The sequence below is a fragment of the Rhinolophus sinicus genome, chromosome 14, assembly GCF_057876585.1.
Source record: "Rhinolophus sinicus isolate RSI-liver-muscle chromosome 14, RSI-T2T, whole genome shotgun sequence".
Taxonomy (NCBI): Eukaryota; Metazoa; Chordata; class Mammalia; order Chiroptera; family Rhinolophidae; genus Rhinolophus; species Rhinolophus sinicus.
This window is the reverse complement of record NC_142514.1, coordinates 13,483,886-13,625,179: the sequence shown is the minus strand read 5'-3', so window position 1 is coordinate 13,625,179 and position 141,294 is coordinate 13,483,886. Positions and strand designations below refer to the sequence as shown.

At 48.6% G+C, this 141,294-nt stretch overlaps 5 protein-coding genes across 17 annotated transcripts in view; 2 read left to right on the top strand and 3 right to left on the bottom strand.

Annotated features, from left to right (window-relative positions):
- Positions 1 to 22,662: 22,662 nt before the first annotated feature.
- PLA2G2C (phospholipase A2 group IIC) lies at positions 22,663 to 80,199 on the top strand. Of its 5 annotated transcripts, none has more exons than XM_088790309.1 (5): positions 22,663 to 22,683; positions 67,563 to 67,678; positions 69,641 to 69,785; positions 71,554 to 71,657; positions 79,295 to 80,199. In XM_088790309.1, the coding sequence occupies exons 2-5, from the start codon at positions 67,639 to 67,641 to the stop codon at positions 79,462 to 79,464; spliced, it is 459 nt and encodes a 152-aa protein (XP_088646435.1). In that variant the 5' UTR covers positions 22,663 to 22,683; positions 67,563 to 67,638; the 3' UTR covers positions 79,465 to 80,199. The 5 variants fall into 5 exon arrangements, with proteins under 5 accessions (XP_088646435.1, XP_088646434.1, XP_088646433.1 ...); XM_088790308.1 differs by lacking the exon at positions 22,663 to 22,683 and adding an exon at positions 41,735 to 41,753; XM_088790307.1 differs by lacking the exon at positions 22,663 to 22,683 and adding an exon at positions 55,051 to 55,187.
- On the bottom strand, positions 51,358 to 62,161 carry UBXN10 (UBX domain protein 10). 5 transcript variants are annotated; one of them, XM_088790301.1, is made up of 2 exons: positions 62,023 to 62,161; positions 51,358 to 55,911 (listed from the first exon to the last, which is right to left on the bottom strand). In XM_088790301.1, exon 2 carries the CDS (start codon positions 55,896 to 55,898, stop codon positions 55,017 to 55,019), a length of 882 nt encoding a protein of 293 aa, XP_088646427.1. In that variant the 5' UTR covers positions 55,899 to 55,911; positions 62,023 to 62,161; the 3' UTR covers positions 51,358 to 55,016. The 5 variants fall into 5 exon arrangements, with proteins under 5 accessions (XP_088646427.1, XP_088646426.1, XP_088646429.1 ...); XM_088790300.1 differs by lacking the exon at positions 62,023 to 62,161 and adding an exon at positions 60,881 to 61,024; XM_088790303.1 differs by lacking the exon at positions 62,023 to 62,161 and adding an exon at positions 60,862 to 60,934.
- Positions 80,200 to 92,751: 12,552 nt separating the features above from the next.
- Positions 92,752 to 102,578, bottom strand: PLA2G2F (phospholipase A2 group IIF). Its single transcript, XM_088789924.1, has 5 exons — positions 102,278 to 102,578; positions 101,530 to 101,582; positions 97,989 to 98,133; positions 96,914 to 97,023; positions 92,752 to 94,707 (listed from the first exon to the last, which is right to left on the bottom strand). Exons 1-5 carry the CDS (start codon positions 102,391 to 102,393, stop codon positions 94,316 to 94,318), a joined length of 816 nt encoding a protein of 271 aa, XP_088646050.1. The 5' UTR covers positions 102,394 to 102,578; the 3' UTR covers positions 92,752 to 94,315.
- Positions 102,579 to 111,459: 8,881 nt separating this feature from the next.
- PLA2G2D (phospholipase A2 group IID) lies at positions 111,460 to 118,656 on the top strand. The gene is made up of 4 exons (XM_088790310.1): positions 111,460 to 111,610; positions 114,288 to 114,432; positions 115,148 to 115,254; positions 116,839 to 118,656. The coding sequence occupies exons 1-4, from the start codon at positions 111,574 to 111,576 to the stop codon at positions 116,991 to 116,993; spliced, it is 444 nt and encodes a 147-aa protein (XP_088646436.1). The 5' UTR covers positions 111,460 to 111,573; the 3' UTR covers positions 116,994 to 118,656.
- Positions 118,657 to 139,656: 21,000 nt separating this feature from the next.
- Positions 139,657 to 141,294, bottom strand: part of PLA2G5 (phospholipase A2 group V) — a 39,823-nt gene continuing 38,185 nt past the window's right edge. For all 5 annotated transcript variants that reach the window (XM_088790298.1, XM_088790299.1, XM_088790297.1 and 2 more), the window contains 2 exons: positions 140,958 to 141,064; positions 139,657 to 140,277 (listed from right to left, as the gene is read on the bottom strand). In XM_088790298.1, coding sequence (XP_088646424.1) covers positions 140,153 to 140,277; positions 140,958 to 141,064 — 232 coding nt within the window. In that variant the 3' untranslated portion in view covers positions 139,657 to 140,152. The remainder of the gene's footprint in view (positions 140,278 to 140,957; positions 141,065 to 141,294) is intronic.

Sequence of the window (141,294 nt, the reverse complement as noted above, 5' to 3'; positions counted from 1 at the left end):
TGTGTCTTCCCATTTCCCCTTTTCTCCCAGCTGTCTCAGGGTAGTGGGTTTAGAATCAGACAGACTGTATTGGAATCTCAAGTCTGTCACTAACCAGCCTGGTGACCTCACATAAATTCTTCAATCTCTATGTGCCTCAATGTCCTCATCTACAAAATGGGAATAAAAATAATGACTGCTTATGGATTCTCGTGGGGAGTAAATGAGGTGAGGAATGTAAAAGGATCCAAAAGCGTTCCCAGTACATAGTAGGTGGCCTGACACTCTAGTCCCTTCCCTTCCCAGCAGGAACTCAGGATCTCATTACACTTACATTCCACCACCTCCTTTCACCCTCAATGACCATTGCAGTGCACTCTCTCTCCATCCTATCCTTCCCTCTCCCTCTGCTTCTCCCTCTCTCCTGTAGTTATAATCATTATTACTAGTATAAAGTCTGGAGATACCACTGGAGGTGACTGAAGACAGGAAACTACTGCATATGTGAGTCCAGGGTGCTTGGCTGGGATTGGAACTGGGGCAAGGGGCAACTGGCTAAGTGACAGCAGCCTGGGAGAAGGGCCTTGGCAAGTGAACACAATTAGTGCTGATGAGGCCCAGGGTTCCCCCTCCATATTGCCTGTTGGCCATTGCACTCCTCTCAATAAATAATCACGGGCAACGTTTGAACAGGGCCCTGGCCCAACGTGGGTGGGTAGGAAAAGGAAGGCTGGGTCATAAAGATTAGCAACAACAACAGCGATCACTCACTTGAGTTCTTAGCATGGCTGTTCTAAGAGCTTTGGGTGCATAACTTTATTTAATCTTGATCTTTTTTCCTTAAGAGTTTATACTAATAATAATGATGATAACTACTATTGTTTATATTTACCCTGCCCCAGGCATTGTGTTAAGTAAGTGCTGCACACCCATTTTCTCAGTTATTTCCCCAACAACCCTATGAGGCAGACACCCATTACTATCCCCATTTTACAGGTGAGGGAACTGACGTGGGCTAGGTTGGTGCTTCTCACACTTTAGTGTACATGTAAAATAGCTGACGATCTCGTTCAACTCCAAATTATTCATATTCTGTAGGACTGGGGTGGGGCCTGAGATTCTGCAATTCTAACAGGAACCCAGCGGATACGGATGCTGCGGGCCCACGGACCACATTGGAGTAGGGGTGGCCTAGATCACCGTGCTGGAGAGTGGCCAGTCTGGGACCTGAACCCACACGGTCACACAGCTCAATCAAGTGTGCGGCCGGCTTTGAAAAGCACCCTCATGAGAGTAAACAGAGAATGTATGAGACGACAGAGGAGAGAGGGACTATTTCTGACCAGAGGGTTGAAGGAAAGTGGCACGGAGGAGGTAGTTTGTGAAGGGCCTTAAAGAATGGGTAAGATTTTGACAAAGATGGAAAGGAAAGGGCTTCTCAGGTCAAGGGCTTGTCAGGTCATGAGCAAGAACATGGAGAAAGAAGAGGGGGTGTGTTTGGGGGACACCATTGCTGAAGCATAGGATACGTTTTGGGCTGAACTGTGTTCCTGCAATTCATGTGTTGAAGTCTTACCCGTGTACGTCAGAAGGTGACTTTGTGTAGAAATAGGGTCGCTGCAGACGTAATTGGTTATGATGATGTCACACTGGATTGGGATGGACTTCTAACCCAACATGACCAGTGTCCTTATAAAAAGGGGAGATTTGGACACAAAGACACGTGCGCATGAAGATTAGAGTTTATGACTCCGCAAGCCAAGGAACTACCAGACACTGGGCCAGAGGCCGAAAAAAAGATCCTTCCCTCACACCTTCACAGGGAGCGTGGCCCCGCTGATGCTTTGAGCTTGGACTTCTCGCTTCCAGAACTGTGAGACAATACATTTCTATTGTCTAAACCTCTCAACGTGTGGTACTTTGTTACAGCAGCCCCAGCAAACAAATATAGTGCATCTGTTATGTGTGTGTGTTGGCAGATGGCTTCTAGAGAGAAAAATAATCTCTTGTGGCTAGGAAGTATTTCTAAGTACTGGATTAAGTTCCTCTCCTTGCCTGAGAAAGTCACATTGGTGGAAATGGGGCAAGAACTCCCAGCTATGGAGTTCTGCTTTCTGTCAAAGACTGTACAAGGCACTCTCCATGTTTTAACGTCATCCCCGCTGCACTCTTAGAAGGAAGATCTTGTTGTTCTCATTTCACAGAGGATGAGACTGAGGGTCAGAGAGTGTAGGTCACTTGCTCAAGGATCCATAGATAGGAAATAGCGCAACAGACATTGGGTCTCAACGGTCTAACGCCTCCCATCCCTTCCACAATTATGGAATGCATAATGACAAGAAAGGTGACCCAGGGTGGGGCCACACTTTGAGGAAGGGAACGAGTCCAAGATTGGGGGGTTGGCAAAGAGATCTGCCTGCAGAATTCTTACCATGTGAGATAACAGCCCCCTTATTGTTCGAGTTACTTTTAGTTGGACCATCTGTTGTTTGCAAAGGCATCCTAACAGACGCAGCCCTTTCAGAGGAGCCAGGTCTTTAGGTCTAGGATACATGGCAAATGCTGAATGTCAACGGGAGCTGATAAACAATCCCCTCCGTTCCCCACTCACATTCTGGACCAGATGAGAAATAAGAACAAGAGAAAGGCAGATGGAGCCCCCAAACATCACCTTTACTAAAGATAAAGCTGCTATTAGAGAATGTGGCTCTATCTGCAGGGAAGTGGGCTGCCTTATGTTACACCCAGAATAGGCAGACTCGCCCACCCAGGTGTAGGCAGCTTTGGGCCCCTGCAGGGACTGGAGGAACCAAGCAGAACCTAGCTCCCCATGGGCAGCTCACTCCCGAGAGAGTGGGGAGGAAGGTGCTGGGCTTCCGTCCTCACGTTCCCTATCCCAGACTTGCCAGTGAGCTGGGTCACTCAGTGAGGAGGGCATGTGAGGGGGAGGCGAGTGGTCCGTGGAGTCTAGTGTTGCTTCTGGAGACGCACTAGGAGTGGGGAAGAAATTGTCTTCCAGAAGGGTAAGATTGAAAGAAAGAAAAAGAGGGGGTGCGGGGGAATAGGAGAGAGAGAGCATGCAAACAGCAATTGTATAGTATAAACCTATTTTTGTTTAATAAATGGAAGGTGAACCTACGTGTTTATCTGTTTGTATGAGCACAGACAGGCATGGAAGAGTATATACCCTAAAGTTGCCCACAGGGTGAGGGTGGGGGGAGGGGGTAAAGATGATAAGTGATGTTTAAGGGAGTTGAGGCAACGAGGTACAAGGTTCTTGCCCACTAGGAGCTGCCAGTTGTACGGGGAATCTCAGACCACATTCTAGGGTCCCATCTGGAATATGAGATGGAGTTGTGCGTTAGGGGTTAGAACTCAATCGCGCAGACGGCTCATGCTGGATTGAAGAAGTCAGAGGAGGGTTCACAGAGGAGATGAACCCTGATTGGCTGAGAGTACAGACCTGTGGTTCTCAGAGAGCAGTCCCCAGGACCAGCAGCATCCATATTACCTGGAAACTTGCTAGAAATACACCTTCATGCCCCCCCCCAATCTACTGAATTGAACCGGGGGGATGTTTTACCAAGCCCTCCAGGTGACCCTGATGCTTGCTAAAATTTGAGAACCACTCATGTTATAGATGCAGCTTTGGAGTCAGGTCACCTAGGTTTAATCCAGGCTCTGGTTTTTTAATAATTCTGTGGCTTTGAACAATTCACCTTTTGTGAGTCTCAAGTTGCTCACTGGAGAAAGTAGGAATATTGTCCTATCTTATGCAATCATTATCACTAGGTGTATGCCAGGCACCTTTCTTGATACTGAAGTCCAGAGTCGGACAGTCAGGACCTCGGACCTCAAGGAGCTAGCAGTCAGTGTGTTGTAACAACAGCCAGTATTTACTGAGCACCTGGTATGTGCCAAACATGATGCTGAGTGCTTTATGTGTATTTTCTCGTTTAGTTATCACACTAACCCTATGAGGCAGTAACTATTATTACCCTCTTTTTCAGAAGAGGCTGAGCAACCAGGCAAAATGCACATGAACACTGAGGGTGGACAGCCGAGAGCTATCCAACTCCAGAGACCAAGAGAAAGAAACCTCCATGTTGTTGAGGGAGCAGGCAGTAGACCCAGCGTGAAGACCCTTTCCCAGAGAAGAGAGATCAGAGCTGTGAGAGAGGTCACAGGTAAAGGTAAGAGGTGAGCGGAGTGTTGTCAGGATGCCCTCCTTGGCTACTAAGGTTGGGGGTAAATTTGTCCACAATTCTACACCTATTTCCTATTTCAAAGGATCTACATTTTCAAATCTTTAAAACTTTTGGCTCAAGATCATTGCAAGAATCTTAGAATTCTCTGTTCCTTGCTCTCCAGAAAAGTCAAAACATTCAAGAAAGAAGAAAGATGTGGGGAACATCTGAGAAGGCAACTGCAACATTTCAGGGTTCATGGCACCAAGGTATCGTCATGCCAAAGCATCACCGCCATATTGAATTATTGGTTGTGTTTAACTTTGGTTAATCTCTGTTTGCCCCCTCCCCACCTCTACTGCTCCTTGCTGCTTTCATTATCTGCTCTTCTCTGATCTGCTCTATGTCCCCAGAGGCTGACCACTGCACTCCCTCAGTCAGCTGCCCTTGGCCTCTGGCTTCCAGCTGGCAGTACCAAAAAGAGATTGGAAAGCAGGAAAAAAGAGACAGGGCTTCAATTCTTCTCCTGCCTTCCTTCCTGGCTACTGTATGTCTCATAGAGACCACCTTTCTCTGTGGCCACATCCCCTGTGGATCTCCCTCTTCCATGGCCCCAGCTCTCACCAGCACCTAGCCCCTTCCCTTAACCCTCAAAGTCTGCAGTGGTAATGGCTTCCTGCTATTGCTGGCCCTGTGGGTGTTTCACCAACCTTCCTAGCTTCCTTTGACCCCGCCCACCTCATCAATAGTCTCTTTATGACACTCTCTTCATTGTAAACCTTTTGAGCATTCCATCTGTTTCCTGAATGGGACCCTGATGCAGACACCAACATGAATAATGGCTAGCATTGATGGAGTGCTGGCCACACGTGTGGCCGAGTTCTAAGAGCTTTACAGGCTTTAACCCTCCCTGTGTAATAGGTGCTATCATTATTCTTGAGTGAGTGCTAGTTACCTCTGGCCAGGGAACTTCAGGCCTGGTTCCAGATGAAGGACACAGAGTCGTAAATCAAAACGGAAGCTCCTTGCTGGTATCTGACTTTGATTACCATGTCGTGGGAACTAATGTGGCAGAGGCCTCGGTCCATGACAGCCTCTTGTCGGGCTTTACTTTTCCTCCCCAAACTCTTGAGTGCTGCTGAGTCCCTCCAAGCCTCCGGCACAGGCGCAGAGACGAGCCGCAGATGCTCCGTGAGCTCCCATGAACTGATAGATTGGCTGATACTGTGTGGCTGAATGAGTAGATGCTTTCAGAGCAGCTGCTGCCAGGGGAAAATTCCAAATACAAAATATTATTATTAATTATCACGATTGCTCTTTCAGCTGCAGGCCCTACGTCTGCTTAGAAGAAAGAGATAAGGCATTCCTGCCAGAATAAAAAGACTGATTAATGCTGATGGATTTTTGTCCTCTGAGAGGAGGCAGCAGAGTGTTATTTTCTTTTTAATGACTTCTAGATGGAAGTCTAAGAAGAAACAGAAAACACCTGGATTTGAGGCCTGGCTAGGCCCAAGGCCGTGTGACCTTGGAAGAATTACTTAACCTCTCTGTGCCTCAGAGTCTTCACTGATTAAATGAGAAATTAGGACTAGGTAATGTCTACAGTCCCTGTTAGCAGTTCTCCATAGATGCTGGGCAGTGCAACACCAAGGCCCCAGCTGATTGGTCATCTGTGTTCATCCATCTTTTCTCCCACCAATGGGGCACTCTCAAACGCCCCAGCCTCCGGCGTTCTTCAGGATCTGACAGTTGGCTATGTTCTCCTCTTGAGAGTCATGGGCACGGCGTGGAGAAGGGACAGAGCTAAGGGCCTGACACAGAGTCTCCTCTTCCTCTCCCTGCCAGTCACTGTTGTCAGCACTTTAGAAATTGATCCTTTTAATCCTTATACCACCTTGAGGAGGGAGATGCTATTACTACCCTTTCTTTACTGAGGAGGGCACGGAGGCATGAGATCTTAAGTCACGTCTCTGAGCTCACACAGCGGGAAGTAGGACCCAACCCTCAGAGCCCATCTAGCCCTGCCTGCACATTACCATCACCTGGGGAGTTCAAAAAATGCTGCCAGCCAGGTCTCACCCAGAGGCTCTGAGTTGGTTGGAGACAGCTGTGTATCTGGATTTTTAAAAAAAATGTCCCCAGATGATTCTAACACGCAGCCAATTTTGAGAAACACTGATTTCATCTAATTACCATTTTGCAGATGAGGGAATTAGGGCTCAAAGAGGGGAAGTGGATTTACCTGAGTTTCTGTGTCATGGGTGGTCCGCCCCAGAGCCTTCCAGGTAGAAGTGAAGGGCGGCGATGCTGGGATGGTAAGGAGCTGGTCCTACTCTACATGGCCCCCTCACAGCCCAGTATCTTTGCATCTCCCCAGGGCATCACAGGGGATGTTTTCCACTATCCCCCATCCCTAGGTTGGCATTAGCCAAGACTTGAGGTAACTGGGGACCCCAAGAAAGAGGCTGAGGCAGAGGAGATAGGAGATGCAGACCTTGCTGGGTCAGCCCTGGGGAATTAATTATTCTTCACCTTGGCCTGAGCCTTTGTTCTTATCCTCTCCCAGCACGTGATTTCCTGAGCTGAGTCCTCACAGGTTTCAACTGGTGGAGATCAACAGCTTCTGCTCCGTGGTGAGTGCTGCTCTGAAGCCGAGATCACTGACTCCAGGTAGGGACAGACTGGGGACACGGACTGAAACAAATCAAAGAGCAACCGCCTAAGAAGTGCTTCCTATGGGCCAAGCACTGTGAACATTGTTTGAAATAATGTGGAATATAAGTGGGAAATACTATAAACCCTACGTTTCAATTATGGAAACAGAGGCCTAGAAGGGTGAAAAGATTTGCCCAGGGTACAGCTTCTCGTAAGTGACAGAATGGAGATTTGAATCCAGGTGATCTGCCAATGTTAGCCTAAATGCCACCTCCTCCAGGAAGCCTTCCTTGAACACCACACAGGCCAGAACAGATCCTTGTATATGCGTCAGCATTCTCTATGTGTTACTTATCTCCCTTTATAATTAAGTATTCATCAATGCTGTTATTCAGTGAGGCTATGTCTCTCTCACTAGGCTGTAAGCTCCTTGAGGGGGGCTGTTTTTACTCAATGCCCCTTCCCCATAGCCCCAGTTCGCAGCCTAGTACCTACCATGTGGCAGACCAGCCACTCAATAAGTGTTGAAAGAAAGAAAAGACAAATGGTCCAATTGAGTCCAAAGTCAGTGTTTATACCCATGCCACAGTCGGACAGATTTCCTCAAAATTTACATCAACTAATTGGGAATGGTCTCCAAAATTAGCTTCTTCTAAGAAAGGAGGATGCCCCGAAAGTATGGGGCCCTGGCTATATTAGAGATCTGGGGAATCCCTGGGAATTTTTAACCCAAGAAGAAAAATCTTAAGGGTTCCATCACAGTGTGCATCCCTTGTGGGTCTTTATTGGCTCAGTGGTGACCAAGAGGTCTGAGCTGAGCAGGGAGAGGTCTAGTTATTCAATTTGACCATCACAATTCATTAAGCATTGCTTATGTGCCAGCTCATAGCATTTAGGATTGCATTTAGCCTCTGTAGCAAAAGCCCATCCGGTAGATGAACTAAATTGGGCTTTGATTTTTGTATCTGACCATCAGTCCAGAAGAGGGAAGCCCCAGACCCTCACAGCTGCTCAAGGAAGTCCCCTGAGGACTCCGATCCTTCCGGATACCTGCTCTGGTATCTCCAGTGGGACCTTTCGTCCTCATTGTCCCAATATGGCTGCTCTACCTCCAGGTGTGGAGTCCTAGGTTCCAGGAAGGAAGATGGTATGAGGGCGAGTGGGAATAAAGGGCCACAGGCAAAGCAGCTGGGTCTGACCCTTTATCAGGAAAGCAATGGCTTTTCTCGAAGATCCCCCTAGAGAATTCAAGTTGCATCTCATTGGTCCCAACGGGGTCACAAGGCACCTGAGCTTCAAGGGAGCCTGCAGAGGTGAATATTTTTAATCAAACGTGTTGCCCAGTAGTATTCTGTTAGAAAGGAAATGGGAAGTATGGACGCTGAGTAGGCTACTGGCCGTATCTGTCATATAGTCTCTGTCTAGGCATGGGCAATATAAAGTGAGCAGCATACGGCCCCTCCCATCAGGGGGCATACTGCCTGCTTGAGGAGACAGACACAAAAACAACCTTTTAGAGTACAGCATATATATTGTTAGAAGAGTGGTGGGGGCACAGAAAAGGAAGGAGAGAGGAAGCAGATTACTGGGGGAGCTGGCGTAAGTATCACAAAGGCGGCATTTTGATGTTTGGGATACAGGACAACGGGATCCTGGTTTCCTATGTCTACAAAGCGAGGGCCTGACCTTTCAGAAGCTGCTCTCAAACTCCCTGCTAGCTTCAGCTCTTGGGATTATTCCATGCGGAATGCTTTAGACCCACATATAACTAGCTCTATTTTTCCTACTTTGCGGTGGGTCTGGAGGGATGAGGAAGAGTTTAGCAGATAATCACTGAGAGCCTGGCCATTCAGAAATCTGGTTCCCATCTACCTTTCAGCCTCAGCTCTTGGGGTGACTGCACTCTGCAGTCTTTAGAGCCCTCTCCACCCCCAGACAACTTGCCATTTCCACATATTCCATAATTCATTATTTCTCTGTGCCCTGCCTTCTGTGCACAGGCTGTTTATCTTCCTGGAATGCCTGTCCCCCTCCATTCTCTGGGAGATAGCTCTCCTGTGGTGGTGACTCATCCTTGGCCAGCTGTTTAGAGGGTGAGAAAGGACGTCATCGGAGCGAGATGTATGCAGGAAATGGATAGCAATCACACGGCCCAACTGCAGAACTTGGCTTTGCTGGTCATAGGAACAAGGAAAAGGGGAAACTAACCCTTGGTGAACCCCGATCACGTGAGGGAACACTAGATACATCATCTGACCCCCAAAACAACCCAGTGTGGTAGATATTGTTGTGTGCCTTTTATAGCCTGGGAAACTGGAACTCTGTGAGGTGAAGCCATTTGTCCACAGTTGCCCAGTAGCAAGGGACACACCTGGATTTGAATCCCGCCCGTCTAATGCCAAGGCCCAGGCCCCTTCCATCACGCCACGAGGTCTTCTTGGTGGCTTTCCTTGTCCTAGCTTCTGCCTTGTTTCTGGAGGTCAGCCCTTCAAGTTAGAGGTTGGACTTCTGGGTTTTCCAGATGAGGAACCTCTACCTTGAGTTTCTCTTCTGCTCTTCACCCTCATTCTGAACATTCTGAGTCGAGTGGTTTTCAACTGGGGGCAGCGGTGTGGGGGTTTCTCGCAAGGTGCCATCTGAAGAGTCTGGAGACATTTTTGGTTTTCACACAGCTGGGCAGGTGGGCTGCTAGCGGCATGTAGAGGGGAGGGGACATGGATACATCCCACAGTGCACAGGACAGCCCCCACAACAAAGAATTGTCCCTTCCCTAATGTCAGTAGTGAGACCCCGAGTTCTAGTTAGTCTCCTTCGGTCCTCCTGAACACCGAGAATGCAGGTTCTTTCTGGAAGCTTCCCTGAGCAGTTCTTGCAGCACTTCCCCCTCCCACTCTGGACTCGGCAATGCAGTGAGATGACCCCGTGCTGGTTGTGTTCTCCACTTTTCCATCCATCTCCTAAATTTTTGTCCCTCTCAGTTCCATTCTTTGGAGTTATTATTCTCATGAAGAACTCAGCCTCCAGAGTCAGGCCACCTGGGGTTCGGATTATGAGCCCATAACTTACCTAGGACAAGTATTTAACTCTTCTAAGACTCAAGATCCATCTTAAAAATGGAGATAAGAACAGCACAAACCTTGTCAGAGTGGTTTTGAGAATTTAATGAGAGAATTCACGTGACTCAGAGTGCCCAGGCAAGTGGTAAACACTCGGGATGTGTCTGGCGTTATTGTTACTCTGAGCTTCTTATCTCACCTGTTAGCTCTTCTTTTTGAGCCATTTTATTTCTTTGGAAATCGTCTGGCGTAGTGGGAAGGACGCAGACACCAGAGTGAGACGTCCAGAGTTCCGATCCCAGTGCTGCTACCTTGCTGGCTCTGTGACCTTGGACAAGTCACTTCTCAGAGTCTCCTTTCCTCATCTATGAAGCTGGGACGCTACCTCATAACTGTTGTAAAGATTAAGCTGCCTAATGGTGTGACAATACGTATTCAATAAGTGTTAGCCACTTACTCTTTCTTTTCCCGAGTCTTCCTGGTAATTGAGAAAAGAGTATCTTTGAAGCATCTTACGCCAAATTTGCAGAAGAAAACTCTTGCCTGAGAAGGTTGGGGGAAGACAATTTTCACATCAGGGGAGCCAAAGCCTGTAGAGGAAATGTTTAGGGGCTCATCTCCATGTGATACAGAAACTGAGACTGTACACCCTTCTCAGAACATGTTCTCAATAAAGCATAGGTAAAACTCCACAATTGGACTCATTTGGGGGTCTACAGTGGAATTCAATATTGAGAGCATTGTTTGCAAGTGACACTCCTAGCCCGCAGGAGGTAACGACAAAAAGTAATTTTGCTTCATTATTCTGTAGGAGTCAACAAGCAGAAGAGAAACGCTTTGACAACAGTAGAGGAAAGAGGCTGTTGTGCTGGAATCTTCCATTTGGCCCTTTAGACCCACTCTCTACCCTGTTCTCTGCCCCAGAAGGCTGGACCACACGGACCACATCCATTGAGTTCTGCCATTTTTGAGTCTTGGCTAGTGAAAGAGGAAAAAGAGTAGGTGGGGGTATTTATTTCTCTGGCCCCCACCCTGTGATTTCACTGCCAGCTGGCTGGTCTCCAAAGGCCACAGCTTTTATTCAGGCAACTCTCTCTCGCCACAGAATATTCTGTTTCTTCGGGTGCCTGCTAACCGCTCCCTGCCTTCTCTCTGCCTGGCATCCCAGGGGTAGTAATGGCTGCCCCCGGTTGCTAGCCCCAGCACACTGCGCTCTCCCTGCTGCCCCACACCCTCCCCACATCTCTGCAAATAGTCCTTTTATTAAATTCACCTCAAATTACCCAATGTGAGCATGTTGCGTATTTCCTGCTAGCACCTTAACTGATGAAGGGAAACTTGTCATGGACACTATCCACTGTTTTCTTGCAAGTTCCTGGTTCTCTGTGTGGTGGTTATATATTCGTTTCCTAGGGCTGTCATGAAAAAGTACCACAGACTGGGTGCCTTAAATGACAGAAATCTATTTTCTCACTGTTCTGAAGGCTAGTGTTGGCAGGGCCCTTCTGAGGGCTGGGAGGGAAGGATTGTTCGGGGCCTCTCTCCTTGGCTTGTGGATGGCTGTCTTCTCCCTGTGTCCTCCCGTGCTCTTCCCTCTGTGCATGTCTGTGTCCAAATGTCCCCTCTTATAAAGACATCAGGATTAAGACCCATCCTAATGACCTCATCTTAATTTAATTACCTCTTTAAGACCCTATCTCCAAACACAGGTACATTCTGAAGTACTGGAGGTTAGGACTTCAGCCTATGAGTGTTTTGGGGGGACACAATTCAGCCCCTAACTTGGTGGTTGAGACATGGGAGTGTGATTATCGGGGAGGAGTGAGACTTGTTGAAGGCAGTGAAGACACTTCAGCATTCAAGAGGGACGAGGTCCCTGCTTTCAAGGGGCTGACATTCTAGTTGGGTGGGAAGAGGGAGGAAGAGAGAGAGAGATAACATACAAATCAATAAACACAATTATTCCAACAGTGACAAATGCTGGAAAGACAAACATGGGATATGATAGAACGACTGTCAGATGGGTTAGGGACGGTCTCTCCGAGGAAGAGATTTGAAAACTGGTAACGGAATGAGACAGAGGAATCTCTGGTTGACTACCCTGTTTGGGGTGCAGCATTCTGACAGAGGAAATGTGGGCAAACAATAAGCAATCAGGTGTTTTCATCCAGATAGCAACTTTTGCTGAATCAGGGAGAGAGAGAGAGAGAGAGAGAGAGAGAGAGAGAGAGAGAGAGAGATAGAGAGATAGAGAGAGAGAGAGAGAGAGAGAGAGAGAGAGAGAGAGGAAGAATTTGGGGGGGACATGTTTGTCTTCATTGGAGAGAAATTTTAAACACCAGATTAAACAAGCCTCATTAGGGTGAGCCATTTTCCAGGTCAGCTGTCACACCGTCCCTGTACTTGGACTTTATTTCTCCCCTCCTTTGCTGGCCTGCCCAGGAACAAAGTTCATCCTGGCTCCATCTAGTTTTAACCACCGCCACGCAGTGCAGGACACACGGATGGATGTCCGCCTCTGTGTATGGAGATGACAGGGCAATCCCAGCAAACCAATCACAATTTCCCGCATGGTCTGCTACGCGTCATGGCGGCTTACTGTGCTGGAGCTGGGCGTATATTAAAATATTAATCTACATTTAAAATGTTTCCATTGTGTCCGTGGGGATCTCCAGTCCATATGTGTGTGAGAGCTCTGGGACCAGCAGTGTGTTTGATTTTGAGTGTTTAAAATGAAGGCTAAAGCTGACTTGCAATAAAGCAGTGCAAGTAATAATAGCACAGTAACTAAGGTGCCCTGTCAATATTGACTCCCAAGGTTTTTCTTCCCACAAAGAGCATCAGAGGCTGTTCGGTTGGAACAGACCCTAGAGACCATCTCCTTTAAGTGGTCCAGCCTCTCTTGGCAAATGCTCCCTTTCTCTCCTCCTTTCCTCTCTCCTTTCCTCCTTTTCTTCCAAAAATACATTAAGCTGACCACCTATATTAGTTTCCTATGGCTGCTATAACAAGTGACCACAGACTCGGTGGGCATAAAACAACACAATGTATTATCTCACAGTTCTGGAGATCAGAAGTCCAAAATAGGTTTCACTGGGCTGAAACCAAGGTGTCAGCCGTGCTGTGTTCCTTCTGGAGACTCTAGGGAAGAATCCATGTCTTTGCCTTTTCCACCGTCTAAAGGCTGCCTGTGTTCTTTCACTCTCGGCCCCTTCTTCCATCTTCAAAGGCAGCAATGGACAGCCAAGTCTTTCTCACACTGATTCTGACTCTCCTGCCTCCCTCCTTCAATTATAAGGACTCTTGTAATTCCATGGGGCCTACCCCCATAATCCAAAATAATGTCCCCACCTCAAAATCCTTAATTTCATCATATCTGCGAAGTCCCTTTTGCCATGTAATGCAACGTATTCACAGGTTCTGGGGACTAGGGTGCGGACATCTTTGGGAGTCCATTATTCTTCCTATCTTGCCACCCTTCACACAGTTTAATTCCTCCAAGATATGTGTTTTCATAACACCTACACCCCTTATTCATACTGCCTAGCAACATTGTAGTTCCTTGCTTAGTTGTGAATTTATTACACGGCAGTTACACACATATATTTAATGTCTGTCCTCCTAACCAGACAAAAAAACTCTCCAAAAGGAGGAGATTATAGATGTTTTGACTGTCACTGTTGTTTTCTCAGAGCTTCCTAGCAGCCAAGGCAAGAAAGGAACATGTTGAAAAGGGAGGAAGAAGAGAAAAGAAAAGAATGGCTAACATTTAATCATCGTGCCAGCAATGTTCCAAGTGCCAGCAATGTTCCAAGTGCCAGCAATGTTCCAAGTGCCAGCAATGTTCCAAGTGCTTTTAAACAGCAATGTGTGTTCATTCACACATTATGAAGGCGGGGCTGTCATCTACTATAATCAAGTGGCATAGCTGGGATTCGAAATCCGTTATCTTAACCACTGTGCCATATATAGCAGTCTCAAACAGTATTTCCTGGTCTATAAGAGAAGTCTGAGAGGCAGAAATGAAGGAGGGGAGAGACCAGTTGTATAGACATGTCAGACAAGACTTTCCAGAGGATGTGATAAATGGAAGGCAGAACGGGGTGTGCCACATTGTGGGGGAGGGAGAGCTATGGTGCAGAGTGGAGCAGGGCACTCTAGGCAGAAGAGGCTGTGTGAACAAAGTTCCAGGCAGGAAATTGGCTTGGTGTGTTCTGGAAATGGGAGATAATACAGTACTGCTGGAGCTTTGGTGGTGAAAGGCAGAGCACACAGATCAAGAGATGGAGCTGCAGAGAGATGGGGAGGTGCCATTCCGAGGATACTGTCAGCTGCACCTGGGCTTCAGACATGATCGGAAGGAAAATGAGGAGCTGTTAGAGGACTTCTGGTACCGAGGTTTGAACAGAATCCGTTTGCTCACCACGTGGAGGAAAGATTGTGGGGTTGGGAAGCTGAAGCCAAAGAGGCAGGTGAAGAGTGAACAGGAAACCTAATGTTCGAACCCAGAGGTTTCCAGTGCAGAGCATCCTCAGATATGCAGCTAATCCCTCCCAGAGGCCTCCCCAGCACCCACAAAGGGATGGGGTTGGGGAAGAGCAAGCCCTCTGCTGTTTGGAGTGAATAACTTTGAAGTCTAATCTCTGATTTAGAACCAGACAGAGGGAGTAGAAGTGAGCCAGAGAGGAATTAACTTAATTCTTAACTCATAACCCCTTCCTTTAAGAAGCTCGCCTTGCTCAATTCATCAGAAATATTGCTCCATCCTGTGAACAATGTCCACTATTGTTTCTGCCACTTACATTCCTTCAATCAACACTATACTTATTGAGCACCTACTGTGTGCCCTGTTAGATACAGAAATAAACAATCCGGACTTGTTCTTTTCTCTTGTGGAGTTTACTGTCTATTGGGAGACTAACACATCAAACAAATAAATGCATATACTGTAACATGATTTTAAGTGTTACAAGACCCATGAAAAGTGAAGGGTGTTTGGATGTGATGGGGAACTTGACTATGGCAGACTGCATCATTGGTTCCAGGTCCTTACCTTTCCTTGTAGTTTCAACCTTGTTGTGTGACTTTGAAGTTTCTTCTATAATAGCAGAGTGTATTTCCACGTCCCGTTGACTTTTGGCTTGGCCATATGACTTGCTTTGGCCAGGAAGATGAAGTGGAGGTGACAGCGAGCCAATTCCAGTGTAGGCATTAACAGGTCATGGTGTGTTTCCACTTGCCCTCTTGTGCCTCTGCCATCACCTTGAGAGTATGCCTCAGCCAACCTGCTGGCCCCACATGGAGGCTGAGAGACATGAGGAGTAGCATTGCCTCAGATGAGTCTCTCTGTTTAAGCAGAGCCTAGATTAGCTGACCTCTGAGCCCTAAATATGAGTGAGAGACCAGCTGATATCAGCAGAGCTGCCCAGCCAGTCCCAACCTAGGTCAGCTCACCTCTAGCTAACTTGTGCACTTGTGAGTTTGATAAATGTTTATTGATGTAAGCTGCTAAGATTGTCCTGGCTATTTGTTATGTAGAATTATTGTTCAAAGTTAACTGATACATTGACTTAGTCTGAGCAAGATTATGACAGGATTCCTGAAAGAAATGGCATCTCAGTGAAAGCTAAGTTAAATGGATGAACGAGGAAAGAGAGGATCATTCCAGGCTGAGGGATGAGCAAAGGTCCTGGGGCAGAAAGGACATGAATGTTTGAGAACCTGAAAAAAATCAGGATTTTCTAGGTGTGGAAAGATGACGAGGTGTGGTGGAAGAGTGCTGGTGAGGAAACAGATACTTTTATGCTTCTCTGCCCTGGCACAGAACTAAGCAAAATTAATGTGCTGTTGTATTGTGCATTTTTGTGATGTCCCAACTATAATTCTCTTGCGGAAGGGATCCATGATCTATTTATCATTGTCTCTTCTCACTCTGCCGGAGCAGTATCCTATGCCACAGTAAATGTCCAATATCTCAGGTTAGTGAATGAATTCAGCTAAGGAGAGGGGTGCTGAAAGAACAGCTCCCCGGTGTCTCCTAAACTCTGGACAATGACGACAATTTTCCTTTTATTGGTAATTAGTTCATTTATAATATAACACTGTCATTTGAAATGGAAGGCCCCTCTCCTTTATCTAGCACTCTCTATTTTCATAATGAGCCTTTTGTTTCCTCATGGCATTTATTACTACCTGATGTTATATTTACAGAATTATTGTTTTGGTATCTGTGTCTTCCACTAGGGATTTTGTCTTGTTCATGATTGTATCCTCAGTGCCTAGAACTGTGCCTGACACAGATGTAGATGCACAGAAAATATTTGTTGACAGAATGCATGATCAGATACCGAAATAGTGCTGAAGAACCATCCAAAAGTACAACCCTGAAGTTAGTGTATTAATTATCTGTTGGTCCAGTAAGAAAATGGGATAAAGCTTTCTTATATGGGATGGGAAGGATCCATGGGCAGAGCAAAAGGAGTGGTTAAGTCATCTATGCTTCTTATGATTCTTACTAGGATAGACAGGGCCTTAGATTTTAGCAGGTCTTGTAGTCAAGGGGTTACAGTATTGTATCAGTTGTCTGTTGCTGTGGAACAACCCAAAACTTGGTGGCTTAAAACAACTACCATTGCATTTGCTCACAATTCTGTGGGACAGAAATGTGGGATAAGTTCAGCTGGGTGGTTCTGCTGGTCTCACCCGAAACTTATGTGGCTGCTCTCGCTTGGCAACTAGACCAGGGCTGGAAGAACCAAATACTGGTGGTGGTGACCGTTGACTGAGCCATTCTCTCCTCAGTATCTCTCATCTTCAAGGATGATGGCAGCCTCAGGGCAGCAAGTAGGGTAACCAGCCATACCACTTTGCCTGGGACTATCTTGGTTTTCACAATGAAAGTCCCATATCATAGGACATTCCTCTGGCCTGGGAAAATCAGTTCATCCTAGTAGCAGGCGTGGTGGACTAGTCTGTAGCAGAGCTGCGATTGCACCAGCGTCCAGTCACCCTGGAGCCCCGCTGTCTGAGGGTCAGGCCACCCTCTCACCACCCGTGGACATGGCTGTGGAGTTGAGTGAGAGGAGAGGTGGTGACCATGAGGGTCTGCAGGGCAGGGTGGGGAGGACAGCCAAGCGGAGGGGCCCAGAGGAGGCCTGGAAAACACGAAACCCAGAAGGGCCCTCAGTGCAGAAATGGCTGAGGCTCCGTGGCCCACAGGTGGCTGTGCAGAATTTCTCAGATGCCATGGAACGGGCCAGACCTTAGAAACATCTCAGTGCATGCACACTTCATAAGTGGGCACACTGAGCCCCCTCTGGGAGCCCTGGGTTCCTCGTCAATGAAATGGGACGAACACTTCCTGCCTGGCCTTCCGTCTGTTCAGTGAGTAATGAGGTCGCTCTTAGCAGGTACTGTGCTAAGTGCTACTTATTCAGAAGATTATTGTGGAGAAAACAGATGAGAGGATGAAAATGAAAGCGCTTGGCATGCTGTTAAGCATGTTATAAACGTGAGCGCTTAGGAACCCACATTTATGTTTCTAGTTCGTTTTTATAAAGAAAGAGGTCAAGCTTTGCTGCCCACTCTCTCTGAATCCAATTAGTCACTGGAAGAGTGGAGAATAAGGTTAGCTCCGCGCAAGGAGGTGACGATGCTATTACCCGTGCTGTGCAGTGTATCTTTACTCCTTCAGAGGGATTAAAATGAGTTGGTCATGTGTAACTGCTTTAAGTGTAGTTCTCTGGCAGGTTCGGAATATATGTCAACCTCCTAATTAATTTGGGAGGTTGAAGATTGTCGATGTTGACATGAAACATTTGTCTCCTGTTCCTTCCCTTCTTTCCCCCTTTGGTGGATAAAAACCCAGGAAAGGAAAAACACCCTTCGCATTCTCGTGGCTTCCTTTTTCCACTTATGAGACTCAGTGTTCCATGTGTGCACGTGTCGTATAATATTTATATTCTAGTAGCTTAAACCACATTTGTACAATAACCAACTTGGACCTGGCATTGTGCCAAGCCCTCAAGACATGAAAAAATGTCAGTGCTATGGCCCCTGCTCAAGAAGTTTGCAGTATTAAGAGGGAGAGAATGTAGTGCGGAATTTATACAAGGAGAGTTAATTTAGGGCTCCACGGGGATTCCACAAACAACCTTCGTTATTTTATTAAGGCCATTATTTTATTAAGGCCATTTTATGTTACTTGTCATGGGTATGTTTTTCAGTGAACGCTGTTTAGAGCCAAAGTTACATGCTTTCCCAGCCCCTTATTTGTCACAAAAAAGAATGTAAGTGCTTTACCTGAAGCTCATGCAGCATCTACCTCACAGACATGACCCTGATCCTGGGAACGTGTTCTCAGAGCACCTGCGTGAGGCACATAAAAGGAGAGTTTCTGAGGCTAAATTTTCTCTCTCTTATTAGTGTTGTGGCTTTGGGAATTGCGCCCTGCCCCATGGACACGCTTTCCTGACTCAGGCTCTTTTATCCTTATTTCAAGGGATAGCCAGTCTGCCACCCGTTTCCCAACCATCTGTATCTTATTGACCTTCCCTGTCTTTTAACTGTCACATTCATAACCTGCTGCTCTTATCTTGACATTTAATCATAGGCCACTTTGCATTGTTAGTTAACTTTCTTTATAAATTGTGTGTTGTTGAGCAGGGATTTGGGGATGATGGACAGTAGATGAAAAAGCACAGGTTTGGGAGATAAACAGAGTTGAATCTGAATTCTTGTCCTGCTGCTTATCGGGTGTGTGACTGAAAGTTCGCTAGCATCGATTTTTTCAGCAGTTACATGTAAAAGCTGTCTTCGGCAGGACTGTTACTCATAGGCAGGTCGTGGGAATTAAATAAGATAATTAAATAATTTGGAAAGCATCTTTCTTTCCTTCCCTTCTCCCCTTTGTATTTTCTGTCCCCAACCCTACACAGTGTTTGGGTCTGTAGATTCTATTGAATCCTAGTTAAATGAATGTTGACCTGTCACATATAGTTAAATAAGAGTGTGGACTGCAGGGTTTTTCTTTCACCCAGAAATCATAAAATTTTAGTAGACACATCTTCTGATTCTCAGCTGAATGTTCTGTCTGCTAAATATTTGGTGTGATTCACAGTGAGTATTTCTTTAATACACATTAAGTTCAAAGCACTGTCTCTTCAAAGAAGGAGTCAAGGCAGGGTTCCTGATCTCAAGTAGTTTCGGTTTATCTGGGAAGCTAGGGATTTATATCTCTTATTTGTGTTGCCTCTCTCCCAACAATGAAACCTCTTAAAAAAAATGGAGCTCTCTGAGGGTATGGTCCAGGTCATTGTTTAGCTTTACGCTCTCCTTCGGCGAACTCTTCCACGTCCATGGCTTTAAATACCCACCACATGCCAGAGACTCCCTAATTTATATAGAAAGTCTAGACTTTTAAACGTCAAACACATATATCCAACTATCTACTTAACAAATGCACATACTGCGTGACTACTTCAAATTAAATTTCTCTGAAACAAACCTCCTCCTCCTCCAAACCTGCTCTGCGTCCAGGCTCCCCCATCTTTACTGAGTGGCTAAAGCCAGGGACCCAGGAGCCGTCCTCACAGTCTCCTGTCTCTCACATCTCCCTCCCCACGTCCAACAAATCGCTAAATCACACAGCGTCTGCCTTTCAAATATACCTGGAATCCACTTAATTCTCTCCATCTCCATTAATGTCCCTAGAGGTCAAGCCACCGTCATCGGTCCCCAGTGCCACTGTAATAGCTGCCTCTTAACATTGTTCTCTAATCCGTTTTCCATGTGGCAACAAGAGTGAACTTTTTAAGTACAGAGCCGATCAGGCTATTTCCCTGCTGAGAATCCCCCAATGCCTTTGCTGGTAGGTTAACATTTAGAGTCCTTCTAAATGTCAAGCTCTCTGACAGTCGTGTAAGTTGCTCCTGCAGACCTCTCTAACCCCAGCTCCTCCCACTGCCCCCCCAGTTGCCTCCCTCCAGCCACACTGATCTTCTCTTTGTGCATCAATGGTCGTTTTTTTTTCAGAGAAGTCTTCCCTGCCCCCCACTATTTAGATTGCTTCCCTTATTATGCCTTATGCAACCCTGACCTTTTTTGGTACTACTTATCTTAATTGTAATTATACAGTACTCTTTGCATAAATATCTGGTCATTGATTTGCCTATTAGTCTTCAGGCTCCTTGAGAACAGATATCACGTTTCCTCAGCACCCAGCACTGTGCCTGGCATACATTGATGCCCATTAAATAATGGTCAGAGAAATGAGAGCAGGATGGCCCTGGGTACTGGGCTAAGGAATTTAAACTGTATTCTATAGACAATAGGCAGCCATGGATATTTTTCGAGTGTGATTGGTAACATTTGCAAGTCTGTGGCATGAGAAATGTATCTTTTGGGACTCGCAGCTGCCAGCAAGAGAAACCCATCCCAAATAGGCGTATGCAAAAGGGAGTTTATTGGCTAATGCAAGTGGGAAGTTCAGGGATAGACCTTAATTGAGGCATAGCTTGATTCAACAGCTCAAGTGATGTAACAGCTTATTCCCGAGTCTCTCTGCTCTGCATCCTCTGAGCAGGCACCTTTCTCTGGCAGGCTTCTCCTCATGGTGATACGATGGTTGCAGCAGCGTTAGGATCACATCTTTCAAGGCCGAAGTCTAGGAAAAAGACCATCAACTTCCCTGGTGTCTCTAATAGCAATCTTAGAATTGAGTCTAGATGGTTGGGACAGCCTAGTTCGGTTCATGTGTAGCTCTCAAGACCAGGATTTGTTACGAGAGAGGAATGCAGTGTGTCAGACGGCTTAGGCCTAATTTAAATTCACAGCCTCCATTCCTCAGCTCAGGGTGGGATCAGACCTGACCGAACCACATTGAATGGGAGCAGGGGAGGAGAGAATTTCAGAATGAAAATGGGATTGCTGCTGGAAGCAGAGTACTTGGAAGCTAGGCCCCAAACCAGTAAAGGTCCGTAACAGGAAGGAGGGTCAGCCTGGCAGTGTAAAGAATAGACTCAAGCAGAGAGAAACCACAGCTGGGGTTGCTCATTCTTTTCTTTCCTGCAGTGGCCTGAGAGCTTTGCATTCTGCCACTCAGTTCTTTGCAACCATCCAAGCACCTCTTAGAACGCTCTGCTTGCCGAAGGTCCCCAGAGGTCTACTGAATTGTCTCCAAAGTGATAAATCAGAAGGGGAAGAAGGAATTAGAGTGGATGCAAGGTGCCTAGGAGGCCACACCTATTTCATTGTCCCTAAATCCGTCACATTCTGACACTTAAGAAGAAGACCTTGATTGTTTCATTTTAGTAGCCATTGTAGCAGTGTGTTTGGGAGGGAAAGCCTGCTAACTTGGCAAAATTGTTGATTCATCTAGGTTTATGGTGATATAATTCTTTCTGAAGTTGTTGTTACAAAAAAAGTGGGTTAAAAAAAGACCAGATTCTTTTTTAGTTTTCTTGTGGTTTTTATTTATTGCACAAATAATATCACAGCAACAATAAAAGAAGAACAAAGGGAAGAAATAGTAGGCTTCTGTAAATGTCTGTTAAAGAGACAGACAGCTCTTGGCAGATGTGTAAATATTATCTTCAGTTTATCTTATATGATCTAAGAGTGGACTTGTCAAAAAAGAAAGAAAGAAAGAAAGAAAGAAAGAAAGAAAGAAAGAAAGAAAGAAAGAAAGAAAGAAAGAAAGACACCTCATTCTATAATAGCACCAAGCGGGGTATCAATACAAACTACAACATAGCTCTCTTGAATATTTTAATAAGTATTGGCTAGATAAGAAAAACTATAGTCCTTATTTATCTAATTTAAGAGGGAGGAGCTTGAGGAAAGTGAGACTAAAGAAGGGAATCTGTGTAATGTTTATTGACCTTTTGTCTGTAGTCATTTCTTTGGCATCGTCTCGTAGGTGAAGGAAAGGCAGCTTCCGCGCCATGTTCTGTCTTCCAGCTTAGACTCCTCAGAAGTGGCTGGGTCATTGAGTTCGCAACTTTCTGAAAACACCACAGAATCAAGATGTGTTTAACACCATTAAATATGTATTTGTGAATAAGGACGATGAATCATTTTGTTGCGACCTGGGCTGAGAGGGAGGGTTGGCAGGTGTGGGACTGTCTTGTGGTGAGATTGTTATCTGATGGATTGACCTACTTTGATACAGGTTTCCCCTACCCCAACCCCACCCAGCATTTTAAAATCTTTTTCTCCCCGCCACAATTCATGGCTCATCTATTAATGTAATGTGATCGAGACAAATGCTGAATACTACCATTTGAAGAACATAATTGAAAGGGCATAGCTTTCCCAAGTGTGTGGGGGAGACTAGTATGTGCAAAGCTTCTGGAAATCAGTAACATCGGACAGGGATGTAGGTGGTCAATTGAATAAATAGGGTCTATAATGTGTTAGAAAGTGGTTTCCGTAAATGGGAAATTAATGTTGCCCATGATGAGTCAGACCTGAAATAATGGTGTTCGAAACTGTTGACTCCCACTCAGGTATTTTAAGGACTATGTCAGCCATTTTTAATGGAAGGTACTAGAATATGACTGGTAGTGACCCTGAAGCATTATCTGTCCCCTTTGGGTTCATTTGCATAATACTCATGCAAATCAGTATCATCAACCAGTACCTCAGCTCCTGCCCTTCAGAATTAATGGAGCCATTTCATGAATGCTTCTGGGAAGTGTGTTTTCCTGGTTCTTCTGACACACAGCCTCCAGCCATCCAGCTCTGTCTCCTTTGTCTGTTCCCATGAAGATGCTCCTGTCTGCCCCCTCCACCGCCACGACCCCCAGGTAAGTAGAGGGGAACATTGTGCTTGCTGCTCCCACCCTCCTGGCCTTCCCACTCCTATTTCAGTGTCCCGTCCACTTTAGCTGGATGCTCCTGCCAGTGACCCATGAGCCTTTTCGAGCTTAGTTTTCAGGAAAATTGAAAAATCGTCACCAGCGTATGGCAGTTGTAAGGTACTCTTTTAATGATGATTTCTGAAGCACTTAAAACATGTAACCTCATAAAAATGATTGTAATCGATGGTGCAGTGCAAGCATCTGACATGTGAGACCAGCAACCTGAACGTGACATTTCATCTAAATCAGAGCCGTTCTCTACTTCTGTGGGTAGACAACAGGGCATGGCACCTGCTCAACTCTCCCTCTTAATCGCACTGTGTTTACATTTGTCATTGCTATTTGAGGACACCGGGCTCTGACTGTAGCCCTCTCCTGGCCTCTGCGGTGCCTCTCGGCCTCCTTTGGCCTCCCCTGCGCCCTGGCAGCATTTTACAAGTCAGCCCCTGTTCTGGGTTGGGTGTGGGTAATTCCTCCCCCGGGGCTCCCTCCGTCAGCCCTGAGCATTTAAAGTGAGAACGTGGTTGGCAGGAGCAGATGTGCTGCTGTGCGCCCACCCTTTCTCATCCTCATTAGCTGTCTCTTCAAGGCGAATCACCGAGGGAGTGCTGGTTCCAGTCCTGCTGCAAATGCTGGAAGCCGGATGCTCCCTGACTTAACTCCTAAGCAGCAGCTGGTTCCTCCCTCTCGCCTCCTGTGCAGCTTTGGAACCCAGCTTCAGAAAATCCCATTCCTTTGGTGCCTTGGGCGGGAATGTTCTAAATGCATCGAGGGACAGACCGTTACCTGTCAATGCCTATTATGCCAAGGGCACATCCTCTCTACTGTATCTTTTCATCCTCGTATCAACTCTGGGAGGCCAGTGTGGAGTCAGAAAGACCGGGTTTGAATGCAGGTGCCGCCATTTACCAGCTGTGTGACCTGAAGTACCTCCGGTGACTTCTCTGAGTTTTATTTCCCCATCTGTATAATGAAGATAAAAATTCCCCCTCCATAGGATTATTGTGAAATTTAAGCAGGATGGTTGATGTAAAGCCCTTAACACGATACCTTGGCACATAATAAGTGCTCTAAAAAAGGGTAGCTGTTATCACAGGGAGTTTGAACTTAGCCAAGTGACTTGGCTTATCCAAGGTTGTACACCTAGTAAGTGATGGAACTGAGCTGTGAATTCAAATCTTTTGAATCAATTCCCTTTCCTTCCTCTCCTCCTTTATCAGAAAAAAAATGCTGTGTTAGTGCCAGAGCGCTTTGAAAAAGGAGTTGGAGATCCTGGGTGCTTTGGCAGTGAGCTGTGCAATTAAACTCCAAGGCTAATAATAAAACAATTATAATATGATAGCTAACATCTATTGAGTACCCACGACATGGTAGGCACGTGGTAGGCAATTGGCAGCATTCTTTAATCTTTCTAACAGGGTTCTCCAAAATTCAGTCACTTGTTCTGTCTTCACAGTTTTTGCCACCTATACTATTATTTTATTAACTTTCTTTAAAACTGACTTACATTATTGCTTAAAATGTATTTTAAAAGGAAAGTTGCTATCAGTACTGTAAGTAGAAAGCCAGGATCATTTACCATAAGTAGAAGAAGCCCAGGAAAATAAAAGGCATTAAAACAAAGCAGTATTGTCAAGTTCCGGCTACCTAATGCTCTGTACCTGAGGCCTGTTCTCTGTTAAAAAGGGGGGTTAGAAAGTGTTAGAGGGGCATGAACAACAAACTGGAGCCATGCAGATATTTCTTGTGGCCTTAACTGGAGCAGCTAAAAAGGAACGGGGAAAAGACTAACATTCTCACTTGTGATTCCACGTTCTTTAATGCCCTGTTACTATCCCACCTAATACCTTCACGTGTCTCCATTTCTTGCCAAAGAAAACACTGCCATGTGAAGCTTGCAAGGAGTTGTTACCCCATTTTACAGATGACCACTGAAACTCAGAGAAGTCACATCATTTACCGAAGGTCAGACATCTAATAAGTGGTAAACGATAGGGTTAGGACCAAGGTCTTTCTCAAGAAAACGTGAAAGAAACAAATCCAGCTTCAGCAGGCTTGATGGCGGGGCCCACCCAGGAGCAAGAGAGTGTTTGCTTCAGTTTTCTGTTACAAGTTCATGGTCATCAAGCTCATTGAGTCGCTGAGATCCTCAGCAGCCTGAGAAACGCAACACCCTTGGGGAAGAGGGTGGTCCGTGTGCTAGAATTGGGCAGGAGGGGATCTTGCAGTCATGTACCCACTGCAGCTTCCCTCTTTGACATTGAGCTTGGCAGTGCTTGTAGCTGCCTGCCTGCTGGAAGCACTACTAGCTGGGCCTGTTGTGGGGAGTGGGGTGGTAGGAAGGTGTTGGGCCCTGGGCTGTCCTGGGCATGCTGAGGTCACTGGAGTGGCATACTGCCCTCCTGTAGGACATGTGCAGGCACTGGAGAGGTAGAAGGAGGTGAAGCCCTAGTTCACATCCCGATTACTCCATCAAATTACCTAGCACAGGAAACTTGGGAAAACACGAACCTTTTTGTGCCGCTGTTTTCTAATCCTTGAAACAGGGCTGTACTAGTACCCCCTCATGGTGTTTCGAAGAGGAAATGAGCTAACGCTGGAATATCTAGCCACATGCTGGCTGCTCATTAAATGACGGTTTTCTCTTTTCCGTCCTCCCCCCCAGTTTGGCACATAGAGGCCACCTTAAATCCTGCCCCTCCCAGCCCCTCCCTACTGAAAACTGATAGAATCTTGAGGACATGGGTTGAGACCAGTGTGTATTTGGGCTGTCCTTCACATATTAGGGGTCCCTTAATCATGTGAAGTTGCTCATATTCTCCAACAAATTGTGGTTCATAGACTGGGGAGCTTTTTTTGGTCTTTTTCTTTAAGAAAACTTTGGGCCTGTTGCTGTTCCAACAAGAGAAAACATCAGGGCATCTGACATTTGCTGAGGCCACTGTTCTGCCTTGTATGGCATTTTCTGTCTCTTTCTGGCTGGATTCGTCAGACCAGCTTTCCTGTGCTTTGGAATGGCTGAGTAGGTTGACTCTAAGAATTGCCGGGGTCCCCCTGCCGACCCCGACCCCCATCCTATCCCATTCTGTGTTCTGCCTGACAATGTAGAAAGGGACAGTGACAGAGAAGAAGTAGTTGTTTTTCGTAACACGAACCTCAAAGTTGTACCTGGTGTTTCCCTTACTGGCCTATCGTGAGTCTGTGTTATGTAAATTTACATCAGCCCCTTTTAGCTTCACCTCCACCTTGTTCCTTCTCTATGGAGTACTAGGTTTCTACAAATCTCTGGCAGAACCATTTATGTAACAGCAGGGACTTATGTATAAGGCATGATCAAAAGATACAGTAAGGCTGGCCCGGTGACTCAGGTGGTTGGAGCGCCGTGCTCCTAATGCCGAGGTTGCCGGTTCGATTCCCACATGGGCCAGTGAGCTGCACCCTCTACAGCTAAGATTGTTAACAATAGCACTCCCTGGAGCTGGGCTGCTGTGAGCAGCCAGTGGCCAGCATGAGTGGCTGGCAGCGATCATGAAAAAAAAAAAAAAAGAAAGATCCGGTAAATGTTTAAATAAAAAGAATTTATTACAGTAAAAGTCACATTGCCATTAATCCCCTTTGTAATGCTCCCCCTCGCTTATCCCATCGTTCTTGCGACTTTCTGAAGCAGTTCTGTAGTCCTCTTTCACGAGTGTCTTTACTTCATCCTCTTCTAACAATGCTCCATGTCACACATCGCTTCTGGTATATGGCAGTTTCTGTCAAATAGAAACATCACGGTGTGGCCTCATCCACCTTATTCACCAGATTTGACACTGTGCAACTTCTGGCTCTTCCCCAAAGTCAAAATAACCATGAAAGGACGCTTTGAATCGATTCAGCACATGGAGGCAGCCACGACAGCTCAACTAAAGACACTCACAAAAGAGGACTTCCAGACCTGCTTCAGAAAGTGGCAAGAACAATGGGATAAGTGTGCTCGAAGTGAGAGGGAGTATTTTGCGGGAGATTAATGGCAGTGTGTCTTTTACTGTAATAAATTTTTTTATTTACACATTCGCCATATTTTTTTATCACACCTCGAACAGTATCTCATCGACTTCTTCAACAAATCTATGAAATAGGCTCTATTACTTTTTTTTTTTTACAGATGAGATGTGGAGATGCAGAGATATACAACAAGTCACTAAGATTATACACGCAGTGACTGAGCTAGGAGGCAAACCCTGGCACTGGCTCAGCCCCTATCAAATGCCGTGTTAGGAAACCATCCCTTCCTTTTAGATTCTGTGCTGAACTGCTCATGTCCCCCCACCCACTCAGGACCGAAAGTCTCATTCCTCTGGCTGCTAGGAGTGTTGGTGGCTGATCGCTCTAGGCTGAGTCCCCTCTCCTGGCTCTCTTGCCCCCACAGCTCTGTAGGGCCACCCAGGGGGATCCGCTGAGGCTTCAGCTGTGACTGCATCGCACTTCTGTTTCTCCTGCCCGTTCCTACGGTCTTCATTCTTCCACAGGCGTGATCCGAGCACAATCTACAATAAACTGTCTCGTACAGATCTCTGTCTCAGGCTCTGTTCCTCAGGGAATCCAGCCTTGCGTGCAAGTACATTTGCTGGAAAGACTCAGCATTTTGGTGCATAAGCCTGCATCTGGCTACCAGGAGACAGAATGGCTTGGGAGCCCTGTAGCGTGCATTAGAATCCCACACTCCACCCCTTACAGTGGTGTCATCTTGCAGATTGAGTAACCTCAGAACCTCAGCTTTGTTATTTGTAATATGAGCATAATGACAGTCATGTTTATCTCATCAGCGGTGGCAGTTGAGATAACAGGTCGTGCATTTCGAATGGAGCTTGGCACGTAATAATGGGCAGGAAGTGTTACACATCCGCAATGGCAGACACTGCAGAAAACTGCTTCATGGCCCTGCTTCCTTGCTTTCCTTGAAATTGCACTCTCCTGGTTTACCTACTTTTCTCACCATCTGTCCTCTGTTTGCGTTGCTGGCTCCTCTTCCTCCTCCCAACCCCTAATTCGGGGATTCTTCCTGTTGGGTTCCTGTCCCGCTTCTGCTTCCTTTCTTTACCCATGTTCTCTCTGTCCAGTGTCCTCCACCCTGCTAGACAGTGGCCTGCAGGCCCTCGAGTGCCATAAATAGCCCCTGGAGTGGGCTGCACGTAGTTTTTAAGTGACACAGTGTTTAAGGAGGATGAGCAGACCTGTCATTTGCACGAATAACCAACCAGATCGTTTCCCCTTTTGACTTCTCCAAAAGGCAGCCTGTCAGAGCTTTAGAATTGTGTTAGCGATTTTGTTTGCAACTTTATGCCCTTGAGTAAGGGCACTGGCCTGTTGTAATAGGTGCTATTGCCAAGGCCGATGGAGGCAGAGAGAAAGGTGACTACCATTTGAAGTTCTAGGATAAGAGACAGGGTAAAGAGATTCTAGGAAAGTCCTACAATGAGGACAATGAATCATTATTCTCAGGGCTTCATTTTTTTTTTTAAATTTTTATTGGGGACTATTGGGGAACAGTGTGTTTTTCTAGGACCCATCAGCTCCAAGCCAAGGCATTGTTTTTCAGTCTACTTGTGGAGGGCGCAGCTCACTGGCCCATGTGGGAATCGAACCGGCAACCTTGGTATTATGAGCACAGCGCTCTAACCAACTGAGCCACCTGGCTGCCCCTCTCAGGGCTTCATTTTTAAACTGTTTAGATAAGTATCTTAAAACTTAATTATTTACATATGAATTACAAGATTTCTAGGAATGCGTAAAACCCATGCAAATTATATACAAGAAATTCTGATGGCCTGTGTTTTTGATTCAATTGATCTACAGGCAAATCAGTGGAAAAATATGTTATGACTGCAACTATGTGGTTCTGGGAGAAGAGAGAGAGGAGTCTGGGAGAGGAAAAGATACTGCAGAAAAGGGTGAGGGGAAAAGGGGGAGAAGGGAACTAACATTTATTAGTCAGATGTTTTCTTGTTTCGTATTCGCAAAACTTCTGTGAAGACAGAGTCTGTTAGCCCCATTTTACCGATAAGGAAACAGGGACTGAGAACAGATAAAAAACCCTTCGTGAGGCCACACCTGACCCCCAAGTTCCTGTCTGGACACCCCACCCCGCTGGAAGGGCTAACTGGAGTAGGAGCAGGGCATTCTGATGTCGTGACTTTAAGATGATCTTTAGTCAACTTCAGTTTCAGTCGTCACCGTTCTGACACATAGGGACAGTGCTACAAGGTCATGACAAAACAAGATGTTCCGAAGAAGTGACCTTGGTTTGTTTATAACATAAACGAATGCAAGTTTTTATGATGAATTCATCCCTCCCATCCTTTTAGTACAACCTACCCCAGCATTCACCACCCTCCCTACCACCATGAACACCCCCACATCCCCCCCCACACACACACACTGCACACCCCCCTTAATTCAGATAAATCTTTTGGAGAGCTTCAGTTTTGTTAATTCTCAAACCATCTGTGGCTCAATCCATTGTAGCCAAATGGATCGAACCTGCTTGCAATCTCCTTTTCAAGCTTAGAAAATTCCAGAGGCAGGGTGAGGTTATATCTGGGTGCTAAGAAAAGGCTTTGTGCTGATGAGCTAGTGAAATCCTTTCATCACACGTGTGAAAAAATTCTTGCTTATGTGAGGAGCCATACCAAAGATCTCTTATCTGATGCCCTTCTATGAATGCACCAAAGACAGGAAAGGAAGGAGAAATTATTTTAAAGTAGAGAATTTCAGAAAGAAACAAAGATGTTTCCTTTCCTCTGTGCTGGATTTAAAAAAAAAAAAAAATCTGGGTAGTTGAAATTTGGTACTTGCTTTGAAGAATAAAATTCCCAAGCCTTTCTGTTGGACGTTTGTGGTCTCTGTCCTGGCAGCTGTCCCACAGTCTGTTCAGCCGAGCGTGATCGGAACTCTTATATTGGCAGTTGAAAGTCACATGTACCTGATAAACAACTGCCACCACGTCGGAACAAACATCTCAAAGGGAAGTACTTTTTAAGTGGAATGCGTGTCAGGATCTATGCTTGCCTCATTGTGGTGTTGCAAGAAATGATGGGTGTCCATGAATCTTAGGTTTGAGAGCTCTTGCTTGCTTGCCTGGAGTCCAAGGGTTTCCTAAGGTCAAAGAAAGTCATTCTAGAGAACACCCGAGGACAGATGGTGAGCCAAAAGCGTCAATTTCGCTTTCTCCCTTTACTCCTGCCTGTGAAATATTTTCCAATTCTTTGGGCTTTACTGCTTAGATGTCTAAGTAAGGGGTTGAATTATTTGCCTGGGAAATAAAATGTCCATAAGACGCCTTCTATGTGGAAATCCACTTGCATGACTAAAGTTTGTGCCACTGCCTCAGGTTAAGAAACCCATTTACATTTCTTGCAAGGGGTCCTCCCTAACTTGCCCCCTCCCCCTTCACTTCCCAGTTCACACTACTCTCAGGTTCTGGTTTAAATGCACTTAATTAGGGTGCTAATTAGAACCTAATCTCGCTGCTAATGAAGCAGTTGACAGCCCAGATCAATTAAAAAAGGAAAAAGCATCCCTGGCCTTTTGTTTGCGGCCTCTACAGGATGACATTCTCTTTTTAATTGCTTTGAAACAGGCTTTGCTGAACAAATCTGCCTCTGTCGTTGATGCTTGGCTCCTGGTCACGTGTCCTGTGCCAGCCAGAGGCTGCACTGCAGCACGAGGGAGCCTTCAGACTGGGAAAAGCAAGCTTTCTCTTTTCTCTCTGTGCCTGATGCTTTATGAATCTTACACTTCTAAGGGGCTTGCTCTGCCCACCTGCCCCACTCCTGTCCACCAACGTTCTGAGACCTGAGCTACAAATGTCAACTAAGCTGAACTGTGTGGAACACAACACATCCCCCATAGTATATATAGGAATCTATCTGAGAAAGTAGCAATGAGAATTGAAACCAGACAACTATTTTAGTTACTATTTCTTTTCCGTGTGCGTGCTAACATGGATGCTGGACTCTAGAGTTTTGATGATTATTTTTGTAGAAATAACAATAGTGGGAGAAGAATGACAGAGAGGCATCACTCTGTAGAAAATAAAGCTGCTTTCTCGGTTGCAGACACACAGTGTGTGAGTTATTGTGAAGCAGGGCCCACAGATAGAAGGGAAGGGCCTGATAACCGGAAGTAGACCATGAGATGAGGGAGAGAGGAGAGCAGAGCTGGAGGTGAGGAAGGCGAGCATCTGAGGGCAGTGTGTGCCCACACTGAAGAAGAGAAGAGATAGGCAAGTGGTTTCAATCAATATTTTTTAAAATACATATGGAGCACCTGTTGTGTGCAGGTGCCATGCTGAGCGTGAGTTATAGAGCAAGGAACAAAACATGACTCTTTGGAAGACAGACAATGATCACATAATTGTAAATCAATTAAAATGTGCAAAGTGCTGCAGAAGATAAACCCTGAGCGCTATAGTCTTGTCCTCTGCAGAGACTGCAGACTTGCCCAAGGAATGAAGTTTAAGCTGAGAAGTGAAGGTCACTTACGAGACAGCTGGGCAGAGGGGCCAGAACAGAGTCCCATTGCGGGAATAGTGCTCGGGAAATGGGAGGGAGAGAGAGAGCTGGTTTTGTCCTAGGAGCTAAGGAAAGTCCCACGGGCCAGAGCCGAGAGGAGAAGGAAGGACTTCATGGGTTGAGGCTGGAGCAGTGCCCAATCCTGCATAGCCTTTTAGGCCACACGAAGGCTTTGGGACAGTCAGCGGCTGTAAGGAAAGCATTAAAAGGTTTTAAGCAGAGGATTCTTAGGATCCGATTGTGCTCTTGAAATACCCCAGCAGCTGTGTGGGGAACTGATCAGAAGGGGTCCAGATGGGAGGTGGGGGGATTGTCCAGGAGGTGTTGACAGTGAACCAAGTGAAAGTCAATGGTGGCCGGAAGTAGGAGGCCGGCGGTGGGGATGGGGAAAGGTGGAGACACTTGAGAGACCAGACGTTTTGCTTCTCGAGGACAGGGACCAAGTCTTTACGTCTTAAAGCCAGGATAATGCCTGGCGTGGTATGGGTGTTGAATAAATGTTTGCCCAATTGGAGTAAATTACATTGAATTAAACTTGGACGGGTCTTTCGGAAGACAGTCATACAGTCCTTCTTGTATAAAAGGTGAGGATGAGCTCCGGCTCTTTCCTGGCAGAACTGGTCCTGGAATCCAGAATCCTGATTTCCAGTCCGATTTTCTTAGGCTCCTTTCTTCAGTGGGCAAGAGTTAACAACGCTGAAGAAATATGTAAATGTTGGAGAAAACTCCCCAGTGTGCAAGCTGTAGGTGGCTCTAGCTGGTTTAAATGGTGCTATCTCAGTATCACCCACAAGGCTCATGGCATAAAGTGACTTTCTTTGGAGCCATTTTTCGTAAGTAAAAGTGTGACTGTCTCTCCTACTTGTGCTCACCCCCTGTCATGGTGCTGCTGGCTCCTTCACAGATTTCCCCGTCACTTTTCATTCTTACCTTCAGAAAAGAGCCACGTCTCACATTTTCTAGTGGAAATGCTTTGTTTATTTGTTTTTAATCTCCTCTTGTAGGATTTGGCCGAGGAATTGTTCCAATATAATGGACAAGGGTTAGGCAATTCCAGGGGGATGCAGGGGGTGGGGGGCAAGAGTAAAACTGGCCTTTCATCCTTGGAGACTAACAATCTTTTTTTTTTTTTTTTGAAGACCAGTTGGAAAGGAGTTCTCAAGAGGCATCCTTGAGATAAAAGCTGCAAACACTTCTTTTTTACTGTTAGTGGTGGAGATACTGGGATCCCCAGTTTAGAAGGGACTGGTTGAAGGTCTGAGAACCTGGCTGTTCACTATGTTAGACCCCAGCTCTACCAGTTACCAGTGTACAGGCTGTCTTTTAACCTCTGTGAGCCTCAGTTTCCTCCTTTGTAGAATGGAACTGATAGCAGGGAAAATGTGAGGATTGGTGAAAACGTATATGAAGCCCCTGGCACAGTGCGCGGCCTGTATAGTCAGTCACCTAATAAACATTTCTTATTAACAAACCACATTTTATCAGGTGAAATCATTCGCTTGACTTGCTTTATCTTGCTCGCACATCCAAAACAGTTGCGATGGACCCGTCTACCCACCGTTTTCATGGACGTGATGTTGGTGCAATCAGTGGTTTGCAGCTCTAATTACTGTTGTTGCTAATATTGTTATCATGATGCTTACTGATGGGGTGTTTCTTTGAAAGATTGATTCTTGCGTGATAAGTAGTTACGAGTAGCGGAACCCATACAAAACATGAAACTGTGATCATCTTATATATTTTGCCTGGTTTGTGTTTGAAAAATAGGAATTAATCTGTCAAAATAAAAAAGAAAAAGTGTTTAACCAATGGGGGCACTTGGACTAATTGAGTCTGGATACCGTAGCTACTCAGGGTCTCCTTGGCAACTGTTTAGCCCGAGCTGAGCTTCCCAGAGCTGTGCTTTCTGATGGAGGACACACAGAGGTTATACTTTCAAAGCTCGCGTGTCTGTCAGCTAGTGTCTGTAGGCAATATGTGCTTTTTAGAGAGCCTGTTGAATTACAAGGAAGATGTGGGTGGCCAGATTCTTTCTCTTGAGTTGAAATATTATACTTTTAAACTAGTGTCTGATTTTGATTTAATAGCTCTCTGATTAAGAGGTGCCACAAAAGCAGTACCTTAACCCTAGGTTTAAGAGCAACCTGAAGAATTACTGTCTTTGCATCTTTTCACCGGAAGCCATCACTTGCCTGTTCAGGGGTCCTCCCAGAAGGAGCTTTGCTACTTGAGGAGGCCATTTGTTACATCAGATACGATGACTGGATTCTCTACTTTTTCTTTTTTTTGCACCGTTGAGTATTTGCTGGAAACTGTTGTAGTACAAACTTGTATACCCTAAGGAAATGATTAGGAACACCAAAAGCTTAAGAAATTCATCTCAGCATTACTCACAATAGGAGACCATTGGAAAGACCTGAAATGCGCATCAATGAGGACATGGTTAAGGAGATTAGAAAGCATCATAGAGGGAAATTTATAGAGCCATTAAAAGTTGCATTGATGAAAAATTTTAATGGAAGACATGGGAAAATGTTTATAATGTCATGTTAAGGTAGGGACACGACACCATATGTTGAACCTGATCTTGACTTAAATTTTAAAAGATATATAGATGAAGACTGAGAGGAAGTGTCACCAAGCTGATAATTGGACCAAAGTTGTTACCTGGAAATGAGCCTACAAGTGATTTTTATTTTATTTATAATTTTCCATATTTTTCTAATTTTTCATAGTATACATTAAGAACTTCAATTTAGATAAAAGTATTATTTCAGAGACGTAAAGACAAAATCTCACACATTCGTGGAGGTGATAGTGACAGAATTTTTAAATTAAAAACTGGCAGTGAGTGGCAGCTGTTGGAGATTAATGTTAAGCGCTTATATAACATTTCATGGGAGGCTTTTAAGGTGTTTTATAGCCCTGAGCTCATTTCCACACCGTCCCTGTGTGGTAGGCAGCAGGAATTGTAATGATTTTGTAGATGAAAAAAGAAGAAGAAGAAAAAATACAGAAAGAGCACTGCATTTTGCTTCTACTGATGTTTTTAAGCTGTGACATTAGAGTCTACATGAGGACACATTACCACCGTTTCTCATTCATAGACACATGGACTTTTAGGATTGGCAGGAACCTTAGAAATCGTGTGTAGTCCACTACTTTGCAGAAAAAGAAAACCGAGGTGAAACAGCGATTTAGCCCAGTGTTTGAAAAGGTCATTTCCATGCCCTGTTGTTTAGCCTGGAAGAAATGCCAGAAGAGCTCTTTGCTTTAATATATACCATTATTCCTGCTGAGAGCCTTTAAAAAAAACACACAAAAAACAGGAGAGACTCTGAATTATTACACATTCGATTGAGAAGGAGTAGGTAGGAAGGCTATTGGCCGCCAGAGAGAGCGGGCCCCACCCATGATGGCTGAGTCCCCCGTGGGATCAGTGTATCTTGTGCTTTTCTCATCCCCTTTTAACAGTCAGATTATCTGGGCTCCTCCTCTGGGGCCCTCTGTCTCCTAGATTTCTTGCCACTGGTGTCTCCAGCACACCAGCCCATCTATGATAACTTTCAAATTCAGGATTCAGAGTATTCTCCCCTTAGAGTGATAAAGGAATTCAAAGCTTCTCTCCCTCCCGTTTTTCTGATTTTTTTTTTTAAGGTGGTCACAGTCCAGATTCGCAAATACCCATAGTCCCCAACAGTTACCATCTCTGACATTTTCATCAGTGCTTCACCAGGGAGGAACTTTTGTCATAGCACCCAAGAGTTTGCAGGGATTCCAGAAAAGTCTAATGTTAATTAATGATGCTACTTTTGGAGTTCGGTGGACATCTAGGTTTGAACAGGGGTCCTCTCTTTGGCTTGTAGCCCCTCAGTTTCTTCAAAGTGTAAGAAAAGGTAATAAGAATACCAGAATAGTGGCTCTGTTAGTCAGGATGGGGCATGGTATGCTGCAGTAACAAGTAAATCTGGAGATATCAGTAGCTTAGTCCAGCAAATACTGATATTTTCTTTTGCTCCTGCAAAATCTGATGTGCATCGTGTGGGCCCTCCTCCATTGGTGACTCTGAGATGCAGGCACCTTCCATCCAGTGTTGTCACCATCTCACCATGTGGCTTCTCAGATTACTGAGTCAGGGAAGAGGGAGCTGAAAAGTCATGCACTGGGTCTTAAATGTTGTGTCCATAAATGGCATGTGTCACTTCAACTCATATTACATTAACTCAAACTAGCCACATGGCTTTGTTCAATGACAAGGGGATTGGACGTTTAGGAGAACACGTGGGCTACTGAGTGAGCACTAAATGTCTCTGCCACCTTCCTGACATTAGTTGAGTCTTTCTATGTGTTAGGCATTATTATAAACATTTTACATGCTGATCCTATTTTCTCCTAAACATTAAGAAGTAGCTGCTAGCACCTCCATTATACAGATGATAAAATGAGCCACAGAGATAAACTAGCCAGAGCCTCACAGCTACTTAGTGATGGAGCCAGGATTTAAAGCCACATAGTCTGACTCCAGGACCTGAGTTCTTAAACCTCTGCACCAATTGCTTCCCTAATAACATCTCCTGGACAGATTTCTATAAAATTATAGGCAATGTGGATAAAACACCTGGTATGCAGTATCTGATGTATAATAGTCACTCACAAATGGCAGCTATTTCTATTACCGTTATTGTCAGCTACCTCTAATCTTTTCTGAGTTAAGGCAGGGTATAAATAGTGACTATGTGGTAGAACTTTATTAAAAGGGATCTCTTTTGTCCTGGCATCTGGTGTTGTATGGCATGTCTTCATATAACCTTGAAGAGAATTATCAAGTAATTATCATCATATGAAAGTATTTCAGCAAGTCGTGCCCATTCTTACCCTGTAGTGGCATGAAAGTAAAGTCTACATTTTAATTACTAGTCTGCCATGTCTCATTACTGGTATCTACAAGGCTGCTCTGAGCAAAATTTAAGGACACAACAGTAGTTTATTTTGTATTCGTTGTAATTAAACATTAGCACTGATCTTGACTTGTTCTGTTGGTAGTTAGAGTGAAAGTACTGTGCTGTATAAGTGATTTCTGAACCTCTTGGTGTAGCCAGAAATATATTTGGTGTTGAAGTGCCTCCCCTGTCTCTTTCCTGCCTTGAGTTCATGGATATGGCTGCGCCTCTTCTCAGGAAGCCTCCACGGCTGGAGACAGCCTCATGTGACGGTGAGTGAGCAGGCAGCACTACCCTGAGAAATCAAACTGTTCTGGATTCTCTAGGTTTGCACAGACCCGTGAAGGATATCACTGAGTTGGTAGAAGGACTGGGGTAATTAACGGTACACAAAAACCTGTGTGCCTGTGGTTGATGCCCTTCCTCCTTGCCCAGTGGGAGGTGGAAGACAGAATCTTGGTACCTGAGAAGTATTTCTCATTTTTCCCTATCACGGGGAATGGGGGGATGGTGCCATTTTATGCCTGACCTTCTTTCAGAAGCCCTGTTTCTGTCATAGATCGCAGCCCATCGTCTCTGACAAAGGCTGTGCTCCTAGGAATCTCATTCATTAAACTCTCAAGTATACACTTAGGCCAGGATAGAAAGATGAGGAGACACTGCCCAGCTTCACCACACCCAGGAAGGTAAACAATAAACTAAGGGAGATAGAACTTCAAAAGTGCTACATAAGATGCCGAGGGGAGTGCAGAAGAAGGGCTAATAACTGAGCATCGGGCCAAGGATGGCTGAGTCGTGTGTGTGGATGCTTCCTAGTCCTTTCATACTAATCAGAACCCACAGGTATTACTGCTTCTGAGAAACAAATAGGTCGCGTTAGGCAATACAATTCCCCAGTATCCCCAGTAGCTTTAACTGAATATCATTCGGAAGGATCTCTGGATTAGGTATTGACACTTCTGTCATTGGAAACGACATCAGCCAGATACTTGATAAATTTTGGCAAGTCCTTTAAAAGAAGTCTTCTGCAGAATAGCATGTATTCTATGATTGCACCTAAACAGAACTACCCATATATGTGGCCAGCAAATAGAGATCTGGCACAGAGCCTGCACCAGGCCCCCCAGGCCCTGCCTCCGGGAACCTGCCTGGCCTGTCCAGGTGGGAATATGCATGGTGATGGGAGTTATTTTATAGCGGTAAGATTAGGAATTCATTTTTTATGAAATTTTTTTTCAATATTATATTGCCTTCGGTGTCAAGAGAGAAGAACACATAATTATTCTGTTATATCCAAAACATTGCATTTTTAAAAATCCATGGGAAAAGCATCATTAATGAGGTTCAGAAAGGGAATCTTTAAAAATAACTCAACAACAGTCACACTTGATGGAAATTCTGACCTTTGGGCAGAGAACTTGAAAAGGGTTTTAAAACAGAAACACATTCTTTGGGAAATGCAGGGGACTTTTTAGAAGTCAGTAGGTCTTGCTCGTTAGGAAATTACAATTGATATTTTTCAAATATCAGAGCAACACTAAGAACACTCTAACTTTTAGTGGGGAGGGAATCCCCTGTAATCACACAAATGCCACAGACCAAACTATTTCTATTTGTTCCCCATATTCTATTATAATATTTGCTCACATATGTAGAAAAAAAGTCACATAGCTGTAGATATATCTATACAGTTCCCCCCCCCCACAAAAGACTACAAGTATTTTTACCTAATACTATATTGTTTTATATATTCAAAAAATAGTTTACTGATTACATTTTAAAACATGGTTGTTCTGGAACATTTGTTGACTTGAACTATTTGCCTTCACTAAAAAAAATAACGTCAAGATTATAGCTGAAGGGGAAGGGATGTCAGTGTTGTCGTCTTTGACTTGAACAGACATGAGGACAAGTGCTGGTCCCAGGAGAGCTGGACTCCCGCTTCTGCAGCAGGGCTGTCTGCCTTAGGGTTCTTCCTAACGCTTCAGAGCCTTTGATCTGTGAGGCTGACATTCTAGAAAGCTGAGCTGCACACAAAGATCTAGCACACAGCCTGGGTCAGGACCCTCTGGCAACTTGTCCCATGAAAACAGGGTACACATATGGCAACCCAGGCAATGCTGTGGGGTTCAGAGTTCAGCCCCTGCCTTCGGGAACCCTCCTGGCTGTTCCAGCCTTAACCAGAACTTGACCTTTTATTAAAACCAAATTGCTTTTTGAAGTGTAAACTCCTGCCTATTTCCTGTTCTGCCCTGATTCAACCTGCAGAGCCTGATGGCACCATCTCAGCCTGGTCCTGGCAGATCAGCAGCCACCCTGGCCTGGCTGTGCCAGGCCAAGTGGAACCACTGAACAAATACCACGGCACTGCTGCAGGCACTGGCCCTGCAGTTGGGGGCACAGTGCCATCTAGTGGACAAGAGGAAAAAAGCCCCCATTGGTTTTTTGGGGGAGTTGTTTTTTTAATTAGTGGAGAACCTTTCAAATAGACGAAAGAATCAATTGCCCTCTTTGATACCAAAGGAGCTTGAGGACCAGAGAGGGAAATGGATTTCCCAAGCACTACACAGCCAGCTAGTGGCAGCGGGGACACTACAGAACATCGTCATTTGAACCTTGGTTCAGCATTCTTTGTATTGTACTGCAGCAGAGAAACCAGAAGATAAAAGAGCTTCTGGTTTTGGTTGAGTGGCTTTCAGACCTCGGCTGAGGTGAAGGTGAACACATGCGGTGGCCGGCATCTGGAGAGAAGGTGTCAGTTATTTACTGTCCTATAGAAAGCCTTGGCTGGACTCTCTCAGCGAGGGGTGCAAGGCCAGAGGAAATTCAGTTGTCCACCTTGCTCCCCCTCCCCATGACACAAATGTGCCATGAAACTCAGCACGTAAGACCATATACCTTATCCTGGGTTATAAGCAAGAGACACCACAGGTCACCTGTGCCCTGAGGGGAGAGAAGAGAGAGCTCGTGGGCTGCCAGCCTTTCCCATCCCTTCCCTCACCCACTTTTTTAGAGCTAAGGAAAATTTTGGACCTTCATGGTCCCCCAGGTGCTTCCTGGTTCTTCCAAGTCCCCAGGTTACCCAGATGCCAGAAGAGGGGTGGGTGGGGGAGGAAGGGGAGCAGCACCTTTGTTTTCTGCACTCGAGAGCCTGCCTTGACCTTGATTACAGCAGACTGGCTTCGCAGCCGGTCTGCAGCTAAAAGGCATTCACACTGAGTAGACTGTTACCCAGGATTGCGGAGGGGGAAACGCACACCGCATTATTCAGTGTCAGTGAGGGGCGGAGAGAAAGGTGGAATCCAGCGCCTAACTTCATTCCCTCAAAGTGAAATCCTGAATGTTGACGCGAAACATATGGCTATGCTTTGGGACGGATCTTAGTCTAGTTTCTGGTGGATATCCTAAAACGGCGAAAGGACTTCTTGGCTGCACTCTCTCCCTTTAGAGCCTGGGTCTTCCCTTGATTCTTAGACCATCACTCCAGCAGGAAGGGTGAGCCCATCCTGCCTTAAATGGGAGACAGAAATGTGGGTATGAAAGATGTGCTGTTAACCTTTCAGCTGATTCATTTCATTTAACTTGTTTAAAGCAAATTAGAGTAAGTGGAACTTTTCATTGTGTTTGTTTTTCTAACCCTGGGAATCTGGCTCAGGGGCTTCTGTGGACTGGGGTGTTCTGATCTGGCTAAGATTTGACAAAACCTCCGGTGCCCAGGGCACTGGCTGAGTCACAGTACGGCATCCCATGGCCTGGTTTATCCCAGGAACAATGTTCTCAGCTCTCCAGAGGACAGAACAGCCTTGATGCTGAGCTCTAAAGGCTGATGCCTGGCAGCCCCCAGACACAAAGCCCGCCCCCAAGCGAGGTCCTGCTTCCACCTGCGTCTACCCCCTCCACCGCTGCTGTCCTGCCCTCCAAAATTCCTTCTCCTTCAAAGCACATGGTTAAAACTCAGAGTTCCTGTATCGTCTGGGACTCTGCTGAGATGTGGAAGCATAGACAGTCCTGCTTTTCTGCCCAGCACATCCTTGGAAAGGGGGTTCTGTAGAGCATTTTCACAATGTGGAGCGTATTTTCCCATAGGATCACCGGTATAATTGGGCTGCATTTCTAACCAGACAGCTGGCACCAGCGCAATCACAGCGACATCCAGCCACACATCACAAAAGCCAACATGTCCCCACACCGCTGCAATCATCGACCCGAGGAAGCTCTCTGACGAGCCTTTTCCTCTTGATGCTGGCGGGCCCTCCGCTCTTTACTCAGTGTTTCTGGACGGACCTGCACTCTCCTTCCCCGGCCCCACGTGCTGGAGCCCCTTTCTGTCCTCTCTTGGCCTTGCTCTGGAGGCCGCTCCACTCTGGCTGGCTCCTCTCCTTTCCTCACTGAATTCCTTTAAAAAAATCCTTTGCACAATTCACAGTTTCATGTGTCCCCCTTTCCCTTCCACCCCTGCACTGATGTTATCCACGCTGCCATGAGCAGCACCCCAGGTCATCCTAACAGCACCCCTGTCCCATTATTAGGATGATTAGCATGTAAAGAAAACCACTATATAAGGCACTTACAAGTCAGAGCTCTGAAACAGCCTGAAGAGACCCCGTAATCCACTCTGCCCTAAGGCGAAAGGGTAGCTAAATAGGCCATTCACTTAGTCCAAAGATATTTGTTAATTTCTGTGTGCCAGGCACCGTCCAAGGCCCTCGGGATGATACAGCTGTGAATGAAACAGGGAACAACCCACATGGCTGGGAGGGCGCAGTGGTATTTGTCTCATGAGCAGAAAGACCGTTGTCTCTGGAGACAGAAAGTCTGAGGAGCTATTGTAGATGCTTCCATGAACCAGCTAGGTCACTTCTCCCTCTCTGATCCAGTCTGCTCTTCTGAGTCCTTACTTGTGACCATCTAAGGGCACTTTGATTTGTTACTTCCTTACACTAGAGAGTCTTCGGCTTCTTAGCTAAGAGACTAGAGCTCCCCTGCCTTTCCTTAAGTGGGATGTTCACGCGCCCCTCTCATCCCTCACAATTCTTTTGTGCTTTGATTATCCTTTGGTCTTAAAGAAAGAAGAGCGAGCTGCTCTCCATCAAGTGAACCTGCCCGCCTTCCCCGCTTCTGGACGGCAGAACAGCCAACCGATGCCGCCTCCTCCCCTCTCCATTTCCACGTGGTCACAAATGTTTTTCAAGAATAGTCAAATGACTCCTTTCTCAGAGGTGGTGGTTGTGAGTGGAGCGCCTCTTTAGGGTCACGGTGATGTCTTTAGGGGCATCTGTTCCCCTGGGCATGCTCAAGAAAGCCAGAGGGCAGAACACGGGACTCAGTACTGTTGGTGCAACAGAACTACTGGAAACCAATGAACAGGCTGGAAACCAGAGAAAGGACGGTGGCCAAAGAACAGGCCCCCTGTGGTAAACAATTACCAGTGTGGGCGGGCACGGGCGATGTAGGTCAGCTCTCAGCCAGGAAATAGTTTTGCAAGTGCAAAATGTGACTCTGTTCTGGAAGCAGAATCTAGGTAAAGCTTTTCTTTCTATATTTGGGTAGATTGACCACCTGCTTGCCCTGCAACGCCCCTAGGTTTCTGAGACAGCTGGTCTTGGCTTCTACCTTCCCTCCAAAAGGAAGTGGCTTAGGGGCCTTCTAACCTTGACCTTCTGGTTGGTGATCAAGAGAGAGGGCTAGATCCTCCTTGATGAACTGGGTTCAGACTGGGTGCCCGTCTTGTTGTCCCACATTTCCAGGATGCAGCATGTTTTCTGGCACAGGTGTGGTAGGCTCGTTTTTGTTGGTTTTTTGAGAGCACACCTCTCCACCTCTATGATGCTTGTAAAGATTTACCAGTTTAGACGAGTCTCTGGGGAACCCTGAAATTAAGATCAACATCCAAGCTTGAAGGTCTCTTCTGGCAGACATTTGGTCAAGCAGAAACTGGCGACTCTGGGGTTCAGATCCGGTTCGGGATGAACTATAGCCTCATAAGCCCTTCGGTGCTCAGATCCAGAGGCACATGTCTGTAAGAACCATCGTGACATTAAACAGTTCTAACCTGCCACGGGTACAGGAATTGACAGTGTGTGAAGCGCTTCTGCATTTACTCTCTTTTTCAGTTCCCCAGAACAGTTTTAGAAAGTAAGCAGGCCAGGTGTTAACATCTCCGCTTTGTAGTGAAGGAAACTAAGGCTCAGAAAGGCTCTGGATGTGTGTTTGACAGTTAAGGCGGGAGGGCGGTCTCCCAGTGGGGAGGCCAGGAGTCTCCCCCACAGCGTAGTGTGTTGGGGTGTCTTCTGAGGCCCCAGGTCAGGCAGGGCAGTTGTACTCAGGAGAGCACATTATTCTAGGAACTACTTTAAGTTTTCTCGTAACTCAGGGAGGCTGCTCCTGACATATTGCTTGGCAGGTGCACGTAGCCCGCTGGGTACCACTTTCCCTTGAGGCCAGAGCCACAGAACCCTAACAGGCATTTTTGTAGGCAGTTCCTGACTGCTTCAACAAGACCAGAGAGGAAGCTGCCTCTCCTAAGTATCTGTGGCTTCCCAGGGAAGCCACAGTGTCTGCTGAGGGTTTCAGGGGCTCTGCTCTCTGGTCCCCACTCTGGTGCAGCTTTGCGTTGAGGCTGTTTTCCTCCCTGACGAACCTTGGCCTCTGGATTACGTAGAAGTGTTGATCAAACCCCAAGACCCTTCCTTTCTCAGGCTCTGCGTGGGGCAGCTTTTTGGCAGCAGGCCCTCGCGGTGGCTAGAGTTTCTACTGGTCTTTTCATGGAAAAACAGAGAACTGTCGTCAGCTTAGCCACATCAACCTCCACTCAGGAAAAACACCTGCCAATAGCTAGTCGTGTAGCATTTTTTTAAAGTGGCACAGGAGAGTTTCCAAACACAGTGGTCAAGAATCCTCCTGCTCTGACCTGACTTTGCCAGGCAAATTGTCCTCCCAGACTGGTAACAGTAGAATCCTGCTGGGACACATCTCCGACCAGTTGGACTAGCTAAGCTCACGCTGGCCCTGCAATATTGTCCCATGCAGGAAATGCGCGGCGTGGAACAGCTAGCTCCCAAGGCACTCTCTAGGGCCTCGTTGCAGAGGGCGAAATGTTAGGGGTGAAGGAATTCACTGTGCGCCTGTAGGAACTTAATGTCTTCTTTACACCAGGGATTGAGAAGTGTAATTAATGAGTACACTGTCACATCCACTGACCACCCCATTCTGTGTTAGAGCCGTTTCCCAGGTTGGCTGCTAACAAAGATCTCCAAAGAAAATACCCCATCAATTAGCAAACTTTTTTTTAAGTGTGATAAATAGTCAGCAGACATTTTGATAAACGAAGACCATTTACTAGAGGCCTCCAAAAATAAATAAATAAATAACCACCCCACTGATTTCTGATGGGACGTGGAGGGATGAGAGAGGTGGGGAGGAAGCGATTTCTCTACGTGATGTACTCTATGTTTAAAACCAAGAGCTGCTGGTTTGGGATTTCAGGGTTCAAATGAGTCTGCACTCTTTCTCCCTTCTCTTCGAGGACCCTGTCATTATGGCTTTTGATTCTTCTTCTAGAGCCCACCCCAGGGTTGTTGTGAGACTCCACAGAGAACGTGTGCTTCGGTGCCTGGCACACAGCAGGTGTTTAGGGTACATGTTGCTCGTGTTATTCATAATGTCATCATTAGGCGAGGACATATGTCCCTTTTTGCGAATGGGGAAATAGAGGCAGGGTCAGGGAGGGTGGTTGCCCATGGTCACTGCAGAAGGTCTTAGCTGCTCTCCGGCTCATCTCCATGGCCAGGCTGAGTGGAGTGACGGCGTTGGAGCGAGCCCAGCCTGCATGTCGGGGGGCCGCTGGTCAGGGTCTCATTCCCCGGCAGCCCCGCCTCCTCCGTGCATACTGGCAGTCTGGTTGTGCTAAGACAGTGTGTTGTCCCCCAGCCTGGAGAGCCATACAAAAGCTCCACACTGTCCTTTCTAGAGAACCTTATTCATGGGCTGGTGGCTTGAAGTGAGGCCGTACTTTATAGTGCAACAGCCTTAGCTCAGGCCCTCCAAACGGATCATCCGGCTTCCAGGCTGTCTCACCCGCATCTACCTTTCATACAGACGCTGAGAGGTCTTTCTAGAACCAGCTTCTGATTTGGGACGTGGTACACTTCTGTTGGAGGGCTCTGCTGCCTCCCCTTTGCCCTCAGGGCCAAGTCCACACTCCTCAGTGTGGCCTGCAAGGCTCTTTACAGTCACCCACCTGCCACTTGCCCAGAAGGACACCCCCGAATCACTGCACGCTCACCCATGGCAAGGAAGACCCTTTCCTGACTCCCAGCTTCCGCACATGCTCTTCCCACTGCCTGGAAGGCTGTTCCCTACCCCTTGTCTGCCTGGCAAACTCCTGTTTTATCATTCCAGACTCAGCTGGAGGGCAACCCCCCCACACACACACAATGTGGCCCTTCCTGACTTTCTCAAGCAGAGGTTCACACACTCCTTTGTGAGCAGAACCCTCCCGCCCGCCAGGTAAAGGACAATATGTTTCCTGTTATTCAGTAGCTGGCCCTACCTGCAACCCCTGCCGGCCACCACCGCCACTTCTGCGAGGGGCTTGGGTGTCGCTGAATGGCGTAGGCTGGCCTTGGGAAATGCTGGTCCAGTCTCCTCAGGAGACACAGTGTGAATGTTTATACCAGAAATTGTCCTAAACATGAAAATTGTGTAATCGATGATTAGGAGATAATGAACGCTGTTAAAGCAACTCATCGTTTTTTGTGATAACAACATGGAGAAGCACGGTGACCTACAATTGAAACCTTCTCTGAACTCAAGCAGGGTTCTGGCCTGGGGGTGGGAGGGAAGGTATGTCAGTCACCTGCAGGGTGTTCTTACACAGATTGGATGCCGGGGCCCCTCCCCCCAGAGCCTGTCCACCCCTTGGTTATCAAAGAGCTGCTGGTCCCCCCACCCCCGGCCCCCTAGTCGCTGAGCTGAGCAGGGCTTCAGCCACAGAGACACCCAGGGTGCTGAGCAAAGGCACTATTCCTTTCTGACTCCCCACTGCTTCCTCTATAAAAACATTTGCCTCAGAGGAATATCCTGAAGGTCAAATGAGATTCTGTCTATGAAGTTCTTAGTAGACACTCAAAACAAATCAGTTCCATTCTCTTTGTCTCCTCCTCACTTCATCTAGAAATTCGCCCTGGGTTCCACAGGAAGGAAGTTGTCAGCTGTGGCACAGCCGGTCAGGCTGGTCAGGCCCAGGGCAGGAGGCCTTGGGCAAACTCAGCCCCTTTTCCTCTGCTTTCTAGTGCTTGGGGAACAGCTCTGTCCGCAGACACTTCATAGCAAGGGGCTCCATACATTTTTACCTCCTGTCTGTGTTCGCATACTATTCGGAGAGTTGGGACCGTTGCCACCATTTCTAGCTGGTGGTTCATGTGTCCCCTCGATTTAATCACTGGGAGTGTAGATTGGCCTGTGAATGGCTGCAGAGCTCTTTCAGGAAGTCCATCCGGTGGCTCTGTGGAGGGACCCCAGTAGGAGCCCTTTGGGAGATGGGCAGAGGCAGACCGATGAGGCAGGGCTGTGCTGGCTGGTGGTGGACAGACACCCTTGGTGGCCTGCCAGTCATCAGGCCAGATGCCTGCGCAGGGCCACCGCTGACTCTAAGACTGCATTTGAGCCTCACAAGAGCCACTCCATCCATTTTCCTTGCAGAGTTTTTGACTAGCGGAGACCATGTGCCACATTCAGTTCTCAGTGCTTCCTGTGTGTCAACCCATTTAATTGTCACAACCCTGGGTGCTAAGTGCACTAATTACCCTCTGAAAACACCGGGAAGCTGAGGCACAGAGTGGTTAAATAACTTGCCTGAAGTGACCCCGCTGGTGGGTGGGTAGGAGGCCTGGCATTGAGCCCAGGTGGTCTGGCCTCAGGGGGCATGTGCTGCAACACTCACCACCCTACACAAGGAGCTCACTTTGCCCTGGCAGCTTAAGTGATGTGTGTGGCTCGGGTCATCTCTAGTTGCTTGAGGTCAGGTGAGGGGCACAGACTTCGAGAAGATACTGCCAGGAAGCTGGGGATTCCACTTCCTCTTACATGATGTACCTTTAGGTTGCCATTTTCAAGAGGCCAAAAACCAGTGTGCTCGGGGTGTGTTCTCATGCTGTGGGACATTCATTCATGTGTTTAGTAATATTCACCAGCAGGGCCCTGGGCGCCGGGGGTACAGACAGGTAAGGTCCCAGCTCTCGTGGATCTTGTATTCCGGTCGGGAAAAGAGCTAATAAACAAATCCACAAATGACAAAATCTCAGGTAATAAAAAGCAAAGAAAGTCAAGGCAGGTGCATGGGCTGCAGACAGAACAGGAGCCAGAGGAGGGGAAGGTGAACAAGCTGGTGCAGCAGGTAGATTATTCTGTATGGATTTTGAACAAATGTTTCCTAGTTCTGGGATCTCCTTCAGGCAGAGAAAATGTCATCTGACGTATACAGCAAACCACACAGACCGACTCGTACAACCACCCTCTCCCGTCACAGCGTCAGTGAAGGCCCAGTACATTAAGTAAGGGAAGACTTGTTCTCCAAGCGCCAGAGGTTCTGGAGTTGGGTCAGGCTGTGTGTGCATCTCACCTGCTCACCTGGGCCCCGTGAACTGGTGCAGAAGTGCAGTCCCATTCAGGCTGAGTAGCTGGCCGGGTCAGAGGGCTCTATGGTAGTCGTTGAACTTGAAACTCAGATTTGAGTGTTTTGCAGAAAGGAACCTGTTCAGGCTTACAGCTTGGCAGTAGTGCTTGCTTTTGGCAAAATCTTCAGTTTCAAGTAATAAAGACCCAACCCCTGGTAGGCTGAGGAGCCGTAGAATTGTAAGGGTCCTAAGAGATTGTCCAGCCTCTGTCTTCACACAGGGAATGTATCCCAAGACCATCCTGGTCCCAAAGCTCCACCATTTCTCTTCTTGGCTGCATTCTAGGACACAGATCATAGAGGGATCCCCAAAGAATATTCACCAATGTATTCAGGGTTCCAGTTCTGCCTCTGATTCTCTGAGCCCAGGTCATGGCATTTTCATTCAGCCTGACCCAAATGACCCAAATGACCTGTTAGTTTTATGCCTTTCACGCTGAGCCGTTGCTTTGTTTTGTTTTGAAAGCAGGGTCTTTAACAGTTTCACTTTGGGGAGGTTGGCACCTACCATGTGCAGGCCCCCCGGCTCAGCACCCAGGGGAGTGCAAACATGCTGCTGGCCGGTGTTGAAGGGCCTCGCAGCCTTGTGAAAGGGGCCAGCTGCTTGCTGGTTCCAGGACATCGACCCTCCCTTGATGGTCTCTCCTACCTGGCCCTCTGAGCCTCAGCTCACGCGTTTCTTTCCAGAAGTATCACCCCTCCTCAAACTGTGATTCCATAATATCCTTTTGTGTATTCATTCATTCCACCAACACTTATGGAGCACCTACTATGTGCCAGGCTCTGTTTATGCAGTTGTGCTAATCTCACGATATTATAGTTTACGGTGTACCTGTCTGCCTCCCCCCTCTGGACAGGGAGCTCCTGGTGGGCCGTGAGCACATCCCCGGGGCCTGGCACAAAGCAGCTGCTCAACAAATGTCTGTGGAACAAATGAGGAGAGAAATGGCGATATAAGATGGGTAGTTACTAAACTAAAAATTAGCATTTCTATGTACTTTTGCAGGTGTTAGAACATGCTCAGTAAACATTACGTCTTCATCTGAGGCTTCACAACAGCTCCTTGTGGAGCAATCATTTCTATTTGTAGGTAGGAAGATTGACGGTTGGGCAAAGTATGACCCACCCCGGCACAGAACATGGGGCTTTGGATGCCGGATCCTGTGCTCTGCGTCTTCCACCCAGGACTGGTTCTTCTGTGAGAACCTGAGGGGGATAATGCGTTAGGGAAACCCAGGGGAGGAGAGGCTGAGCCAGGACTGACATGCGGCTCTTGACAGGCAGCGCTGGGGGTTGGTGAGGAGGAAGTCCAAGGGGAAATTTGAGATTCAGAGCAGGAGCAGGATGGCCTAGAGCAAGTTCAGAGGCCTCCCCCGCCACACACACACACACACACACACACACACACACACACGTCTGCCTCTGCTGACACTGAGATGAAGAAAATCAGAGACCACAAGTGTTGGAAGGGACCCTGAAATGACCTAGTCCAGCCTAGCAGTTCTTAGCCCACTGACCCTTAGCATTTCGGGAAGATTGACGGTTGGGCAAAGTATGACCCAACGTTGGTGGTCCAAAAGGGCAGTTCCTGGGCTCCAACCCCAGAGACTGGGGCAGATCTTCGACAAAAAACCTTTAGAGCCTTTTGGATGCTGAGGCCCCCTTTTGAAACCCGTTGTCCAATTTTTGCCTGTGGGACACAATCTTAGGGTCCAAAGCCGCTTCGAAGGCATTTTTGGCTATGCTGAGTCACAGGTTTGCTGGTGATGGTCTGCGTTTTCCTCGGCGCTCGCAGCCTGGCCCTCGTCTGCCAGCTGCACACTCGCCCTCTTACGTGCTGGTCTTCCCACTCCTCTGCCTGAAAAGGAAGGGACAGCCTCCGAGGTTGACTGCAAGTATGTGTGTTGATTTGTTCTCCCTTGAGCAGATGGCTCACACCTTGGGCTTCATGGAGGGTGGGGCTGAGGAATGCAGACTGGTTGGTACCAGATGCCTTGGCCGGGGAGCCTTGCGGGCAATGATTCGAGCAGCATAGTGCAGCCTGACCAGGCAGGAGCAGCCCAAGAACATTCAGCACGTCCCAGGAGTGTCTCCTCAGTGGCCCCTGGCCAGTATAAACTGCAGTGGAAACAAATGGTCTCTACAGTGGATGTCCTGTGGCCTTTGCCTCAATCTGTCTCTCACACCTCTTCCACCTTCTTTTTAAACCCCCATTAAAAAGCGTTACAAGACAGTGGCTTGCTGGCGCTGGTCCTCAGGCTGAACGCTCCTGGCTTGGAGACTACCTGTGAAGTTGAGCCTTCAGACATCCTTCCGCGACCTTCTCCTGACATCTGTGGCTACCACCCTGGTCTTCATCTCGTGCTTGGATGATAGAAGTAATTGCTTCCACTTGGCCTTCCCTCCTCTACCCTTGCCTGTTCTCAGCACAGAGCCAGTGTACTGATTTGAACCCTTGTGTCAGGGGTGACTCCTCTGCTTGGCACCCTGCAGCGCCCCCCCCCCCCCCAGGCTACCCCAGGTTACTGCGCTGAAAAGGCCCCACGTGACCTGTCGCCCCGCCCCCATCTCCAAACGCTCCACCCCGCCCTCTCTCCAGCCACGCTGGCAGCAGGCCTTTCCTCTAACAAGCTAGAGGTGCTCCCCGCTTGGGACCTTTGCAGCCCTTCTGCCAGGAACATGCTTCCCCCTCACCTCTCAGCTCCTTCGAGTTCTCCACTCACATGTGACCTTGTCAGTGAGGTCTGCCTTGACCACCCAAGTCAGGTCTCATCCTCCATCCCTCCCCCACTGGCCAGGTCCCCCTTACCTTGCTCTGCTTTTTTGTTTTCCATCAACTTTACCCCATTCGTATCATACTACATTATTTATTATGTGTATTTCTTTTCTGTCTGCCCACATTAGAGTGTAACCTCTGTTAAGGGCAGAGATTTTTGGCCAGCTCTGTTCACTGATAGATCTCGCCGGAGCCTAGCATATAGGTGCTTAATATGTAGCTGTTGAATGAATTTGCAGATGCTTTGAACAAGATGAGGGCCTGCTGGGAACTCCATTAAGAAGGGAAAGAAGGAGCTGAGGCCCAGGCCGGTTGGGGAAACTAACAAACCCTCTGCAGAGTCTGGACCCAGAGTCTTTGGTACATTTAAGTCTGGTCTAGTTGACGTTGCAGTATCCCAGGGCTGGATGCAGGGCCCAAGTGGGGGCAGCCTACGATTTCCAGACTGTGCTTCTCAGTTGTGAAGGTGAGAGTGGCTGCCCTTCTCCCAGAGTTTGTCTGCGGGTGGCTGGCCACTCTTGTTAACAGTGGGCTGGGGCCAGAGCAGATCCAGGCTGCCTGGGGGGTGGGGGGTGCTCACGACCAGAGTGGACCCGCGATCCCTACCTACCTCTCCGTCAGAGGTACAGTTCTCAGCTGGTCACAAAGGACGAAGGCCCTCCTTCACAGATCTCCTCATTGTAAAGAGCAGGTGGGCGTGAAAATGATGAAACTAGAAGCTTTGTTACTTCGGCCAAAGGGACAGTGGTTTTGTTTGCCCTCCCAAGAAGAAACGCATCCCAAATCAGCTGCTGGATTTGAATGACTGGAACGAAGGGAGGCAGGGGAGGGACGGAAAGAGGAGGGGAGATACAATGTGCTATTTTACTGAAACAAGAATTTCTTTTTTAAGTAACCTCCCATCAGTAATCGTACCCTTAGAATTAGATGGTAATTGATGTTGTTTAACCGACACGTTAGGTGAAATAGCGACCTTTGCATCTCTTCTTTGTGGTTGCATCTCTTCTTACAGCAATGAGCAGCGCTGGGATTCTCTGCACACCTCGTTCAGGAACATTCATGCATTTCCATCATATGGAGGGAAACCCTACGCAGTGCTTCTCCCCTGCCCATCATGTGTTTGTCTTACTGCTGTCATGTTTGTTGGCCTGTTTTCTCAGAAACCGTCCACATTGGTGGGGTGGTCAAGCTAAGTCCACTTGAGTAAATCCCACCTTGTGAAACTGTCTTGCTTTGTGTTCCTTAAGAAAATGGATTCTATGTCCAGCATCTGACTACCTGTCGTGACATCTGTGGCTGCCACCCTGGCCCCGGCCACCATCATCTCGCCGCTGGTTACTGTCAGCCTCTAGTAGTTGGTCTTCCAGCTTCCACTCTGGCCCCCACAGTCGACTCTCAAGACAGCAGCTAGAGTGCTTGGTCCTCTGGGGAGAAAGAGCGTCCACGTGAGGCGTGCTTAATTGTACCCACTGGCAGCTGTCACATCAGTTGTCCAACCTTTTGGGATAGAAGTGTGTGCAAAAATACCTCCAGAGATTTGTCCTCCCTTAGCGACTATTCAGGAAGGCTGCTGTTTCCTAAGCTGTTTGAAGGTAGAAGAACACAGAGGGACGTCAGAAAGGGCTGGTAGAAACTGTGCTAATCAGGAAAGGAAAATGTCACATCACCAGTGTAGACACAAAGGAAAACACCCAATTTTATTTTTATAATGTGAGTGACTGTCTTGTATGTTAGTGAGTCACCAAAAGTCTCCTCCACTTGGATTGTTCATTCCTTCGCAGTGGCCCCTGACCTCTGCTTCTGCGGTGGTGGTTGGCTGGTTCTGGCTTCGGGGTGAACAGAACGGAGGGTAAACAGTCTCACCGGCTTTTCATTTTATTGTGGTGCGTTGCCTTGGTGGACTAAGAAAATGGACGCTCTTGTTTAACTCTCAGAATGATTTCCAAACTAACGCTAAGTAAAATAATCTAGTTTTCTTTGCAGTTCCATATAAAAGGCAGAAAAGTAGATCTTTTTTACCCTGGAAAAAGGCTCATCTAAACTATATCCACACCACAGGAAAACTGTGCACCCTTTTATCTCAACTTATTATTATGAAGACCTTCATAAAAATAATCTGTCAAGAGAAACTTTTTTGCCTCTTGGGACAGGGCTCTGTTTGACATTAAAAACCATTTAAAATAGCAGATAAGAGCATGACCAAAAGCAACGTGTAGTTTGTGGAATGCCTTCTTTTGCAATGCATGAGAGTGACAGTAATCTGTCACTGGTCATTAAGGGTTTTAATCGGAATGGACTGTCTCAAGGCTTGTCTCAGTTTCTTTGCTTGTGAAATAGTTTCTGTGGGGTGACTGCTGGCCCCCAGTCGTGTTCACAGGTCGTCTCTCCAGCAGGACTGCCCTGGCTTGCCGGCTGTTGGCTGGGTCCCCAGGTACTTTGAGGGCAAGGACTGTTGTGTTAAAACCACCTGCCATCTGTTGGTGAAAATGTTTTGGATTCTAAATGATGAGTCACTTATTTCTCCTGCTGTTCCTTCTGCTGCCAGGGCTAATTTACCTTTTGGACTTTATCAGGGGATCCACTGGAAGAACTTGTCGTGAAGCTTTGTCCTATGCAAAGTTCATGTCCCCAGTGAGCCATCTTACCAGGGTCATGACTAGAAATGGTGGGAAAGAGCTGCCTTTGCATTTCCACGAGGTGGGGAGAAGACACAGCAGCGAGGCTGCCTGAGCCTCACGCCATCGTCCTTCACGGACAAAGCCGGCTTTAGCCGGTTTGAGCTGAGGGTCCGGAGGTGGTTCCACATTTTCCTGCCAGCGCTTTCTTGCTAGGGTGCCCATGCTGATCGCCAGGGGTGTGGCACCACAAAGACTGTTGGTTAAATGAGTGACCAAGGTCTGTGACCACAAAGTGGGTAAAGCTGACCTACCCAGAGCCACCAGGAGGAGAGCGCTGGGCTCAGCCTCGCCCATTTGGCCGGGGTGCCTAATTGGCCGTGCAGCAAGCAAAGCCACCAAGGACTTGGAAATTCTGGCAGTCTGCTCTTGCCAACCTCCAAAGGAATGATTTTTAGGAGAATTTTAGGAGACTCCTCCCCTACAGACAAGCTTAGTCCTATGATATAAGCTGCAAGCAAGAGCTATGGGAGAGGTGGGCTTCTGGAGTGTCTGGGAAAGAGGACTTGGAGCTACCAGTAGAGCCACGTGCTTTGCCAAGAAGAAAACTGAAGGTCAGGTTAACAAACCCCTCTGTCCACTACAGTGTGGTAGCCGATGTCTTGGGCTGAAATACAAGATGCGCTTCTCTGTCAACTCAGTTTCACACAAATCGGTTTTTATTGTTAGGTTCATCATCTTTTCCCCAAAAAAAACCCCACCCAAAATACCAGTTTATTAAGCTGGTTCAAATCTAGCTTTTTCACATATCCTAAAATATTTCTGTGCTTCCTGCCTTCCATTTTTTTAACCACCCCCAAATTCTAAGCTAAATAGAAGCAGCAAAGCCCTAAGTGCAGAAGGTTCTAACTCCTTCAAACGTGCCCCATTTCACTGAAGTTTTCTAAAGATTTCCTGCCTGGTGAAATTACCAAAGCCCAGGTGGGTGGGATTTTATTCTTACCACCGAGTAGGTGTGATTCTGTGGGACGCTCTTCCCCCAGCCTGCTAGATCAAAGGCAGTTATGTACTTGAGTCCTGGGTAGGAGGTGAAACTCCTGTACTCTGAGTACCAGGCTCAAGCCACTGTCCCTTCTACTGTGGTCAGTAACTGGGAGACCTGGCCAGGTACATGGGCTGCCCAAGGCTCCCCGAGCCCCAGTTGACCTTTGCAGTCAAAGGAGCTGCTGACCAAACCCTGACGGACTAAAGAAACTTTGCAAAACATTCAGAAATAACCTATTCTAGAGTGATCTGGGCGGTGTGGGATGCAGCTAGGACCAGGTGAGATTTCTTCAGAAGAAATAATGGCGGTGCTCATCTCCGTGGCTAAGTATCGATTAGCCGGAAGTCACATTTCCAGCCACATGGCCTTATTTAAGCACAAGATGCTCTAGTTGCTGAGGTAGCAACAGCGATATGCTTCTAGAACGATGTCTTCTCTGTGTGCGTATCAGTCCCCAGGGCTTCAGGATGACTGAGCTCTGGGGGGACACGTTTCCCTACCCGGAGTAGTGATTTGGCCACAAAGGGGATCCAGATGAGACGTGGGAGTCTTGCTGAACTCGCTATACAAGGGAACTTTGGCAGATTGTCTGCATTACCACTCAGAGTTGGAAAAACAAGACTCTGTGGTCCTCAGTGCAGCTCCAGGCTCAGGTGGTCACATGTGCTTCGTGCTGATTAATCAGACACTGGGGCATATGGCCTCTCGCACAGGCACAGCAAGTGACACCAAACTGAGGTGCCCTCCTCCTCTGGAGGAGGATTTTTAATCAGAGAACAGGGGCACCTCGCTGGAGCCTCTGTGATTGAAGCAGGGAAGACACTGAAACTGGGGGATGAAACAATGTATCTACACCCAGATAAGCCAGGGGGGCCTTCAGTACAAATTTGTACAGAATTATAGGTTTATACAATTACAAGAGATCCCATAACTGACAAAAGCAAAGGGTATCAGATTACACTGGATTTGCTCAGTTTTGGATGAATTTTGCACACAGAGAGGAGCTACCAAAAGCTGTAAACCTGGTCAGTCAGTCTCTATTTAAAAGTAGCTACTGGCTAATCCACGGCTGTGGGAGCGATTTGCTGTCCATTTCTCAGGCTGCTTTAAAAATGCTGCTGTAGTGGGGGATTTGTATGAGCAAAAGACCTGTTCTTTCCTCTGCAGCCGCCTCACACAAACAGTAAACCCCAAGAATCTCTAGCCACCCGAGTCCAGCAAAGGGGCTGTTTCCAAGATAGGGTCACTGCCGGTTTCTTAAAGATGCTTGCAAGAAATACAAATGCCAGTTCAGCATTTCCTGAACCCTGGCTATTTACCAGACTAGAATCCTCTCTGGGAAGTGTTTAATCCTGCATCAAATACAGAAAGGCAAACCACTGGCTTCAAGAGAGTGAGAGTTCATTGTAAAAAGGACCCAAAACTGGGAAGGAGGAGGCCTGGTCACAGCTGTTCCAGGAACAGTCCTGGTGACTTGCCAGTTCACTCCAGGGGTGGAGAGAAATTAACAACAGGAAGAGAATCTTCTTAGAGCGCTGGGTGCACGTGCACGTTTCACTGCTTCGGAGGAGATGCGTGAAGACAAGAGTCCCGAGAATCACAGCTGCACCAGGTTCACATGGCACTTGGAACCATCTGCCCAGGGGGCCACAGCACCTGAGCATGCCCCCTGCTCAGAGACCCAGGACCCCAGCAGCGTGGCTGTGGACACGGGGCCACCCCTTCCCACGTTCCTGTGAGATGCCCAGCACTGACTTGTGGGGGATTCTGCACTCTTGGAGAGATTTGGTGAGGTCAGAGAAACGTCTCCGGGGCACTTCCATCGTCTCAATGCTGCAGTGTGGGTAGGTGGCCTTGTTCTTGTGTTCGGCCACGGCAATGACGGTCTGTAAGTTGTCAGTTGGCCGGAAATGGCGGACGAACCTTCGGCCTGACGGTGACCTGACAGCAAGCAGCAGCCTTGGCTCTTGATCGGATGGTTCCTCGAGGTCTCCAGGCCTGGAGGAGGGCTGTCTCCTGGTTTGGACGATGGGTTTCCTCTCGGGGGGGCAAGCTGGGGCCCTGGAGTCGTCTTTGCTTGGCTTCCTGGTGTAGGTCTCCCCTGGGTAAAGAGCCTGGATGCTGCTCAGCTGCAGTGAGCTGGCCTTGGTAGCTACTGTTTCCACAGCCCCCTCTTCCAGAGTCTTTCTGTTGATGGAAGGAAGGACTGGGTATTTATTGAGGGAAGAGGAAGCCCCTATGGGTACCTGCGGCAGCAGCTCAGGGATCTCATCGGGAGCTCCCTGATTTGGAGATCTGGGTTCACAGGCTCCTGCTTTCTGGCTGGTTGGCGACTCACAGGGAATGGCTGGCGGTGGAGAAGCTGGTGTGCGGTGAGAGCACAGCCCCGTGTCCTGGGGTTTGTGCAGACTCGGCCGAGTACGTCCCTTGGCGGACTTGGGCCTTGTGACGTGCATGTTCAACGAGTTTGGCTGCCAGATGAAGCGGTCAGAGGCTGTGCCGACAGCCGTGCTGCATTCAGGAGGAGGTATATTCACAGGGGCTTCTGTGGCCATCGCTGAGAGACCGCTAAGGAAGCAGGAGAAAAGTGAGAAGGCCATGGGTTAAACTTCCTGGGACTTCTGGATCCCAGGCATTCACTCCCCAGGGGTCAGAATAAGCCAGCCGGCCACAGTGGGGAGCGGGTTGCGGGGGGACTGGTCTTGGGGGGGGGGGCATTCTCTCTGGACTTATGGTATCCAGAGAAGGTCATGAGCTGCAGTTCATTCATCCACTTACTCGTTTCAGGTAGTGTAATATACAATATCAGTGGAACCAAGTCACTGCCACTTACATCATAGTGAAAGACAAGTGTGAAGCCCACAAGTAAATAGGTCTTTTCAAAGGGTAATAACTGCTATGAAGAAAATAAAGTGCTGCATCAGAGAGCGACTAGGGTGGGGACGAATTCTTCTTCTTACGGGGGAGGGGGAGGCTTTAAGCTGAGTGACCAGAATGATGAGAAGGAGCAAGCCGTGTGGCAATCGAGAGCAGAGGTCGGCTAACTTTTTCTATAAATATGTTTGGCTTTGCCAGTCGTGTGGCCTCTGTTTCAGTTACTCAACCCTGCCACTGCAGCACAAAAACAGCCAGAAACGGTAGGTAAACCAGCGTCACCATAAGCTGCCTTTGCTCAAAGGAGCGAAAGGAGCCCTGTTATGGAAGCGCTCAGGGAAACCAGGCTAAGCTTCCCTCAAAGCTGAGTGGTAGAGCAGCAAAATTCTCTCTGCACTCCCTTTAGAAAGCGTCCTGAAACAGGGGACAGCGGCTGGCTCTGGTCCAGCGTTCACTGTGGAAGAGCCACCCTCTGGGACCCCCATTTGCCGTTTCCCCCTCAATCCTTTTCTTACTCTTTTCCCATCTCCCCATAGCTTGCCCTGACTTCATTTTCCTTCTTACTGTCTTTTCATTCAACCTTGCTTCGTGGACCTGCACAAATGACAGAATGCAGTCTCCTGCCACGGCCCTAACTTTGTCACCAGGGGTGAAGGGAGAGGAGCAGGAAGGTCCATTGCTGATTCTCCTACTGGCCAGAACTCACAGGGAGGCCCTTGCATTCTAGACCAGGGGTCAGCAGGCAAACCTTTCCTGTCAGTGGCCAGACAGTAAATATCTTCAGCTTTGCAGGCCATTTGGTCTGTCACAGCTACTCAACTCTGCCTTTTTGATGTGAAAGCCGCTGTAGATGGTATATAAATGAACAGGTGTGGTTGTGTTTATGGACAGGGAAATTTGAATTTCATGTAATTTTCATGTGGCACAAAATATTGTTCTGCTTTTGATTTTTTCCCCCCAACCATTTAAAAGTATAAAAGCTATTCTTAGCTCATAAGTCACACAAAAACAGTGAGGGCCGGATTTGGGGTTCACCAAACCCTGTCCTAGACCAACTCTAGGGGGACTCTGGGCGCGTGCTAATTCTATAGACCTGTGAGTCAGAAAGGCAGAGAGCCTGCCCCCGGTCACACAGCCAGCAGAGCCTGAACTAGAACCCAGGTCTGTGATACTTTCCTGCTCTTGAGGACCAGGCTGGGTGTCTCCCCAGCACTGATAACATTCTGTCCTACTGTTTATGAGTCTGTATTCCCAACTACCTTGTAAATACACCGAGGGCCTCTGTGTTTTCTCTCCCACCTGGGGAGCTCAGGAGTGCTTGAGCAGTCACACAGAGGCAGTATTCTGAAGCACGGTGGGAGATGTAAGCATTTCTCCGTGCAGGCCCCCAAATTCCAAATCAGATGTCTCCTCTTCCCTCGCCATCGTGGGGGCCCCTTCACTAACATGGGTACCACCATCTCCTCCTCTCAGTCCCTGGTACCTCTTCCCAGGACACTGCAATGTCCTGGGCTCCCTGCCTCCTTCTGATTCCTGACCACTACTGGGCCTGGTGCTCACTCTGCCCACAGGCTGCCCAGGTCTCTCCCAGCCCTCTAAAGACCTTCTGGTAACTTCCCAGTGCCTCGTGCTCCCCAAGAAGCAGTATATTTGGGTGCAAGGGACACAGGCCCCAGTATCATAAGACCTGGGTGCTATTTCAGGCTCTGTCGCAAGCTAGCTGTGTGACCATGGGGCAGTCACTCCACCTTTCTGGTACGTCCCCTTCCTCACCTATAGCATTAGCTGTCTGTCCCTGAAGACATAACTTAAACAGCTCCGATCATCAGTCTCTCTCTCTAACATGACAGGAATAGGCCATAATGTAGGGGAGGCCGTAAGCACCAGGCCTGGCGCATAGTCAAGACTTAATGAAATGCTAAAGGTTTTTTTGCTCTTGGTGTTCTGTTTGTTTAGTGCTTTTATTATGTTAGGTCCCACAGGCTCACCTGTTGCCTCAGAGCTCTTCCCCCGGGTGTCCTTGGGAACATGGGCTCTGCTCCTCGTCAACTCTAACCAGCTGGGTGAGTCATGGGACTCCTGCCAGCCCCGCCCACTGCACGGAAATGCCAGAAGGTTGATTGCAGTGAGCTGCTGCCTATTGAAAATGCCTCCGAAATGTGAAATCAATGCTTTCTAACAAATCCCTTCTCAGGCCACACTTTCATCTTGCCCTCACCTCAAATTCACTTACTCCAAGCTCCCTTCGTGACACGGTCCTGCGCAGCGTAATTCAAGGCCCCGTAGCTTTGGGCTCTAACGTCACCCTTCTGTGTGTATTGCTATTATGGCCTAACTTGAGGGAGTACCCTAAAACCACAGCCGAACAAAGCGCAGCATCCCTGTATTTTCCTGAAGCCCTGCTCAGTTCAAAATCTTAAACAAAGCTACCCTCTCTTTCTTAAAGGCCCCTGTGTTTGCTCTGTCCTACTCACAGACTGAGTCGGTCTACACTCCCATTTTCCACTTCTCACTAGTCTTTCACACCCAATCTGAGAGCTGGGAGTCCAGAAGCCGTTTCCTGGGCATCGGAAAAGCCTGCCCAGCTTTCTTGTTGATTTCATCTATTTTCTGATCAACTGTGAAGAAGGTGGGGTTGTCTCTTTTTAGTTTAGTTCTAAAGTCGTTCACTTGGAATTAAGCAGCTCTGCTCTTTAACTCAGGATGGCATGAGGAGGCCATACTTGTCCAACTGTTCCGCCAAAGATAAGCTCAACTGGTAAAGCGACTCCCCCTCTCTGCCCACCCTCCCCCCTTGAGGAATGGCTATTAATTTGCCACAGCTTCTGCAGAATTATCACAGACTTGGCTTCCAACTCCCACACATGCCTGGGGAAGGTTTAACTGTCAGTAAGTTTGGTAACTTAGAAACCTCTTCCTTAACAACTTTGACGAGGAGAGTCATGTGTTCTCCCAGGCTCTCTGCTGGATTATTTTTAACAGTAAAACTTGAGTATGTGCATGCACTTTCTATACCTTTTGGTACTATATAATTACCCATGTTCAGAGGGTGTCATATTCAAGACACGCTGGTCATAAGATAACATGACTGTGAGCTATCTCAGAGAAAAACCTCAATTATGACTAATTCCTATAAGCCCACTCATGGTTATTTAGAGACTAACACCTCCTTCAGGTAAAACCATTCGGTCGAACCTTTCATAACCCACTGCCTCCTCCCCAGTGCGGGGACCATCTGTCACATGGCGGGAATACCAGCTCTTCCCAGGATCTAGCGCATGGAAAGGGGAGGTGGGGGAAACAGGTGTTTGGGGACCTGGGCCAACTTTGTGCCTGTCTGGTCCCACCTTGGGTCCTGAACTCTGCCTGCCCAGCTCAGCCCAGGAAGGCTCCTGCAGCACCCATCATTATCCCTGCTCAGTGCATTTCACCACCTCTAAGCCTGGCAGGCTCCCAACCACAAAGTGATTTGACAAGATCTGGGCATAGGCATCCATCAAGCTGCCAGCTGAATAGGCAAGTGGCCTGTTTACTTAAACATAAAAGCTGCACCCCAGAGGCCTGCGGGAGTCAGGAAACAAACATTGGGGACTATTTCCAAGGAGTTGCCAGAAAGGGCAGGTGCTCATTCCTTATGATCAATCACCAAATCGACTGGAAAGAAGGAAAATTTGGTAAGAGGAGCTAAAGCCACAGTCCTGCTTTCCAAGGGCGCCCACCTCCCACCACTGGGTCAGACCACCCTATTTCACTCACAACCCAAATAGAAACCTACAGTAAATGCAATGAAATACAACCACCCACGTTCCATCTGCTGGTATGTACCAAGGATGCATACATTTGAATTGGTCTTTTAAAATTATTTATCAGTTAATACCACCGCTACCAATCCCCCCACCCCCTCCTTCTGAGGCGTTCAGGATGAAACGCTCAGGAGAACCACCAGGAGATGGTAGTTGGCCTGAGAATGAGAAAACGTGGGTACCATTGCCAGTTCTACCCAGGACTAATGATTAGAATACACTGTCCTATGTCTTAGAATACACAGTGCCATGTTTGCAGGGGGAGTGGAGAAATTGGACCACAAGCCACCGAGTGACCAAAGGTTTGGAAAAGGAATGGTAATGATTCCCAAGAGAGTGGGTAGGTGGAGGGGCATAGTTCAATTATTTACAAGTACTGACAGTTCTAGAAGGAAACTAGTTTATGGGACAGAAGAGAGGGCTGGGGGAGGGGCAAGAAAGAGCGTCTGGAAAGTTCGAGTTGACTTGGGTGAAAGCGCACTGGTCTGGGGGAGGCGCGGCTCTGGTTCCGGCCTCCCCATGTGACTGGCGGGATGTCCTTTTGTCCCTCGGGTCTGTGCCCCGTCTGTACTGCCCAGCCAGGAGGGCATGGCCCAGCGGTTTCGTAGGCCCCTAGGCTTGGCTTCCGTAGAGCCCGGGAGTTGTCCAATTCCGGCAACGGTGAGCTCTGGCCAGGCTGGCTTTGCCCCTGAGGAGTAGTGGCTGCTACTCTACCGGCCCCTCTCCTGTCTCCCGGGGTTCGCCTGTGCTGGTCGGGGGAGGCCCCTCTGGGAGACGTACCCAGGGACGTCGGGGCCCTTTTTGGTCGCGGGTGGCCGTGGGCCCGCTCATAGGGACCTACCGGGTCGGGCAGCGCTCACCTCGCCGCTGCGCTCCATCCACCCGCCCAGCTGTCGCCCGGCTCAGTCCCGCTGGTAAACAGCCCCGGTCTCCCGGGCAACCACACGGGTGGGGGGCACGTGCTTCCGGTCCGGCCGGAATGGGCCTGGCCAGGGTGGGGCGGGGGCCTGGCACCGGGGGAGGCCAGGGAGGCGGCAGGGAACCTGGCCTCACCTTTCCTGCCTTCTTTCCTCTCCTCCTCCTCCTCACCCTGACTGCATGGTCCCCCATCTCCTGGGGGAGAGGGCGTCCAAGAGGAGAGCCCTGGCCTGGGGACAGGGGTGGGAGCAGTCAGCCTGCCCCAAGCCAGTTCTGTGACTTTGGGTCAGGCCCTGACCCTGTCAGTGTTTCTGGTTTTGAGATGAAGCAGCTGGAAGGACTGATTCCTGGGAACCCCAGAATCTGAGTGGCTGCTTTTAGGGCATCTGCTTGAGTTAGGGACCACTTGTCTGTCTGCCTTATCTGTCCTCAGTGCAACTCTTCCAACACCAGGTCCTAACCTTCTCCTACATCAGCCTCCCACAAGCCGGTCACATCCGGAACCTTGTTATCAACGACACCTGCACCTGCTCTGGCCCCCCTGACCGTGGGCCACCTCTTACAGCTTCAGCAACTCCAGGCACTTGTGCCACATTTGCCTTTCAAATCTTTGGGACTCCAGTCTATTGCCCTCGGCTTTCCCTCCACCTGTCAACCTGCTGCTTCCTGATCCTGTGGAGTCCCTGGTCCTTTACCTGAGCCATTTTCTCACAAGTCCCCCATATCCTTGGCCTGCTGCCTCTGCATCCCTCCCACGTGCTGAAACCCCGGCCAGACCACTGGCGCCCAGGGACTGAAGAAACCTTGCCCAGCCACGTTAGTAGACGTAATGGCAATGTGTGGTCTCCAACCTCAGTTGGACCCTAAAATCCACACACAAATCCTTCCCCTCCCCAGCTCAGTTCTGTCTCCTTTCTGCTCAGTGGCTATTTCAAACCTTGTCCTCTCTGCTGAAACCTCCTACCTCTTCCCCTCCCTCTTCCCACTCAGAAGGTAAACTTAATTCTCTCTTTAGAGAGAAAATAGAAGCCATCATATGGAAATGTTCTCAGCTTTCTGCCATCAGACCTACGAACTTGCTTACTTTTGTCTCCTTGCTTTCCTTTCTCCCTCCTGGTCTGATGGGAGGGGACCCGTCCTCTGATTCTCTCCAGGATTGACGGCTCCTCCATGACTGCCCTGAAACCTGTTCTCTGCCACAGGGTCACGTGTGCACACAGCCTCGCCACGCTCCAGCCCTTTGTTCCTGCTGTCCCCTCTGCCTAAAAGTTTCTTCTCTAATCTCCCCAACCCCCCTTCCCCTTCCTTTACCTAATGCTCACTTAACTTTCAGAACCCAACTTGATGGGTGAAATCTTTCTTCCACGATGGAATTAGGTAGCTTCAGAAGGAGTCCTAACTGGACAGTGTCTGTCAGACACTGTTCCAGACTCTTGGAATATGCAGATGAATAAGTTAGTGACTATATTATTAGACGAGAACGTTAGTAGACATTGAAGAACCATATTATCAGAAGAACGCATTAGGATTCATTGCCGAGCATTGTGGCAACATATCTGTTATCATGTCTGTCCTGGCTGCGTGGAACAGGATTACACTATGAGCATGACTGCAGCCCTTCTCAAGATGTTCACAGTTTGGCTGAGAGGACACATCGTATACCCATAAAGAGTTACAAATCAGATTATTTTCAATACAATTTGAACCAGGGGTGGAAGAGCAGGCACAGGCTGGCTGTGATTATGTGCCAAGCAATTAGCATCAACAGGAAACTCTTTTGGGGGCTGCGAAGGAGGCGATCGTTTGAGCTTCGGTGTTTCTGCCCATCTCATAAAGGAAAGCGCCTAATCTGTGGGAGCTGCTGGTGAGAGCCTGGGCTGGGCAGGCCTCCTGCTCGTGTCACCCCCTCACCACCCCGGACATCCAGGGAGGCATCTGAGGCCCCGAGAAGGTGCAGGACGTGGCAGTTTTAGGAGCTGAAGGCTTTGCAACTCTGCTGGTGGCTCATTTCTTGTAAATGATTCTATCAGAAATATCTGAGCAATGCTCTTCAGGCCTTCAACGCCCACCCAAAAAAGATTAAAGTGGTTTCTTCATCAGCTATTTTAATATCATCTAGGAATTATGCAATCTTTTGGAAAATCAGATTGGCTTCTCACCGTGTGTGTGTGTGTGTGTGTGTGTGTGTGTGTGTGTGTGTGTCTGTCCCCGCACTTAAGCTCACAGGGAAATGGTGCTTGTGCCTAGGGTCTGTTTAATATTCAGCAGTATGTGCCTTTTGCTGGCTCCCTGGTGTCATGTAATGCACAGCATGAAATGAGAGGAATGCTGGAGGGAAGGAAAGGCAGCTGGCCAGTCAATTGCTGTGCCCGCCTGCTCTTTAAAGAGAGAGAGCTGCCTCCGCTGCCTTTGTCTCCCATTCTTCTTTAAAGAAGGTGTCTGCAAAGGACAAACCCTGTAATGCACACACATGCAGAGTGGGTTCTCAGTAACGTGGCCAGAGGTCACTGCCGTGCCAGCGCACATGAACGACTCACCCTCCTTCCCAGCCATGGTTCCCTCTGCTCCCCAGCTCTCTCCCGGGGCTCCAGCCAACGTGTTTCCCAAATGGGCCCTGAGCTTTTCTTATCTCTAAGGTCTTTGCTTATGCCTACCCCACCCTGCTCCCTTCTTTGAAGTTAATCCAAATTTATTGATCCCTCAAGGCCCATCTTAAAAGTCACCTCTTTCATGAAAGCCTTTACAGAACACCTTCTCTCTCCCCAAACCTTATGTGTTTCTGGTCCCCTTTGGTCCAGTGGAACATGCCAACCAAGATGGCACCATGCACCCTCACTGGGTCAGCTCCTCTAATCTCCATGACTCTCCTCCATGGAGACAGCATTAGAAAACAACTGAGCCTCCCCAGGGCCCCTGGCTAATGAGTGACAGAGCAGTTTTAAAACCCCCGTCTGGCTGAGTCCAAAGCCCACCCTGTACCCCAGAGCCCCACCCCCCACCCTGACATTCCTGCATGGCACTTTATCTGTACCCACCTATTGCGCGAAGCGTAGGCATTGTGGGCATGACCTCTTGAGTCAAGGCTTGAGTGTGAATCCTGCCTCCACCACTAGCTAGCTGTGGACCTTGGGTAACTGATTTAGCATCTCTGGGTCTCAGTTTCCACATCTGTAGAATGGAGATGCTAAGGATAGGATTGTCGTGAGGGAGAAGTGAGAGAATGCATGCCTGGGTCTTAGTACAGTGCCTGGCACGTGGTAAGTGCTTGGTGGGGGTCAGTGCCCATTCTCGTACTGTTTCCATTGTCCAGTGACACCTCCTTCAGGAGGTCATGAGCCTGGGTCTGAGTCCCCTGCTGTGCCCACACAGTGCCTACTTCGTGGTAGGTGTTCGGCAAACGAGAATTAAATGAATGATGACGGTGATGCTGATTCCACAGTTGGCTTTTCTACTGAGAGATCCAGCCAGCTGCCAGTTAGTCCCCCCCCCAAAGATATCTGTCCTGAAGTCTAAATGCCCCCCCCCCCCAGCGTTGGGCTAAAGGCAGGGGCTTCAGTTTCTTAGCAGCTTGTCTCCAAAGAGCATGTGGCCTCTTTCTGTACTAGCAACTTCTAGATTTTGGAGTCTCTACCCAATGTCCTGTTCTGTCTGTGCTCGATCCCATTAGACATGTCGTCTGAGATCTTGAATAACTTTCCAGCAGACGGTGAACTAGCAGGTACTCGGGTAGAGAGACCAAGAGGCTGGCGCAGTTAGTCGTGCCTCCCGATGAGTCTGCTTACCGACCGGACCTGCAAGAGGGACGGTTCAGTTAATGAAACTTAATCCTTGAAGGAAGTACTGTAGTTCTTTTATTCTTTGCCCCGTATTTTGAAAAACATTAACAAATAGCTTGCCTACTTCCTGGTCTTCTGAAGCAGAACATATAAAACATCGCAATTGACCTTGGTTACTGTTGACCAAGTGCTTTCCCAGCCGGCTTTCAGGAGCTTGTTAAATCTTGCCAGCAATTGTGTGTGTGTGGGGGGGGGGGGGGGGTCGGGGCAGGGCCGTTGTCTCCACCCCACAGACAAGAAGGAAGTCTCAGAGTGTAAATGGCTCTGCCAGGAAGAGGTGGAGCCCCACTCCAACCCTCTTCTCACATAGAATCCGTAGCTGTTTGTGCTTCGTCTTTTCAGTCTCTTGCATGATGCAGCCTTTCCCCGATGACACACAATCAGTCATTATGCTCTAGGTACAGTGTTGTTGATGTGGCTGGAGCCTTCTGCCCCTATACTGAATGGCCTCAGGTTCGCAGGCTCAGTTAGTGAGCGTTTCAGTCATTCTTCCCCCTCCTTTGCCTTTTCTAGTAAGAGCAACCACTCGAGCTTAATTCCGGTTCAACTTCTGGGTCTGAGAAAAAGAAGCGGATGCCTTGCTAGAACTGTGTCTAAAGTAAGAGCCTTGTGCATCTACTTGGATGCTCAAGTCATTTGGGTTTTGTTTTGGATAGGTACAGCCCTTAGCTCAGTGACCCACAGGAGACTGGAGGTGAGTTCACTGCTCCTCTCTCTAAACTCAAAGGCATTTATTTCATACGATTATATAAAGGAGCAGTGAATGCACCTCTTAGATTCGTGGGCTTAGATTTGCCTCCCTGGACACAGACTCTGAGATGGAGAAGTGCATTGTTGGAAGGCTCCCAGGAGAGACACCTGTCAGCAAGTGGGCAAGGCAAGATTGGGGAGAGGGAGAAGCTGACCCACAGAGGGAGAGGCTGGCACTCAGAGGGAGAAGCTGACCCACAGAGGGAGAAGCTGACCCACAGAGGGAGAAGCTGACCCACAGAGGGAGAGGCTGGCACGTAGCCTTGGCTGATCGTCCAGGGAGCTCTGGGGCTGGGGTGGCCTTTCAGAGCTGTCCTGAAGGAGGCAGGGCATGGCCCTGTAACCAACACCTCAGCCAGGCATTGACTAGGGGCTGTTCCCACCCCCATCACCAAGAGGGGTCATAACCTTGGACCAGACAGTTCCTGGAAGCAGAGGCATCTCAGTGAGTGAGAGTGTCAGGGACAGATCCCAGCGTGAAGAGGGGACCTGGCAAAGACTGTGTTACGTATTCCAGAGACAGTGGAGACCCGAACATCGAGTTTCTGCCTGCCTGGGGCTTTTGGTCTGTATTCCCCCATTTGGTCTCTCTAGCCAGCTCGGAAGCTTTCCTTGGGCCGGAATCTTGTCTCACTAGCAGAGCACATAGTTGGTGCTTAATAAGAGTCTGTGCCATTTCATTACTGGTAATGCCCCCAGGTCCCTTTCTTTGTCTCTCCAGAGTGCTACCACCTGCTCACTAGAAAGATGTGAGTCCCTTTCTCGTGGACTAAACCGTCACACAATTATTTTTTCAGACTCAAAAGAGAAAAAGGAAGCCAGCCTGTAGAGATGGAACCTAATTTAGAAACATCCGCACAGCATTTGAAATAAAGGCTGGCCGGGACCAGGCCGGGTCAAGGCCCAACCCCCACAGCATCCCGCAGAATTTTGCCTCGGAGGGCGCACATAGCAAAGGTGTCTGGTTAGCTCCCAGGGCTCTGTGTGCAGGACCCTCATTTAGAAATGTTCCTGGGAAACTTTGTCACAGCGTGTAACTCTAGCCGAAGCTCTGCCCCTGTCAGATTCTTTAGGCTCAACTGAGCTTTTGTTCATCCTCCCAAGTCCTGACGTTATCAGATTTAGCCTGATTTATGATGGGTGCGTCAAGACCCCTTGTATTTAAAGAGAACTATTGACTGATCCGTGGGGGCTCCACGTGATGACATGGGGCACTGAGCCCACATTCTCCTCTGTTGTCCTGTGGGAAGCATGCCAAATATGGGTACCATACCCATGGCTGGTAGTGATGGGAAGGGCGTGCTTACCTGTTACAGTATTTCACAGTACAAAGCTCTTTTACTCGTATGATTTCAGTTGGTCCCCACGCATCTGTGCAGTAGGGGGCTGTGTGAGGGCAAGGAAGTCATTCAAACTCTCTGGGCCTCAGTTTCCCCATCTCTAAAATGATAAGACAGCCTCTCAAGTTTTTCTGAGGATGAAATAACATAATACTCGTGAAGAGTATTTAAAGAACACAGCACCCAACATTTAATAATTTCTTAACGAATGTTGGAAGTGATTGATAGGTATTTTCAGTCTCACTTTAAAGAGAGGAAACTGAGGGGCTAAGTTTATGAATATGATACCTGGGCATCAAGGCACGAAAACACTGGTGGGAGGGCGGGGGCTGCCATGCAAATGGGGTTTGACTTTACCGGGCAGGGTTTCCATCACGAACCTATATATGCCTTTGAGCTTGGGAACAGAGGAAATACTCCTCAAAAGAAGAAAGAAAATGGAGGGATAGTGTTGCCATAGAAAGAAAAATAAAAAAGACCAAAACACTTGCACTTTTCAAACAGTTAAAGCCATTTTATCTTTATATTTAGGTCTAAATACCAGAAAGAATATCATATTCCCAGATAATTAAGTTTGAAAAAGATCGGATTGCTCTGAGCCCTTTACTGAGGGTTTGGCTTTTGAAGGCCTGAGCCGCAGTTTGGGTTTTGACACCCGCATGGACTCACCTCATTTTGGTCATTTTCTCCCCAAACAGGAGTTCAACTGGCAGACCCCTCTAGAGCAGAGGCAGCTGTGATCCTGGTGCCTTGGAACCCCTAGTGTCCTTGGGAATGAAGGTCATCGGGATTCTCATGGTCATCACCTCCTGCTGTAAGTGGTGAGCACCTGGGAGAGCTCCCAGGCACGTCCTCCTGTTTGTGTCTGTCTTGGGGGCGGGCCCACCTGAGGTGGCATCCAGTGAGGGGAAACCAGGTGTCACTGGAGAGAGTCAGGCGTGCAACAGGCTCCCACCAAAGTCCTCCTTCTTCTCTTTCTTTTGCAAAAATGGGTTGTTCCCAGTGTTGGGATCTCATCAGACTTCTAGGAAATCAAAGGTTGCACCCGTTTGCTCAGAAAGAGGGCGTTTGACTGTTGTACCACACACACGCCCTTCAGGAGTCTTTTTTTTTTTTTTTTTTTTGGATGCTAGTTGCCTTTATTTAAAGTCACGTGGATTCCAGAACAAAAACGCAGACATATATCTAGCTAACTTAGGAACAGCTATTTCCAATCAGAGAGGCATGCTTATGGTGACTTCTGGAATAATTGGTAATTATAAGTCATTGCTACCAGGAGATCAGATTGCATACCTCTGCAAAGTGAAAAGAACGTATAGGGAACAGTGTTAGTTCTGTTGGAAAACCCTTCAACTCTTTAATTAGTTGAGTAGCTATTTGTCCAAATCGATTTTTCTATCTGTTTTAGCCATGGAGCAATAACTTTTGGGTCCCTGAGTCAAAATGTCAAAAATGGGGTTCCCATTTTCTCTTAGTAAGTGCTAAAATTTATACTTTTCAGGATGGGGGGCGGGACCCATATACAGGAAGAGCAACTGCTGCCGCCCTGTGCTGTGTCCCCCAAAGCAGGAACTGAGTGGGGTCCCACCTTCTCTCCAGGGGCTGCTTGGGCAGCAGGGACCACACCCAGGCTTCTGCCCACTCTCTGGTGCTTTGTGACAAGACATCCAAAACCACAGTATAAGATGGGAAGGGCCCTGGGGAAATTTCCCAAAGCCCTCTGTCTCTGCTTCTCTTCTTCAAGTTCATGTTTTAATTTTTATTGCAAAATTAATATATGCTTGTAATGAAAAGGTGAAATGAGTATAGAGGAACAAGATAACGCCCCTTGTCTTTCTTCCCAGACCCAAATCCTTTTCCTGCCCTCAGGTGTGACTACTTTTAAGAGGTAGGCGTGCATCCTCCGGGCCTTTACACACACACACACACATACACACACACACACACACACACACACACACATTGAAAACATTGTAACGGAAAAGTAATACATGCTCTTTGTAAAAAATAAACATCAGGCAGCATAAAAGTATGTAAAATAAATGTTGCCTCTTTTTCTTTCCACCTACCTCCTCAATCCCATTGCCTACAGATATCGCTATTAAAAGTAGTATGTTTTCAAGACGTCATTAGTTTTTATCCCCTGTCAGTGCATATGTGGGTGGGTAGTTCCCAATTTTTTGATATCACAAAAATGCTGCAGTGAACATCCATATATATATATATATATATATATATATATATATATATATATATATACATATACATATATCCCACTTTTATAAGCAGTTTTTAGAAGTAAAAATCGCTGAGTCTGTGTGTGTTTGCTGCTAAAAAAAATGGATTGAGAGCATCTTTTCTTCCTCTTAAGTATCTTGTTTTTTCTGTAAGATTGTCAGTGCCCTGTGATATGTGTAGGGACAGGCGTTTCTGGTTTTGAACTTTTCCCGTTAATGTTTACCAGCAGACCTGAGGGTGTTTCTGCCTAGGTTGGTGGATTTTTACCTTTACGGGAAGACTGTAGTTTGACAGTGTTGCTCTGAACATCATGGAAACTGGGTTCTCACCCTGGACTAGCAAGAAACTAGCAGTGTGACGGGGCAGCTCACTCTGATCCTATCTTCTTCCCCATTCAAGGGGCTGACAATCCCAGCTGCAGCAGCACCGCCTTCAGGGGTCTCCTGATCTCCTCCATGCAAAGCACTCTAGCTGGGGGGCGCCCAGGCAGCACCACTCTCACTGCAGTTTTCACTCTTCCTTCTTTTCTCATTGGCAGTGATGGCTCCCACGCACAGCAGCTTCTGGCAGTTTCAGAAGATGGTCAAACACATCACAGGGCGCAGCGCTTTCTTCTCATATTACGGATATGGCTGCTACTGTGGGCTAGGGGGCAAAGGCACCCCCGTGGATGCCACTGACAGGTGAGTGCAGAGGCTCTAAGCCTTCCTGTCATTTAATTTGCATTGCGATCCATGCTTGAAGAGAGAAGAAGGTATTGGGACTCTTGCATTGCAAGGAATAGAAACCAATTCAGATGAATGGAACATTAAAAAAACAAACAAAAAGCAAGAATGAGAGTGGGAGGGAGGTCTTCAGGAGCCCAAGGCCAGGGCTGGCTTCCTGAGCGTGCAGCCTGTGCGTTCCCAAGGCCTTGCACGTGCTTTGTTGCTCTGCTGTCACCGTCTTGAAATTCTTAACATTTTCAATGTGCACCAGGCCTTACAAAGTACGTAGCCAGCCCTGCTCAGAGCTCCTGAAACGTTTTCAGTTCTCAGTCCTCATGGCAAATGTGGTCTTCTCTCAGCTGCCCAGTTTTTAGGACGACAGGCGCAGCAAGACGAACTTGCTGTCTCCCAGTCCTAATCCCACATTCTGGGAGAGAGAATCTGAGTGGCCCCGTTTGGAAGAGTTGTCCATCTGGATGAGGTCACATGGCACAAACCCTGGCTTGCCAGGCCTACTCCAAGGATGGGGGTGGGAGAGTGGGAGTTCCTAGAACAAGTGAAGGTTGGTGTAATCTGGCAAGAGCATGGGAGGTAGGAAAAAAGGATAACGTGCGTGCCATTTCATTGGAAGGAATAAGAAACAAAATTCTCCTCGCCACATTCAGCCTAGCCTGGATAAAGATGTCCCCACAGTGGGGCCTGAAGTATAACTCCTGGAGCTTGGCTTCTCTGGGTTGGGCTCATGAGACATGGAATGTTCCAGCTGGAAGCCCTGAAAGGAAACTGACACTGATGAAATAAATGCCTAATGAGCGCTGAGCACTGGGATTGGTGATTTGCAGTCAGACCTAATTTATTTCTTGCAGGAAGTGGCTGAGACAGCGTTACCATCCCTGTTTTACAGGTGACAACAGTGAGGACCCATGAACCCTAAGTGGCAAAGCTTAAAGACATGAGCACCTAGGTGGCCAAGTCAGGATTTGAACAAGAATTTGCCTGTCTGGGGACCCTTTGACACTCTGTGCCTCCCTTGTCCAAGTTCAAAGGCTGATGAGAAATCTCACACTGTTAGCCAAGGATGACACAGCAAAGAGCCTGCTTGCAGACTGGGACGGAAAGAGGGGAAGACTGAGCATCTGGCCCAGGGTATCAGCCAGAAGCATTTTCTTTTCCATGTCTTAGAAGTCAGTCCCAGGTTTCTGCATTCCTGCCCCTCATACACTGATTGAGGAAGTGAGCCGAGAATGTTACCCATCTGTTTCCTCCCCACGAATATTCTCCCTCCCTGCCCCCGGCCAGCTGAGTGCCATGAGAATAAGAACTAAAGGATTATGTATGTTTTTACTATCACCATGCTTGGCACACAGTAGGTGCTCAGTAAAAGGTCATTACGTGAATGAATGAGTACAGCAGACCTAAAGTTGAGTCTGTCATGTTCCAACTGCATACTTTTGGGAACTGCAGCTCCCGAGTCTCATTTCCTCCCCTCTGAAAGGAGGAGAGTGAAGTATGCTTCATGTCACAGGGTTCCTGTGAGGAGCTAATGAGATAGGTCCTAGACAGGGCTCACTAAAGGTTAGTGGTCATTTATATTATTTTTAATAACATCAGGAATTCACTTCCCTACCTTCTGCGCCTTCTTGCCCAGGGGAAAAGGCAGGTGAGTCCTTTCCAGTTCCCCCCAAGTCCTCCAGCTGACTCCCCACGGCCCAGCCACAGGTAACGCCTCTTGTCTGGCCCCCAGGTGCTGCTTGGAGCACGACTGCTGCTACGAGAAGCTGAAGCAGTCCGGCTGCCAGCCCGTGTTGAACAGCTATCATTTCCACATGGTCAACGGCACCGTGGTCTGTGAGTAGCCTCTCTGTGGGATAACGTCTTTGAACCTGAGCTTTTCCTTAATGTCCTCCTGCTCGTGGACCCAGAGAACATTTAGGAAATGAGATTTTCCCTAAGTGCTTTGAGATGAAAAGCAGCAATTCTGAGAACCAGAGCTTCCCGAGACTCCTTGCTTTGTCTCCCTGCCCACAGCTGTACCCAGCATCCTCTGGGAGCATGGAGCCCGGATATAGTAGGTGCTCAATAAGTTGTTGACTTGCAATTACATTGAATTTTGCAGCTTCGCTTGGCCACTGTTGCAGTTGAGGACATTCCTCCTTATGTCTGTCATGTGTTGACGAAGCAGCTCAGCTGTCTTTCAGCTGAACAAATATTTGTTAACGGTGATTGCATGCCAAGCACTGTGATGGGGGACACAAATGTAAATAGGAAGGGACGGGGAAGGGACCGCGCATGTCATTCAAGGAGGAGGGCAGGGGACAAGTGTGGGCAAGTCCTGAGTGTCCAGGATGTGGGGAGTGGCCCCGATATCCTTGGGGAAGTTCTGGGGCTCCTGGGGTGTGGGTATGTATAGGGCAAGCTGGGCCTAAAGGGCAGCATATTCAAAGGCACTGGGCCATAGCCTCCTGTGAATGCCACTCCTTCCAGTGGAGCCAGTGGTTTGAATGTCCCTGAGATGTGCGTCTTGCCTCCTACGTCGCCTGTGGAGTTGCAGGCACCTCGCTGCCCCCACGTGTGTTTATTCAAAGCTGTGTGTGTCTTGGAGTTCATGTCTCTTCCCAAGGTCAGGGCACCACCGCCTCCCTTCCCTCACCTCCCCCATTATAGGGGGTGCTCAGTGCTTAGACTCCAGGTCTCCCCAGCGCCCCCCACCCAGGGCTCTGGCTCAGGATACACCCAGACGGACCAAGAGTTAGCACCGAGCCGTCTCCCTGGTCCCAGTGGTGAGATCTGAAACTCGGTGGGCTGGGGCCGCAGACCCCGGCACTGGAGGGCCAGCTGCAGCTCGGCCTGCTTCTCAGCCTCCACAGTGCCCTGCCCCCCAGGCATACTGTCAGTGGGGAGGGAACCCCTTTTTTCCCATGTGAGCTCAAGGAGACTTTCTGTGTTGGAGCTGTCTGCTCGTGACCATCCTCAGCTTAAAGCAAAGCGACTCTTCTATGAGGCCCCAAGGTCATGTCCGGGAGAAGGAAAGGGATCAGGGCTTTGTGCAGAGGCAGAGGAGGGGGCACCAAAGGAGGCTGCCCCCAAAGTGTGCTTTGCTGCAGTGTATGATGCCCTTTGGAGACCAGAGACCAAGCTTCTGACTACTTCCTCCCACCCCTTTAGGCCCCACACCCAGGATGTGGGGGTGGCGTTGGAGCAAGCCTGGCTGCTGGGTGGTGAGGGAGGGGGCGCACAACAGAGGAGCCCCCTGACTCTTTTCTCGGCCTGGCTCATAGTCTTGCTGTCTTCTCACTGCTTTCTTCTCGCCTCCATTCATCTTGATGTGTCATGTCAAGTGTTACCTTAAAATGGTTGAAAAGGGATCATTATTAGAGAAAATATACTCAAGAAATGCTCTCCTCTGAGGTCCCACCAAGGAAGAAGGGGAAGTTGCTCTGAGGAGGGAAATGGAGCTTCAATAGGTGCAAAGGACCTCCCCGCACTGGCATCCCAGGCCCGGCCCAAGCTTCTGCCCTCGGCTCCTGGGCGCTGGCTGTGCCCGTGAGGCCTGGGCGCTGCACCTGGAGTGGCTCCTTTATCACCCCCTTCACCTCCCATGCGCGGATCAGAGCCACCGCCCAGGACCCCGGGAGCTGGAGGAGCTGGAGGAGAGTGCCCTGGGGCACAGGCTGGCCTGCGGAAATGTCCTCTGCTTGGCACAGGCCAGTGCTGGCGGAGCTGCAGGCAGGGAGGCACAGGGCTGGGAGCCGGCCTGGAAAGCTCATGGCCTGGGCTGTGCTTTCGCAGAGGCTGCTCCCCGAGAGCTGCTGTGCACAGTGTCTCCTGAAACTTGATCAGGGCTTTGGGAGTCCAGAGCCCTGCCCGGGAAATCAGCTTGGGGACACTTCCTATCCCCACCAGGACTTCAGCGTCCCCTTCCTCAGCTGACCCAGCCAGTGAGTACCAGGCTGACCCCTATCGTGCCCACCCCACCTTGCCAAGCCCCTCCTCCCAGGATGTGGGTTCTGACCCTGGGTCTGCTGCTGAGACCTCAAGGGACTCCCGGACACATTCATTCACTTGCCCAGTAATGACTGAGCGCCCACTGGGTGCCCACCCAGGGCCAGTGCTGGGCCAGGGGCACTGAACAAGGCAGCCTGGGGCCCTGCTCTCTTGGCATTTTCCACAACTTAGAGACCACCCAGACCAACCTTTCATAGTCGCGATGGGGAGACAGGCCCAGAGAGGGGACGGCATTGAGCCAGGTAACAGGAAATGAAACAAATGCCTGTGTCTCGAGCCTTTTCAGTGCTCTGGAATATGCTGTCTGGCCTGACTTTTCTGGGCCTCAGTCTCTTCATCCATAAAATAGGTGCAGTAGCAACAGCTGCAGGTTATGAGTATCTGTGACAGCACCTGGGACCCCCATGATAAGCCTTTGAGGTCGGCATTGTTCTCCCCATTATCGAGGAGGACCCTGAGTTTCAGAGAGGTTAAGTGAGATGGCCAAGGTCACACAGCCAGCGAAAGAAGAGTTGGAATTCGGACCCAGGTCGTCTGAGCCCAGAGCGGGTGTTCCTGCCTCACCAGTGGCAAGGGGGCTGTCAGGAGGGCGGTGGATTGGGGGGGCTCACACAAATGTAAGTCTTACTGTCTTGCAGCACATTTGTCAGGATGCTCAGCCCTGGCCCAGAGGGCAGAGAAAGGCAGATGGAGTTTGCTCGTCTGCAATGCCCCAGGTTTTTCTGTTTGAGCTCTGTGTACCCTGCTAAGAGGCCCAGAGAGAGCTTTGGAGTCAGGCAGGGCTGGGTTCAAGCCCCAGCTTCACCCCTTCTACCTAGATAATTGCACAACCACCTGGTCCTTCAGCTCCTCATCTGTAAAATGGAGCTGATAATGCGCTTCCTAAGGCTGCTGGAAAGGTGGACTGAAGTAACCCAACCAAAGGCTCCGGTGCTTAGGGAGTGCCCTTCCTTTTAGAAGTAGAGGTTGCTTTTTTCATCAAAGTTTTCTTTTCTCCTTTACTTTGTGAAAAAGCACTGGGATTTCACTACTAGTGAGAGATGTGGATCCCCTAAATCTACTGTCATGAACCCCTAATAGAATGAAGGTTCTCCCTCCACCCCCAATTGCACTGCTGTTCAAAGAGCTGCCCTGCAAGGGTTAATTGCCCACCCAGCCTCCAGTTCTGAAATCCTGCACCCAAGCCTGGTCCCAGGTTGCCTAGCAACCAGAGCTGCTCTGGGATGCAGTTGGTGAACAGGGGAGGGAAAGGAGAAAAACAACTCGATCTATCCATGTCTCTAAATGTCACTGGGAGCTCAGTGCAGAGAAAGGACTGTACCCCGAGCCCTGGGGCCACTTTGCCGGGTGGCGAAGGCTGCCCTCGGGCAACCAGGGAGGTTGTTATCCCCCTTTGGGTGGGCTTACATAACTACTTGGCATTCGCAAGGGACTCGAAGATCAGTCAGTGGTGACAGCCCCCTCCACCCACATATGCATTGCATATGTTGTGTGGGGAGGAGCCTGGCATGGGAGATGCAGACCAGGTTCCAGCTAAAGGTACCACTGTCTCCTCCATCTCGAAGCCTGACTTCTCCCTCTGCCAAAGGGGGAAGGTTCACGTGGTAACCATTGGAATTTACAGAGATCTTCCTCCTTTACCACTGAATTTGTTCCTCACAACACCTCCCCTCGCTGACACCTCACCATTTTTCTCCTAACATTTGTCTCCACCTGAAATTATCTTGTTGATTTTTGTATCAACTTTGCCCCAAGTAGAATGTGAGTTCCAGGAGAGCAGGGAACAAGCAGGGAACGCCTCTTGTTGAGGAGACACTCATTCTAAGAGCCCACAGAGAAGGATACCCCTGGAACTGTGCAATGTGGGGTCTGCTTGCTCAGACCTGTGTCCCCAGATCCTAGCCAAAGGCCAGAGGTCATGTCAGGAACTCGTTACCTGTTTGTTTGATGAGTGAGTGAATGAAAACAAACTCACAAAATAGTTGGTGAAAGTAGCTTTTATCCCCGTTTGAAAGCAGAGGACACAGACTCAGATAAAGCACCTTACTTGAGATCCTAAAGCATGCAGGTAGTGACAAGTGCTGTGAAGCATCTGAAAACAAGGTGACAAGCTAAAGACTAACAATGGCAGGGGGAGGGAAGGATGGTTACTTTAGGTGACAGAGGACGGCGTCTCTAAGGAAGTGGCATCTGGCCAGTGTGGTAGGAGCAGAGGACACAGGATGGAGGGGAGAAGAGGTTGGGCCTGGACAGAGCCGACTCCCTCAGGGCTGGGTGGACGGACGGAGTAAGGAGCTGCCTTCCACGTCAGTTGCTTTTGAAGCAGGTAGTAATATGTACTAATTTTGCTTTAGGAAGATCACTCTGGCCACTGTGCAGAGAAATTGGGGAGCAGGGGAGAAAAGAGGGGGAGCCATTAGTGGGCCATTTCAGTAGCAGCGGGGAGGCATCACCGTAGCTCGGATCCAGGTGATGCAGTAGAGGTGGAGAGAAGGGTCAGATGCCGCGTGTGTTTGGAGACAAATCGGCAGGACCTGTTAGTGGAGTAGATGTGGGTGTGAAGGAAAGAGAGGCTGTACCTGAAGTTCTCAGCCTGAGCATCCATGGATACTGGGCTTGTGCAGATGGGGGACAAGCAGACTACGAAGACACAGCAAAAGCGTGGCACGAGCCATATTGAGTTTGAGACACCCAAGGGAAAAGTCAAGTGGACACGAGCATGTTGCAGTCTGGAGCTCAAGGGAGATGTCTGGGCTGGAGTGAGAACTGGAATGTCGTCAGTGCTCAGATGGTATTTGGAGCCCTGAGAGTGACAAGAGCCGCCCAGAAGAGAATGTGGAGACTGGCCCGGGGAGCAGACAATTAGAGGCCGAGCAGCGGCCTGGGTTAGCTGTAGGCAGGAATGTGGGCCTTCTTGCTTTGTCTCATTCATGGACGTGGTTCACGGAATGAGAAAGAATGTCCTGAAGCTGTCAGTTCCATCCTTCATGCCTCAGTTTCCCCATTAGTAAATTGGAAGATGCAGCATCTGGACGTAGGCTTGTTTTGAAAAGATGGCTTCCGAAGATGGCATCTCTTGGCAGAGTGCTGCCTCTTCTTCCGGGTCACGACAGGCCTGCTCCAACGACAGCTGTGCGATGCCTGAGAGATGGTGACGCACAGCCATGGGCCCCTGCTCAAGGTCGGCCGAGCCCTGGGGACTAAGCAGGCCTTTAGAAATAGAACTGGATGTCAGGAGAGAATTCTATTCCATGCATGGGCAAGGATCAGAAGACAAAGAAGAAGGGGCGAGGGGTGCGAGCGAAAGAAAGAGGAAGCTTGGAGAATTGAGATGGAAGAAAGGAGAAATGGAAAAGAAAGGGAGAGGAATAGAAGATAAAGACATCAAGTGAAAGAAGGGAGGCCAAGAGAGAGCCGAGGCAGGGTGAGACATGTCTCACCTCAACGTTGCACCTGGGTGCAAAGAGACAGCACCTGGGTGAGTGACATCACGTGGCACCAGCCCCTTCTGGGAGGAGAGCGAGGTTGAATGGAGGGGGAGTCTTGTGCGCACGTAATCCTTGTTTCCTGAGAAGACCAGCCGTAGACCAAGTGGGTCTAGTGATGGCTGCCCAGGATGGGAAGCAGGGGGCATGCAAGGGACAGCCAAGGTGACAGACCTGGACATGGATGTCCAGGGGCTCCCAAGGGATTGATGGATCTCGGAGGATTTTCACAGATGGAGAAGGGAGAGTGTGAGGGCAAAGGTGATCCTGGCAGCAGGGACAGTGGGAGTGGCAGGAACAGAGACCAGAGGTGTGAACATCCTGGCACATCTCGTGGGTGAGCAGAGAGGTGCTGCGGAGGGTGAGTGTTGACACGTCTTGAGAAATAGTCTCCGGGGAGGCATGGGAGGACAGATTCCTGCAGGAGTTGTGGACCTCAGAGAGGGAGAAAGGCAAACAAACAGACTATTGCCAGCGCTGGGTCCAACTGAAGAGGGTTTTATCCTACATGTGAAACTAAGGGACCATTATCATAATAATAGCAGGCATTTGGAGAGCCCTCTTTGTGTGCGGGCACCTCCAACCACTCCATCTGTCAACAACAACAACGAAAATCCTCACAACCATCCTATGCAGTAGACACCGTTACTTATTTTTGACACTATTATTTTTAATCACCATCTTATAAATGAGGGTACTGAAGCCAACTTGCCCAAGCTCAACAAACCAGGAGTCTGGCTGCCTCCCTTTCTCACCCCCAACCCTCAAGAGAGTGGAACTGGGGTGGTTATCTAGAAAGAGGAAGCTGCTTCTTAGACTAGGCCCATGGAGGTTTCATTCATTTATTCAATGACTATTGAGCACCTACTATGTGCCGGCATTTGTTCTGCGTGCTGGGAATACTGTGATGGACAAGACAGTAAAAGCCCCACAGAGACAAACACAAGCAAGTAAACAAATAAGAGAAGTACAGTTATGAAAAGTACAGTAAGTGAAATAAACGGGTTTGAGGGAGAGAGTGGCCGGAGAGAGCTTCAGACCTAGAGGTCAGGGGGAAATTTGACCAAGACCCAAAGGGTGGGATGGATCCAGCTGCTTGAGGATTCTGGGACAAGCCAGAGCAAGACATGTGACAGAAAGAGGCCAGCATGCCCGGAGCAGAGTGATGGTGGCCGAGTGAGGGACAGTGAGGATGGAGAGGTTGGCGAGGCCCGGATCATGGCAAGCCTGCTTTGGGTTCCATGGCAAGGATTTGGGACGTCTTCCCCAAACAGTAGGAAACCACACCAGGGTTTCAAACAGGAGAGCGAACCTAATTCAGGTAACATTTGAAGCTCGCTGTTTATTTCCTTCGGTTAAGGAGGAAGAGCTGGTGATGACAGATTGGGGTGGTGGCTGAGAAAATGGAGAGAAGAGGGCAGAGCATGAACTGTTTTCAACATAGAGAAATCAGTGGAACTTGCTGATGGACAGGGTGTGAAAAGTCAGAGGAGGGGAGGAACCAAGGTTGGCTGCTAGTTTTTGAGTAGGAGGTGATGTCATTTACCAAGCAGAGCCTGTGGGTAAAGGACAGGCTTGGTGGGTGGAGGGAGAGCGGACACCAACAGTTCCCTTTGGGCACCTTAAGTTCTTGATGCCGGAGCTGTCCAAGTGAGGCGTCAAGATAGTGGTTGGAAAAACAAGATGCGTTGTGAGGAAATGGGTGCCATTACCTGGGACCTGTGTGCTGCCCAGGTGCACTAACTCAGGGTGCCCCTCCTCCGTACAGCCCACACGCCCCCTTCGCTTGCCTCCTCCTCGCATCTCCTCACTCCAGTATTTGTGGCATGTCTAAGTGTGATCAGGGCTTGGGGACGAAGGACGAGGACTCCTCGTTTCTTTCCTTTCTGTTTTCAGCCATGGATCCCTTGCCGCAAGCTCCGTATTCTCCCCAACCTTAGAATCAAACCCTGGGGGTGATCTGGGAGCCCCCAGTGACCCTCTGTCTCTCTGCAGGTGAATGTGCCCCTGGTCCTGGTGGCAGCTGCCTCTGTGGGCTGAGGGCCTGCGAATGTGACAAGCGATCTGCTAACTGCTTCAAAGCGAGCCTGCCCACCTACGAGAAAAACTTCAAGCAGTTCTTCTTGAGCCGGCCCCGGTGTGGCCGGCGTAAGCTCCAGTGCTAGCGAGGCCAGGGGGTCCCCTTGGCGGTCAGCATTGGCTCTCGTGTCACTTCCGGGAAAGCTTCTTCCCTCAGCCCAACAGCTCACCCTCCAGCCTGGAGTATTCCTTTGTCACTTGGCATCAGAGGGCTGGAACGCAGTCATAGAGAGGACAAAATCCTGGCGTCCAATGGAGGGAGACAGACCCTAAGTATATACAGACATAAATGCTACATTCCCATAGTAGTAAGCGTAGTGAAGCGATAAAACAAGGTGACAGTGTAGAGACATGTCCCCAACCTCCATCCCAGCAAGTTACCAGGAGGAGAAAAGCCCCAGGATCTACCCTAAACTCTCCCTCCATCCCCCTCCCCAAATCAGGGTGCAGGCAGACTTGGGGCCCAGGCCCACAATCCAGATCCAGCTGGGAGCAAAGCAGACATCCCAGAGCACAAGGTCTTGGCACACACACCAACGACCCGAGAGACAACTTGGAGTTTGTTTCTCCTTTGCTCGACTCCTGCCTTCTGAAAACCCTCAGGTGGGAGCAAATTGAGGACACATTCACCTCTCAGGAGACAGAGCTTGACGACTGCAGTGTCCACTGCTGCCACGTGGGTGTCCTGGCCAGGAAGATGCCAAAGAGATGGGGAAAGAGGTCATGGGGGAGGGAATCAGATGTATCCAAACTTTCCATCCAAATGTAGAAGCTCCTGGTTACATCAGACATAAATTCTAATAAATAGTAAAGTGATCTAATCTCGGTGCACTCTGATCTTTATAATGCCCGGCTGGTTTGGTAGATGGCAAAAACGGCCACAGTTGTTCTCACGTCTCTGTATCCTCACCTCTCACAATGTGACACTCAGCTTTTCCCATCAAGAGGTAGAGTCTGTCGTCCCCACTCCTTGAATCTGAACTCTGCACCAGCGTTGTGACTTGTGTTGGTCAAGAGGACGTCATGGAAGCGATGGGCTACCAGTTCCCCAACCTAGGCGTCAGGACACCTGCCTCCACCATGGAAAAAGCCTGAGCCAGCCTGCTGGAGGATGGGAGCCCACTTGGATGAGAGTCGGTCAGCCCAGTTGTCTCAGCTGAGACCTCAGACGTGAAAGCACTCGGTGAAGATCGGCAAAGCCAGCTCATCGCTGACCAGAGACACACATCAGAATGTAGCCGAGACCAAAACAACTGCCCAGCTGAGCCCAGCCTAAACCACCAGCTTGCAGAACGTTGAGATTCATAAAAGCTGCTGTTTTGAGTCATTCCGTGTGGGTGGTTTGCTACACACATAACTCAAGGAATAATTGGTCTTCATTCATTGAGACTCCTGGGTTCCCAGCGCTGTGCTGTACTTGGAGGCCATAGAAGCATGGTGGGCATGGCCTCTGCCCCTTACCTTGTAAGTCTCAGCGGAGAGAGGTCATGCTCATGTTATAATGAAGAACACACGGAGGGATGTGATCACTCAGGCACCCAACAAACATTTATTGAGCCCCCGCTGGGGATGGGGATTCAGAGATGTAAAGAAAACAAACAAAATTGGGCCTAAATATCCTGGGGAGAACGTTAAGAGCCATAGCAGCTTTTGGAAGTTCAAGTTCAGACCCTTAAAATCTGGATTGAGTGATGCTGTCACTGGTATGAAGACAGAAAGGGGAGCCAGAGGTGGGTGGTCAGCAAAGGGTCTGGGGACCAGGCCTCCTGGGCTCTGCCTGGCTCAGCTCACATGGTCACGTGGTAAATTGGTCTGTTCTTCCTACTTGCCCCACCCACCCGCATGTGCTGTAGTAATTGCAACTGCAGAAAGAAGGGAATCTTGAGGTTAGTGGGCCTCAGCGAGGCTCTTAAAAGTCTGTAAGGGACACAGTTGCAGAAAGGCAGGCATGGAACCAGGGGACGGTGCCCAAGCCAGGCCCCTCCCCTCTTTGGGCGTTTCTGACCACAGCAGAGTCCAGCTCAGGACTGGAGGTGTCTGGCCTCCTGCCACAGAAGAGGACAAGGGACCAGGGCTGAGCTCAGTGTGGAGGACAGGGGTTCTAGTGACAGACCCAGGCTGTCTTCCAGTCCTTGGGCCTCGGCTCCTGTTCGGGGCCCGTGATGGCATCCAAGGCCTGCTCAGTGTTGCTGCCCCGATTCTAAGAGGAGTGAGGTGGGACTGCACAGGACGTCGGTGACTTTCACTGGGAAAGCCTGCTCTCCTACAAGGGTCGTTCTCGTCCCCTCAGCAGCCCACTGAGGGGCTATTCCATGCCTGGCTAAGGGCAGAGAAATAAAGATGCAGCAGACGTGGGAACCTTTGCTCTCAGACCAGGGACGACATAAGTCAGCAGGGGATGGCAAAGCAGGCTGGGAAATGCTGCAATTGGGGTCGGCTTGGGGAGCAAGGACCACCCTCCAGGAGGCTCAGGCAAGGCTTCCCAGAGGGATGGTGGAGGGCTGACATCTGTCTGAGAGCTGAGAGCCGAGCAGGAGTTGGGATGGCCAAGGGGGGTGTGCAGAGCCTCTGCTTCCCCCCATCTCCGCTGAGGGGCCCTCACCCATCCTTGCCCCCTCCCAGGCCAAAAACCTGCATGTTGAATTCTTTTTCTCACATCCCACATCCAATCTGTTGGCACTATCTTCAAAATACATCTAGCTTCTGTATTTATATAATACTTCAGTCAAATGTACGCATTATTAAAAAGTAAAGCGAGACGGGAAAAATGTAAAATGTGACCACGGCTCACTGCCTTCATGGCTTCCGTCTTGGTCTTGGTCTGAGCCACCATCACCTCTTGCCTGGATTACCGCAGTTGCCACTCACCATTCTGTCCGCTTCCACCTGCAGAGGTTGCCTCTGCAACCTCGTCCCCACACAGCCACCGGTCAGCACAGTGTCTGACGTCTGACCACGTCCCTCCTCTACTCATCCCTCCAAGGGCTCCCCGTTTGCCTCTGAGTAAGAGCCAACGTCTTCTGATGCCCCATGGTCATCTCCTCCCCAAAGCTTGGCCTTGCCTCCTGTACTCTCCCCATCACTCCCCGCCCCACCTCAGGCCTCGGTGCTGCTCCTGGCCCACCCTTGAGGACTCTGCCTGGCTGTCCCCTCTGCCTGGAAGGCGCTTCCCCCCTGGCTCTCGCCCTCTTCCTTTGATTCCTTTGCTGGAATCTCTCTTGCTAATAAAACTCATGCCGACCACCCTACTTAATACTACCCACCACCCCCACTGGCATTTCCCCTCTTCTTTGTCCCGCCCTCCCAGTTCTCTTCTGCCACTCAATGCACTTACATTCACTTACAGCCATTGCTCATTGTCTGTCTACCCGCTAGACTATAAGCTCATGAGGGCAAGGATCTTAGTCCTTTTCTGTATTTTTTTAAATCACTGATGTCTGTGTTGGATGACATGAGGCCAAGAGGAATTGGAACGGAATTGCAAGCTGCTCCGTGGGGAGCATGCACTGTGGGGGTGGATTTTGGAGCGAGTGAAAGATGAGGTGGGCAGGGCTGGGTGGAGGAGAATCTCGTGGTCACTCTACCACGGCTGGGAGCAGTGGGGGCCCAATACTCTGAGCCACCCACCGCTGGCCGCCTGGGAGAACTCGGGCAGCTCCTTTCACCCCAGTGTCCTCGTGGGCAAAACAGCTGACTGAGACCATGGCATGTGCTGATTCACACAGGGAGGACGTGCGTGGCCATCATAGGGACTCAGTAATGCTCAGTCTCTTTGCCGCTTGGCACTGTGGCTGGAGCAAGCACCCTGCCTCGAAGGGGACAGACTTGGAACGCAGATGTATTTTTACAACCGCTCTCTGGAAATTTTGATCAGCGGTGTTTCTTTATTTCTGGCTGAAGCTGTCAGACAGACAGGGAGGTGGAGCGGTGGGCACACTGTCCACCAAGGATGTGCCATGGATTCAGTGCCCCCTGGGGAGAGGCTGTCACTGTTTTAGGATGACTGCGCTGAGAGTGTGTGTCAGCTGTGGCAGGTAGAGTCGCTGTCTCCCATTCGCACTTCTGGGGTGTCTGTAAAACTGGCCCAGCAGATGGGGGAATGTGGCATTGGGCAATGTGGGCGTGGCTCTGGGCCCTAGAGGGGGGTTGGGGCCTGAGGTGAGTGGGTTTCTGGGTCAGTGAGTGCAGGGCCTGGTGGCTCCTGGGATGGGCCGGGCATGACTGAGCTCACTAGGCAGCGGGAGCACATCCAGGAGGGAGAACGAAGAGATCTGGGAGGGGTGTGGCCCAGGCTCCAGAACCCTGACTGGGGAGGAAGGGCAGTCCAGACGTGTCCCCCAAACCGTGCTTGCTGGACCAGGCAGCCTCCAGATACAGAGCACTCGCCTTGTCCAGGCCCAGGGCTGGCTTCATACACAGAAAGCTGACCCATCTTCAGGCAGATGCTGTTAAAAATCTCAAATTTACTGAGACTCAAGGTCACACAGCTAGCATGTGACAGAGCAGGGGACTTGAGCCCAGCACTGACTCTTCCTGCCCTAAGATTTCCTTTCACAGTCGTGTCCCAGCAGGAAGCCAGTTCTGGAGAGACCTGGGGTAAGCAGTAACCGGGGTAGCTGCTCCAAGCGTTTCAATACACGCCCCGGAGGGAGGCCTAGAATCTGGTTCTGGCTAAGCCACTAAATTGTTTCCTCCCTCTCTCCCTCCCTCCCTCTCTCCCTCCCTCCCTCCCTCCCTCCCTCCCTCCCTCCCTCCCTCCCTCCCTCCCCTTCTTTCCTTCCTTCCTTCCTTGCTTCTTTCTTTCCTTCCTTCCTTCCTTCCTTCCTTCCTTCCTTCCTTCCTTCCTTCCCTCCTTCCTTCCTTCCTCCCTCCCTCCCTCCCCTTCCTTCCTTCCTTCCTTCCTTCCTTCCTTCCTTCCTTCCTTCCTTCCTTCCTTCCTTCCTTCCTTTCTTTCTTTCTTTCTTTCTTTCTTTCTTTCTTTCTTTCTTTCTTTCTTTCTTTCATTTATTGCACAAATGTTCAGTGTACTAAGACTTGGCTGGGCACTGAGGATTCTGCTTCTGTTACATGACCTTGAGCTTCTCCGGGCCTCAGTTTCCTCCTTTTATAAACAGCTACTCATAGCCCCACCTCCTAGGGTTGCTAAGGGGTTAAATGAGATGACACACAAAGCTCTGAGCACAGTGCTCAGCACACAGTAGGTCCTTTATAAGTCCCACTCTGCTTCCTGGGCCCTGATATCCTGAGGCCCTGGGCTGCGTGCCCAGGGAGTGTGGGCGTTCCAGCAGGGTCGCTGTGGCAGGGCCATGTGCTGGTGCCTTTTGTACCGTACATCCCTGCCTCCTGATGCCCCACTTCGCCTGTTGTCACAGTGGGCGGTGTCAGTTGCTTGTTAGAAAGACACAACTGGGGAAGCGAACAGCCAGCATTGCTGTGCCAACCTCGGGGGAGCAGAGGGCCGCCTATCTGCATTCCTAGCCAGTCCTGAGCCTGAGACCAGGGCTGGGCAGGTGCCAGGGGCCCGGCTGTGGTTTGGGGGCAATAAGTACCCACAGAACCTTTCTCCCTCTCCCCCTCTCCCCCTCACATCTGGCAGGGAACCAGGTTTTCTTGCAGAAGCACAGCTTTGCTTCTCTCAGAGTCCCGTTTGGGGGCGAATGTCCCCGTGAATGTTCCATCAGCTCCTCCTTCCTTCTACCTGCGGCTGTTGTCCAGTCTGGCCCTGAGGACCTTTGGCCCAACACACAGTCAGAGGCAGCAGTCCCCAGAGCTGACTGTTTCCATTCTCCACGCCAGGCCCTGTGCTAGAGGCCCTCTCGCCCGTGGCCTCATCCCATCCTCAAACCCCGCACTGGGCTCTTCATTATTCTCCACGTTTTGCAGAAGGGGGAAACGAGACTCGAGGGGGTGAAGCAACATGGCCTTGACATGCCAAAGGCCATGTGGCCTGTGAGCGGCAGACCCAGGGTTGCACCCAGTCTGCTCTTTGTGAGAGGCGGTGTTGGCAGCAATGATAAGATGGTGGAGGTTGGAAATGCTCATCCATTCCCTGTGCTCCCGAGCACGGCCAGCCTGGGGCAGGGTCTCTCACTTTGGGTTCCAAAACGGAGGGGCTGGAGGTGGGGAGCACCAGGTCGGTGGTGACCTACCATCACCACTAGGTGTCGCCCAAGTTCTGGAGAAGAGTTGGCAGCCCCACCCTGGAGGGTTTGAAGGCTGGCGGGGAGGGGCAGTGATTCTCAGAGAGTGGAGAAGATTGGCCCAGGTCTGGGCAGAGATGGTGTGGCAGTAAACAGAGCTGGACAGATGCTAAAGTGGTAAAAACAGATTGTATTCAAGAACTATTGCAATAGGGAAAAGACCTCAGTATGTGCTGGGCTCAATTCTGAAAAGACCAAAGAAAAGTGGGGATTTATAGCTAAGGAGCAGGGTCAAGGGGTCAGTGGACAGAAAATTACTAAGAGGGTAGGAGAGTTCTTGCTAAACTCACCTAACAGAATTCTTGCTGAAGGCAGGCAGGGTGATCACATGTCACCTGAAGGATGTTGGAGGGTGAGGCATTTGATCAGATAATGAGGGTGGGTAGGGGATCTCATTAAACCGACATCGCAGGATTCTTACTAAAACCAGCTATGCAAAGACGGACTCAAACGCCCAAAGGTCCAGGCCTAGTTGAGAAGAGGTCTCAGGAGCCTGACTAAGTTTGGTCAAGGAGAAAGTCTTTGTCAGTCCCTCTTCTTGTTCAAGGACAGAAGAGACATTCTCTCCTCTGAATGAGTCCATTTCTCGTTTGGTCACCTCTGTTCCTTGGTGACCAGTAGGACCATCTCCTGAGACTTGGTAATAGAGAATATTCGCTGGACGGTGTGAGCCTTCACTTCAATGAGGGGGAATTTCTGTGGGGGGAAAAAGATGAATGGTTGGAGCTGACTAAACCCAGTTTTGAGTCCAGAGGGTAGCCAACTGAGATTTCTAGATGTTGAGCTTAAAGCATCTTTAGAGGGGAAGTGAGGAAAGCAGTGGCAACGCAGCGCACTTCCTGGTTTATCGTTTGAATGTCTTTGGTGATGGCACAGCCATCAGTGGCAAAGTCAGTTCATGAAGCATCCAGCTTCAGCACGTGGGGCTTCCATAGATAGTCCCAAAAAGGGTCTGGGCAGTCGGTTTTAGTTCTCCATGACTCCAAGTCAGCAGGGAGGGAGGAAAGTTGGAAACATCAGCTCAGAGAGTTGTAACAAGATCTTGAAGGGAACTAGAAGACTTGACAAAATGTGTAAGATGCAGGATCTAGTCCAGTTTACAGGTAGATAACAAAGTAGAACAGAAAATGTAGTTTAACCCAGGGGCAAAAAATAGCTCAAAGACATTGAACATGACTATAATTTAGTAGCCCATGAGGGTGTATTATTTATCTCTATAATAATGCACCCCCTTTTGATTACCGTTTACAAAATTAGTCTAATTAAATTTGGAGCAATTATTCACAGACAGGTAGCAAGAATGGTCATTGACCACAGAGGCCTTTTTGAGTTTGTGTGGCTGGAACTTTTCACAAGGAATCTCAGACTAGACTTTTAAAAGCCTCTCAAGGCTAGGGATAGCAAAACCAAGAGCTCACCAGCAGATTTTTCTTTCTATACCTGTAGATTTGGGTGAATTTCTCTTTCTGAAGGCTGCCCAGATAGTCTAAGTTTCCTCATTCTGCCAGGAATTGACTTTCCTTATTCATCTCTACAGGTACCAGGCTGGTTTTCTCCAGGAGGACTTTGTAAGCATTGGCTCTATAAAGTCAACTCCAGTTCCTTAAATCGTATTCTATGCACATCATTCTCAACTATGAAATTCCACTCAAGCCTTGGTAATATACCCAGTTTCCAATTATGTTCTGTTCTAAGGGAAGCAGATTCTTATTGAATTTATGCAAAGAATTGCATTACCATGAAAAGAAGACTACTTCCTAAGAGTTTCCAACTTCTGGAGGGATCAGGCAGTGAGAAAGATAAATGTTTCGTTTCTATTTACAAAAGTATAATCTACTAAATTGTCATATGGTATCGATAGCGTAAGATAAAAGGGAAAGGCATTCCTTAAGTCCAGAAAATAGAACATGAAAGAACCAGCAGTGTTCCAAACGAAAGCTGGAATCATCCTTCATCGGTTAATTCAGTCCCATGTAATTAATTCTCCTTCTTCTTGATCTTGGGTTAGCAGCTTAATGAACTCATCAGCTTCTCTATTTGTTCTGGAAATCCTTATTCAGTCCAGTGGTGTGGGCTCAAAGTTATTCAGTGTCATCAGAAACCTTTCCCTAGAGTACCTGTCATAGTCCTTTCCTTGGGTCACTGAAATAGTCTTTTTTTTTTCCTTTCTTTTTTTTATTAGTTTCAGGTGTACCAAATAATGTAACAAAGCTATTCATAGCTCCACCTATACTCCATGTATACATTTAGTTAGACATTTACACCCCTCACAAAGTATGAAGACAAAGTATTTTGGCTACTAGCTGATTGATTGCATGAGCTTTCAGGACGGCATCAGAAGAAAACAGTAACTATCTATCGGTGACAAAAGGCTTAAACGGGCCGTGGTTAAAGAGCTGATGAAAATTTACCATCATAGAATTGACAAAGAAATGAGGTTGTCTCTGTGACATATAACATATTCAGATAATAACTGGAATCGTGGCGGATCACATTATACCAGAACATTTCATGAACCTCAACTCAAGGGCATTGACAAATTTCTATGAACTGCATACAACTGCTGAAATATTTATGTTAGATTAAAATATTTACTCATACAAATATAACTTAGGAAAAGTTGAAGCATCTCTTCTTATTTGGTAATGCCTGTCATGCAATTCAACATGTCAAATAAACCAAATTATTTTTAACATCTTTTTACCGATGAAAAAACAAATCCCTTGAGATTTTCCAGAGCTCTCTGGAAAGGGCCGGTTTGAGGTCAGTTTGAGATCCAGATTTCATTTAGGATTTGATTTTGGGAAGGCAAAATTGTCAAAAATATAAAAACACAACAAACCAAAAAAATCCTTAGCTCTTTTAAAAGTAAGAAATCTGGGCTCTCTTTAAAAAAAAAAAAAATCAATGACACAGTTAATATAAGCACAGGCAATTGTTCTGATAAAACAAAAAAATCTTTGTTTCCTCCGCAGTTTACTCAAAGATGAAGAAAAATCTTTTACAATCTCTTATAAAGAGCAGACCAATAATCCAAGAAAACTTGTTTTCACACAGAGAAAAACCAAATTCTGGTTTTGCATCGATACACTATTGTGGCTCATTTTTTTCTAGATAAATTAGTTCAATCTTAGCCAGCTTGTCTGCACATAAAACTTCTTTTCCGCAAACACTTTCCAACTTTCTAGATCCACTCAAAAATCTTTTTGTCCTATATTTTCCTCTTTCTTATTCTGGAACCAACTTTTAAACAACCTCAAAACAACTACTTTAAGACAAGATTACTCTCATTTTTCCCTAACAAAAATATATCCTACAATCTTGCCTGTTTTGTATACCGATTTTTTTGTCTTCATCCCTATTATTCTTAGTATTTTTATTTACATGTATTGATTAGAATTCTTAACTCTGAGTAACCTTAATTTTCAGTGGAAATAAAGAAGTAGACAGTTGTTAACTGTCTGCCGTATATCAACATTCTATGGTAAATTAGCAAATTTTGTAAATATATTATCTCACAATTTCTAGAAATGTATGCTTCCTCTAGTACAACTTTTCATGTATGTATTTGACAGACCCAAATACAGAGGGTGCCAAAAAAATGTACACACATTTTAAGAAAGGAAAAAACTGTATTAAAATTGTAATATTCAATATATACAGATAACAAAAGATGAATACAGGTCATGTGTATACATTTTTTCACACCCCCAGTATATTTCTCTATGTCGTATAAAAATAAGAAGCCGAAAAGCACATAAGCTTAAACTTGTGCTAAGTAATTAATGTTTCAGTAGTTTATCTTTCTTAGAAATGATCCAGATAGTTAATGAATCACTTAATTTAATTTAGCATAACTCTAAGGTTACAAGTTACTGAAAAGATTTTGGGAAATGTTTTAAGGCAGACAACTTATAACATTAAACAAAACTAGCCATCATCTCAAGTTATTTCCCTGCTAACGATTTTTATAGCCCATGCATGTTAGGCAAGTATCATAAAGCAAAAACCTAAAAAGTTAAAGACATGGGTTTTCTGTTTTGCTGCTGTGTTTGATCTACGTGAAGTAGTGGAAATCAAGCAATTCATTTTAACTGCATCTTTACTTGTGCATTTGTTCTTGGGTTGAATTTATAATTTTTATAATTGTAAACATCTAATAGATATGACAATACCCTAGTTAACTAGTAAACCCAAGTAAATAAAATGTATGCTTATATTATACTTTAATGTTGATAACTCAGAAGACATACTGTGTTTCCCCGAAAATAAGACCTAGCCGGACGATCAGCTCTAATGCATCTTTTGGAGTAAAAATTAATATAAGACTGGGTCTTATATAATATAAGACCCAGTATTATATTATGTTATGTTATGTTATTTTATATTATATTATACCCGGTCTTATATTAAAATAAGACCAGGTCTCGTATTAATTTTGGTCCAAAAGATGCAGTAGAGCTGATGGTCTGCTATATCCTATTTTCGGGGAAACACGGTACAAATCTTCTGGTTTATGTAGATAGTTGGGTCTCAGCTTCACTCCATTTTATACTTTTTACCAGAATGTTTCCGGCAGGTGGAACAAGTTGCGATTACTTCTTCAACATGAGGGAGGGCGAAAGCTTTTTACGGTATTTGTGGAGGAGACGTTTAAGATTTCCGTTGCCCTGATATATACTCTTAAGAAGGCTGTGGACTACATTTGAGGCAAGAGACCGAGGGGATGTGAAGTCACCGTGTGGATGTCCCCAAAGTCCCTCTGAGTGGATAGACTATCCAGTCTGTTTCCAATGAGCTCTTTTCTTTTGAGCTTCAGGTAGTTGCTTTCAGGGGTCCCTGAGTTCCTAAAAAGCTGCTGATGAAGTGGGAGGAGCCTAAAATTCAAGTGACTATAAGGGGTAGAGGGGCTGGAGTAGGAGGGAAAGGCCTGCTGGGGTGGGCAGGGGATGGAGGAGATAGAGGTGCGAAGGGGGTCCTATCAACAGGTTCAAGGGAAGCCCGAGGGGGTTAGAGGGGGGAGATGGGAAGGGAGAGGTCTTAGAGGAGCCCGTTTGGGGAGATCTCACGTTTCCCGAGATACCAGTGAAATGACAAATTCAGCAGGGGTTTGAGAAGGGGGGTTTCAGTGGCCTGAGAAGTTCCCTTGCGGGGAGCAGGATCAAACAGAGAGAACAGAGAAGCTTTCCAAAGAGCCTGGGAAATGTTTCTAGCCTTGAGGGTCAGGGAGTGAATTCCCACTCAGAAGAAAGAGCCAGGAAGAAAGACTCCCGGCCCTGTAGGTACCTTTCAGACAAAGCAGCCTGGAACTGGAACCCAGCTTCTCGAGGACGTTCAGAGCCACAGGAATCAAAGCCGTGCTTGAGGGGACAGTTAGCCAGAGTGGCCTCACCCATGGACTCTGAGCCATCAGTCAGGAGTGAAGACTAAGGCCTCCAAGGTGCACACCTGGGGTCCTGGGTGAGAGGCCTGGGGACCCAGTGATGAACCGGATGCCGTCCAAGTCACGGCACCACGCCTGTTAGAAAACCAGATGCTGGGCCCTAGTTTTAGCGGTAAAAACAAATTGTATTCAAGAACTATCGCTTCAGGGGCCAGTATAGAACTGGGCTCAATTCTGAATTCGACAATTACCAATCTTCATTTTTGTTTAATGGGAATTCATAGCGAAGGTGGATGGAAAATTGCTAAGCGGATGGAATACTTCAGGCTAAACTGGCCTAACAGGATTCTTGCTGAAGGCAGGCCAGGGCATAAGCTATCAGCTGGGGATGGTGGAGGGTGTGGAATCTGGAGAGCTATTCATGGTGGGTGGGGATTCTTGCTAAACTAACATGGCAGAGTTCTTACTAAAACTTGGTAATGCTGAAATGGACCTGGAAACCCAGAGGTTGAGGCCTGGTTGAGAAACGGTCTCGGGAGGAGCCTGACTAAAGATTGGGCAAGGAGAATCTTTGTTAATGGCAGACCCCACCCCCACACCCAGTGGGAAGCAAGCCTTAGTATAAAAGACCTCACTCACTGGGAAAGAGTCCTGAGGAAGGAGAGATCACCCCACACCCCACCCCCCAGACTTAGAAACAAGGAGCCCCTTCTTTAAAAAATGTGACCCCCACTCCTCCTGTCCACTTCCAGAGACCTCAAATACACCATCCCAGCTCCACCCCTTGTCCCCTTCGGGGTCCCTTCCAGGACACACTTGGGGCTTCATCCTCCGTGCTCCCCGTGAAACCCTTGGTACCAGGCTGTGGGCTTCCGGCAGGCAGAGGCTATGTCTTGTATGGCGTCCACCCTGAAGCCCAGCATCATGCCTGGTCCATAGGAAACCATCGATATAGGTCCATGGAATGAATGAACCAATGGGCAATCTTGTCCAGGAGTTTTCAAACTTTTAAAAAATTTTAGCCCAAGAATCTCTTTTCTCCTTCCAGTGTTTATGTGAAAGCTCCATGTAGAACACGGGAAAAGCAGGGCTGCTCAATGGGGATGAAGTTGGGGGTGGCAGCGTCCCATGTGCTCAGCTTCCCCTTCCCCAGAGATCAACCCTAGTGACCCCAAGAAAACACGTGGCTTTGAGGAACATCTGAAATAGCTGCTGTGGTCCCTGTGCACACGGGGGAATTGATGCTCATGACAGGAAGGCCTGAAGGCAGAGAAGGGGCCAAGTTCAGGACGCAGGACCCCGTCCCCTCCTGGATTCTCGGTCACTCACGTCAGTGCCCCCGCTGCCCGAGTCACCCTGTGGAAGGTATGAGGAGGGGCAGTTGAAAGTCAGAGGCAGAGGATTCAGATCCCAGTCCCATCACTTACAACCTGTGTGACTTCAGGCAAGTTAGTTGCCCTCTCTGGGCCTCAGTTCAATAGACAGGGATGGTATGGGGGAGACTGACATCTGACAACAAGCCCTCAGCCCAATAGTCGTTGTTATTGTCCGACCGCCGGACCCTGGTGCCTGTGGCCTCGGCCCCATCTCCAACCTTCCCAACATTTGCCTCTGCAGGAGCCGGGCCACTTCGCCATGCCAGGTGCTGGTGGCAGGGAACCCGCTTTCCCCAGAGCTTCAGCGTCCGGAGGGAATCACTGTGCCCTCTCCCAATGCCTGGCCAGTGAATACGGTGCCAAGGAGGACCAGCAGCAGTGGGGAGTTGAGACAGGAGGTCTTTATTAGTTTGAGGAGGGCATGCTGTGTCCTGAGGGGGTTTCTGGGGGTTGCAACATCCGAGAGCGTCTGGGGTGAGGTGGGGTGCAGGCAGATCCTTTGCAGCAGAATCTCATTCCAAATGCTGGTCCAGGCTTTCAGGAAGGGAGGATGTGTGCACACATGCGGGGTACCACCTGGGCTCCCACAGTCAAGGGGCCAGGCCTCTGCAGTCCCTGCCTCCAGGGGGCGCTCCAGGCGCACTGTCCTGGCTCCACCCCGGCTTGGTGAGGGCTTCGCTCAGAGATGACGGGGGCAGTCCTGGATGGTGAGGAGGAGGGAGTTGGAGCAGGTCGGTCAGGGTACATGGGGACCACAGCCATCACACCACGGCCAGCAGTGGAAGGGCTTCCTCCCACATAGAGTGACAGCTGACTCCAGGTACAGCTCCACCCTCAGTCCGGAAGGCTGGTGTACTAGAAGCTGCAGTTGGCTTCTATCCAGTCCTGACATCTTTTTCATAGACGTCTCTCCCCACCCCCACACCTCTCCTTGTCGCCACCCTTCTTGGCTATCCCTCCACAGTGCCAGTGGTCCTTGGGGGCACTGCCAGGTCAGGTCGAACTTCCTGGTGGCTATTCTCGGTGTCCAGGCAGGTCGCAGCGCGGTGTCAGTGGGTGCTCAGGGTTGACATTGAACAAAGGCAGAAGGCGGGGTTAAGGCAGGGCACTGGCTACTTGGAGGACGCTGACCCTGGGTCAAGAGGTAAGGCAAGGGAGGACAGGGAAGGTGCCCTTGGGGAGACAGCCCTGCTGGGCAGAGTCCGGAAGGCTGGCCCTGCCCAGGCCTGATCCTGCTCTGCCTCTGCCCACAGTCCTGCAGGCATCCTTGGGAGCCCGGGCTCAAGGGGGTCCTGCATCCCCAAGGCCTCCCTGCCCTGCCTCTGCTGCCGAGACCACTCCGGTCTGGACAGCTGTCCCTCACCTTGTCTCCCCTCCCTCCCACCTTCTCCCCTCCCTACTGCATTGCTGAAGCTTCCACACAGCCTCCTGCCTGCCCCCCACACCCCCCCACTCCTGCCTTTGGTGGCAGGTGCGTCTCAGCCCTCAGGCTCCTCCCCATTGAGAAAACTTCTGACGTGGGCTGCAGACTCCCCTCTCCCTGCCCAGGGAGAGTGAGGTCTGGGATCCTTCCACCCACTAGCCTGGCTGCTGCTTAAGGGGGGGCGCAGGGGGAGAGGCTGGAGGGCTAGACCCTGCCTCCTCCCATGTTTGCCAGGAACCTGTAAGCCTGGGGCCTCTCGCTCAGGCCTCATCTTCCACACTCAGGAGACACCCCAACAAGCCACATGTTCCCTGCCAATCCAGGACCAGCAGCCGGACTTAGATATACCCAGTGCAGGGCTGGAGGAGACGGTGGCCACAGTCAGGGCCCAGGCCTTCCTGAGTCCTGTGGGGGTGGGGCTCCGGGAGGGCTGCAGGGAGGAGGTGGCACTGCAGCCTGTGGGCTGCCCATCTGCCCCCACCTCTACCTGCTCCACACATCTGGTCCCCAGAGCAGGAACCTCAACCTCGCTTCTCTGTCCAAGCCCAGAGGACACTAGGGAGGTGCAGGGGGTGCCGGAGTGGTGAGTCTGCAGGTCGTGTTCTGGGGTGCCGGGGTGGTGGGTCTGCAGGTCGTGTTCTGGGGTGCCGGGGTGGTGGGTCTGCAGGTCGTGTTCTGGGGTGCCGGGGTGGTGGGTCTGCAGGTCGTGTTCTGGGGTGCCGGGGTGGTGGGTCTGCAGGTCGTGTTCTGGGGTGCCGGGGTGGTGTGTGGGCAGGTCGTGTTCTCCTGGGGCTGCTCGTAGATGCTGCAGTTGGGCGTGACGCCCTGACAGTATATATTGAGGAAGTTGCGATGCTTCTCGTTGTATGTATGGCTCTGGAAGCACAGCACCACGCTCTTGTCACACTCGCAGGTCTGCCGGTCACAGTCCGTCTCGTTGAGATCTCCTGTGGAGGGGAGAGCATGGACTCTGAGGGCCCAGTGGCCCTCAGAATGTGGTCCCAGGGCGGGCAGCACCAGCGGCCGGGGCTGCAACCCAGGACTGTGGGCTCAGAAGCTGCGGGTCAGGCCCAGCAGCCTGTGTTAACAGCCCTCCAGGTGGCTCTGGTGCATGCGGAAATCGGAGAACCACTCAAGTCCAATATGTCATTACATCGTTGGGGAAACTGAGGCCCAGAGAGGGGGATGGGTTCACCTGAGTCACCCAGCAAACCCAAGGCAGAGCTGGGACAGAAACTCAGGTGTCAGGAACTCCCCAGCCCAAGGCCAGTTGCTCTCTGTCATCACAGGCCTCCTCGCTTCAATCACAGAATCGCACAACACACCCCCTTGAGGGAGTTCCTGGTGAGGATCCAGTGAAAAAAACACTTGTAAAGAGCTTAGCTCACTGACTCCCACAGAGCAAATGCTTAATACGTGGTAACTGCTGCTGTTGCTGTGTTATTAATATTAGCCTCCAGAAATCATTTACCCCATCCTTCTCCACCTTAGGTGCACATTAGAATCGGCTGGAAGGCTTGTTAAAACAGACTGCCTAACCCCAGCCTTCGCGCTCCAGGTGCCGTAGGTCAGGATGAGGCCTGATAACCTGCATTTCTAAAAAGTGCCGAGGTGGTGCTGATGGTGCAAGTTGCGGAACACCCTTTGAGAACCACCTGCTAGCCAATGGTTTGCAAACATTTCAGACCTTCTAGTGGGGTTCCGCTGATAGACTGGAAGGGAGCGGGTCTGCTCTGATCCAAACCCTTCCATGAGCCGTGGGGAGACAGGCCAGGTGAGAAAGATCCTGCCCAGCATTACGCATCAGCAGAATAGTTTCTCTTAAATGAAACTGTTTGCAGAAGGCTAATACATCAAGCAGCTGAAAGAGAAGCCTCTAAGCTATAACATGTTAAAGAGCCATCTGGATCACTCAAGGACTCCCCTCCATCACCTCCTCCACAGCATCTGACCCCGTGCCCGCAGGAATCTCCAGAAGCCACCATGAAAACCACTGCTTGTGGTTTTAATGGGGCCACTCCGTCTCTCTCAAGCCAGGCCTTCCACCCAATGTTTGAACAGCAAAATATGAGGATGACAGGACCCTGAGCTCCCAAGGGCCCCAGATGTGCCCAGATCCCCCCAGACTCTTTCCCAGAGAATAGGAGACTTGAGTTTCTTTGCAAAGCTGGAATTGCTGGTGAGCCGTTGGTGAAGGATGAGGAACAGAGCCTGGTTAAGATAGGACACAAAGGGAACTCGTGCTGCCCACCCTACTGGGCCAGGGGGCACCTGCTGCCCCAGGGAGGGACACAAAGGGGAGGCGGGGCAGGGGCACCTGGGCCATTAGCTTGGATGCCAAACCCCTCCGTTGGGGAATGGCCATAGAAAGCCCACTGTAAAGAGGGAACTCAGCCAGGCCTGGCTCCAATAGCTTGAATCCTAGAAACAGAGAGTCCTGTGATGGGGCCATGTTCTGATGGGGTCCCAATGACAGACTGGAAGGGAACGTGTCTACTCTGATTCTAAACCCTTCCATATACCTGCAGGGAGACTGAGGCCAGATAGGGAAGAACCCTGCCCAGGGTTACACAGCAAGGAGGTGCTGACCGGGTTTAAACCCCGGTCTCCCAACTCCCAGGCCAGCATGTCACACATTCTCACAATCACCTGATGATCCGGGCTCTCCCGAGGCCCCCTGAACCCAAATCACTCCCCAAAGCTTAGGACTCTCCAGGACTAGAGAACCAGCAGCCAACTCGGGCTGGGGGACCAGAACATATCAGGGAGATGTGCTAGAACCACAGCGACAGTTGTTAGATTCACAGGCAAACAACCACAAAGAAGAGAGGCCTGGTTAATTTGAATTTCAGACAAACAATAAACATTTTTAGTATAAGTATGTCCCAAATATTACATGGGACATATTTATGCTCATTCTTAATTCTATATGAAGACTAATTGATTTTATGCTAACACTTAATTTTCAGTATAAGTATATCCCATGCAATATTTAGGATATACTTATATGAAAACATGTTTTGTTGTTTCTCTGAAATTTGAATTTAACTGGACCTTCTGTGTTTCATCTGGCAAGCCTGCACAGGGCCCCAGCTGGGAGAACTGGCAGCCCACACCCTTTTCCTGGGGGAGGGTGTCGGGGGAGGGACTCACTGCAGACAATCGTTGTGTTATTCTCGATGGTGTATTCATAGTGGTCCACGTAGGTGTGGCAGCCCTGGTCATAGAGCTTCTGGTAGCAGCAGTCATGGGCATGGCAGCACCTAGGGGCAGGTAGAAGAGAGCAGGCCCGCATAGCCAGACTTGGCCCATCTCTCACCAGCAGACCCTGACCATCTCTTCCACTTCCTCACTGGTCAGAGCTTCAGACTGAGGCCCAGAGAGGGGCAACTACTTGCCTGAGGTCACATAGCCAGGAAGAGCCAGCCTGTACCCCAGGTTCTTGTCCTGCCTCTTTGTCCTATGCCCAGGGCTCTAGCTCTCCCCCTTGAAGCTCTGACTGCAGCTGCAGGAGGGATCAGGTGGTCCAGCCATGTGATCAGGGTAGGAGGGAGGGTTAGGGTTAAGTCAGTGTTGGAGGAGACTGACTATGTGCAGCGGCCGTACCTGACCAGGCATGATATGGCCAGGGAGTGACAAAGGTCTGAAGGCTTGAATGGGGGCTGGTGGGTGGGGTGGGTCGGGACAGGAAGCAAATGTGGGGTGGCTGTCCCCATCACCTCTGGTAGAAGGAAGACAATTAGTCAACATGCATCTATCAAGCTCCCAGTACTACCGGACTTGGTGCTGGCTGCTTTGGGGAGATAGGAACACGAGATAAGCCGTGGCTTCTGGGAACTCCCAGTCTGACGGAGGAAGCACTCACAGCCTGTCCTCCCGAGCCTCCAGTCTGATGGTGGCCGGGGTCACCGCCCTTGCCTTTGTCAAGCATACGACGGGACTGTTGCTCTCATGCGTGCTGGGGCAGGTCAAAAGTTCCTTCCTGGCAAGAGTGGGAGTTCAGATGCCTCCCAAGCCCAAGATCTTGGAGATGGACAATAGAGAGTCCAAGATGGTTGGAGAGGACACAGGTCAAAAGTCTGTCTCATGTTGTCATCCTCACTAACTCATCAAATGAGTCTTATCCTTTGGAGAAAAGGCCCTCTCCCACCTCTCAGAGATGGACATCAGTCTGACCTATGCTGCCCCTATCTGGTCCCGACAGAAGGCCAGGTGTTTCAGAACCTACCAGTCCACTTCATCCATGGGCCGGCCGAACCCCCCCAGCCCGCAGTAGCAGCCGTAGCCCACGAAGGACAAGATGGCGTTCTTCCTCGTAATGGCTTCCACCATGGACTTCAGGTTGAACAGGCTGCTGTGGGCCAGAGGCAGGACTGCAAGAGAAGAGAGCCAAGGGGGTGCCGTGAGCTCCCTGCCCTATCTGACTGTCTGTCCTCCCAACACCTCAGGGCAGGGGAAGGCGGGTGGGCAGGCAGGCAGAGCAGGAGGAAGGAAGCAACCCGCAAGGCACCGAGTATGGTGTGTTATCCACATCCTAAGGTTAAGCCCTATGGCCCTGAGAAAAGACTAATAGTTACTATTTGCTGAGGACTGCTTTGTGCCAGGCACTGTCCTGGGCCCCTTCCGTGCATTAACTCATCCAGTGCTCACTGCAGCCCTTCGAGGCACTAGTGTAGTGTGACTGTCCCATTTTACAGATGATGACACTGAGGCCCAGAGCATTTAGTAACTTGTCCAAGAATACATGGTTGAAAACCAGTGGAGACAGAATTTGGACCCAGACAGTGAAAGTCCAAGTGCCTGGGGAAACAATAAGGGGCTTCACAAATGCCACATGCTCTTCTGAACACAAGGGTTTGATTCTGGGCCCTTCTGGCCTATCCTGGCTCCTGTGTCCCCAGTGGGGACTCAGCATTCCAACCACTGTCCTGGGGCTGGTGCATCTCAGGATTAATCCAGAGATGATTGGGTGCTCTGGTCATTCAGTGAACACACACACACACACACACACACACACACACACACACACTTTCCCTCTGTCAGTGTCTCACAGACAGCGATAGGGCGACGACCCTTCCTGTACCAGCAAAATCAGCGTCCTAGTACCTGGAAGCCAGCCCACCCAGCGACATGGTTGCCCCTCCCCAGCCCCAGCTTCCCAGCCTGCTGGGCTCCTGGCTGAGTCAACAACCGAGCCCGAAGCTCAGATCCTTGCCACACACAGTCAGGAGAGCTGCTCTAGCCCCATTTTATGGATGAGCAAACTAAGGCACAGAACGGTGAAGGTCATACAGCCTGGAAGTTGCAGAGCCCAGGCATGATGCCAGGTTTGTGTGCCCCAGAGCTGTGCTGCCACTACCAGGCAGTGGCGTTACTGCCTGCCTCACCCACACTGGGCTCTGCCTGCCGGGCCCAGGGTTAGGTGCCCAGTTTAGCACCCTGTCTCTGCTCTCTCCACATTCCCCACCGCTCCACTGCCTGAAAGAGGAAATGTACCAGAAGAGGGAAGAGCCAAGAATTTCAGAAATTAGAGGCTGAATGGAATGCCAGAGGCCACAATTACTTGCTTCTTGAGACGTGGTTGTTCCACATCGCTAGTGACAGGGAACTCACCACCTCAACATGCCTTAGTGAGAAGAGCACAGACTTTGGAATAGGACAGACCTGGGCCCATAACTACAGCTCCCTTGGGCTATGTTTTCCCATCTGTAAAATGGGCACAACAGTCCTGATCTCCAGTGATGAACCAGGCCAGTGCCCAGCTCCGAGCCCAGCACGCACCAGACGCTCGCTCCCTCCACGGTGCCCACTGTCTCCTGTGGCTTGTGGGGACCCTGGGCCAGGCCTGCCTTCCCCCTCAGACAGCTGATGTTGGGAATTCTCCTCCACCTGGGTCTTCCTGTTTATTGGCTTCGTGATTTTCGTTGTTACAGAGAATAAGGAACAAACAAGAGGACATGGGAAAGGAGTAGGGAGAATGACAGGTGACTTTTAAGAGGATGGTTTAGAGCCACACTGGTGTCTAAGCTGGGGTGCAGAGCAAGAAGAGAGAGGACCCTGTGTCCTCCAGGCCTGAGACTGTCTTCTGAGCTGCCCAGAGATTTGGCGGTGATGGCCATTGAAGAGAGTGGGAGAACAGGGCCAGGAGGGGTGCCCCGGGAATGTTAGCTTCCCACCCCCGCTCTGCTGGCTTCTTGGTGCTGGAGAAAAATGTGTGGGCCAGGCTGCTTGGGAGTCAAACACTGGGTTTGTAAACAGGTTTCTCCATTAGCACTGTGAGGCCGCGGGCAGGTTGCATAACCTCTTTGACCTCAATTCCTAAATCTGAGGATGGCTTTGAGGAGGGATCGCCATGCGAGGTCCTGGCCTCCTCACTCCCCCAGCCTGACAGGCCCCTACCTCCCCCCCCGCGCCCCCCCCCACTAGCTGTGCAGGTGTTACTCCAGGGGGCGGCTTCCGTCCCTAGGGCCCCCCAACCATCAGCTGTCACATACAAGAGAAGAGTGAGAAACTCACTTGTCTATACACAGGGTGGACACACACACACACACACACACACACTCACACCTCACTCACAGACAAACACACAGACATCACCACTCTCTCACCCACTGCATACTCTCCGCCACACACGACACACTTGTACACACACTCACATGCACCTCACACTCACAGATAGACCCATGCTCACCTCATATGCTTGTGCACGCTTGTACACACACATGCACACACGCTCACACATCACAAATACACTCATACGCGCGCAGCCCCCTGAGTGGAACTTGTGGCCTGAAGCTGAGGCCACATCCACACTCGCACTCCAAGTGGGAGAAGCAAAGTCTGTGTCCAGTCTGGCTCAGGGCTCTGTCCCTGACCCGTCATTCGGGCTGAACTCAAGTGGTAATTTTCTAAATAACAGGTCACTTTGTCTGAACTGAACCAACAGTTTCTCAGGTCTGGCCACATTTCACTTTATTTTGTTTCTGCTATTTCTTTTCCTCAAACGTGGCTGTGTTCTGGGACGTGTAAGAGGCTGGATGGAGAGCCAGCCAGAGATTCCGTCCACCTCCCACCTACCTGAGGCACCGGCCACCAGGACGCCTGGATGTGTGTGGGGTCAGATCTGTGTCAGGGGCCTCAGCTGTCCCCAGTCCATATACCTGGGGCCACCAGCCTGGGTAAAAAGTCCCCAGACCTGTTCCATCGTCTTGTACACTCACGTAGACACCGCTGCTCCACACAGACTGCATACAGATATACGCACCCCTATGTTCATATACACACTCTAGACACAGCCCCCCATTAACACACTTACACGTTACTGATGTGTGTTATATAGAGACATCACTACATGCTCAGACACACCTACACACACCTATGTGTATACACCCACACATAGGATGGACACGTGTGTACATCCACGCACCAACTCATTAATCCTGTCTACATGTCCACACGAACACAAACACATGCTCCTGTTCACAAACATCCAGCAAATACCATCGCTTTACGATGCTTGCTCAGCTCTGGGCCCTGCCCCTTCGAGGCTCATAAATGCCAACCACCCGTAGCGTGTTTACAGGTGGCTGGAGGCATAAACAGCCCCAGAGAAAGGGTGAAGCCTGGCAGGGGCTGAGCAGGGAACTGAAGGCCCAGAGAGATGAAGGACAGGCCTGAGGTCAGTGAATAGAGACCCAGGGCACCCAGGGTCAAGGGCGAAAGGCTGGGGGTGGGGAAGCAGGAGGAGACTCCCCAGAGCCTGGACTCACCGCTGCCGGCCAGGATGGCGATGGTGAAGAACTTCATCAGAGCCAGGCTAGACCTGAGAGAGGAAGAAGCCACGTCCTCAGTCTGGCCCTTGCACCTTCCTGCGGTTCAGGGCCTGCTGCTCACGCCTTGGCCTCGTGGTCGTACCAGGCGCCATCAGTGCCATCCCTTGATGCCCTGCGTCCTGCTGCCCCAGCCCTGTGATGAGCGCCTCCTGCAAGATCCGAGCACCTCCCCCCTGGCCTGCACCTCCTGGAGGCACCAGAAGCCTCCTTTCCCCCCACCCTGACCCTGAGTAGCAATACCCTCTCTGCGTCAGCTTCCAACCCAGGAAGCTCACTGTCTCATGGGGTCGGGTCACTGTCTCATGGGGTCGGGTCACTGTTGCAGATCAGAACCAACCTCCCTTCCATATTTGCATTAGGAAGTCACGGGACCCAACCTGGTGGCTGGGTCTTGCACTCAGAGCCAAGAGACCTGGGTCCCTGGTTCTAGTCCCCACTCTGCTTCCAAAATGCTGTGTGACCTCGGATAAACCCCTTAGCCTCTCTGGATCTCAAGCGCCTCATGAAGATTGACTAGATGATCCCTAAGGCCCTTCTAATGCTGAAAATGCATTGATATTTCTCAGCCGTCACTCAGCGACTCAGAGCTCTCCTTGCTAGAGAAATGGATTTAAGGAACCAGTTTCCCACTCCCATCTCTGCTGCTTTCCATGGAGGGTTCCACCCCAGAGGAGCAGGCACGTACCTGGAGGTCCTCAAAGCAGACGAGGCCCTGAGACTTGGGCCCCTCCACCCAAAGGGGTGTCTAACCAGCACCTTCTTCTTGAACCCTTTGGGGTTGGCCTGCGCCCCATCTGCCATGTTCTGGGTTCTGGGGGGCCAGCGACATAGGGCTCCAAAGATCCGCAATCTGCTCCAAAGGCTCTGGGGAGCAGGCTCCAGCTTCACACTGCCACCTACACTGGCAGGGTAGTGCCAGGGCAGTGCCCCTGAGCAGGATGCAGGTGACACATGCCCTAGAAAAAGAAGGCTCCACCTCCTCCCTCCCTCCCACCACCACCAGCCACCGCCCTTGCCCTCCCTGTCGAAAGCTGCCAGGTAAAGTCCCCACCCCGAGGATGCTCTGGCCTGCAGAGGATGGGGGTTTATAAATCTGACCAGGAGTTGGCCCCTCCCCACGCATCTGAAAGGAAATTAGTCCACAGGCCTCTCTTCCCATCTGAAAAGGATGCTAAAGAAAGAAGTATTCAGTGACAATTGTCAAAGCGCAGTGAGGCAGACTATTCAAAGGGGGCCACTGCAATGGGGTCTTGCAGTGGGGGAGAGAGATTGAACTCAATTCCAAATACAAGGAAAAGTGGGAATTTATAGCTAAGGAGCGGGGGCCGGGGAGGCGGTGGTCAATGGATGGAAACTTACTAAGAGGAAACGCCAGGGGTACCGTGACGCTGGCTGAAGGCAGGATCACCCCAGGGTGATCAGACACCACCTGGAGTGGGGAGTAAGGGGTGAGGAACCCCATCAGATAGATATTGGGGGTGGCCAGATATCGAGGTTGGAGATTCTGGCTGAACTGACTTAGCAAGATTCTTCCTAAACGTGGACAATGCAGAGACCAACGCAGAAGCCCAGAAGTCAAGGACTAGTTGACAAACAGTTGAAGGGAGCGTGAGGAGAGTTTAGTGGAGGAGAGAATCTGTGTCAGGTTTGTGCTCCATGTGGCTACCCAGGTGTCCGGAAGACGTCCCTCCACACCTGCAGGCATGTTGGTGCCCACATCTGGCAGGCAGCCCCCGTCTCACATCTGGAAAGGTGAGCCTGACTGCCCTGGGGCAGCCACCTCGCACTGTCATTGGCCCCACACCTCTGTGGTGGGGGCCATGCTGAGCAGATCCCTGACCTCCACTGCTAGACCCAGGAGGAGCCCCGTCTCCGCCAAGTTGTAACAACCAAAACTGTCTCCCTCCAGACATCGCCAGATGTGCCCTGGGGGGCATAGTCGCCTCTCGTTGAGAGCCTGGTGGCCTGGGAGTCGGTGCCATGTGCCTATTGTGTGTGTGGGGGGGTGGCATGTGTGTGGGTAAGATGGACAGGAGAGAAACAGAGGGGGCTAGAGCCCTGGGAGCCCCTGGAGAGTGGCACAGTCCCCCTGATGAGGCTCCCACCCTAGCACCCCCACTTCTTGGCTCTGCGACCCTGGCTGGATGATTCCCTTCCCTGGCCTCTGTGTCCTCAGCTGGTGAGTGGATGTAAGCAGCCTCACAGGAGGATTGCGCTGACAGATGACAGGTTGCAGGTGTCGTATAGTATGGCCGCGGGGTATGTGGTCAGTGAAGGATCTCATTGTTGCCAAGCCGAGGCCCATTCTCCAGCCTTGAGGTGAACAGGGAGCAGGGAGAGAAGGGTACTCTTGGGAATCAAAACTTCAAATAACACCCCACCTTCACATCAGCCCTTCTCCCAGTGTCCCCAGATTTGCTGCCAAGAGACAGAGGAGGCACCGTCTGAGGCACCTCTGGGACCTGCCTGCCTACGTGGGGTTCTACCAACCAACTGGCCAGCTGACCCCACATGTCATTTCCCCCTTCTTCTGGCCCCCCTCCTTCCTCTGCCCAACTTCTTCTCTGTGGATCTAGGCCCTTCTCCTTCCCAGGAATTTCTGGAAAACCCCCACTGCATCCAATCACACATCCCTCCATGGGAAGGTGTTAATTTGCACTTGGTTATGTGTTTCTCTGTAGGTCCCTATATGCGTTTTGGTTTGTGGATCTTGACATTTTACTCAGACCGGGGATCTGGAGAACAAAGGACTTTATTTCCTCTAAAGCCCAGCGGTTCCTCATGGGACATGGAATGTAATTTGCCTCGTCAGACTGGGAGCTCCCTGAGGACTGAGTGGTGGCAGGAGAAGGCAGGTCTCTGCCCTCACTTGTGCGCACAAAGTTTGGCTTCAGTTTTTGCTTCTATTTTTGCATACGCCTCTCAATGATAGCATTCCCAAAGAGGAAACACGAAGAAGTAAGACTCAGTACAGTCTACACACGGAACATACAGCCTCCTAAACCTATGGTAACCTGGTGCAACTTAGATCTATGCCAAGGAGGCCACGGCAGGGCGGGGGACCCCTGTGAGCCTCTAAACAACTACTGTTGCCATGTTCTTATCTCACCTTCCCACAGCTGCACTGGTTGAGCTGGTCTGCAGAGGGCAAACCCCTGAGGTGGGGACTGGGGGCAGCTCTTCCCTCCCCCCACCCTCTTCCTACCACCCATAGCGTGCTCAATATCAGAAGTCAATAATAAACTGGTTGACCCAGTAATTCCACTTGTGGAATATAAACCAAGATGCAAACCTGAATTGCTCCCAGAGACAAATCAAAAAGATATTGACTATAGTATTTTGATGATGCACCCCCAAAATCAGAAGTACATTCAGTTAGGGGGTTAGTTAAGCAAATTACTAACCATCTATCCATAATCATGTTTTCAAAGGTTTGACGATACAAAACACAGAAAACAAAACCCTGGCTATGATAAGAGCACTTCTGTAAAAACAAATTGAGGAGATGAGTATGCACGTGTATACAAATTATCTGGAAGGATATACACAAAACATTAGCAATGGTTATTTTGCGATAGTGAGATAACTGATGGTTTTGTTTTATTTGTCATTTTCTGTGTTGAAATGAATAAGACAATACCAGAAACTAAGATGGAAAGGTCAATCTCTTAGACAGACACAAACTCACGCAATTGGAAATAACCCTATATCTATTCAATAAATTGGATATGTAGTTTAAAACCTTGTCATAAATAAACTCCAGGTCTAGGTGACTTCCCTGGTGAAGTCGACCAAGTCCTTAAGGAAGAAATAACACCAACTGCATTAGTCTGCTAGGGCTGCTGCCATAACAAAATGCCACAGACTGGATGGCTTACACAATAGAAATGTATTTTCTCATAGTTCTGGAGGCTGGAAGTCCAAAATACAGGGTTGGTTTCATGTTGAGGCTTGGCTTGCTAAGGGACACTTCCTCATGTATCTTCACCTGGGCTTTCCTGCGCACACACATCCTTCCTGTCTTTTTGTGTGCCCAAATTTCCTCTTCTTATAGACACTAATGACCTCATTTTAACTTAATCTCCTTTAAAGCCCTACTTCCAAATACAGACAAATTCTGAGATACTGGGGGTAAGGGCTTCAGCATATGAATTTTTAGAGGACACAATGGAGCTTATGACACCAATGTCTTCCAGAAAATTTAAGTGGAGGAAATGCTTCCCTACTTACTATACTATTCTGTTACCAAAACCAGATAAGGACATTACAAAAAAAGAGAACTGTAGACTAATATCCCTTGTGAACATAGATGCAGAAATTCTTAACAAAATATTAACAAAAAGAATCGAACAATATATATCAAGTGGAATTTATCCCAGGAATGAAAGGTTGATTTTACATTAAAAACCAGTCAATGTAATACACCGTATGAACAGACTAAAGCAGAAAAAACATATGATCATTTAAGAAGTGCACAAAAAAAACACCCCAAAACCTTTGACAAGCGCTGACATCCATTTCTGATTAAAAAAACAAACCAAAACAAACAAGCAAAACAAAACAAAACCCTGTCAGCAAGCTGAGATAGAAGGGAACTTCCTCAGCTTGAAAAATGGCATCTGCAAAAAACCTGTAGGTAACATCATACTTGATGGTAAGAGGCTGGTGCTTTTCCCCCTAAGATTAGGAACAAGACAAGACAAGTATATCTATTCTTACCACTCCTATTTAACATTGTAGCCAGTGCAATTTGGAAAGAAAAGCAAGCATTCAGATTGGAAAAGAAGAAGTTAGATTGTCTCTATTGGTGTAAACCTGGTAATCCATGTAAAAAAATCCTCTAAGTAAAGTACAAATATTTGTGTGTGAAATGGAAATTAGGGCAGAACCTACAAAAAAGTTACTAGAACTGATAACTGAGTTTAGCAAGGTTGTAGGATATAGGATTAAAATACAAGAAAATTAATTGTGTTTTTATATTTAACAATGAACAACTGGAAATCGAAACTGAAAAATACATTTACAATAATATTAAAAAATATGAATTATCTAGGGCTAAATATGACAAAATATATGGAAGACTTGTACGGTGAAAACTATAAAACAGTGTTCAGAAAAATCAAGGAAGACCAAACTAAATGAATGCAGGGACATACCATGTTCATGAATCAGAAGACGAAATATTGTTAAGATGTCAATTCTCCCTATTTGCCCTATAGAGTCAATGCACTCTCAGTCAAAATCCTAATAGACTTTTCTTACAGAAATTGACAAACTGATCCTAAAACTTATACAGAAATGAAAAAGATCTAGAATTTCAAACTTTTCAAGGAAGACTTATAAAATGATTGTAATCAAGACAGTGTGGACTGGTATAAAAATAGATAAATAGATCAGTGGAACCGAATACATGACCCACAATTAGACCTACACATACATGGAGATTTTGTTTGACAAAGGAGCAAGGGCAAGTCCAGGGAGGAAGAATAGTTTTAAACAATGGTGATAGAACAATTGGCCATCAATGTGAAAAGAAAAAAAGAAAGAAATGAAGGAAGAAGGAAGCCAGGAAGTAAGGAAGGAAGGAAAGAAGGAAGGAAGGAAGGAAGGAAGGAAGGAAGGAAGGAAGGAAGGAAGGAAGGAAGGAAGTTCAACAAGGGTTCCAAGACAATTCGATAGGGAAAGAAATCTTCAATAAATGGTGCTGAGACCACTGGATATCCACATGCAACAGATGAAGTTGGACCTCTTTCTCACACCACACACAAAAGTTCATTCAAAATGGAAGACAGATGTAAGTGTTTAAATTGAATTTCATCAAAATTAAAAACTTTTCCCTGCAACCTATCCTATCAAGAAAGTGAAAAGACAACCCACATAATGGGAAAAAATATGTGCAAATCATGTCTTATAAGGGACTTATATCCAGAATATATAAAGCACTCTTACAACTCAACAATAAAAATATAATAGCCCAATTTAAAAATAGGCAAAGGGTGGGGCGTGGCCAGTTTGCTCAGTGGTTAGAGTGCAGTACTCCCACACGGACCAGTGAGCTGCGCCCTCCACAACTAGATGGAAAACAACGACTTGACATGGAGCTGATGGGCCCTGGAAAAACACACTGTTCCCCAATATTGCCCCCCCCAATTTTTTTTTAAAAAGAGGTGAAGGATTTGAATAGACATTTCTCCGAAGACGATAAATGGCCGATAAACACCTGAAAAGATGCTCAACATCATTAATCATTAGGAAAATGCAAATCAAAGCCATGAGATACCCCTGCACATCCATTAGAATGGCTATAACAAAAAAAGACAAATGATAACTAGCGTTGGTGACGATGTGGAGAAATTGGATGCTTCATACATTGCTGGAAACACAACAGCAGCAACACCCCTGAACCCTCTTAGTAACCCCATCCAGTCGCCGCCCCCCTCAGCGGGTAACCATTGTCCTGACTTGTAAAAGCACAAATTCGTTTGACTGTGTTGGAAGGTCATATGAACAGTCTCTCTCACAATCTCTACCCCTTTGTGTCAGCTTTTGTTCATTCAGCATCGTGAGTGAGATTTTTCCATGTTGCTGTGCGTAGTTGAGGCTGGTCGAGGTGTCATCACGGAGTGACTATACTACGTGTCCATTCTGCAATAGACAGACATGTGGGTGGTCTCCAGTTTAATCCACTTGCTTTGGTCCTGCCTTGGTGCAGCTGGAGAAAAGTGGGTCACACGCCCACAAAGGAATCTCAGGTTCCTCTCTCCCTTCTCTTCCGCTGCCAGGGTCTATCAGACTTGAAGCTTGAAGCCCCTGGGGAAAACCCAGCTCCTTTTATTTTCCTCTTATCCCGCAAATGTGCTGTAATTCTGAGCTTCTGGCAGTTTCATCATGGATGAAATCTAGGCTGGGGGACCATCCTGGTAAATGAAACTTTGCAGGGAGGGATGGGTGGAGGGGAGGGCTCTGGCTACTGGCTGCGAGGACATACTCTCACCCACGGGGTATCTCTTAGGAGACGGGGGTCATCTTTCTTCTCTTCTGCAGTGAGGTTGGGGGCAACAGGCTTCCAGGCTCTGCCAGCTCTTCTCATTTACACCTCCGTATACGCTGGGAGGATAAGAACGTACAGCGGAGCCCCTGAGTACAAAGATTTGTGTGTGAAATGGGAATTAGGGCAGTACCCACTTACATTTACTATGTGGGACAACTTAGAACATTGCCCAGCATATGGTAAGGGCAGATTTGGCAGACCTGTGTTCTAACCCATACTGTGCCCTGTAGCTGCTGTGTGATCCTGGACAAGTTTCTAATCCCTCCGAGCTCCAGTTTCCTCACCTGTAAAATGGGCACAGCAGTATCTCCCTTATGGTGTGGTTGTGAAAATGAAATAACAACCCAGGGCCTAACACACAGTAGAGGCTCAGAGGATGGTAACTCTTCTCAGTTGAATGTGCACCCCAGCATCTAAGGCCTCTCTTGCTCCTTTCTATCCAACCAGAGATCATGACGCATTGTGGCCTGACCCTACCATCAGGTGTTTCTCCTACTGTTCCCAGGGAAGTGAAAACCCAGACTTGCTGGCAAGTCTCAAGAAACCACCAGGCCCAACGAGAATTCATATGCTGCTTTTAGAGGCACAAGCAGGGTCTTTCTAAATTCCTACAGACTTCACGGAAAGGAAGAGTCTTAAAAACCCTTCTGTCTTCTGACCCAGCAGTTTCAGTTCTGGAAATCTACACTAAAGAAGCCACCCTTTAAAAATAGATGAAGCTTTATCATCAGAATGTTATCTAAACAATGAGCAGTGGTGACTTTAAAGTCATAATGAGAAAAAAAAGAACAATTGATCGAAACAGACCCAGAAATGACCCCAAAAATAGAATTAGTAGATACAGACATTGAAGCAGCTATTATAACTATATATGTGTGAGAAGAGAAAGGAAAGCTTGAGCATGTTAAATAGAAACAGAGAAGATACAAAAAGGACCCAAATCAAATTTCTAGAGAGAACAAAATACACTGTCTGAGATCAAAGACACAGTAGATAATATTAACAGCAGATGTTTGTAACATGCAGTGATGGCATAGATGAAGATGATGATGATGGTGGGCGTAACCATAACTAACACTTACTGACCTCCAGCTATGGACCAAGCTCTTCATGTCTTATCTCGTTTAATCCCCACAAGAAGCCTATGAAATGTCATCCCCCCATTGTACACTGGAGAAAACGGAAGACACGTTGTCGACGACCTTGCTGCAGGTGAGGCAGCTGGAACATTGGAAAGGCCAGCTGTCATCCAGGCAGTCTGGGCGTGACTCCCACCTCCCCATCCTCTTCACCTTCACGTGACGCTGTGTCCCATCTCGTGGTCGCCATGATGGCGTTCTCTCCATGCGTGAGGCTTGGTGCCGTGTGCTCTTCCCATGTGGTCTGTAAATCCCGCAGCAATGAGAGGAGGGAGAGACTGTTGCCCCCGTCTTGTCCCTATTCTGCAAATGCAGAAACCAAGGCTCATAGAGATGAAATGATTTGCCCAGCTTCCCACGGCTGGTAAGAAGGAGCTGGATTTTGAAGCAGGTCCCTCTGATGCCAAACCCACCTCTCAGAGGTGCCCGGGGCCTATGGCGGTGTCCGGAATGCCTGTTTTTAAGGCTTCGTTCCAGCGTCAATATCATGTCTTCTCTTGCACGAGGGAAAAGTGTCCTGGAATCAGAGGGCTTGTGGTCCTGGCTGTGTTTTCTCCTGAGTAAATGCTACCAGATTGGAGGAAGCTGGGATTCTGGCAGGTGGTAGCCACAGGCCCAGCAAGAGCCCAGATCTAGGGTATAAGGGAATGACTACAAAGCACACATGAGAGAAGTGTGTCAAAGAATATGCCCAAGACCCATTGCCTGCTGTTTAATTATTTTGTGTACAGATTGTTTTCCCACGTATGCAGTGATCACTTAGTGATGGAGGCAAGGAACAAAGGAAAAATTAAATTTAGAAGAGAGTTGAGAGAGAGAGAGAACAACTCCCAGCAGTGACTCTCGCTGGCACATTTTTTGGGTGAACTGATTAGCTGACAGCAACGTGGTCCGCCTGGGTTCTATGTCCAGCAATCGAATGGGCATCAAAGAAAACTAGTTTCTGCTACCAATGGACTCTCCATTAAGCCTTGAAAGGTTGTCAGTGGAGCCTTTGTGGCAGACCATCTCTTTGTGATGCCTTCATGTGTCCTGCCATCAGCACCCCACCCTAGTTAGGCTGAGTACACACCATTTGCCTCCTTAGGATTCTCATATGTGAACGGGGCCAGACCTTCTGCAAGTTGTTAGCACACACCGATTGCCTTCAAATTGTGCATGTTGCTTTGACTCCCCAAGTCCGCTTTAGGACTAGAGCCTACAGCAACAATTCTGGACACGAACTGAGATTTAGCTTCCAGGATTTCTTTCACTGCACCATTGTATGGTCTGGAATAGTAAAAAATTGGAAACAATCTATATGCCCATCAAGGGGACTCGTTAAATGAATGGCACAGCCGTATGATGGAATACGAGGCTGCCTTTCACAAATTATTGCAGAAGACTATTTAATGACATAGAAATGTTCAAGTCATACTGGTAAGTGGAAAGACAGGCTGCAAAGTACTACCAAGGACCATTGATAACACTTTCCTAATTTGGTTAGGGAAAAGTGTGGATTTTACATTTCTTCTGACTGTTTATGTTTTCCAAATCTTCTACACTGAAAGTGTGTTTCTTTGGCAATCAAAACGTTTATAAAAAAATATTAAAAATAAAATAAATAAACTTTCCCAGTGCCAGAAAAGAGGAAACAGAAGGAGCACGAGTGGCCTCCACGAGAGCTAGAGCTGGAGCTGCAGCTGGAAGGGGCAGAGTCGAGCTCAGCTGGGCAGGGGTGCATCTTATATAAGGGGCTGCCTGCATGACGGGGACTTCCCACAGCTGCTTCCACTGCTCTGGGCTGGGATCATGGAACTTCTGCTGTGCGCGCTGGTGCTGTTTGCTGGTGAGTGGGGACAGGACCATGGTGTTTGCTAGGAAAGGACAGAGGGATGCGGATAGGCCCTCCATCTCTTTCCTAGACTGAGCTGCTACTCTGATGCCTACTGCCCTGGTCCCTCAGTTCCCCAACCCTCTGCCTCTTGCAGGGAGCCCTCAGTGGCTCCCAGTGTCCTGGAACAGTGGCTTTGGCCATAGCTCTGGGGGACCAAGTTGTGTGGCATGCTTCTAGACCGCTATGAAAGTCAGAAACTAGAGGTTCAGAACCCAGGGGCCTGCTGAGCTGACAGCTATGGTGCTTTGGGCACAAATTACAGAGATGGATCTCCCCACCTCACCCTGCTCCCCTTGTCCCTTTGACCGAATAATAATCATTTATGTAGACACAACACTATATACTTTTAGAACCCTTTTACCATCATCTCCTTGAACTTAGGAAGAGTGTTCTTTTGACCGTTGGTGGGAGATGGGTAGTTTCCATTCGATCGCTAGCAGATCAAATATAAAAATGCAGTTGCTAGCAAATTGGTAGTTTTGTTTCTTGACCATCTCAAAAAATGTGACTTTAGAAAGGACGCATTTTTATATGTCGTCGTATGTTATCTTGGGACTCTCACATTCTTGAGGGGAACACACCTCCAGGGTTACAGCAAAAACCATTAGGAAAATTGCAATCAAGCTATGGAAATTCATCTCTTAGATGTAAAGAGGCAGCACAGTGCGGAGAAAATACACAGATGAACCTGATTCAAACACTGGCCTCACCCTCTCCTGGCAGTTTGACCTTGGCCAAGCCACCCTATCTCTCTCTATCCTCATCTGTAAAGTGGGCACAATAGTACCCTCTTCATAGGGTTGTTGGGACTCGAATGAGAAAATATATACCATGTTTAGCAAGTGTAAGGAACAGTAAGCCAGCAATAACATAACACACAGCAGGTTGGTTGCAGTGTTGCCTCCCGCGCTGTGGGGAACCCTTGGGAAGAGGGGCTCCACGGCAGATAATGATGGAGAAAGCTACCAAGACAGGAATTGCCGACAAGCTAAGCCAGTTCTCCAAGGTCTCATAGCCACAGATTGAACAATTTCCTAGGGCTGGGCTCATCTCACTGTAAAACTAAGAAATGGGACCCCCCAAAGGCATTCTGAATCAAAGCTGAATTTATGGCTTGCCTGGCAAGGGAGAGATGCATCATTCAAGTGTTGGTTTGTGTGTGTATTGCTAAGCTGAAATAGAAAAGGCTAGACTCAGGGCAGAAAGAGGTACACCAAAAAGGCAAGATGCCGAGTTCATGTCCCGGGTTGGCCCCAAGGTGGATGGTCACTCTACAGTGGGTTGCCTTTGGGTTCCTTATCACTGAACCCGGGATTCCAGAAGGGCTGCGATCACTCATTAGCTGGGTCAGAGCTTACGAGGTGTCTCTTTAACATCTGCACAGCTAGAACCACCATGTGAAACAGGAGTGGCAACGTGGGTTCTCACACATTGAGGGGACACACTGGCGACACAACAGGTCTTCAAGTACCAGATACTACCAGTTCCTTTTAGCTGTAGTGCAGGGCCACCTGCCTGTGAGCTTACCCTTGGTCCCCTGCACGAGTCCCTCCCAACTCCCCTCTTCCCACCCAACCTTCCCCAGTGTAGGGCTCACCCCTGGTTTACTATTGAATTCATTTGCTTGAGGAACTTCCATTATAACATCATTTACATCAGGGTGGGGGAGCTTTATTATTAGGGTCACCCAAAGGGGCCTCCCCAGCCCAGCCTGCCTGAGATTCTGAGGTCCATCTGTGTTCTTGAATCACCTGTTGAGGTTGCTCTCATGTACTTTTCAGTCCCCTTCTTATTTTGTCTGTTTCTCCCAAACGCTCCCCTGAATTCACTGACTTAATGTATTTCATTTCTCCTAGCTCCTCATCATGCATTCCTCTCTCCCAATAAAACAAAATCCCCTGATGATCGATTCTCACCAGGAGCTATTCTGACTGAAATGAAAAATATCCCTGAAAATCATTGATTTCTGAATCACACTGCCTCCCAGAAGAGCCAGGGCTCCTCTTTAATATGTGGATGATTTCTTTACTGCACGTGGTGTTGGGGTGGGGGAGTGTAGGAAGCAGTGTGAGTCTTCCTGTTATGAAACGGGATCGCAATGCCCAGGGACAGAGTATAGAACCAAACTGCCTTGGGTTTCAATCCTGGCTCCTCCATTGACCAGCCCCTGTTACCTGGAGCAAGTTACCGAGCCTCAGTCGGCTCACCTCTAAACTGGGGGTTAAAAGTAGTTAACTAATGTTGGTTTTGTAGTTTTCATAAATATACCACAATTGTGTAAAGTGATAACAACACGAGGAAAGTGGGGGAGGGGTGTATGAGAACTCTCTGCACGATCTTTGCAACTTTTTGTGTACATCTAGGGTAAACCAAAAGAGAAAGTTTATTTACAAAAGAAAATAGTATTTATTTCATAGGATGCATGGAGTCAAAAAAATTACTATGTGAAAAGACCCATAGTAAGCACTCACTCATCATCACTATATTTTTAATAGCCATAGTAGTGGTTGTCATTTTATTATCCAAGGTCATTGGTTTGGTGCATGTGGAGTAGAGGGGCCAGGCCTGGGGTCCACTGACGTCCCCAGAGACTCATGTCCTCTCCTGTTGTTGGTCCTCTACTTGGCAGGTGTGACTCCAACCCAGGGTGGGATTATGAACCTGAACAAGATGGTCAAACAAGTGACCAGGAAGACACCCTTCACCTCCTATTGGCCCTACGGCTGTCACTGTGGACTTGGTGGCAAAGGCCCACCCATAGATGCCACAGACTGGTAACCCCTTCCTAGGCAGGCCATGGGTGGCAGTCCTGTCCTGCCCCCACCCCAGCACTCCTTTCCCCTCCATCCATTTATTCATTCTGTGAGTTCGTTTTGTACTACGTGCTAGGGACTCTGCTGAGCTCCCATACAGACCCAGCCCTCCTGGAGCTTCCCTTCTAGAAGGTTCTCCAGAGTCTCTGAAGGCCCCCCCTTGCACTCCCAACACCTAACCTAGTCACAATACCCACACACACTTCCACTGCCATTTTTGCACAGTGTTTTTTAAAAATCCCACCTCTTTTTGCCATTATCTCATTTGATCTTCCCCACAACTCTGGGAACCGAACAGAGAAGAGATGAGAGCCAGCCAGGCCCAGGTCACTTCCCTGCTCCACTACTTACAGGCTGTGTGACCTTGGGCAAGTGACTTGACGTCCCTGAGTCTCAGTTTCCTCATCTGTGAAATGGGGATAATCCTAGTACCCCGTCATGGGTGGTAGAGAAGATTAAGAGAGAATTCATAGAAGGAGCTGGTGCCTGGAACCTAGGAAGCACTCGATAAACATTAGCTAGCTCAATCGTAAAGAAGACTAGAGCCCTGCAGGCCTTGACTCTTCTAAGTGGGGCGCTTTGGTTCTCCTCTGGGGCAGGGGCTGCCAGAGACCCGACTTGGCTAAGGCCCTGTGCAGCTGTGCTCCCTGCCCCACCTCCGGTCCTCTCCCTCCAGGTGCTGCCATGCCCATGACTGCTGCTATCATCACCTGAAGCTCCACCATTGCCGTTTCCACAGCGACCATTATACCTACAACTTTACCCAGGGGGACATCCTGTGCTGTGAGTGCCTGGGCCTCGGGGTTGGAGTGGAGATGGAGGGAGGGAGTTCTGGCACTCACTGCCTTCACATGCTGGGTGGTGATGCAGAAGCTGCTCACCCTCTGTTTTTCTCTGGTGTCCAGTGGCAATAGCTGGGCTGTGGGGGAGGGGCAGGAATGTGTGTGGTCCAACGAGGGTTTGGCTTCCTTTTTTTTTTTCCAAACTTTTATTTATTTAAGTGTGTTTCTCCAGGACACATCAGCTCCAAGTCAAGTAGTTGTTTCAGTCTAGTTGTAGAGGGCGCAGCTGACACTGGCCTGTGCAGGGATCGAACCAGCAACCCTGGTGTTAACGAGCATTGTGCTCTAACCACCTGAGCTAACCGGCCGCCCCAGGGTTTGGCTTCTTTAGGCTCTGGAAGGCTGGCACACCTCAGCTTAGATCCCAGACCCAACTCTGACCAGCTGTGTAACCTTGGTCACGTTGCTCAACCTCTCTGAACCTCAGTATCCTCGTCTGTAACCTGAGGATGTTAACAGTATCCCACCCCATAGAGTTAATTCAAGAACTAAAACGAGAGCAGACAGAATGAGCCTCACGGATGCCTGCTGCAGAGCGCTTGCTCGATCAATTACATGGGCTACCGAGATTATTGTTATTACCCTCATCATTACTGATCCTCCGAGGAGGGAGCTGACCCTGATCAGACAAGGAAACTGAGACTAGAGTGAAGAAGCGTTTGCCTGGGGTCACACACAGCTGCAAGTGGTAGAGGCTGGGTTGGATTCCCGGGCACCTGGCCCCTGGGTTCATGCACGGAGAAAGGTGGCAGGTCCCAGGGCTGGCAGTCGGATGGGAGCCTCACGGAACTCCCTGTTAACTGAGGGCTTCATAATAACAACAACGACAACTATAATAGCCAACGTTTACTGAGCACTTACTATGTGCCGAGTGCTTTGCCTCCTTAGTTGAATTCTCACAACAGCCCCCTGACACAGCATCTTATCATCGTCCGCATTGTATTACAGATAATAAAACTGAAGCACCCTGGTCCCTCCTGCTCAGAGTCTTTGCACATGCTGTTCCATCTGCCTGGAACAGTCCCCCTCCTCCACCCTGGCTTTCCACAGGGAGAGCAGACCCTTCTGATCTCAGCTCAAATGGCTCTCATCCCACTGTTTTACCGTCTTGTTGCCCCCGCATCAATGCTTTCTTCCATGTAGCACTGTTGGTGCTATTCATTTCTGTGTTTCTTAAATATTTGCTGCCCCCGCCATGGAGTGTGAACCTCACGGGTCTGCTGCATTCAGTCCTGTCCCCCCAGGGCCTGCCATATGATAGGTGCTCAATTTTTCATAGAATGGATGAATGAATGAATGAATGAATGAATGAACGAACAAATAAATAAATAAATGCCCAATGCCACACGGGAAGGTGGGAGGTCATGGGGCGTGCCCAAGGTCACGTACCTAGAGCCACAGTAGCTGGGAAGGCTGAGCGAGGATGGCACTGCCGTTAGAGGCTCCCTCCAGGGACGGTAGGCCCCCCACTGGCTCTGTCTCAGGAAGGGACAAACACTGAGCTCTGCCCTCTCACACCCCACAGCTGACAAGGGGAGCTGGTGTGAACAGCAGTTGTGTGCCTGTGACAAGGAGGTGGCCTTCTGCCTGCAGCGTAACCTGGGCACCTACAACAAGTCTCTGCGTTATATCCGTCTCTTCCGGAGATCCCGCTGCAAGGGCCAGACCCCTATGTGCTAGGAGAAACCTGCCATGGCTGTCCTGCACCCCCTACCCTGGTCTTTGGAAGTTACACAGGATTTCTGATACCCCCATCCCAGTAATAGCTAACCCCCTTAACCAGCCAGGCTCTTTTAACACACTGCCAGAAAGAGGTAGGGTCTAAGCCTCTCCCCAGCCACCCATCTTGCCTCTTGGATCTTCTAAGTCTTCCCAACTGAGGCAATAGCTGTCTCCTCTGAGGGTGGATTGGGATCTTAGGAAAAGCCAAGGACAGGGAGCCCCCAGAGATGGTGTTTGGGCCAAACCAGCAGGCGTTGGGGGTAGGGGCCTAGGGACCAAGGTATGGCCGGTTCTCTCTGCCACTGCCACTCACTCCCCAGGCCTCCCGCCCCAGTCTCACCCCTCCGACACCCTGTCCAAGCTGCAGTGGAGTGGCCTCTCTGTGGGGCAGTATTGATCTTTCTGTCTGTGTGACTCTGCTTCTTAAAACCCCAAGGCCCCCACTGCCCTAGGATAGGAGTTTGGGACCCACACTGTTTGGTGCTATGTCCCTCCCCCACTAGGCTCGGAGGTCCTGGCGGGCAAGGCACATGCCTGTCCTGGACTCATTTGCATCCCTGGTGACAAAACAGTGCCAAGAAGGGGCTCTGTAAATACCTCTCGAGTGAAATGCTAGACGAAGCCTCTGTTCCTCTTGCTCCAGTCCCACAAGCACGCACCACCTGTCTTCCAAGCACTCTTTCTTTCCTGATTCCACGTGTCTGCTGAGGCTGGGCTTCCTACAGAAAGGTTCCACTTGTCATCTCCAGGTGGCTAAGCCCTCCCCAGTCTCCTCAGGGTCCAAGGGTTACTTCCTACAGAACTCTCCCCTGGCTGATTCCTCCCCCAGCCCCAAGGCCTCACTCCCTCCTCCGAACTCCAAATCCTTTATAGCACTTTATGGGTCTGAAATTTACCAAAGTTTATCTTGAGTGATACATCATTGTCTGGACTTCTCTGATCTCCCCCAACTAGACTGGAGCTTCCGGAGGATGGAGGCCGTCTGTCTCATCTTTGTTTCATCTGCTCCCCCACATAATAGGTACTCGATTCATGCTTATGGATCAAATGAGACCATAATAGATAGATGGAAGTTGTGGCAGGTGTTGGTGCCCCACCCAGAGCCCCTCCTGGCCCAGTCCCCCAGCCCGCAACTAAGCTATGTGTTGGCTGTGAAATGCTCACATCCATCACCCATCACCCATCCATCTATGTGATGCATCCCAACAGAACTTCCTGTTGACTAGAGATCAGGTTCTGCAAAAGGACACCCAATGGGGGAGGGGCAGAAGGGACATTGAACACTTGCAGTGCCCGGTCACCCTCATTCTCTTTAGGATTGCGCTTGTCTGCTGGGAGCTACATTGCCTACCCCAAAACGCCTACCCTGCCTACTTCTAACCAATGACTAGGGAGAACAGGACCATGCAGGGTATAATTGCCACCCCCCTGCCTCTGTGCAGGACAATCTGGGTGGTACCTTGCATGCCCCAGAGCTCCTCCTGAAACCAGGCTGAGGGTAGACATCAACGTCTGGAACCACCTCTGCTTGCTTTGTCCCCTGGCCTGGCCTGTTTTCCTTGTTCCCTTACAGGTTTCTCCTGAGAGCACTCCCTCAATAAATCTTTTACTTACACGAGAATCATCGTCTCAGGCTTGGCTTCTAGGGAAACTGACTTTGGATGGATGGATGGATGGATGGATGGATGGATGGATGGATGGATGGATAACGGATGGATGGATAGGTAACGGATGGATGGATGGAGGATGGATGGACGGATGGATGGATGGAGGATGGATGGATGGATGGATGGATGGATGGATGGATGGGTAACGGATGGATGGATGGGTAACGGATGGATGGATGGATGGATGGATGGATGGATGGATGGATGGATAGATGGATGGATGGATAACGGATGGATGGATGGATAGATGGATGATGGATGGATGGATGGATGGATGGATGGATGATGGATGGATGGATTGGTGATGGAAAGATAATTTTTCCTTATAAGGATCCACAATCTGTTATTTATATGAGATTAGCCATGTCTCCAGCAGCAGGGTTGGAGCAGCTGGAGTCACACACACCCTCCAGTCTGTGACACACATATGTGAATCCGCTGATGGTGCAGCTTTCCTTCTATTACACATGAGGTACAGAGGCTTGTGCAAGGCAGCATCATAGGAATCAAGAACTATGGGTGCTGAGTTCAAATTCCAATTATACCACTGACGAGTCATGTGACCTTAGATAAGGAATCTCACTGAGCTTCCTTGCGTGGGACGGATAAATGAAATGAAGAAGAAAATTAGATGAGATCAGTGTGTTAAACAAGGTTAATACATGTTAAGCTCTTAGCAAGATGCCTGACATGATAATCCCTCTTTAAATGTTAACTGTAATATTATTGCTGTTGTCGTTACGTAGTGACTAAATCTGGTCACCTCCAAGATAAATCGGGAGAATATAGTTCATCAACGTTCCCCTCTTCCCACCCAATTCCTCTCTCCCTTCTAAACGACTGTGCAAACTCTGTCAATTAAATCTTGATGCATGACGTCCATTTATTCAAGATACATAGTCAAGAGCGAGCAATCTTACTCATCCATCAGCGCTTCCATGTTCTAGGCTCTGTGACTTTGACAATATCAGGGTTGGCAGGTATGGGCATTTCTTCTCATTTTAAAATTAAGCAACCTGAGGCCCAGAATGGGGCCTGAAGTCCCATGACCATCAAAAGCAGAGCCAGGATCCCACCCCAGACTCTTCCCACTCTGCTCCCTGACACCCCATCCCATTTGTACTGGTCAAGAAACTGCCAGCCGAAAATTCTGACTCAATGGGCTTCAACGAGGGCCTTTATGCCCTCACATGACAAGAAGTCCAGGGGAAAGGTGGCTCATTAGTGGCTTCATGATGCCATCAGCCCCTGGTTTCTCTCCTGCTCTTGCCTGGCCACCCTCAGTGTGTTGGCTTTGTTTTCTGGGCGGCCCCTCCCAACTCCAAGATGGCAGCCACGACACAAACCTCAAGCCAGGACATGATAACATCCAGCAGAGAAAACGTTGCCTCTTCTGTGTCTCTTTTTAATAAGCCCTACCCCTACCACCCAGCAGACCTCCCCCTCAGGACTGGCCACTCTTAACCATGGTGGCCCAATGGGATTACTCCGATTGGTTTAGATTCCTCAGGATTTATTAACCCCTAAGAGGGGCAGGATCCATGTCTCAGAGGGGCGGGAAGCTGCTGGGATGGGGGCTGTTGGGGTTGCTGATAGGATTGTTGGGTGGACAAGCCGAAGGCTGGTCAGGAGCAGGTAGTGCTCCCCTCTGAGAGCCAAACATCTGGTGTGGGCTCCAGTGATCACGTAGGTATCAATAGTATCTGTTGAATGAATGAAGGAATGAATGAGTCGCAGGTTGGTAAAGACATGGGACTTTGGACGAAGAGGTGGGCAGCCAGGACTGAGTCCCTGAAGGAAGGGGAGATCCACCCTCCCTGTGAGTTCTCATTCTGCGCCAATTTCCGATTACTGGAACCGGATAAGAAGTGCAAAGGAAGGAGAGACTCAAAGGTACCTTGTGTTCTCCACCCCCATCTCTCACATGTCCCTGGATGTAGGAGGCAGATAGAATGACAGTCACTGAGCTTCCTGTTCCCTTGAGGTCGGATTCTGCAAAAGGACATCCAACCAAAGGGACACCCAGCGGAGGAAGGGCAGAAGGGACGTTGAACACTTGTGGTGCCTGTTAGGCGCGGCCGGAGGAATGGGTCGCGGGAGACCAAGATTGCTCTGTTAGAATTTGAGCTGCGGGAAGTCAGGCTAGACCAGAGGGAACAGATCATAACCTCCCCCAGCAAAGAGGGGTGCGGAGTTTTATAGGAGGGGGTAAAGGAGGCTGTTCCGTTTTCAATGGCAAAGGGTTTCCGGGCAGGACCAAGCCCTCCAGCTCCACACCCTGGCCCAGACGCCCAGGCCCACTGGTCACGGGCCCCTAGGGGATAAAGCAAGACAGATCAAGACTAGATGGCTTTTAAGATAAGGTTTCTGCCCCCAGCCTAAATATGATTTAACAGTGCCCACTCACCCACTCCTCTCACTCCCTTGGGGCACTGGTATTGTCACCTGCATTTTCCAGCTGCAGAAACTGAAACTCAAGGATGAGTCACTGGCTGATAAGTAGCAGGGCTGGGATTCGAACCCAGGTCTGTCTGGCTCCAGGCCCATGTCTCACCCTACCTCCCACACTCTTTACTGGGATAGTTGGTGACTCAGCCCTGGGTGCCCCTTGGGGGGGACTAGCCACACCCAGAGATGGGAGGGTGAGGTTGGGTGTGGCAAGGCAGGAAACCTGAGGAAAGGGATAGGGAGTAATAATCCTACCGATCATTAATACTAGTGCTCACATAGAGCCCTCCCATTTGGAGCACTTTGTCGCACACAGAGCCCCTTCCCACCATTGGCTGGCCCAATCCTCAGGTCACCTAGATCCAGGGTTCTGTCTCTGGGGTGCAGGGGCCCAGCTCAGGGGCCTCACGGGCCTATGTTGCCAGCTGGATCCTGCGCCCAATCCCCAGGCTCCCTCCACACGCCCTCCCCATCACTGTGATGTGCGAGTGGGGCTGGGACTCCTGTCCCCTCCACCCCCCACCGGCCACACCCCCTCATCTCAGTGCCTCTTGAGGGGGAATGGGGGCATTCACACTCGGGGTCTCTGCATCCTGTTCACTACTGACTTCAGCCGACCTGACCCCAGGGCAGCCCAGACAACCCAGAGTCAGGATCTGACTGGCTCTCTCTAGCTTGGGATCCTGTTTCGTTTTTTTTTGTTTGTTTGTTTTTTTTGCCATTGTTGTTGTTTTCCACTTAAAGTAAAGAAGAGATTTTAAAACAGTTTGAAAACTCGACGCTGAGAAAGCCAGCCAAGGGATTCTTCCCTGTTCTCTCTCTGCTTTAGGGTCCTGGCCACGCCTCACCCACCTTGGTGTCTCTCCTGGAATGTACTTCCCTGGGCTCTTTGCAAAACTGGCCTCTGTCATCAAGAGCTCAGCTGACAGACATTCCCTCAGGAGAACATCCCTGCCCTCCCAACCTGAAGCAACCCCCTCCCACCCTTACTTACTCGTCTTCTGCTAGCCTTGTTCTAATTCTCTGCTTTGTGCTTTCTGATGGTTTTCTTCCTCCTTACTCATTCAGCCATTTGTTTATCTCACTCCAGCACTTAATCAGAATGTAAACACTCCAGATGCAGGGGCCACAACATCCCAAAACCCACAACAAACCAGAAGCCTATGAAATATTGTTGAATGAATGAATGAATGAATGAATGAATGAGGATTGATAGGAAAGGTCATCCTATTTCTCTCAGCTGGGTTGCTTCCCGCCTGTGTGACCTTGGGCTAGTGGTTTTACTTCTCCGATTTGTGATTGGTTAGTTGGGGTGATAACACCTACCTGTTGGGATGGTTTATGAGTCCCATGAACAGGAATTTTTCACCAAACCGTTTTCTCTGTCTTGATGAACGCTTCCATTGGTGAAAAGTTTAGGGCAGAGTGGAAGGGGTGATGTGCAGATTGGAAAGGGGGCATGTTTTATCACCTCCCAGTCCCCTCCCTCAGGACGGAAGTTCATGTTGCAGGCTGCCTGCCTCTGCTGGATCCCCCTCCAGGGGCCCTGCTGGGCTGGGCGGCTGTCCTTTCCCCTCGAGTATCTACTCCTGAAATGAGTCTGCCGCTGGTCTTGGCTCTACTGCCAGCTGCCTGTGGTAAGTGCCCTTCTCTGGGCCCAAACACCGCAGGTCTGGGAACCACAGAGCAGAAGGAAAGGAAATAATTCAGCCGGGGTGGCTTCTGGCTTCCTAAGAGGGAGAAAGGAAAATGCCATTTTCTGGGTTTCTCCTGTGCTAAGAACCTTACAAACATTTTCTCATTTACACCTCTCTGCTCATGGCCCTGCCAAGTGGGTATATCAACCTTATTTTACAGATAAGGAAACAGGCTCTGATAAGAAATATCTCTGGGCCAGCCCGGTGGCTCAGGCGGTTGGAGCTCCATGCTCCTAACTCCGGAGGCTGCTGGTTCGATTCCCACATGGGCCAGTGGGCTCTCAACCACAAGGTTGCCGCTCCTGCAAGGGATGATGGGCTCCCCACTCTGTAACTAAGATTGAACACGGCACCTTGAGCTGAGCTGCCGCTGAGCTCCCCGATGGCTCAGTTGATTGGAGCACATCCTCTCAACCACAAGGTTGCCAGTTCGACTCCCGCAAGGGATGGTGGGCTTTGCCCCCTGCAACTAACAACGGCAACTGGACCTGGAGCTGAGCTGCGCCCTCCACAACTAAGACTGAAAGGACATCAACTTGACTTGGAAAAATTCCCGGAAGTGCACACTGTTCCCCAATAAAGTCCTGTTCCCCTTCAAAAAACAAAAAAAGAAAGAACTATCTCGTCTGAGGAAACTCTCTCAGTGAGAAGTGGCAGAGGCCGAGGCTGGGCACTGGAAGTAAAACCTTGCTGAACCCTGCATTCTGGTGCCACCCTCTGCAGCCCAGATGGGGCACTCCCTAAGTCAGTGGTTCTCTGAAGTCAGTGGTTCTGAGACATCACAACAATTCCCCTGGGGAATTTGTTTAAAGTGCAGTGCTAGGGCCCCACCCTCAGAGGGTCTGATTCTGTAGGTCTGGGGTGGGGCCTGGGTACCAGCTTTTATAACAAGCACTGCTACAGATTCTGATGCGTTTGGCCGAGGACCTCGCTCCAAAACCTTGCAGGCTGCCTGTCCTCTGTCACACCCCTCCCCCACCCCCATGCCTGACATCCTGAGCATGCAGAATTTGTCCCTATGGCCCCTCCCAGGGCTGACCAGCCCATTCATACCAAGATTTTGTTACAGGAGTCTCGGTTCTTCTTGCGAACACAGTGAAGAATCAAAGGTCAGCAAGCTGATGAATATGCAAGCAGGGTTTGTTAGTGATACGTTCTCAGGGACGGGAACAGGCCTAGCCGAGATGTGGGAGATGGGAAAAGGGAAGAGGGGGCGAAGGACGGAGGTAGAGAGAGAAGGTCTTGGAGATCAAGGGCCAGAGAGCTGAGGACCAGAGAGAAAGAACCCTTGTCCCGAGGAGTCATAGTTGGCTGGGTGGGGTGAGGGAATTACACATTGATTTGGTGGGAAAAGTGATGCCTGCTCTTCCACAGAGGGCATGACCTCCTAAGATGGGTGGAGGTCTGTTGACTCAGATCCTTATGTTGCTTCAGACCACTTCTTGTCAGCTGTTGTAAAAACAGATTCGTGGCGGGAGGCAGTTAATCAAAGCTAGTTCTGAGCTTTTTCTGTGGGCACTATGGACCCGCTCCCACCCCTCCTCCTCCTGCTCCATTTTCTAACTTCTACCTAATAGTTTGACCATTCTGTGCCTGCACAGCTCACTGGGCTGGAAGATCGGAGACCCACATCCTAAATCTGACTCCATGTAGGGCTGGTGCTATCAGCCTTCACTGTTTCCTGTCAGATGGGGGGGGGGGGGGGGGGGCAACATGATGCTTCCCAAACCCCAGCCGCTCACACATCAACTGACGTTCGGTTTAGTATTTCACTTCCACTTTACTTTTGTAAAAAACTTTTCTTAATCTAAATAAATTTAGTTAAGAAAACAATAGGGGTGGCCGGATAGCTCAATTGGTTAGAGCGCGAGCTCTGGGCAATGGGGTTGCCGGTTTGATTCCCACATGGGCCAGTGAGCTGCGCCCTCCACAAACTAGATTGAGGGACAACTACTTGGAGCTGATGGGCCCTGGAGAAGCACACTGTTCCTCCAATATTCCCAAATAAATAAATAAGAAAAAATATATCACTCGGGTATAGGGAAACCTGGATCACTTGCTATAAACAGAAGGTGACCATAGAAATAAATGCGATGAAAATATAACTCTTGTTAGACAGAGGAGGTACAAGATTAATAGTCAGGTGAGCTAGCAAGCGCTCGAGAGGTGCTGAGGATAGCCAGGCTCCACTCTAAGACCACCTTCACTTTGCTGGGGTCTGCAGGGTGGAAAAGGAACTGGAAAGGGAATGACTCAGGCACTGTGTGAGTCAGTGCCATTTGGTCCCTTCTCTGGGATGTCAGATGCCAGGGGAAACAAGGATGGGCACCGTGGGGTCTGCTCTTGGCGAGCGCAAGCGCTGCTGGGGAAAAGAGTGGTTAAGGAGTTGTGGGCGGGGAGCCAGGAGACTCCAACACGAGGCCTGCTTCTGCTCCTTTGCTCCATGACCTCGAAAGGGAGCAGAACGTGACAAAGTGTGCCACTGTGGCATAAGAATTGTTTTGAGCTAAAGGCAATTGAGAATCGACAGCTATGGGAAGTTCTCTGCTCTACCCTTATCTGCCCTAAAGCAGGACATAACCTGCAGGGAGGGAAGAGCAGCTCTTATATTCAAAGATGGGGAGTCAACACCAAGATGAGTTTGCATAAACAGATCTTATAAAATAGCCCTGATCTCCCATTAGTTCCTGTATGTATTTCTTTGTAATTTCCCCACAATTTATTGTCCCTTGAAGATAAGCCCCTGAGTCTGACCACTTTCTTGAGTTTCACTTCTTTCTTGTAAACTCCTGTTCACGTAAATATTAATAAATATCATGTGCCTTTTCTCCTGTTCATCTGTCTTTTGTTAGTTTAATTCACAGGCCCCCATTCACTAAACCTAAAAGGGTAGGGGGAAAGTTTTTCCTCACTACCACTGGCCTGTAATTCCCCATGGATACCAAAGTGACCAAGGCAAAAAAGCTCATGTAATATGGAAACATAAGTAAAACAAGCTGTACAACAGTATATCCATCTTAACTCTACGGAGAAAATGTGCCACATGAAAGGTTGCCAAGAGAAATGCTCTACCATAGTAGCCAACAGTGTGGGCTCAGGGTCCCATATACAAGGGTTGCCAGCTCTGTGGTCTCCTGACTCCTAGGGGTGGGGTCTTGGGGGCAAGGTATTGAACCTCGCTAAGCCTCAATTTCTTTACCTCTAACATGGGGATTATAATAGTGTCTTCACAAGGTACAGTGTGACAGACCTCTGGAAAGCGCTTAACACCATGTCGGTCATGAAGAGACCAGCCTGTGGAAGACAGAGCAGTGGTTGTGAGATCGTTGTGGTGGTTGAACGAATCTTTGCAGCAGCGGCTGTACCTTCATTATGTTAATATCGTCCTCCTTTCCCACAGAACTGGTCCTCACCTCACCGGCTGATAAGAGCTCCATGGCGTGATCATGCAGGCCAGTGGGGAGTGTCTCTCCTCAGCTACCTCACCTGTGGCTGTCACTGTGGCTTGGAGGGCCAGGAGCAGCCTGTGGACACCACCGACTGGTTACTTTCCCCTCCCGGGACAGCAGGCAGGCTGGCCACGGTCTGAACTGAAACGTTGCTGGGCATGATCTTAAGCAAGGGGACAGCCACATTCATTCAGGACACTTTTCCTGGGCCAAGAAGGTGGGCTCTGGGGCCCATAGCCTTTTGTACTGTTTACGAGCTGGTCAAGGTCTGAGAATCTGGGTCAGGTGCTGGCAACACACTTGGGTATGACCTTAAACAAGACATTTGTTGGTCTCTCAGTTTCCCACTCTGTAAAATGGGATGTTTTTAGTCTATGTTGGATTATGGATTTGAAAAGCATAACACATGACAAGGTCTGGGTGTTTCTACATAGGAAGGAAGTCTGCAAGCTGAAACACGTTAGAATTTCGGATGTTCACGATGATAGCACAACTGTCTCTAGATAAAGAGATGCTTAGAGAAGATAATAACAGGTTCAAGGTTTACAACCACCAAGTTTATTTGAAACCTGAGTAATCTCAGCGTCCGTCCGGCAGCTGGCTCACTGTGATTTTTAGAAAAGCAATTATGCAACATTCCAGATTTATTAAGTCAGCTGTTTAGAATTGACGACTCAGTTTTAGACATTGCAACCAAACAATTTTAGATTCCCTGAATCAGGGGTTCTCAGACTTGATACATGACTTATTTGCCAGAATCTATCATTTTGGAATTGATGGATTGGTGAGTTTGAGATGTGACTTTTCTTTCTATACTATTCATCTCACTTTCTCCCCAGCTCCTTGCTGGAACAGGATGAGACAGCTGAATTATACTGGAAAGGTCAGTGCAGGGAAATGAACACAATGACCAGGAATCTTCCAGAAAAGGGAAAACTAGTGATGGATAGCAGCTAAAGCAGTAAACGCAGATTCTAACCAGGAATGATGGCAATAGAAGAAAAGAGACCTCATAGAGAACGGGGCTCAGTTCCAAACACAGGAGAAACAAGGAGCAGGCTGGGGGTGAGGGGATGGAAAATTACTGCGAGGAAACATCAGGGATAAGAGAAGATTGTGGCTAAACCAACTCAACAGGATTCCTGCTGAAGGCAGGCCAGACATCACCTGGGGATTATAGGGGACGAAGAATTTGATCAGGTATCGAGGATGATCAGATATCCAGGGTGGGGGTTCTGGCTAAACCTACTTGACAAGATTTTTGCTCTTGAGGACGAGGCCTAGTCAAAAAAAGGTCTCAGAGGAGCCTGACTAAAGTTTGGTCCAGGAGAATCTTTGTCAGTCCCTTCTCTTTTTCAAGGAAAGAAGAGACATTCTTTCCTCTGAATAATATCAGTCCATTTCTCATCTGGTCACCGTTTGTTCATTAAAGACCAGCTAAACCATGTTGTAGAGGATATTTGCTAGGTGTGAGCTGTCCGTCATTGAATGGGGGAATTTCTACGAAAAGAAAAGAAAAACAGAGATGAGTCGTTGGAAATCCAGGTTCTGAGTTGAGAAGATTTCTAGATGATGGGCTGCAAACATCTTTAGAAGACGGATGAGGAGGAGAGCAGTGGCAATCTAACACATCTCCTGGTTTGCAGACCAAATGTCTTTGGTGATAGCCTCAGGTGTTCCAGTGAACTTTCTGAGTGGCCCACACAACAGGCATGAAGGTGGCCCATACCTGATGTCTCATAGCGATTTCTCCGAAGTTGACATCAAATCATCCAGCTCCGCTTGCTGGGCTTCAGGAATAAGGCAGTTTTAGTCCTCAGTGCTGCCACGTCAGGAAGATGGGAGAATAATTGGAGACTTTAATTTGGAGAATAGTAGCCAAATAATGGAGAACCCACAAGGGTGTGCTACAGTTTTCCATTGATACACAAAGCATTACAGTCACCCCCTTTGTTGATCCAAGATAACCAAAGGGAGGTTATTCCTGTTTACAAAATAAGTATGATCTCATTGGATTGTTTACATGAGGGCAGCAAGAATGGTAATTGACCAAATAGCCCTTTTTGAGTTTCCGTTGCTGGGACCTTTCATAAGGAATTTCAGACCAGACGTTTAAAAGCCTCTCGAAGCAAAGAAGCCAAGCCAGGAACTCACTACCAGACTTTGCCTTCAGCACCTATAGATTTGGGTGAATTCCTCTGTTCTCAAGGTCCCCAGGATATTCTAAGTTTCCTGGGCCTGCCAGGAAGCTGCCTTCCCTACTCACCTAGAAGGCTGGAAGCCCAGGAAACAGGGTACCAGACTCATTTTTCCAAAAGGGCTTTGTAAGCATTGTCTCCATAAAGTTAACCTCAGTTCCTGAAACTGTCTGGTCATATCTGATTTTTTGCACACCATTCTCAAATATGACATTCTAATCAAAGCCTTGATAACACAACCAGAATTTCCAATTATTTCCTATTGCAAAGAGAACAGATTTTATTAGAATGAAAATAAAAATACTCAGTAAGAGTTTCTGAATTTTGGAGGAATCAGGTAAGGAGAAAACATAAATGTTTCACTAAATTATTATAAGCACAGATACTTTAAAAGACAAGGGAAGTGGATTCCTTATATCTGGAAAATAGAACATTAAAAAAACCAGCAATGCTGTAAACAAAAACTATAATCACCCTCATCAATTCATTCAGTCTCGTGTAATTGATTCTTATTCTGCTTGATCTTGGGTTAGCAGTTTTGTGAACCCACCAGCTTCTCCATTAATTGTGAAAATCCTTACTCAGTCCAGTGGTACAGGCTGAAAGTTATTTAAGCAATATCATCATGAAAGATTCTGGCCTGTCGCTCATTGCAAATGTCTTCAGAGAGGAATCAGAGTAAAACAACAAAAGGCTTAAAATGGCTGTGGTTAAATATCCGCTGCAAGTTCATTTGACAACAAAATTTGGCTATTTCTGTGGCATCCAACATGTAAAAATAATAACTGGAAATATGAGTGATCACATCAAATCAGGACGTCACGGGCAGCAAGGGCATTGACGAATTTCTAGGAACCTACACAATTTCTGAAATAATATTTTATGCATACAGACATAACCTAGAGAGGGATAAGTGTCTCTACTTATTTGACAGTGCTTTCCATGCAATTTCACACATCAAATAAACCAAAGTATTTAGCAACATCTCTCCTTTTTACAAGGTGAGGGAACAAATCATTTGAGATTTTCCAAGGGTCCTCTGGGACATCTCAAAGTCGGTTCAAGAACAAGAAGATTTGATTTGGGGAAGGCTAAATTGTCAAAAATGTAAAAACAAACACAAAAAACAGATTTAAAAAATTATTATTATTATTATTATTATTATTAATAATTTTATTGGGGAACAGTGTGTTTCTCCAGGGCCCACCAGCTCCAAGTTGTTGTCCTTCAATCTAGTTGTGGAGGGCGCAGCTCAGCTCTAAGTCCAGTCGCCATTTTCAATCTTTAGTTGCAGGGGGCACAGCCCACCATCCCATGTGGGAATTGAACCGGCAACCTTGTTGTTGAGAGCTCACGCTCCAACCAACTTGAGTCATCCAGCCGCCCCTCCAGAATCTCAGCAGCAGCTCATTGTCTCCAATCTAGTTGTGGAGGGTGCAGCTCACTGGCCCAGGTGGGAATCGAACTGACAACCCTGTTGTTCAGAGCTCGCTCTCTAACCAACTGAGCCATCCGGCCGCCCCTCTTAGATCTCTTAAATGTAAGAAGTCTCAGTTCTCTTAAATAATCAAGGGCATGGTAAAGCCTCCCATAAAGTACAGGAAATATTCTGATAAAACAAAATCTTGCTTCCTAGGCAGGTTACCGTTTACAGCAAACCAATAATCCAAGAAAATTTGGTTGTTTTAACAGAGAGAAAACCAAATTCTAGTTTTGCATCAGTGTATTGTTGATATCAAAGTTCATTTAAAAAATCTTATAAATAAATTACTCAATCTTAGCCAGCTTGACCACACATAAAACCCCTGTTCTGCAAAACTATAACTTTCTGTATCCATTCAGGTTTGGTCCTATCTCTTTCCTCTTACTCATTCTGGAACAACCCATCTTCTTACTTTAGGACAAAATTACTCCCTTTTTCCTGAACAAAAACACACACCCATTCATTATACCTTGTATATTTTTCCTTATTAAAAACATGTCCTCGTTTCCTTGCATACATTGTTTCCTTTATTATTTGTAGTAGTTTTATTTTCATATTTTGATCATAATTTTACCCACTAGTAATCATTTCTCTAGCACAGAAAAAACTAGAAAGGAGAGAATTCTCTGCCACATACCAGTACTCTACAGCAGACCAGCAAACTTTATGACTACACTTCACAATTTCTAGAGACATATGCTTCTTATAGTACATTTTCCAACGTGGCAAAAAGAACCTGTTTATGAACAGACCCAGGTCTATTTAGAGTCTTTCTACCGTAGCAAAATAAGAAACTAAAAGTATATAAATTTAAACTTATGTTTAGTAATCTGTGTTTCGGTCATTTATCTTACTTAGAAATGATCTAGACATTTAATAAATATCCATTACTTCATTTAACTTAGCATATGTCTACGGTTGCAAGTTAACAAAATGACCTTGAAAACTTTTTTAGGCAGAAATATTATAATACAAAACAAAATTTAATTTCAAGTTATTTCTCTGTTAACTATTTTTACAGCCCATGCACGTTAGGCAAGTATTACAAAAGCACACACACACACACACACACACACCAAACCTAAAAACAGCTAAATACACAGAATTTTTGTTTTACTGTTGTGCTTAACATACATGAAGTAATGGATATTAAGCAATTTATTTTTATTGCATTTTGTACAATTGTTTTCAGGTTGAATTTATGATTTTATAATCTTGAATATCTAGTAGATATAATATTAGCTTTTGGGGCTTATAAACACAAATAAAATTAAAATATGTGCTCATTTTATATTTAATGCTGATGATTTGAAAGACATAGTTGTGTTTCTTAAACCGAAAATATTTAACTAATCATATTTACCAAAGATTGATTCAACGCACATGAACTTGAAAATATTTGGGTTTCCATCTTTCTGGGAGTTTTAGGAATATATAATTTTTATATAAACCATTTTTATATAAAGTGCTCATTTTTATCTAAACCAATTTGAATAGAAGTCCTTTAAGGGATTTTATAATGAATTTAGTGATAATACCATCCAGAAGTGGAAAATTTTCACATATATATAACATACATACATAACCATACAGACACACAAAAATAGATTTCTAAGTTTGCAGCTTTCATTCTAAAATTTCTGCCGTGAGTCAGGCAAACAGAGTAATACACTCCCCCCTTTGCTCCATGTTTATATTTTTTATCTGAATGTTTGTGGCAGGTGGGACACGTTGAGGTTACTTATTCAACATGAGGGCTAAAGCTTTGTCCAATATTTGTGGAGGAGATTTTTAAGACTTTCATCTGCCCCAATATGTAACCTTAAGGAAAGTGTAGACTACATTTTGGGTGAGAGATGAGAGGACATCAATAGCTGCCTGGATGTCTCCAAAGTCCGTTTGAGTGGGCAAAATGTCCAGTCTGTTTCCAATGAGCCTTTTTATTTTTCGTCTTCAATTGCTTTTGGGGGGAGCCCCTGAGGCCCTTGAGAGCCCCCAGTGGGGGGCAGGGCCGTATATTTGAGTGACTGAAGGGCTGGAGTAGAAGGGACAGGGCTTGGCAGGAGCAGACAGGGAGATGGAGGAGGTAGGGGCTTGAAGGGGGTCCTATTAAAAGATTCAAGGGAACTGAAGGAAGGACCGAGGTGGTTAGAGGGGGAGATAGGAAGAGAGAGGTCTTAGAGGAGCCAGTTTGGGGAGATCTCAAGTTTCCCAAAGAGGCCACTGGAGTTCTGTAGTATCCCTAGTAAAATCATGCCACCAGGAAAGGAAGCAGACAGAGTTGGCGGAGCATATAGACAGCAGATTCGAGAAGGGAGTTTCCAGTCAACTGAGAAGCTCCTATGTTCTTAATTAATGTGTGTGTACACTTACGAACAGACACTTGAGACTCTAACCTGCCATCTGTTCCTTCCAGAGACTAACTTCTTACCAACACAGATGTCTAGGGCTGTAACCCAGCTTCTAGAGTATACTGAGAACCGTAGGAATCAAAGCCTGTCCTCGCTTGAGTGGACAGTAATCCAGAGCGCTGGCTGAGGAGTGGCCTTACCAGTGGACTCTGATCCATCAGTCAGGAGTGAAGACTAAGGCATCCAAGGCGCACACCTGGGGTCCTGGGTGAGAGGCCTGGGGGCCCAGTGATGAACTGGATCCTATCTGGGTCTTGAGCACATCGCTGTTAAAGAAAACCAGAGCTGGACAGTAGCTTAAGCAGGAAAAGCAGATTTTAACCAGGAATGATTGCAATAGGGGAAAAGATACCTCAGTAAAGAATGGGGCTCAATTCCCAATACAGGAGGGATAGTGGGAATTTATAGCCAAGGAGCAGGGTAGGAATGAGTGGATGGGAAATTACTAAGAAGAAACATGGGGGTAGGAGGGGATTCTGGCTGAACTGACTCAGCAGAGTTCCTGCTGAAGGCAGGCCAGGGTGAGCAGACACCACCTGGGGAGGATGAGCCATAACGACCTCAGTTAGATAAACAGGGTCGGGGATTCCCGAGAAACTGGCTTAGCAAGACCCAGTACAGGACCCAGTCAAAAAAGCGCTTAGAGGAGCCCGACTGAAGTTTGGTTCAAGAGATTTTGTCAGTAACAAAATTATAAGGTCTGCGCTCGGTTTAAAAGGCAGATAGGTAACACATTTTCAGAAAACGTTCTATCATGAAAGATGAAAAATGTCTTAAGTACATTTTTTAATTAAAAGAGAAAGTTACAAAATGTGCACGTGTTAGGTAGATGAAGGTGGTGGCGTCTAATTTTGTGTTTATTAGGAGGACACGCTTCGTCCACACCTCCTCCTGGGGGCACCGTCCTGAATTTAGAAATGTGTAAACTGAGGACCCAGACCACAGGTCATCCCGGTCTCTGTGGATGCCACTGGGCTGTACCGCGGATATATACAAGTATATCAAGTAAGCTTTGCTCATCTTTGGTGACACAGTCTCCCATTGTCCCCACACCTGACCATTATCTGTATTGTTTACAGATTTCTGGTCCCAGCCCACAAGTTCTGATTCAGCGTGGGGATGTGTATGTTTAACAACAGGAAGTTTTGAAGCAGCCCGTCTACCTGTCTGTCCCGAGGGCAGCCTCCGAATGCATCAGGCTCCACCTGTGCAGAGCTCTCCCCTCTCCATGGGGATTGCATTCCTAACCCTTTCTGTCCTTATGGGGAATGTACAGGACACTGGGAAGCTGCGGTCTCTGGGCTAGAGTCACGAGGTCTCCTGTGCTGGCCACAGGGCCAAGTGAGCTCTTCAAGGCCTGAGATGTGTGATCAGGTCCTTGATGCTCAGCGCACAGGCTCTTTGCGGGCTCTGGTGGAGATGGAGCAGAGCAGCCCACGACAGGCCCCAGAGAATCTACGAGGAGGGAGCCTGGCCCGCAGTGTCAGCCAACACCTTCCTGTTTGCACACTAACCTCCTGGTTCAACTCAAAACTCCTTCATCAGACATCCCACCCGCATCACGTTGTGGAGTGCTTATCTGTCCTGTGTCTGTCTCCTTCCCTGGATGGAGCTGCTTCAGGGAGAAATTTACATTTTGTCCTTGTTGTTGTTCGAGCTCAGTGTCCCCAGTGCCTCGCCAGGCCTGGCACAAGCAAGTGCTTCATAAATATGGGGTGAAGGACAAATGGTAAGTGTTTGGGTGGACATATGGCTGGCACTCTCCAAGAGCTCAGAATAGTAACGATGGCCTCTGCTAGGGAAGATGTCACCTGGGACACATACCACCTGGAGGTAGCATTTGACTGGGGACTTGGCAGATGGGAGGGATTTAGGTGGTGGGATAGATGGATCTGCGTTCAGGGCACAGCACAACAGCTTGGAGGTGCAGCAACACGGTGTCTGGAGCGGCTGCAGGGCCCGCTTGCCCCTGGCCCTATCTAGGGCTCCCCACAGGTGCTGCCTCACCCACGACTGCTGCTATTCCCTCCTGAGAGCTTGCCAGTGCTCCCCAAATGGGACCCTACGACCACAGCGTCACTCACGGCCACGTCCAGTGTGGTAAGTGCTTCACGGCGCAGCCTAGGAACACAAGGAGAGGAGGGGCCACCTTCTGCATTGGATACTGTCCTTGGCCCTCAGGGCTTGTGTTTAGGGCCAACTAGGTGGGGGTCAAAACCCTTGGGCTTGGGTTTGGTACCTCTCCTATGACAGGTACTATTTATCGAGTACCTACTGTATACCACGCACTGCAGTGGGTAATTTGTGTGCATTGTATCATCAAATGTTCCCAACAGCCTAGCGAAGAAGGTGTTATTAGCCCATTTGACAGCTGGGGAAACTGAGGCTTAGAGAATTGAAATCACAGGCCTGAAATCACAAGGCAAGAAAACACGCAGAGTCACAATAGGAGCCCCCATCTGATTCCAAAGCCCTTAAACACTAACTCCCCATAATTAAACTCACTGGCTTGGATCTCTGTTTCCCACTGAGGAGTCAAACACCTTTGTTTATGCTCAGTTCCTATACTGGGAAGTTATTGAATATTTAGGGGCTGATGCCACCATAGGTTTGGAGAGTCACGGCCAGAAGCCCAGTTTTGATCTAATGTTTGAAAAGAAGGGTGAAGGGGTTCAGGGGCATCTTTTAGCGGTTAGTATAATGAAGGCAAAGATACAGAAGCCACTGAGACACCCACAACTTCAGAGCCAAGTGGGTCCTGAGAGGTTATGTGAATAGGTGTTTCTCGGGTTCTTTTGACAGCAACCCACAGAATGTGATAAGATTTACACCTGGACCCAGTCAACCCACACATAACACCCACAATAGAAACAATTTGCTGAAGCAGTACTTTACTACTTGTGACACATCAAACACATGCACGCACATACACGCATAACATACACACACGTGCGCAAAGATGCAACCCTCTCCACCGATGTCATGACCCACTGATGGGCCAGGGCTACAGTTAAAATGATCTATTAAACCTGCTCTTGTAAAATGGGAAAGCTGAGGTCAGGAAGGGTCACCTACCCAAGGTCACCTAGGACATGTACAAAGTCAGGACTAGAACCCAGTGTCTAGTTCCCAATACTTCTAGTTACCCCAAATTTGGACAAAGAGAACATTAACCCAGCTAAGTGTGCAGCAGTTGGTTGGATGGTTTGGGTACAAAATCTCTACAGCTAGCCAGGTTCAGGAGGCACCTGAAGCATTGCAGGGTCTCTGGGTCACCATCGTGGCCATCGGTCTCCACTGAGCCAGTGGGGGTCTCCGTGGCCAGGCTCCCTCCACACCAGGTTTTCTGTATTGAGTTCCTAATTCTGACTCCTGGTTCTCGAGAGGGCATAGACGTCACCCCCTGCTCTCTGGGGGTCTGGATTCTAAGGCAGCACTGAGGGAGGCAGGTGAGGCTGCAGCGTGCGGGCGTCTGATTCAGTGGACATTTATGGAGCCCCTCTGTGCCAGGTCCTGTGCCAAGCAAGGTAAGGAGTGCTGGGAGCAGTGAGGCATCGGCCCTAGCCCCAGGGAACTCAAGCTCTGGATTTACACAGTCCTGGGTCTAAATCCCCTCTCTGCCGTTCTCTGGTTATATGACCACGGTTATACATGCTCAACCTCCATTTGCTCACCCTTTAAATAGGACAATTATGCCTATGTGTTGGGTTGTTGGAGGGAGTAAATGAGATAACCTGTTTAAAAGTCCCTGGCACATGGTAGGCAATCAGTAAGTGCTAGCTTTTATTATTATTATTACTGACCAAAAAAAAAAAAAATGCAATTCACAAGTAAAGATAGGGGATGAACATTCCAGAGGGGGAGAAACAGTTTGAGCAGAGGCAGAGCAGAAAGCATGGGGCAAGATCCGAGCAGTGGAGCTCTATGGAGGTAGAAAAAATTGGGAGATCAAACTGGAAAGGCAGTGCAGCTGCTGGGGGGGGACCTTCAATGTAAGGCTGAAGAACTTGGCAGTGGGGAGCCCCTGGAGGCCGTAGAGGAAGGGAGTGATGTGACTGGAGAACATGAAAGACAAGATGGATAGAGGGTCCTGACTGATAACAGCAAACCGCTGCTAGGGGTTCACTTGTTGCATAGTAGTGAGCTTGTTAATTCACCAGGAAAGGGGATTCTCTCACCGTCCTGGGAGGCTTCTCGGAGGAGGCAGGATTTTTGAGGTTCCCAGAGGAGGCTCTTACCACCTGAGTGGCATGTGGGTGGGATGGGTCTCTATGGCTAACCAAGAGGTGAGCACTCCAATTTCCTCCCTGGGCTGGTACAGGTTTCTCATGCGGGGACTCAGCTCCCGCTCCCCGCACCAGAACGCAGGATATGGTGAGGCCAAAAAGGAACACCCACGGAGCCATAGATAGGGGAGTCATACCACTATATTCTCGCTGGCGGATGGGTTGGAGACACAGGAAGCAGGAGCCATGCTCTGTGGTCCGGTTCTCTGCCAACCAACCAACAGCCCCAACCCCACCCCCCATAGCCACGGCAGTTATATTTGTGGCGAATGGCTAACCGGTAACAACTGATGGCCAACTAGCCACAGCTGATGGCCACCTACTACCCGAGCCAACACCTTTCCATGTGAGGCCAAGAGCCTGGAAACTGCTCTCTGGGACTCTGTCCCCACAAGTTTCCAGGAGCAAGTGCTAGAAGCAGATCACCATGTGTGACCAGAATTGTCCTTATGTCTGCAGCAGCAACCGGACACAGCGGCTGGAAAGAAGCTCACGATCAGGAATGAGCCCTGCAGGAAGTCCACATCCCCTCTGGACATGGGGGCACTGAGTTTTCTCCTCCAGGACACTGAGGACACCACCTAGCATGGGAGAATAATGGAGTGCCCATCCCCCCACCCAGCACAAGCCCAGACCAGGGAGACATCAGTGACTGGGGATGCAAAGCGTGAGCCCAGCGCTTGTCCAGACTGGCCCACCAGAGAGGTGAAAAGGCCAGCACCACTGTACTGTCTGCCCTGCTCCTCACTTCCTATTCCCACACTGGGCTGTGAACTCCTTGAGGGCAGGGACTGTTCATTCGTTCATTCAATTATTCATTCACTCAACAAACACTTGTTGGGTACCTGCTACATGGTAGCACACTGTTGGGCACTGGGAAACCTGCAGTATCAACCAGAGTTTGATCGGAGCAACAGAACTACTATGGGAAACCTATGTGTAAAATAAGGGATTTTTTACAGAGATTGGACTTGCCGTGATTGTGGGGGCCAGTAAAACAGTCTGTGAGAGGCCATGTATTTTTGTGCTGGTGTTGCTGCCTGAGGTCTTAGGGCTCAAGTGGCAGAGCAAGGATGCATGGAACCCAAGAGGACAGCCTGGAACACCCTTCAGCATCTCACCAGCTCCTGGTCTCCAACAAGAGAAGCTAAGGAGGCCATTTGGCCGGATCAGTTTCAAACGCCAGTGAAGAGCCTGTATTTATAAGGCAACCTGTCTGTCGAATGCCGTTGTATCTGTGTTATCTGTCTACGTTTATATAAAGCTCCACCCAAGGAGGCATTTATGGTCTGGTCTGTATATCTCAGTATCTCTCTTGAAAGGGGGGGGGCATGCAATTTTGAGAGAGAGGACTTTCCTGATGATTCTCTTGCCAACCAAGAAATGGTCAAATAAAACAGGGAGACCACCTCTTCCCAAGTTTCAGAAATCACTTGGCTTTCATCATTTCCCCAGAGCTGTTCACTGCAGTGAGGGTGGATCCAGGGTAGCAGGTCTGGAGGGCCTCAGTGGGGTCCCCTCCACTGAGGACGAAACCCAGAGCCCCAGCCAGACTAAGCACCCAAGGACATACTAGAATCCCAGGAGGCAATTATAGCAGAGAAGAAATGGAACTGGCCCCCAGGTGGAGTCCAGGGGGTCCTCCTGAGAACCCCTAATGTGGATGAGTCCCTGAACCTCTCCATGTTCCATTTTCTCTTTCTATGGGCTGGAGTCAAAGACAGTGGGAAAGTGGTCAGCGCACAGGGTTTAGAACCGGCCTCTGAGCTCCAATCTTAAGTCTGCTGTCGATGTGCTGTATGACTTTGGGAAAGTCTCCTAATTTCTCTAGGCCTCCATGTCCTGGCAGGTAAATGAAGGTTCTCCATGGACCCTTCCAGCTCAAACCCATGTCAGCCTGTAGTGTTAACTTTCACAACCTCACAGCATCCCTCTCCACAAATGCCTGCCTGCACCTGTCTGAATATTGGGTCTCCAAGCTGGGCTGACCCGGTAAGAAGGGTCTGCCCACAGCCCCTCCTGCAGAACTTACCCTGCCTGCCACCTGACCCTGAAGGGAAGGGAGAAGCATGGGCCGGGCCTCTTCTCCATCATCCAGAATGTCAAAATTGAAGAGAAATGGCATGAGTGAAGCTCTCCACTTCCTCTACATACCTGTTTAAAAATGGATTTGGGAAATGGCTTTGGTTAAAATGATATCACGAGCAAATTGGACATTTGAGTCTCATTCTGTGTTATATTGTCAAATATAGACACGAGACCATAGCAAGCTTTTCTAAAACACCGTACGTTCAGGATAATCTCAAAAAAGTAAATTTTATTTTGAAAGTGTTCAACATTGGAGATTTTTCAGTATAGATCCCATTGCTCATGTGGTTATTTGGGGGCTGGTCAGGGTAAGGAAGCTAAAGGTTCTTGGACAATATGTCCTTTCTTCGTGCTATCTTGGTGTTAGAACACCCTTTCTTTTATGAATTGCTAGATGAGCTGGGGTTTTTAATCTCCTTACTTGGTAAAAATAAACCCCATACTTAAACACTATTAAAAGAAATGTCCTGCTCTGTGAAATCCCAGCCACTCAGCATCCCTGTGTCAGCATCAAGGTAGCTTCGGGTTTCTCAATTTACATTGCAAGAAATATTTCATTTTATTTTTTAAAGAGATTGAAAGTCAGAGAGGTTCAGACATGGGCTGGGCCCACCCAGCTGGAGAAGCCAAGCTGGGATTTGAATGTGGTCCTCTCTAGCCTGGAAGCCCACGCTGGCATAATTGTCAATCATCTTCTCCTCACCTCCTTGAGGAAGAATGAGACCCAATGATTGGCTCGAGAGGACCCCCAAGTTTAAGGAGATGAGCCCCAAAGAAGGCTTGACGCTCATACCAGAAAACCTTCTATTTACTAATCTGCACGTCTATCTCTGAGAGAACGTGGTTACCTTGGGGTTTAGTGCCCCAGTGGCAGAGAAAGAGGCACAGGCAATCCCCCACACCATGTTTTTTTATTAGTCCTGAGAAGGAATTTTCTTTCATATCTACAGGTCAGATTTATGGAATCAATTTTGCTTCTCCTTGAATAAAATGCTCTAGAGGGTGGTAGTGATAATCTCTCTGCAGAAACTGAAAAGTAAATGCACCCCAGCAAAGTCTTCCTCCTGGAGAAGGGCACTGTCTTCAGTGGCGAGGACCACCAGCCTGGAGTTAGGAGTGAGCTCTGGGCTCCAGAAGGACCCACCTCACAAGTGGAGGCCAGGGACCCTGACCTTGCCAAGTCCTAGGGTTCTCTCTTGGGATTCACTCTCTTGGGATTCTCTGGAGTGTAAAATGTGGACGTGGGACTCCTCTAAGTCCAGGAGGCCATCGTGAAAGAGCAAGAGCTGAGACCGGGGACCCCTCTCAGGAACGCAGCAGAGTTGGTGAGCTCTGGGTTGTAGGAGAAGAGAGCAAACAGCATGGTCTGGGAGGAGCTCTGTGAGTGCAACTACATGCAGAAGATGTTGGGAAAGAATTGATAAAAAGGGTTGTAGCTCCTTAGGTTTCTCTTCAAGCAGTAGACAAACTTCCGGTCACAGGCGCAGAGCTGCACCTGGCAGTGGGACCCGGGCTCTGCAAACAGGACGCCAAATGCAAAATGAGGAAGGGACATTGACTCCTGGGCTTGCTTCAATTATGGCCTGCTTCTAGGCGGAGCAGACTCGCAGCTTGCCTCCTGCTCTGAGGAAGCTCTCAGTCTGATGAGGGAGGCACAGCGTCTACCCAGGGGCAGTGCATAATCTAATGGAAGAGGCACAGCTGCTGCCCAGGGTGAGGTTTCAGCCCAGGGAGACACAAACCCTGCCCTCAGGGAGTTCCCAGTCTGACAGTGGAGACAGCCCCTGCTCTGGAGGAACTCCAGTTGGCATAGAGGAGACACTGTACCCAGACTCAGCTTTCAACTCAGAGGCATGTGAGCTTGAATCCCAACTCTAGCTGTGTATACTGGCAAGCCTTTGAGTTTTGCTTTCCTCATCTGTAAAAGGGGGAGACTACACCTACTCACAGGGTATTTTTGGGGAGCAAGGGAAAGGAAGTATGCAAAGCATTTGTCACCTAGTGAACACTGACTCGAAGATGTTCCAGCCCTCCAGAATCTTCTGGAGGTCAGATACAGCTACAGTATTCCTGCCCCTCTTGCCCCAAGCTCTTCCCCCCAAGATATAGGCTGGCTGACCTCTAGGACAGCTGAACTCAGAGCCAGCAGAAACCCAGTCTCTTCCAGTGGCCTGAATGGGAAGCCCCAGTCTTACCACAGGTGACCAGGCCCCACGAGAGTCTGTAGCTGTATGGCTGTGTCCAGATTTGGCAGCCTTTCTCCTCCAGCCGCCCATAGCAGTGGTCATGCATGAAACAGCACCTGTCAATGCAAGACACTTAGCTCCTGAGTGGAAGGGGCATGTCACTTAAGCAGAGGCCACATTGGTGGGTGTGGTCTGACAGAGAAAGAATCTAATAAAATGGCTGAGTACTTCCCTGCTCTTGCACTAGGGCGGCCTGCCACTGGCTAGCAGTTCACTGACCATTCTCCTCCTGGGCTCACATTGAGACTACATTTCCCAGCCTTCCTTGCAGGTATGTGTGGTCACA

What these genes read in the sequence shown, in the direction of transcription:
- UBXN10 (XM_088790301.1), bottom strand. Translation starts at nt 55,898, where the DNA reads ATGGCCACAGAAGCCCCTGTGAATATACCTCCTCCTGAATGCAGCACG.
- PLA2G2C (XM_088790309.1), top strand. Translation starts at nt 67,639, where the DNA reads ATGAAGGTCATCGGGATTCTCATGGTCATCACCTCCTGCT. An exon ending in CATGGTCATCACCTCCTGCT is followed by an intron (nt 67,679 to 69,640) that starts GTAAGTGGTGAG and finishes TCTCATTGGCAG; the next exon opens with TGATGGCTCCCACGCACAGC. An exon ending in CCCGTGGATGCCACTGACAG is followed by an intron (nt 69,786 to 71,553) that starts GTGAGTGCAGAG and finishes TCTGGCCCCCAG; the next exon opens with GTGCTGCTTGGAGCACGACT.
- PLA2G2F (XM_088789924.1), bottom strand. Translation starts at nt 102,393, where the DNA reads ATGGCAGATGGGGCGCAGGCCAACCCCAAAGGGTTCAAGAAGAAGGTG. An exon ending in CGCCATCCTGGCCGGCAGCG is followed by an intron (nt 98,134 to 101,529) that starts GTGAGTCCAGGC and finishes CTTCTCTTGCAG; the next exon opens with TCCTGCCTCTGGCCCACAGC. An exon ending in CCCATGGATGAAGTGGACTG is followed by an intron (nt 97,024 to 97,988) that starts GTAGGTTCTGAA and finishes ACCTGCCCCTAG; the next exon opens with GTGCTGCCATGCCCATGACT.
- PLA2G2D (XM_088790310.1), top strand. Translation starts at nt 111,574, where the DNA reads ATGGAACTTCTGCTGTGCGCGCTGGTGCTGTTTGCTG. An exon ending in CGCGCTGGTGCTGTTTGCTG is followed by an intron (nt 111,611 to 114,287) that starts GTGAGTGGGGAC and finishes TCTACTTGGCAG; the next exon opens with GTGTGACTCCAACCCAGGGT. An exon ending in CCAGGGGGACATCCTGTGCT is followed by an intron (nt 115,255 to 116,838) that starts GTGAGTGCCTGG and finishes CACACCCCACAG; the next exon opens with CTGACAAGGGGAGCTGGTGT.